At 51.5% G+C, this 142,294-nt stretch overlaps 1 protein-coding gene across 1 annotated transcript; it reads left to right on the top strand.

Moving 5' to 3' along the window:
- The first annotated feature begins 12,986 nt into the window (after window positions 1-12,986).
- On the top strand, window positions 12,987-118,280 carry LOC127208599 (uncharacterized). Its single transcript, XM_051168091.1, has 63 exons — window positions 12,987-13,002; window positions 14,411-14,571; window positions 20,345-20,415; window positions 23,342-23,507; window positions 23,577-23,714; window positions 25,437-25,617; window positions 28,947-29,077; window positions 33,068-33,171; window positions 35,073-35,238; window positions 40,063-40,248; window positions 40,368-40,520; window positions 43,365-43,509; window positions 45,659-45,817; window positions 46,207-46,331; window positions 48,645-48,827; window positions 52,503-52,658; window positions 55,574-55,758; window positions 56,471-56,653; window positions 57,108-57,199; window positions 57,812-57,975; window positions 59,192-59,351; window positions 59,530-59,609; window positions 60,740-60,926; window positions 61,841-61,996; window positions 62,466-62,599; window positions 64,431-64,589; window positions 64,965-65,145; window positions 68,321-68,532; window positions 71,090-71,278; window positions 71,671-71,810; window positions 73,282-73,444; window positions 73,520-73,606; window positions 77,525-77,668; window positions 78,179-78,292; window positions 79,099-79,191; window positions 80,947-81,164; window positions 83,726-83,919; window positions 89,642-89,947; window positions 90,460-90,647; window positions 91,683-91,757; window positions 94,729-94,936; window positions 97,205-97,368; window positions 98,945-99,057; window positions 99,998-100,079; window positions 104,176-104,316; window positions 105,343-105,505; window positions 106,312-106,433; window positions 107,530-107,643; window positions 107,712-107,840; window positions 108,442-108,603; window positions 109,220-109,384; window positions 111,368-111,533; window positions 111,947-112,131; window positions 112,301-112,393; window positions 112,533-112,737; window positions 113,514-113,698; window positions 113,791-113,888; window positions 115,618-115,808; window positions 116,531-116,736; window positions 116,845-117,019; window positions 117,580-117,689; window positions 117,890-118,006; window positions 118,107-118,280. Exons 1-63 carry the CDS (start codon window positions 12,987-12,989, stop codon window positions 118,278-118,280), a joined length of 9,513 nt encoding a protein of 3,170 aa, XP_051024048.1.
- Window positions 118,281-142,294: the final 24,014 nt, after the last annotated feature.

The following is a 142,294-nucleotide window of genomic DNA, read 5'->3' on the forward strand; positions in this document are numbered from 1 at the left end:
CTGTGTGTCTTGGTTTCTTAACATTTTTGAGGTTCGTGCGTGCTGGAGCTTGAACAACAACAAAAATAGGGTAGACAGGGCCTTTCTCTGCTGTGCAGTGTTCCATGGTTTGGGTGAGCCTTACCTATTCACTCACGCTTTACCGGTTATCTGTTTATCTTTGACAACCTTGTGCTTCTAGGACCGGCTCCTCTTTGTATGGGCTGCTCAGAAATAATTCAGTATGCGCATTCCATTTGATAGTAAAATGATGGCTTCACAATGTTCGGCTTGTTTGTTTGGAGAGGTCCCATCTGTCCTCAGATTTATTACGTAGCAGAGGATAACCTAAGCCTCCACCTCTCCCGTGCTGTAGTTAGAAGCACGTACCACCATGCCTTCTTTACCCAGTGCTGGGCAGAAGCTCTTTACCCAGAGCTTCCTGCTTGCACTCTACCTGCTGAGCCAAAGCCTGGCCCTGCATAGCTGAGCGCCCACCCACCCGCAGTCTTTTGAAACTCTTGAGTGGGCGTGTTTGCAGACGAAAATTAACAAGCTGGGGAAGTAGAGCACGGTGAGGCACACTATAATTCCTGCTCTTCAGACGTGGAGGCAGAAAGATCAGGATTTCCAGGCTAGCCTGGCCTACAATGAGACCCTGTCTCAAAAATTGAAAGAGAGCCCTGTAAAACACCAGCCTGCCAGACGACTGAGCCCGGCTGTGCTGACACACGTGCTGTGCATGTGCCCTCCGGGAACCAGGTGGGAGCCCTGAATGTCTCATCCCACGCCTCCTGGGGAGGGAGAGCTGGCTTCAGATAGAAACCACCTGCTGCTTGCCTGCTTGAGCACACAGGTGCAGGTGGCCTCCTGCAGTCAAGGTGCATAGCCTAGGACAGTGGCAGGGACTCAGTCAAGGGTCAGCCTGGCAGTTTATGCTTTTCAGAAAACCTATACCAGACGAAGGCTTTCATGCCTCCATCGCTGGGTGCTTGTCCTGAAGTCTTAGGCAGTCCACCCTCTTCACGTTATGGGAGGTGGCAGGAAAGATTTTTTTCTAGACCTTTCTCCTGGCTTGGACTCAGCACTTGGTACTTGTCCATGCCTAGATCCCTCCTCATATAATGCTGACAACTGGACACCTGGAAGTGTCCCATAGGGGTGGGAGTGTCCCATAGGGGTGGGAGTGTCCCATAGGGGTGGGAGTGTCCCATAGGGGTGGGAGTGTCCCATAGAGGTGGGAGTGTCCCATAGGGATGGGAGTGTCCCAGAGGAATGGGAGTGTCCCATAGGGGTGGGAGTGTCCCAGAGGAATGGGAGTGTCCCATAGGGGTGGGAGTGTCCCATAGGGGTGGGAGTGTCCCATAGGGGTGGGAGTGTCCCAGAGGAATGGGAGTGTCCCATAGGGGTGGGAGTGTCCCAGAGGAATGGGAGTGTCCCATAGGGGTGGGAGTGTCCCAGAGGAATGGGAAGTGTCCCATAGGGGTGGGAGTGTCCCAGAGGAATGGGAGTGTCCCATAGGGGTGGGAGTGTCCCATAGGGGTGGGAGTGTCCCATAGGGGTGGGAGTGTCCCAGAGGAATGGGAGTGTCCCATAGGGGTGGGAGTGTCCCAGAGGAATGGGAGTGTCCCATAGGGGTGGGAGTGTCCCAGAGGAATGGGAGTGTCCCATAGGGGTGGGAGTGTCCCAGAGGAATGGGAGTGTCCCATAGGGGTGGGAGTGTCCCAGAGGGGTGGGAGTGTCCCATAGGGGTGGGAGTGTCCCATAGAGGTGGGAGTGTCCCATAGGGGTGGGAGTGTCCCATAGGGGTGGGAGTGTCCCATAGGGGTGGGAGTGTCCCATAGGGGTGGGAGTGTCCCATAGGGGTGGGAGTGTCCCATAGAGGTGGGAGTGTCCCATAGGGGTGGGAGTGTCCCATAGGGGTGGGAGTGTCCCATAGGGGTGGGAGTGTCCCAGAGGGATGGGAGTGTCCCATAGGGGTGGGAGTGTCCCATAGAGGTGGGAGTGTCCCATAGGGGTGGGAGTGTCCCATAGAGGTGGGAGTGTCCCATAGGGGTGGGAGTGTCCCATAGGGGTGGGAGTGTCCCAGAGGAATGGGAGTGTCCCATAGGGGTGGGAGTGTCCCATAGGGGTGGGAGTGTCCCATAGAGGTGGGAGTGTCCCATAGGGGTGGGAGTGTCCAGAGGGATGGGAGTGTCCCATAGGGTGGGAGTGTCCCAGAGGGATGGGAGTGTCCCATAGGGGTGGGAGTGTCCCAGAGGGATGGGAGTGTCCCATAGGGGTGGGAGTGTCCCAGAGGGGTGGGAGTGTCCCATAGGGGTGGGAGTGTCCCAGAGGGATGGGAGTGTCCCATAGGGGTGGGAGTGTCCCATAGGGGTGGGAGTGTCCCATAGGGGTGGGAGTGTCCCATAGGGGTGGGAGTGTCCCATAGGGGTGGGAGTGTCCCATAGGGGTGGGAGTGTCCCAGAGGAATGGGAGTGTCCCATAGGGGTGGGAGTGTCCCATAGGGGTGGGAGTGTCACATAGGGGTGGGAGTGTCCCATAGGGGTGGGAGTGTCCCATAGGGGTGGGAGTGTCCCATAGGGATGGGAGTGTCCCATAGGGATGGGAGTGTCCCATAGGGGTGGGAGTGTCCCATAGGGATGGGAGTGTCCCATAGGGGTGGGAGTGTCCCAGAGGAATGGGAGTGTCCCAGAGGAATGGGAGTGTCCCAGAGGGGTGGGAGTGTCCCATAGGGGTGGGAGTGTCCCATAGGGGTGGGAGTGTCCCATAGAGGTGGGAGTGTCCCATAGGGGTGGGAGTGTCCCAGAGGGATGGGAGTGTCCCAGAGGGATGGGAGTGTCCCATAGAGGTGGGAGTGTCCCATAGGGGTGGGAGTGTCCCATAGGGGTGGGAGTGTCCCATAGGGGTGGGAGTGTCCATAGGGGTGGGAGTGTCCCATAGAGGTGGGAGTGTCCCATAGGGATGGGAGTGTCCCATAGGGGTGGGAGTGTCCCATAGGGGTGGGAGTGTCCCATAGGGGTGGGAGTGTCCCATAGGGGTGGGAGTGTCCCATAGAGGTGGGAGTGTCCCATAGGGGTGGGAGTGTCCCATAGGGGTGGGAGTGTCCATAGGGGTGGGAGTGTCCCATAGGGGTGGGAGTGTCCCATAGAGGTGGGAGTGTCCCATAGGGGTGGGAGTGGTCCCATAGGGTGGAGTGTCCCATAGGGGTGGGAGTGTCCCAGAGGTATGGGAGTGTCCCATAGGGGTGGGAGTGTCCCATAGAGGTGGGAGTGTCCCATAGGGGTGGGAGTGTCCCATAGAGTGGGAGTGTCCCATAGGGGTGGGAGTGTCCCATAGGGGTGGGAGTGTCCCAGAGGAATGGGAGTGTCCCATAGGGTGGGAGTGTCCCATAGGGGTGGGAGTGTCCCATAGAGGTGGGAGTGTCCCATAGGGGTGGGAGTGTCCCAGAGGGATGGGAGTGTCCCATAGGGGTGGGAGTGTCCCAGAGGGATGGGAGTGTCCCATAGGGGTGGGAGTGTCCCAGAGGGATGGGAGTGTCCCATAGGGGTGGGAGTGTCCCAGAGGGATGGGAGTGTCCCATAGGGGTGGGAGTGTCCCAGAGGGATGGGAGTGTCCCATAGGGGTGGGAGTGTCCCATAGGGTGGGAGTGTCCCATAGGGGTGGAGTGTCCCATAGAGGTGGGAGTGTCCCTAAAAGGGGTGGAGTGTCCCATAGGGGTGGGAGTGTCCAAGAGGAATGGGAGTGTCCCATAGGGTGGGAGTGTCCCATAGGGGTGGGATGTCACATAGGGGTGGGAGTGTCCCATAGGGGTGGGAGTGTCCCATAGGGGGGGAGTGTCCCATAGGGATGGGAGTGTCCCATAGGGATGGGAGTGTCCCATAGGGTGGGAGTGTCCCATAGGGATGGGAGTGTCCCATAGGGGTGGGAGTGTCCCAGAGGAATGGGAGTGTCCCAGAGGAATGGGAGTGTCCCAGAGGGGTGGGAGTGTCCCATAGGGGTGGGAGTGTCCCATAGGGGTGGGAGTGTCCCATAGAGGTGGGAGTGTCCCATAGGGGTGGGAGTGTCCCAGAGGGATGGGAGTGTCCCAGAGGGATGGGAGTGTCCCATAGAGGTGGGAGTGTCCCATAGGGGTGGGAGTGTCCCATAGGGGTGGGAGTGTCCCATAGGGGTGGGAGTGTCCCATAGGGGTGGGAGTGTCCCATAGAGGTGGGAGTGTCCCATAGGGATGGGAGTGTCCCATAGGGGTGGGAGGTCCCATAGGGTGGGAGTGTCCCATAGGGGTGGGAGTGTCCCATAGGGGTGGGAGTGTCCCATAGAGGTGGGAGTGTCCCATAGGGTGGGAGTGTCCCATAGGGGTGGAGTGTCCCATAGGGGTGGGAGTGTCCCATAGGGGTGGAGTGTCCCATAGAGGTGGGAGTGTCCCATAGGGTGGGAGTGTCCCAGAGGATGGGAGTGTCCCAGAGGATGGGAGTGTCCCATAGAGGTGGGAGTGTCCCATAGGGTGGGAGTGTCCCATAGGGGTGGGAGTGTCCCATAGGGGTGGGAGTGTCCCAGAGGGATGGGAGTGTCCCATAGGGGTGGGAGTGTCTCATAGAGGTGGGAGTGTCCCATAGGGGTGGGAGTGTCCCAGAGGGATGGGAGTGTCCCAGAGGGATGGGAGTGTCCCATAGGGGTGGGAGTGTCCCATAGAAGTGGAGGTGTCCCATAGAGGTGGGAGTGTACCTACCATACGGGTGGTAGGTGCTTCTCCTCCAACCCATGTGGCAGTGATGAGTCACAGGCTTGAGTTTGCTTTCCTGTTGCCTGCTCTTTTGGCTCAGCTTTTGTGTGACCTCTCCCAGCCTGGCTGAGGCCCTGGTGGCAGCAGAACCAGGAACTTGACCTCTGGTTGGGAAATTATATCAGCTGGCAATGAGTAAGAGTTCATTAGTATGTTTGTGGGTGTCAGGCTGTCATTAAGGGTCATTCCAACACCCCCACATCAGAGCCACAGTAAGGACAGTGTGGTCAGGATACACTCTGCTGCTGTTTGGCAAGTATCTCCTTCCCTAATTACCAGAGGGAAATATGCAGTGCTCAGAGCTAAGTCACTGGTCCAGGTTCCAAGTGAGCCCTTCCTGAGATTGAGCACTATGATGTCACTCTTAGACCTTGCACCTTTTTTATTGTTGCATAGTATTCCACTTCATCCAATATCCCAACTTGTCCATCCAGTTACCATTTGAGGGATGTATTTTGTATTGTTTCCAGTTCTGAGCAAAAGAAGCAGCTGTGAATATTCATATGGAGTGAAGTTGTGTGTGACCCCCCCTTTTATTTATTGGGTATGTGAATATGTAGGCACACATGTACCATGGTGCACATGTAGAAGTCAGAGTATGAGAGTCAGTGCCTTCCTTCTGCCATGTGGGTCCTGGGGATTGAACCCAGATCTTCAGGCTTGGCAGCAGGCACCTTTATTGGCTGAGCCATCTAGCTGGTCCAATGTATGCTTTCTTTTCTGGTGGGTAAATGATTAGGCATCATATGGCTGGGGCCTGAGGTAGATGTGTGCCTGTGAAGGAACACACAGTTGCTTGCTTTGATGTGTTCTGCTTTTGTGTAAATCTCTGCCTCTCCTGTGAACAAGGTGCTGGTCCACTGTGTCTGATGACTGCACCATCTGTCTCCTAAGTCTATGCCATGCTAAGCTCATCGTGTGATGGCTCCTGCGGCTGGCAGCTGACTCTTCTGTGGCCTTCAGTCTCCAACACAGCGAGGAAGCACTTCGCTTCTAATTTCCAGCCCTTTGATTTTTTTTTTTTTTTTTTTTTTTTACCAGTGAGTTAATGAGCCCAGAGAGAGCAAAAACTGGTTTTTCAAAGGTCACACAGCTCATTGCATGAGTCAAGAGCAAGGAGCCAGCCCCCTGCCTCAGCCCTGGCCTCCTCACCCTCCCTAGTGATGAACAGGGGACAGATTCTCCCTGCCTCTTTCATTTCAAAGATAACAGATGGGCAGCCTTTTGTAAGACAGCTCTGCCAGGCTCTCACAGCTCAAGGGCCCTCTACTGGTGAGTTTTTCTCTCCCGTGGGGCATCCATGTCTCTGTCTCAGCATAGGAATGCTAGAAGTGTAGTTCAATGGGTAGTGCTTACCTATTAGGAGGGAAGCCCCGATCTTAATTCCCAATACATCATGATGTACCCCAATAATCACAGCACTTGGGAGTTGGAGGGCAGGAGGTTCAAACTTTCTGGGTCAGCCTGGGCTACCTAAGACTCTATCTCAACACATACACACACACACACACACACACACACACACACACACACACACACACCAACCCGTCTCTTCTTTTGTTTGTTTTTGCTTTTTGGAGACACAGAATCACCCAGGCAGGTATGGAACTTTTGATCCTGCTGCCTGGCCTTTGTTTGTTTATTTGTTTGTTGTTTTGTTGAGACAGGGTTTCTCTGTGTAGCCTTGGCTGTCCTAGACTCACTTTGTAGACCAGGCTGGCCTCGAACTCACAGCGATCCACCTGACTCTTCCTCCCAAGTGCTGGGATTAAAGGCGTGCGCCACCATGCCTGGCCACAAATACTCTTTAAAAAGAAACACCAAAATAAATTCAATGCAAAATGGTGTCATACTAGAGCTGTGGGTGTGCAGTGAGCACTTGCCTCACATGGGCAAGGCCCTGGGGTTTGTCCCCAGAACAAAGAAAATACATTCTTAGAAAGATGAGGGCTTCCAATCTCCAATAGCCCTGGCCTATATGCAGTAGGCCTGCTCATGCCCTGGCCGTTGTACAGTGAGTGGAAGTGACGTCACTGCATCTCCAGGCATGTAAAAGTAAGAATACGATGTGGGAGGCAGGGACTTGTCTGCAAGGCCTGTGTGAGTGCTGTCACATACCCTGAGCTCCATGGAGCCAGCTGACCCAGGCTTGGCCCTGTAATATCATGGATGGAAAGAGATGAGGCCAGGGTGTGGAGTTCCTCCCTGGCAGACCATCATGGCCAGTGAGGCACCAGATGGATGGGGAGGGAGGGAAGTGAGGCGACCCTGGTGATTCTGTTTCTGCGTGGGGAATGGGCATCAGTTTGTAGGATGCCCACTCTGTTAACATTTGTGTGTTGCCTGGAGACCACACAGCAGAGATGGCGGTGTTTGCCTCTGTCTCCTCACTCTGAATGGGGAGAATCCAGGCCATAGATGCAGTCTCCCCGAGGAGAAGGTAGAGAAAGGTCCAGAAAGGCCACCAAGGTTTAAAGAGCAAGGCCTGGTCAGCTAGAGTGGATTAAAACCCTCAGAGGCTGTGTGAGTTTGGGGAGTGACTTACCCTCTCTGAGGCCTGCTCTACCTGGTGGGGCCCATTGCTGGGGAGCTGATGGAATTAATCCAAGTGAGGGTTTCATGGATGCTAGAAGGCGGCACTATCATTATTATTATGATCTGTTCTTGGAGGTCATTGCCCTGCACTGCAGTCAACCGGTCCCTCCCTGGCCAGCATCCTTTCCGTGTGTGAATGTCATCTGCAGATGTATTGCACGTCCCCACTAGGCCTATCATCCCCTCAGGCTATTCTGGGACTCAGCTTTCAACTTCCTGAAGTCACCCGGAAAGCACCACAGGCTCCCAGAAGCTGTGGTTTCAGCCTTGGGGCTCTGGGCTCTGGACGATAAAGCTGTTTGAGGGGAAAACCACTTGTATGAAAAAGAAGCCAGGGCTGGAGAGATGGCTCAGAGGTTAAGAGCACTGTCTGTTCTTCCAAAAGGTCCTGAGTTCAATTCCCGGCAACCACATGGTGGCTTACAACCATCTATAATGTGATATGATGCCCTCTTCTGAAGGGCAGGCAAACATGTGGGCAGAATACTGTATAAATGATAAATAGAATAAATAAATCTTAAAAAAAAAAAAAAAAGAAGCCAGATACAAAAGACCACATGTCACACTGCTTGTGGAAACACCCAGGGATATACCTACACCCATGAAAACACAAAGTGGAGGCCAGGGCCAGAGGCCAGTGCCTCAGATTCTACATGTCTGCGTGTGCATGCATACATATGTACATATGGACTTAAGTATTTATATACATTCCCCCACAGGGGGATATCAGATGAGTCTTCTTTTATTTATTTATTTATTTATTTATTGAGACACGTTTTCTCTGTGTTAGCCTTGGCTGTCCTGGACTTGCTTTGTAGACCAGGCTGGCCTCGAACTCACAGGGATCCACCTGCCTCTGCCTCCTCAGTGCTGGGATTAAAGGCTTGCGCCACCATACCTGGCCTCTTTTTTTTTTTTTTTTTTTTTTTAAGATTTACTTATTACATATACAGTGCTCTGCTTGCGTGTACACCTATATGCCAGAAGAAGGCATCAGATCACATTATAGATGGTTGTGAGCCACCATGTGGTTGCTAGGAATTGAACTTAGGACCTCTGGAAGAGCAGTCAGTGCTCTTAACCACTGAGTCATCTCTCCAGCCCCAGATAAGTCATCTTTAGTCACTTATTCTTTCTAAGTTTGTGTGTGTGTATGTGTGTGTGTGTGTGTGTGTGTGTGTGTGTGTGTGTGTGAGAGAGAGAGAGAGAGAGAGAGAGAGAGAGAGAGAGAGAGAGAGAGAGAGGTGTGTTTGAGTCACCACAGTGGCCAGAAGAGGGCTTTAGTGTCCTGAAGCCAGAGTTACAGACTACAGTTGTGAGCTGCCCAACATGGCTGCAGGTATTTGGACTCTTTCCAGACCCCCACCTTAGTTTTTGAGACCGAGCTTCTTATTAAATCTGGAACTCACTAATTTTGGCTAGACCTGCTGGCCAGCCAGATCTGGGAATCCTCCTGTCTGGACCTCCCTAGTGCTAGGATTGTAGATGTGAGCACATGCCTGGCTTTTAGGTGGGTGCTGGGACTTGAACCTAGATCCTCAAGTTGATGCAGCCAGCACATCACCCACTAAACCACTGCTCCCGCCTTGTACTGCCCACTTTGAATGGTGGGCCTCTATGTACATGTCCTACCTCGGCCAAGCAATTCGTGAAGACTGTTTGCCACGGGGGCTTTGGTACCTGAAACGCAGCAAACAAGCTACAGGTGGAAGGAACTCTGGAGTGAGGGAAGCTGAGGCCACCCTGGGGAGTACAGGTGATATGAGCAATTCTGCTTTCTTCTGTCCTCTGGGAAGCCCTGAGCTCAAAGCTCTGACAGTAACTGTCGCTGTAACACGACTGTCCCCAAGGCCTTGTAGATGTGCCCTCACAGGCGCCTTGTCTTCTCCAGTAGGAGAATCGTTAAGCCAAGCATCTGACCTAGGCCTCTCAAGTGGCTTAGATGTCCCCAAGGCCACTGGATTACATTAACACGGTGAATTGTATGTCTTATATATTAGATTACAAAACAAACAAGCAAACAAAACACACAGGGCCAGTAAAATGGTTCAGCAGGTCAAGGAGCTTGCTGCCAAATCTGAGCTCAAGCCCCAAAGTCCATATGGTGGAACTGCCTCCACTTGCAGGCTGTGATACATGCGCACACCACACACACACACACACACACACACACACACACACACACGCACACACACATGCACACACACATGTTTAAGCAGCAACAAAGCCACACAACTACATAGTAACACTTGCCCTGAAACCCCTCTAGTTCCTAGGAGAGAAAAGCCTTTGCTTCCCCCAAGGCAAAATATGACTTTTCCCTCAGTGATCTCAAGCCCCCTCCTACCCCTTCCCCAGGGAGCTGATGGTGTCACCACAGGCTTCTGATTGGCTGTTCTATGCCCCACCACCCCACTCCCTCTCTCCTGGTCAGGAGAGAGCTGAGCCGGGCTCCTCTAGGGAGCACACTGTGCTTTGTGTGCTCCCCTGTTCCTGAAGGATGCTGATGCTGGTACCCACGGGCCTCTTGGTGCTGGTCCTGCTCTGGGCACAGGCAGGAGCGACCTTGGGGAGTAAGTAAACCTTGCTGCTTTCTATATTTCCTTCTGAGTCTGAGTGGCATGGGTTGGGCAGCCACCCTGATCCGCAGGAGTCAGGTTTGTCCCAAATGCCCTTTTGTCCCTCTGATGGCCCCACTTTGCTGTGGGAGAGCAGAGATAAAAATGAATTCTTCCTCGCCACACCCCCACCCCTTGCCTTCCTGAAGCAGTAAGGTAGGATTCGTAGAAGCTGTTGGGGACCTGATCTGAACCCTGAGGGGGTGGGGGCTGGCGTGCTCAGAGTGTAGCTGCTTGTATGCATTTCCTGACTTCCAGGGCATCCAGAAACAGTACTAGAGAAGAAGTAACAGGGAAGATTGTTAAAAAAAAAAAAAAAAAAAAAAAAAAAAAAAAAAAGGCACCAAATGTCTGCATGTCTCCATCCTTTGAAATCTAGTGTACACTTTGCATTTGGTGCTTTTTTTTTTTTTTCTTTCAGTTTTTGGTGTTTTGAGACAAGGTGTCACACAGCCCAGGCTGGCCTCAAGCCCACTGTGCAGTCGGGTTCTCTGGCCTTGTACTCATCCTCTGCTTCCACCCTCCCTGTGCTGGGGTTGCAGGTGTGAGCACCACGCCCTTCTAGCGTCTTCAACCTGGACGCTAAAGTTTCACTGAAAAAAAAAAAAATGATCGTCTTTAGCTAGCGCGGAAGGGCACTGTTGTTTCCTACACGTTCCATGGTGTTCCGGTACCCAAACTGAGCATCAGGCATTTGTTTGAGTTAATTAAAATTTCTCTTACACTGGTGAGGATTCAAGCGTGCGATAGCCAGAGGTGCCTGATCAGTGTAGGATGGCAGCCATCTCCTCCGGCTTGACTCGGGGTTCGGTAAGACCCCTGTTGGTTAGTTACGTGTATGAAGAGTGGTGGATCCACATGAACCGAGAGGCTGTTTGCTTCCTTCCTGGCTGTAGAGCTCGCGCGGTCCATTTCAGACCTCTTCTGAGGAGTGAGTGAGTGTGAACCAGGCTGGCCGGAGCGCAACAATTGGGGCTGGAAGACCACAAGTTGCAGGCCAGCCTGGGCTACATGGCAAGACCGGTTTCCAAATAAATAAATGGGGCTCAGAGAGAAAAGGCACTCTCCACCAAACCAGAGATGTGTTAGATTCTGTGCCTGAGGCCCTGGATTCTGTCTCCAGCAAACCTACTCCCCCGGCATACAAAACCAGCAAAACCAACCAAACATAAACATTAGTGGGGTATGGTGATGGACACCTGCACCCTCAACTCTCAGAAGGCTAAAGCAGGACCTAGGATTTAAGACCAGCCTCGGCTACACACTAGGCTGTGTCTCAAAATAACCAAAATTAATTCTTTTCTTTCTTTCTTTTTTTTGTTTTTTGTTTTTTTGTTTTTTGAGCCAGGGCCTCTTGGAAGCAAGCCAGTATTCTTACTCACTGAGCCATCTCCATAGCCCCTATTTATTCTTATTTGTAATAGAGAAATGACAAAACTGTGGAATGAACCCAGCTGTGTTAGAACCTGGCTCCTTTGCTGACACGCCATGAGCCTCTGCACAGGTCCCCGGAGTCTCAAGGCCTCCATCTGTGAATGATGGCAGCTTTTGGTGGTTGTCGGGATGATGGAATTGGTGGAATATATAATTTGATTAGAATTCACTCATTCATTCAACCTTTCCATTCTCTACTGGGTGCTGAGTTCTGTTCCAGAAGCCCAGGGCTACAAAGTTAACTAAGTCAGAATAATGAAAGCACAGATTTTATAACAGTTTTAGAGAAAGTGCTGAGGTAGAGAGGGACAGACAGGGACCTTCTCTAGACACAGAGGGGCCCTGGGGAGAGGTGTTTCTTCCGGGACCTAAAGCAGCCTGGAGTTCAGAGAGGAGGAGCAGAGTTTAGACAAACTAGCTTGTTTAAAGACACTGAGCCCAGAGTACCCATCAGTGAGGCACTGAGCCCAGAGTACCCATCAGTGAGGCACTGAGCCCAGAGTACCCATCAGTGTGGCTGGAGATGGAGAGGCAGTGGACATGGCCAGAGGGGCAGGCTGGCTAACTTTGTGGTTGAGACTTTATAATAAGAAAGGAGGGAGACCCACATTCTCTTGTGTATGTGTGCAGGTACACAGAGGGCAGAGGTCAACCCAGCGTGTTATTCTCCAGACGTTTGGCCTGAAGGTCATGAAGTAGGCTCGAGTTGCTGGCCGTGAGCCCAGGGCTCTGCTTCCCTCTATCTGGGATTGCAAGTGCACGCCACGGTGCTTGACTTTTTGGGTGGATGCTGGGGATCCAGACTTGGGTCTTTATGCTGTGTTCTGTGCATCTCCCTAGACTGATTCATGGTGTGTTGTTATCATTGTGACTTGGTTGCTGTTTTGTTTCTGTTTTTGTTTTGAGACAGGGTTTCTCTGTGTAGCCCTGGCCGCACTAGAACACCACTCTGTAGACTGGGCTGGTTTCAAACTCAGAGATCTTCCTGTGTCTGCCTCCTAAGTTCTGGGATTAAAAGCATGTGCCACCACCACTCGGCCCGATTCATGTTTTTAAGATAAATTGTGGCCATGGGCTAGTTAGTGGGTTTTTCTGGTGTCTAGGCAAGAGAAGGCACAGCTTTACTGAAGCCATGACCATGGAGATGGAGGCTTGTAGATGAGTGGGCAGGTTGGTGTAGAGGGGGGAGGGAAAGAGAGGGAGAGAGCTGACAGAATTGAGCGAACTCACTGATGCATCAGACTTGGGCTTGTGGAAGAGAAAAAGTAGAGACACACAGGCTCTCCAGGCACACCTGCTTGAGCCATCAGGGGCATTGATGCTGGTGTCAAACTGGGAAAGGGCAGGCTGACCAAGGGGTAAGGCGATCCCTTGGACCCTGTCGGAGGTGGGAAGTGTCCCTTGTCCTCACCCCCTCTGTCTCATCCCCTAGCAGGTGGGTGGTCCACCGGGACTGCGGGGATGGGGGTGGGGTGGGGAAGGGTACTATCTCATGTCTCTTTTTTACCTTGTCCCGTTCTATCTGTTTGTGGCTTTCAGACACTGCAGACTCACAGGCCGGACAGGAGGCATCCTGCATGGTGGCCTGCGAAAGTGAGTGCACCTCCCGGGGACACTGTGTCACACCTCTGACCAGGAGTCTCAGGATCCTGGGGCAGAGCCCTAGCAGGAGTGGTGTAGGAGATGGCAGAGTGGCAGCGTGGGGTGGAGAACAGTCCCACAGGGCCCTGGCTGTGTTCCCAACCAGTGGAAGGCGAGCCAAACCACCCACACAGTGGCAAGCCAGGCCATCCCAGCCCCCACGCCGTGCTCTTCTACTGTGGAGTTCCCAGGTGGATAACTGTCTTTGGCTCAACACCCTGATTTATCATTGGCGGTGGGGCAGACCAGAAAACTCTGGGAGCAAATTGGTAAGAAGGAGAGAAGCATCCTGGGGACCTGGTGTGGCTACAATATAGTGACATTGAACAAGGAAAAGTTTCTCTGTCAGGGTAAAGGCGGGCTTAGAAAATTATAGACATCTGTGTTTCCCTCAAGCAATTCCTCCCCACCCCCAAGAAGTCTTTCTGGCTCACTCAGGCTGGCTGCCCCTCCATCCTGGTTTATTACTAAGGCAGAGCCAACAGCCCCACCCCAACTAGCAAGGTAGTTGAGGACGAGCCAGGCTGTCAAGGTTGTTTTGTTTGTTTTTATTGTTTTAAATGTCGTGTGTGGGGTAAATGTGTGTGTGTGTGTGTGTGTGTGTGTGTGTGAGATGTGTGTGTGTGGTGTGTTGGAGTGGTGCATGCATGTTCGTGTGCCGTGGTGCATGTGTAGAGGTCAGAGGGCAACTTCGGAGAGTCACATCTTTCCTTCCACCTTTGCGTTCCAGGATCAAACTCAGATCATCAGGCTTAGTGGCAAGGGCCTTTACCCATGAGCCATCTCACTGGCTTGAGCCTTTGGCAAAAGACTAATGTGGCCTTTGCTAAGCTTGAGTCTCAGATTCACTTCCTGTAAAATGGGGGAAGTAAAAATACCTACTTGAGGAGGGGAGGGCTCGGGAGATGGCTCGGTCAGTAAAATGCTTACCAAGCAAACACGAGGACCCGAGTGGACTCACCAGCATCTGCAAGCCCATTGCTTGGGTCCTGGGACTTGCTGAGCAGCCAGCCCAGCTGAACTAAAGAGCCCCAGGCTTGTGAATGATCCTGTCTCAACACAGAAGAAGGTGCCGAGGTGCCCTCTGGCCTCCACCAATGTGCATGCACATAGACATGTGCACATGTGTGCACAGATGCCCACACACCCTGAAAGAAGAGAGCCTAGCTGAGGATAGCCTTGCTAATTTACTGAGCACATTTTGTGAGTCTTTGTTTTCTTCTGGGGACTTCATGGGTGTCTGCTCTTTCCGGCTTCTCCAAGCCAGGATAGCCTCTCAGGACCAAGAGGGAGAGAGGGAGGTGGGAATAATGCTGAGTGACATTGCTAAGGTGACATTGCTCCCTCCATCTGGTTCCAGAGACAACGGGGCCACACCTCCCTGTGGGTACCAGATACACCTACCAATACTCCAGCAACACCAGCACCAGCCTGCAGGGGGCGCCGCTGGAAGCCAGTGGCCTGGGCCTCCAAGGCTTGGCCATCCTTGAAGTGCTAGGCACATGCCAGATGGCCTTATGGGTGAGTGTCTGGGTAACTGGGAGGTTGTGCTGGCACTAAGGAGTCGACACTGACTCCTGAATTTCCAATTCATCTAATAAACAGAGATCTTTCCATCTCAGACTTAGGAGGCAAGGTTCTCAGGGAGGGGTGAATAGGAGGGACACCATTTTGGTTGCATGTGGCCCAGCAGGAAGAAACAGGGGCTCAGGAAGGAGTGATAAGGGTCACAAGATATAGGGACAACCTGACTGAGGGTCAAGTGTGAAGATGCAAGGTGTGAGCAGAGTCAAACCAAGCTGAAGCCTTAGACAGAGCGGACCTGGGACTGGGTATTGACTCATTCAGTAACATGCCAGCCACCTAAGCCTGAGGACTTGCATTTGGATCTCTGGCGACCGTGTTCAAACCAGGCCTGGGGAGGCCATGTATACCCGTAACCCTGACATTGGGGGCACAGTGACTGGAGGATCTCTGGGGCTCACTGACCTGGCTTCAGATTCAGGGAGACACCCCACCTCAAAAATAGGGAAACACTCAGAGTTAGCCTCTGACCTACACACACACACACACACACACACACACACGCATACACACACACACACACGGCACAGACTGGTAGAGACACACGTTCAGATGAGCCTCTAGGCTTGCCCTAGCATTCTTTTGCTGGCCACTAGCCTTGTACTGCCTGGTCTACAGGCTTAGGATAAAGGGGGGTGGTTAGATGTAGGGGTGTTAGTCCTGGTAGAACAGTGGGCTCAGTTCAGCGGGTGGTTGAATGGTCACCCTTCCCCCCAATATCAAAGGCTTCTCTGTATTCTTGTAAGGGGAACTACCTACCTATTTCCCCATGTGTCCTGTTATGATGACTGTCCAGTTTCTTAGACGACCCTTCCTGTGCCGTATACATGGCCTTTTCCTTTCCCCTGCAGTCTGGAGCTGCCTGAAGCCCCTGCTAATAAGAGTTTCTCAAAACTCCTGCCTCCGGGTAGACCTCAGGATGGTGCCTTTTGTGCTGACTCTAAGTCAATACCAAATTCTTTCCCTGGTTGTTGTTTGTTTTTATTTTTGAGATAAGGTCTCTCTCTATTGTCCCAGAACTCACTTTCTAGACTAGACTGACCTTTAACTCACAGAGACCCTCCTGCCTCTGTCTTCTGAGTGCTGGGATTAAAGGATGCATCACCACACATGGCTAAGTCCAAATTCTTAATTGATAATGTAGAGGGTCTGGAGAGATGGCTCAGTGGTTAAGAGCACTTCCTGCTCTTCCAGAGGACCAGTTCAGATCCCAGTACACATGCCAGGTAATCCACAATCTCCTATAACTCCAGTTCCAGGGAGTCTGATGCTTTCTTCTGGCCTCTGTGGACATCCTCACAGCATGGCATATAGACTCACATATATACACAGATAAAAATAATTCTTTAAAAAGGGGAAGGTTTAAGAACAATCCTAATGAATAGTGCTGGGGATGCATCGTGGGGTCCCTGGGGTTTCACACATGCCAGAGTAGCACTCTACCACCTAGTCACCTCCGATTCCTCTGACCTTTCAACTGTCCAATGAGTCTACGTCCTTCCTGGTTGGGCCCATTGTGAAGCTGTCACCAGGGAGCTGTAGACAGACACCTACGCCCTCCTCATAGGACACGAACCCGCGGTGTGAGTCCATCGGAGTGCAGCCTGGGGAAGCACGAGGTTACTGGGTTTGCTCACAAAGCCTGGCTGAGGCGCTCCTTCCAGGAGCATGGTGACCCCACCAGAAAGTCTCAGCCCAGCATGGATGAGCACCCCCCTAAAGCTGCATAGACAGGTCCCTCCTTCAGTGAGCCTTCCACAGGATGCACTCTAACACCTCCTGAGACCTCAAGGGCACGCACAGTTAAGGCAGAATTACTGGGAGGTGCAGGAGGGAACAGCTTCCATCTTAGGTCCTCCCCCTGCCACTCTGAGAGAATGACAGTGTCAACAGATCCAGTCTAGGGATGTCCTGGAAGTTGTCCCAGCCACGCTGATGAAGTTGACGTTTGGTGTGCCGGGAGGACAGAGCTCTAGCACACATGCAAACACTGCCAGCTGGCTGCCTTCCTGAGGACCGCCTTCCTTCCACCCATGCGCAGTAGGGCTCTGTCCCCCCCCCCCCCATTCCTCTTTAGGGCTGGCTCTCTACTTCAGGCTGGCCTTGAACTTGCTATGTAGCTGAGGATGCCCCTGAGCATCTGTTACTCTCGCTTCAGCAAGTGCTTGGTGGCTTGCACCGTTATGTCTAGTTTAAAAATGACACATACTCTGAACAGTGAATTTTCACGAACTGAAGACACTGGTCGGGCCCTGCCCTCAGCAATAGGCAAAAACCCATCACAAGCCGTCTTCCTCCTCCCTTCTTTCCATCCCCACCCCCTATCCTTCCGGCCGCCTCTGCTAAGGGCTGTCTCCTTTAGATCCTCTTCCCCTTCCCATGACCTATGTATGCATCTCTTTATTTATGCCCTTGTTCGTTTGTGTGCTCACTACTGTCTGTAATGTAGTCACTTTGCCATTGACTGGCTGTCTCTGCCATTTCCAGTTGTGTGGACCAAGATGGGCCAGGTTGACTTGAATAAGACTGGAAATGGAGTAGACATTACTGGGCATGCAGAGCTGGACCTGGGATTCTGGGAAACAGGGCACTGTGTAGGGACATCTGGGTAACAGGCACAGTGAGAAGTATTCGTGCCAGGGGACCAGGATGACCTGCAGGGGCCTGGCTGGAAGAGGTGTGTTCCAGGAAGATGAATTCCTTTTTTTTTTCTTTTCCCTTTGGTTTTTTGAGTCAGGGTTTCTCTGTGCCTTGCCTGTCCGGGACTCCTTTTGTAGACCAGGCTGGCTTTGATCTCACAGACATCTACCTGCCTCTGCCTCCCAAGGGCTGGGATTAAAGGCGTGCGCCACCACGTCCAGCCTCTTAAATAATTTTTTTAAATTAATGGTTTATTATATGTAGCCTGCCTGAGTTTCTGCGCACCACGTGTATCCAGATGCTCATGGGTGCCAGAGGCAGGTGTTGGACACCCTAGAAATGAAGTTGCAGGTTTAAGCTGCTTAATGTGTGTGCTCAGAACTGAGCCTGAGTTCTTTCCCTCTCTTAACCATGAAACCATCTCTCTAGTGCCTGGGTTTTGAAAGGGAGTGGATAATATTTAGGGGGTTTCTCCTCAGAGCAGGAGAAGATCGTGTTTTCAGCCCATGGCTCCTCTCCTTTGAAGCCAGGCGTCTGTCTGCCTTAGGGCTTCACTGCTGTGAGGAGTCACCATGACCACGGCAACTCTTATAAAGGAAACATTTCATTGGGGCTGGCCTCAGGTAGCTGAGTGACTCCCAGCAAGGCCCTTCAACTTGCTTCCCCATATGTAAACTGAAGGGGATGCAGGGGATGCCTTGTGAGTTCATATGAAAGGGAAGTGTGTAAACACAGGAGTGTGAGACCCAGCGCCAAGCCTGGCAGACAGAGACCCATTGGACCAGGAGTACAGGCAACAGCCAGAGTCAGGCATGGGGCATGAGGCAGGGAGAAGCTGAGCCCCACATCGGGGGTTGGGCTTTAAGCTTTGCTGCAGCCTCAGTGTAAGGTGTACAATGCACAGCTGAGGCACTTGCAGGCATCATCACACTCCTGAGAGATCCCTAGGCCCCCTGTGGGCTGTGTTGCACCACCCCAAGCCCCACACTCCTTGGATGATCTACCTGGAGGCCTCCTTTGACCTTCTCTTGCGTGCCTGTCCAACATGTACCCCAGGATAGCTGTGAATGTGGCCCAACACAGAACTGTAAACTTACTTAAAACATTCTGAGATTTCTATTTTAGTTTTTTTGTGATGTGGTGTGTGTATGTGTGTGTGTGTGTGTGTGTGTGTGTGTGTGTGTGTGTGTGTGTGTGTGTGTACTTGACCCTATGTTTAACACGCCTAAACTTTGTAAATAACAAATGTCAAAAGGTTAAATATCCATGGGTTTAATGGTGTTAATTGTTAAGTTTGCGTCCAGTTGTTTTTCTTACTGTGGCAAACCATACATAACACCAGGCTGCCTGTATTAGTGAGTTCAGTGGCACTGTCTACTTTCACAGCTATCACTGCCATCCACTTCTAGAATGTTCTCATAACCTTATACATCGATCGCTAACTCCCCAAGCTCCCCGCCTCTCTTCTCCTCCCTAGTCTCTCCTGAGTCTCCACTTTCCTTCATCAAAGTGTAGTCACCTGGCTGGGGAGCGTGTTGTCTCTGGCTTCTTTTGCTTAGCATGTGCACCCAGCGCTGACCTCTACTCCAGCATATACCAGGACTCCATTCTTTATACAATGCCTGTCGAGGGGCCTCGAAAATGGCTCAGTTAAAGTGCTTGCTGCACAAACATGAGGACCTGAGTTCAAATCTCCCGCAGTGGCAAGGAAAGCGGAGCTGCGGCGCACACTGTGACTCTAGCCCTGGGCATGCAGAGCACAGAGGATTCCTCGAGGCTCTCTGGCAGCCTGTCTTGCCCAGTTGATGAGTTCTGGATTCAGGGAGATACTCCATCTCAAAAAAAAAAAAAAAGACGGAGAATGATAGAGGATACCTGATATCAACCTCTGGCCTAGACACATGTGAACACACCCCTCCCCCACCCCCATCCCCCACACACTGCCACCACCACCGACCCTGTCTCCATCTCCCAAGTTCTGGGATTAAAGGTATGTGCTACACCTGAAGAGTAAGCAATTATTTAAAATTCTATGACTTTGTGTATCCTAGGCAAACAGTCATCAGGAGCTACGTGACCATTTATTTGAGGGGGGTGTTTGTTTGTTTGGTTTGGTTTTTGTTTTTTGAGACAGGGTTTCTCTGTGTAGTCTTGACTCTCCTGAACTTGCATTGTAGGCCAGGCTGGCCTCGAACTCACTGAGATCCACCTGCCTCTGCCTCCTTGAGTGCTCGGATTACAGGCGTGCACCACTGCACCCAGCTTTCCCTGCCCGATTTTTAAAATTACTTATTTTTTTCAGGTGCTATGAGCCTAGGCTGGCCTGGAACTCAAATGTGGCCCAGGGTAGCCCTTGAACTCACAAGTTCCTGCCATAGCCTACTCGGGGCCAGGATTGCAGACATGCACCATGCTTCTTAGCTGGGATCGTAGGGGACACTACCATACCTGGTTCTAGAAAGTAATTTTGTTTTTTTTGCAATAAACACAAATGCCATCAATCCTGGTGATGCTGGGCCATCAGTTGTGTACCACCACATTTGTCTTGGTGAGTCTTATGTATTTATAACTGGGCATACTCTGGATTTGTAATTAGCCCTTAACAGTAGCAGTTGATACTGTTTGGCACTTAATTTCACATCGGTCTTTTTTTTTTTTTTTCCACATCTTATTGTTTGTCAGAGTCTTTATTAATTTATTTCCTGTGTGGGCGCACATGTGGAGGTCAGAGGACAACTTGTAGAAGTCTGTTCTCTCTTTCTACCATGTCGTAGGTCCCGGGGACCGAACTCAGGCCACTAGCTTTAGCAGCAATCACCTTTGACCCCAGCAGCACCTTTCCTCACAACCACACAGGCTTTGCGTATTTTAGTTTGTAGGTTCCTGTTATAGGAACCCTTCTATCAGACTGCAAGATCTTTCTGGGTAAAGTGAGAACATTCGTGTAGCAGGGAGAAGCAGGCATCTGGCTGTTTCTAGCCACTGCCCAGAATCTAGAACCTTCTTTTTGAGGAAGGAACATTATCCTCTGATATCAGAGACCATCAGCTCATGGTGTTTTCTGCTTCAGCTTCAAGACTTCCAGGTGACGTCCGTTCTGGGGTCCCAGGTGGAAGTTCTGAAGGAGTCTGAGAGTTTAAGGTAAGACCTCGTCCAGGGTTTTGTGTGTGAGTCCACACCACCTTCCCTTGACTAACGGGCTTTGGGTGCACTGAGCCAGGCTGGGAAAGCAAGGTTGAGGGAGCCCATGCGGAAGAGATGTCATTTTTGGAGAGAAGATCAAATGAGGGCTTATCTTGATAGGTTTTGTTTGGAAACAGGGTCTTATTGTAGCCCAGGTTAGCCTCACCCTTGTTATGTGGCCAAGGCTGGCCTTGAACTCCTGATAATCCTGCTGAGTGCTGGAATCACAGCTGTGTAGCAGCTCACTTAGCTCATCTTTACATTTTGACTCTGTCAACTGATCAGGCTAGGCCACCAATGAGACAATTAGGAGTTTTCATGATGCCGGAGCCTCAAGTGACTCCAAATAACAGCACCAGGTGGAAGGGACTGGCTTCCCACCACTGCCTGCCCTGCCCTCGCAGCAGGTACAGAGTCCGCATCTGGCTGGAGTCGCCCAGTGGGCACAGCCCTGTGCAGGTTTCGGATAGCTTGAATCTCGGTACCCCCTAAGACCAGCTGTCTCCCCTTCCCCCATTGTCCAAGGAGGTAAAAGGCAGTGCCCTGCCTGCCCTAAGCTTAGCTGCCCTTCTGTGACCTGGCCAAGCCTGGAACTTTCTCTTTGCCTGGTTTCCCAGGGCTCCCTGACAGTAGACTCAAAGCTCCAAGGGCAGCCAGCCTGAAGACAGCCCCATCCGACAGATTCCTCTTCCTTTTTATTGCAAATTCATTTGTTAAAAAATAAAGCCTTTGTCTGGGAACACAGGGACAGGGGTGGGGGATGCTGGCCAGGGGCAGATGGGTCCCCTGAAAGGCTTAGGTCTGTCTTCTCTAAGGGGTCTATTGTCCCCTACTCCTCATCAGAAATGCTAAGTCAGGGGCCCTGGGGGTTGTCACTTCCATGGGACCAGACTGACACTATTCCAAGAGGGAGTTCCATTAGCATTTCTCTAAGCCCAGGGTCTGAGATCCCAGGCACTGCCTTAAGACCCTCACCCCTGACACCAACTGGAAGAAGGAGGGGCACCGCCTCCCTGGGAGGTGGAAGTGGGGACAATTCTGTCTGCTCAGGGGCCTGCCTTACTCACTTGTGGCTTAGAGTGTGGTCATTTTCCTTTGTCCTGGATCATCTTGGTCTTCTATATAGTCACACAGGGATGCAGGTCTCAGCATCCCTCCCCTCCTCTTACCTTTCAGGGACCAGGCACAGATCATCCTATCAGGCAAGTGCAGGGTCCAAAGGCACAGACTCAGTCCTGCTCTTAGAACCTCCCTGACTGCTGTGTGCAGCCCTCATTCATGGTCTCCTAGTCTGAACATTGTAACCCAGAGTTTGAGGGCAAAAGCCAGAGCCCGGGCAGCCCACACAGCTAGGCTTGGCCATCATCAGTCCCGATGCACTGATGCAAGAACTGGGTAGTTGTGAAAAGCAGAGAGAGAGAGAGAGAGAGAGAGAGAGACAGAGAGAGAGAGACAGAGAGAGAGAGAGGGGCCAGCTATTCAGTGTAGCATGCTGAGAAGAACAGATGCAGGGGTACAGAGACCCCATATCTAGCTTTTGGGTACTGACCTGAGCTTTGGAGGAAGACTTGGGGTTGGGGCACAAGAAGTCTGCATGACCACACTGTGCTGGCAAGGTGTGGCCTGCTTGTCATTGTCCCAGTTCTGGTTCTGTGAAGGTGGCCTGAAGACGCCCTTACCGCTGTCCCGTCTTTCCTGGGTAATTGCCCCTCCCTCCATTAGGGAGTGACGCACTCTACAAAGTTTTGCTCTTCTTGGATCCAAGAACTGGCCTACCACTGTGCCTCCAGCCCTAACAGAGATGACATGGGTTCTACAGGTTAGCATAGCATGCTCTTCCAATCTGTCCTCTGGACCTGTGACCGGAGGACACTGTGAGCACAAGCAAGGGGGAGGAACGCTTACACTTCAGAAGCCCATCGCTGAGGGAAGTCAGAGCAGAAACCACTGATGGGCCACTGTTCGTGGCTCACTCTCTATATGGTCCTCCTATATGGTCCTGTAGAAGGTCTAGGCCCATCTGACTAGGGATGCTGCCACCCAGAGTGGGCAGGGCCCTCCCAGATGAATCCTTAATCAAGACAATCTTGCAGGCCAGTCCGATCAGGTAAGCAGGTGGCCCGCAGTGAAGGAGTCTGACAGGAGGAGGAAGGCAGCGAGGCCAGGCTTGTTTCCCGAGTCTAGAGTTAATGCTTAAAGTAAAAATGGTTCTTCCACGGCCTGTTTCACAGCGGTGCTTTGCGTTCAGTCCTCAGTAATGAGACACCCTGCTCCCAGGCCACAGATAAAATCTTGGGCTAGACTAGAAGTGTAGCTCAGTGGAGTGTTTGCTTAGCATGCATGAGGTTCTGGATTCAGAGCTTGGGGGCAGGAGCTGGAAGACGAGGAGTTCAAGGTCATCCTTGGCTACATAGCAAGTTCAATGTCTAGCTTGTACAGCAAGCATCTTACACAGATGCTGTCTAAACGAACAAAGAAAAAAGAAAAGAAAACGGGGAGATATTGCTTGGGACAAAGTCTCTCTCTCCCTGTGCTGGAGTTTCTTTTCTCTGGTGGGTGACACCCTGGCGAGGGGGCTGATAGCAAGAGGGCTCCTTTGGACACCTGGTGGGTTCAGTGACGTCACATGAGTGGATTCTTGGTGTTGGACTGGGTGCCATTGGGGTGTGCTTTGGGGAAATGGACATTTCAGAGCTCAGGCAGATCTTGAAAGCCTCTTGTATATGAACTTACACACATCTGTGGGTTTTGTCGAGGAGACACCCTGGAGCAGAGAGAGGTGGGAAGCAAAGCTGTTCCGGGGTGCAGTACCTGGGTGTTCCCTCTGGGGGTGATCTGCAGGAGAGTTACTGTGGCCCTTGTGACCCCATGCCCCCTTCCACAGTGCTGCTCTGGGCCACAGCCCTCTTGGCTTCATCCTCCGTGCTGGGCAAGTGGTCCACTTGTGTCCTCACCGCTCTGAGCCACGCTGGGCCTTGAATGTAAAGAGATCAGTTCTGAGCCTTGTGCAGAGCTGTCCCGACGTGCGCGAGTCCAAGACCCTGGAGGAGGTGAGGCCAGAAGGGAGGGGCAGTGGGTGGAGGTGGCGCAGGGGCTAACTGCGCTATTGAACATGCCAGGAAGACATCCTGGGCCGGTGCCCCACCACATACCAGAGTCAAGGGGGTCATCTGCTCAAGACCAAGGATTTGGCGCTGTGCTCCCTGCACACAGCTCACTCCGCCCTGTACACCCAGCCGCTGCCTGGGATGGTAAGTGTGTACACACCCACGCCCACGCCTTACCTCCCTCGGCCATCCTCTCCCTATCCCTTTGCTGTGTCCCTCTTCCCTTCCTTTCTCTTCCCTCCTCCTCTGTCCCTCATTCTTCCTCTTCCCTCTTCTTTTATTTATTTATTTATTTTCTCTTGTTTTCTTCCTCTTTTCTTACCCATTCCTGAAACTCCCCTCCTTTCTCTCTCCCCTGCTTTCTTTCTTTCCTCTTTCCCCTCTCTCCCCTCCCAGCCAACCATCTCCCCCCTCCTCCTCCCACCCAGCCATCTCCCCTCCCTCTCCTCCTTCTCCCACCCAGCCATCTTCCCTCCCCCTCCTCCCACCCAGCCATCTTCCCTCCCCCTCCTCCCACCCAGCCATCTCCCCTCCCTCTCCTCCTCCCACCCAGCCATCTCCCCTCCTCCCCCTCCTCCTCCCACCCAGCCATCTTTCCTCCCTCTCCTCTTCCCACCCAGCCATCTCCCCTCCCTCTCCTCCTCCTCCCACCCAGCCATCTTCCCTCCCCCTCCTCCCACCCAGCCATCTCCCCTCCCTCTCCTCCTCCTTCACCACCCAGCCATCTTCCCCCTCCCTCCTCCTCCCACCCAGCTATCTCCCCTCCTCCCCCTCCTCCTCCCACCCAGCCATCTCCCCTCCTCTCCCTCCTCCTCCCACCCAGCCATCTCCCCTCCTCCCCCTCCTCCTCCCACCCAGCCATCTCCCCTCCCCCTCCTCCTCCCACTCAGCCATCTCCCCTCCCCCTCCTCCTCCCACCCAGCCATCTCCCCTCCCTCTCCTCCTCCCCCTCCTCCTCCCACCCAGCCATCTCCCCTCCCCCTCCCACCCAACCATCTCCCCTCTCCCTCCTTGTCCCAGCCAGCCTTCTCCCCTCCCTCTCCTCCTCCCACCCAGCCATCTCCTCTCCCTCCCTCCTCCTCCCCCTCCTCCCTCCCCTCCTCCCACCCAGCCATCACCCCTCCCTCTCCTCCCCACCCAGCCATCTCCCCTCCCTCCCCCTCCTCTCCTCCTCCTACCAGCCATCTCCCCTCCCCCTCCTCCTCCCACCCAGCCATTCTCCCCTCCTCCCCCTCCCACCCAGCCTCTCCCCCTCCTCCCCCCCCCCCCACCCAGCCATCTCCCCTCCCCCGTTCCTCCTCCTCCCACCCACAGCCATCTCCCCTCCTCCCCCCTCCTCCTACCCAGCATCCCCCTCCCCTCCCCCCCTCCTCCTCCCACCCAGCCATCTCCCCTCCCCCTCCTCCTCCCACCCAGCCATCTCCCCTCCCCCTCCTCCTCCCACCCAGCCATCTCCCCTTCCCCTCTCCCCCTTCACATCTTTCTGTAACAACAGACATGTGCACTGGACAGTGACCACCTGGATAAGGAAGAAAGGGGCACAGTCACATCAACCTTTATTCCTAAGAGTTCTGGTCCCTAGCGGGCTGAGAGGCCCGGGGGTGGGGTGGGAGTGGGGCTGAGGGCGGGGCTTGGCCACCCTCCTCTACTAGCTCTATACTCCTTTCTGTCCCTGGACTCCTGTCTGCCGGACTTTCCCACTCCCCACATCTCATCTCCTGCCCTCCTCTGCCTGCTCTACTGTGTCACTGCCCAGGTGAGGGTGGGGTCTTGAAGCTCTGCTGTGGCCCTCAGCCCTTCTGAGTGCTGCAGCTCCTGCGCGTGGCCTGGGTCCCAGGGCATGGTCTGAGGCTGCGTCTTGCCCTGGCCCAGTCCGGTCTAGCTTCTAGCTTCAGCTGTCGGCAGAGCTTCCAGGCCGGTGTACTGCAGGAGGCTGCCTGCGAAGAGCTGCACACAGCTGGGCCCCTGCTCCAGAAGGCCAGCACTGTGAGCACACGGGTGCACTCCTCCATCACACTGCTGCACGGGGTGGTCCAGGGCCCAGCCGTCACAGGTGACTCCGCCCTTTCCACTCTGCCTACGGTGGGAGGGGGCTGTGAGAAGACTCAGAGGGCCCACATAGGCCTTCCCTCCCTGTGAAGCGCTGAACTGCCCTGAACTATCCAGAAGTGGTCATTGTCAGGAACCAGCCTGTTCTGGATGTTTCTCTGGGCTCTCTGCTGGCTCAGAGGGCGCTGGCTTGCTCCTATCCCTTCTCTCTGAATTGTCCTCCGATGGGATCTTCTGCTCTGGGTTTTTGTAGGACGATTTGCCTTAAATTCAATGATGCTTTTAGTCTGTGTATTTTGGGGGAAAACGACTCTGGATCCCCGGTTTACAGAAGGCCCCTGCTACTGCGCAGCTTCTCTTCGATGTGGCTCTTGTCACGGCTGTGCACAGGAAGAACTGAATAAGGCCCATGTCTGGGGCAAAGAGAAATATCTTTTTCGTTTTGTTTGTTTGTTTGTTGCCTTTTTAAGGAGTCAATTATTCCTCTGAATAAGGAAATTAAGAACATTATTCTTTAAATTTTGTAAAGTTACTTTTTTTCAACTTTTATTTTTTATTTCATGTGTGCGGGCATTTCGTCTGCATGTATGTTTGTGCACCACATGTGTGTAGTGCCTGTGGAGACCAGAAAAAGGCATCGTATCTCCAGGATTGAAGTCACTGAGGTTTGTGGACCAGCATGTGGAAGAGCAGCCAGTGCTCTTTCTTAGCCAGCGAACTGTCTCTCCAGCCCCACGGACATTATTGTTACTATCACTTTTTGGTTGTAATTTTGGTTTTTTGAGATAGGGTCTCATGTAGTAGCCCAGGCTAGCCTTGAACTCGCTGTTTAGCAGGAGATAGCATTGAACTCCTGATTTCCCCGAGGATTGGGATTACAGGAATGGGCCACCACCATGCTTGGCTTTTTATTTTTATTTTTTTCCTGACAGGGTCTTGTTATATGGCCTAGGCTGACCCCCAAACTCTCAGTCTTTCTGTGATTAAGCTATCATCTTATCTTTTCTTTCTTCCTGGGCTAGGAATTGAACTTAGGGCCTTTTGAATGCTAGGCAAGTGCTTTACCATCGAGCTGCAGCCCTGCCCCTTCTAGAATTAATCTTTTCTGAAAAACACCTTAACTGAGGGCCTAGAGAGATTGCTTACTAGTCAAAATGCTTGTCATAAAAACACAAGAAAGGGAGTGTGGGTCTCCAGAGACTACACAAAGCTGGGTGGGGGCCGGAGAGACAGCCCGGTGATTAAGAGCATGGACAGATGACGCATGTGGTGGCGCATTCCTTTAATCTCAGCACTTGGGACGCAGAGCAGGCAGTCACTGTGAGTTCGAGGCCAGCCTGGTCTACAAAGTGAATCTGGGACAGCCAAGGCAACACAGAGAAACCCTGTCTCGGGGGGGGGGGGGGAAAGAGCATGTGCTGTTCTTGTAAAGGACCGGAATCAGGACCCCAGCACTCATGTTGGGGGGCATACAGCTACCCAACTCTAGCTCCAGGGGATCTGATATCCCCTTCTATCTTCTGAGAGCGCTGCACACAGGCACATACTCACACATAGACACAGACAAAAGCAGATGAATAAAAAAAAAAAACAAAAAACAAAAAACAAAAAAAACAACTGGGTGGGCATAGTAGCTCACCTGTAATTCCAGTGTACAGGAGGCAGAGTCAAGGAGAGGTAGCTGGCCTAGCCGAATCGGCAAGCTGTGGGTTCAACCAAGAGACCCTGGATCAGTATATGTTAGAGAGAAATCAAGAAAAAGGTCGGACTTCCACATGAGCATTATACATGCATACCAACACACATGTGCACCCCACATATATGCGAACATGCATGTGCCTACAGCACACACACACACACACACACACACGCAGAAACATGAACAAAACCCACCTTTATTGAGAGTATTTTACACGCTATGCTAGCCACCTACTTAAAGTGTATATTCAAGCTCGGTATGGTGGCTCACGTGAGCCCTGAAGATGCTGAGGTGGGAAACAGGAGGATTGATGAGAGTTCAGGACAGTAAAACCCAAGGCAAACCAGAGACATAGAGTCTGATCCTCGCTGGGTGGTGGTGGAGCATGCCTGTAATCCCAGCACTTGGGAGGCAGAGGCAGGTGGATCTCTGTGAGTTCAAGGACATCCTGGTCTACAAAGTGAGTGCAGGACAGCCAAGGCTACACAGAGAAACCCTGTCTCATTAAAACAAAAAAAGAGTCTAACATATTCAGAAATGCACACCCACCTTCACGATCACTTTCAGGGTGAATCACCCCAATATTAGCCCCTACTCACTAGCCACCAGCCCCATGTTGTAACATGAAGCCAGCCTCCACTCCTGGTTAGTGCTGAACAGGACCTTGTTGTCAGAGCTGGAAGTGGTGTTGACTTGTGACCCTAGCCCTGGCTTCTCTGCCTCAGGCTCCTTAGCCCTGAGTATACGGCTATACTGACTCCTTCCCTGTAAGGGGTTAAGGAAATGCCACATCTGTAGCTAAGGACCTGTGGGTGGTAATTATGAGAGACACACCATGCCTCACCTCCCCATCTCTGCTCCCTTAGAGTCCCCCAGAGACACCAGTCAAGAGCCAGGCTTTAACCCTTCTTCCAACCAGAGTGCAGCTCAGGGGTTCTGGCCCGCCATCTGCAACTTTCCCCTGGTGCTTGTCATGGAGACGAAGTGCTCTGGTCTCCGGCTTTGACATAGGGTCCTCCTGAGGTACACGTATGTCATCTTTCACTAGGCACCTGGGTTCTGGGGATAGAGTTGTTGACGTGGCCAGCTTGTTCCTGTCATCGTAAAGCTAACACTTCCTACAGAGAGGGACATCACAGACACACACAAAGTAGCTGTGTTTTGTTGGGAAAGGGTCTCGGGTAGTCCAGGTTGACCTCAAATGTGCTATGTAGCTGAAGACAGCCTTGAACTTCTGTTCTGATTTTTCTCCCTCTAAGTGCTGAGATTACAGACATGGGCCGCCATAGCTGGTTTATTCTGTGCTGCGTACTGAGCCCAGGGCTTGGTGCATACTAGGCAAACAGTCCCCGATAGACCCACATCCTCAGTTCCCCGTGCACTGTTGGGGACAGAACCCAAAGCCCTAGATGCCCAGCATGTGCTCCGTCTGGCACAGGATCCTTAGGTCACTTCCTGTCTTGGCTGAGGCTATATTCGTCCTCTTACCCGCTCACCCCCAGGGGGTGGACACCTAGGTTGTGTCTTTGCTCTGACCTCGTTCATGCCTCTTTGACCTCTTGCCTAGAGCATACTGAAGGACTCAAGGGACACTCCCAGGGGTCTCTGTAACTCTAACGGCCTTGCCTTGTCAGATATGGACTTCAAAGATGTGAGTCCCAGGAGCCTGCAGTATGAATGGGAGGAGACGCTGTCCCCAGCCACAGTGACCACGGCGGCTACTTTAGTGGAGAGGCTGTGTGTGGCTCATCCCACCAGCTTTGAGGTAAGTTTTCCCAGCCCTACGCCCTGAGCCTGAGCACCTCCCCCAGTCTCTCCTCGTCCTGCCTAGCTTCACCAACAAACACACCAAAGCATTTGCTCTGTGCTCAGGCCAGAAGCTAAGGACCTCATTCATGTTAGCTAAGTCAACCCTCTGGAGAATTCTCCCTGTGCCCATTTTACAGGCGAGGAAACTGAGGCTTGCAGAATTTAGGGACCATGCTCCAAACCACCTTGCCAGGAAGTAACAGAGCTGAGCATTTCACACCGGAGGCAGTCTGGTCTCACAGCAAGGTTTCTCACCCCTCTTTAATTTGTATTATTTGTTGTCGGGGTGGGGTGCGCTGTTCATTGTGGTTTACAGAGGAAGAAGCACTCCTGGTCTCTACCAGCTAGATGCCAGCATCTTCCCTGCGTGTAGTCATAACAACCAGACTGATGTCTCTGGGTACACAGTTGTCCAGGCTGAGAACTGCACACCCCTCTTATCATCTCACTGCTGCTCCAGGATTGGGAACCGTGGGAAGCCATACAGCAGACCTGCTTCCTCCTGATCATCTGAGAGCATTTCTTGATCCCAGGGTTGACAATTCCTTTGGTCACGTGACTCCGGGCAAGGTGCACTGTGGGGTCTGGTTCTCACTTAGGAGGCAAGCAGTGCCTGCGTCAGACAGCCCCCAACTTCCCTAAAAGGCCCATTAAGCCAACAAATTAGTTAGGCTTTCCAGGGATTCACTAGCCCACACCCTCCAGATCCGGAGCCCCCTGGGACCACCAAGCCCTGCTGCGTTGCCAGGAGACCACAATGTCTCTGCCTTTCTTAAGGCCAGTGGCCCACAGACAAAGTTTGTTTTCAGTCCTGAAACAAAGCCAGGACTTGGTGCCCCATAGAGAGCAAAGTCCCAGTGTGGCTTTCTCTCTGGGGGGAGGGTGTTGGTGATGTGGGGGCAGCAGTGGGAGTGGCCTAACCAAAGCTTTCACAGGGGATCCAGAAGAAGGGAATGTGCCTGCTGGGGTGGCCAGAACAGGAGCAGGGCGCACTTGTCCTGAAGGAAAACTCAGGCCGCACAATTTAGTAAATGCTGGCAGGAGAGCCAAGTGGTTTTTGTTTATTTGTTTGTTTCTTCATTTTTGGAGGAGTCAGGGTCAGAGTCCAGGACCTCACACATGCTAGGTAAACACTCCACTACAGAGCAGTCACACCTCACTCAGCCCGCTGCCCTAGAGACCGTGGTACTCTAATAGGCAAGTGGTGGCTGCAGATAGGTAACCCTAAATCCTACAGCCAGGTGTCAGAGAGGGGAAAACAGGTTCAGGATTCTGAGGCCTTCAGGCCACATGGGGGGGGGGGTGACAGAGAGGCCCCTGAGGTTGCTGCAGCGGCCGCCTGTGAGTACCACCAGAGGAAGTGAAGACAGGGTGTGCTTGGAGAACGTCCATCCCAGGAAGGCTCCCTGAATTCTGGGGTGGACACATTGGCCTCAAGGAGCCTGATTTGTGCTCTTGCAGTTTCTTTTTCTGTTTTTGAGACAAGGTCTCACTCTGTAGCCCAGGCTATCTGGAACTTAGGATAGCCCTCCCATTTGTGCCTCCCAAGTGCTGGAAGCACAGCGTGTGCCACCATGTTGGGTACGTTCTGTGATGTTCTGAGACCAGGCTGTTGCTGGTCTCAGTGGCGGGCATGCAGCGAGGGTGGCATGTTTCATTTCAGCCATCCTTCAATGGTGGGGGCCTCGGCCAGGCCATGGGCAGATCCGGTGCTGGTCAGGCAGCAGGAGGTGGGCCTAGCATGGCTCCTTTGGGTTTGGTTTTCCCGTGGCCCTGGGCTTGGGTTGCAGCAGGGACCTCGGACTAGAAGGAGGCTGAGATGGGAGGATGAAGTCAGTTTCCCCAAGTTAAGCAACCCATAAGGATCTGGGATGTGCTTTGGAGGCAGCCCTCTGTCTGTCAGAGTGTTTGGGCCTTCAGGTGAGGCCTGCAAACCCTGGCCACACACACTTTCCTGCCATAACTGTTGACAGTCACTTTTTGCCTATCCTGGACTCGCTTTGGAGACCAGGCTGGCCTCAAACTCACAGCGATCCGCCTGCCTATGCCTCCCGAGTGCTGGGATTAAAGGCGTGCACCACGACCACGACCACCCGTCCCAACAGTCCCTTTTTGATAGGAAAAAGTTCAAGGGCTGTAGACATAGCTCAGCAGGTGGATCACTTGTCTCATGTGCACACGGCCTTGTGTTCCATCTCGGTACTATAGAGAAGAAACCAAATCCCAGACATTACAACAAGCAAACAAAAACCAGTGTGCCAGGAAGGTGGGCCAAGGGGCGCACCTGAGAAGCTTTTTGTTTTGTTTTGTTTGTTTGTTTTGCTGTGGCTGCTGGACCACAGCTGCCAAAATGAGGCCCGTCCCTTTGTGACATCTGACCAAAGCAAGAACCCTTAGCAGCACTCCAATGCACCTTTGAAAGGATGATGAGGTTCAGGTTGTCCGAGGCCACTGTGGAGGCCAGCAGATTAGCAAAGCGGTCCAGGGGTACAGGAAGAAACATGTCACTCCCATTGATTGGGTTCAGTGAGAAAAGGCTGATGGCACAACTGTTTGTGTGGGCATCCGTCCCAGCAAGGTGGTGACCAGCAGGCTAGAGCTGGGCAAGGACCGCAGAGAGACCCTGGGAAGGAAAAGCAACCCTTGATGAGCAGGGAGGGAGAAGGGCGAAAGCAAGGAGGCCATCCGAAAGGTGCAGGAGGAGAGTCTGGTGCTGGACAGTCACTAAAGACTGCATAAGCTGGGCTGGAGAGATGGCTCAGTGGTTAAGGGCACTACCTGCTCTTCCAGAGGTCATGAGTTCAATTCCCAGTAACCATATGTTGGCTCACAACCATCTATAATGTGATCTGATGCCCTCTTCTGCAGATAAAGCACTCATATGCAATAAATAAATCTTAAGAAAGAAGAAGAAGAAGAAGAAGAAGAAGAAGAAGAAGAAGAAGAAGAAGAAGAAGAAGAAGAAGAAGAAGAAAAAAAAAAGACTGCATTAGCTAAAAAAAAATCTGCTGGGCGTGGTGGCACACGCCTTTAATCCCAGCACTTGGGAGGCAGAAGCAGGTGGATCGCTGTGAGTTCGAGGCCAGTCTGGTCTATAAAGTGAGTCCAGGACAGGCAAGGCTACACAGAGAGAGCCTGTTTTGGAAAAAAAAAAAAAAAAAAAAAAAGCGCTAAAAAATCCAATCTAAGATTCACCAGGAACGAAGGACGAAGCTGATTTGTTAGAGTGTGTCTGGCTTGCTCAAAACTATGGCGTTGCCTTCCAGCACTGGATAAACGGGACACAGTTTTGGTGTCTGTAGTCCCAGTACTTAGGTGAAAACAGGAAGATCAAGGTCATCCTTGCCTGCCTGTCGAGTTTGAGGTCAGCTGGAGCTACAGGAGACTTGGCTCAAACAAACACACAAACAACCCCCCCCCCCAACCAAACAAAAACAAACTAACAGCCACGAAAGCAAGAACCATCAGAGTGCCTCAGTGGGTACAGGTGCTTCCCCTACAAGCCTGGAGGCCTGAGTTCATTCCCGGATGCCCATGTAAGGGAGAAAGGAGAGAGCGACCTCCACAAAGCTGTCCTCTGACCTCCACGTGTGTGCCATGTCCCGCCCACAGATTCCATGGCACCTTTTTTTTCTTTTGGTTCTGTGACACAGAGTCTCAGTCTCGGCCTGGTGTCCAGGCTGGCCTTAAACTTGTGGCAGTCTTGCCGCCGCAGCCTCCTGAGTGTTAGGATGACCGGGCACGGCTTCTCCCACCACCACATCCTAGCGTGGGACACAGATCTTGCCCGTTAATGGAGAACATGCAGCCACCTTGTGCTTCGGGTGGGAAGCTGGATTTGTGGCCTCACCATCTAGCTGCCCTTTGGCTGTGTAGCTTTCTCTGCCATCATGCCTTGGAGCAGGGCATGGGCCCTGTGATCATGGGGGTTCCCTCTGTGTCCCAGACCACAGAGATATTCTTGATGCTGGTGTCTGAGCTCCGAGGCCTTTCTGCGGGTGAGCTGACTGAAGTCTGGAGACACTCGTCTTCGAAATGCCAAGGGGATGGGTAAGGGCCTTACTCCGCGGGCGGAGGCTGGCTGCTTTGGGGGATCCTTCATGGGGTGGGGTGGCTTCGGGACACTCTAGAGTCCTCAGATGGGATGTGATATCAGCTTGCCAGGGTGGGGTCTGAAATGCAAGCTTTGTGGACTGAGATTGAATGTGAAGACTGGCATATAAATATAGAGATGGCGCTGCTCACGCTGGGCACAATGGTGCACACCTGTAATCCCAGCACTCGGGAGGCAGAGGCAGGTGGATCTCTGTGAGTTCAAGACCAGCCTGGTCTACAAAGAGAGTCCAGGACGGCCAAGGCTACACAGAGAAACCCTGTCTCAAAAACAAACAAACAAACAAAAGATGGTGCTGTTTTGGAAGAGCATCTGTACAGGCTCAGGGATTAGACACCAAGCACTGTGGGTCCCCTCCTGTGGAGCTTTGCAGATGTCTAGTTTGGGGTGCTGCAGGCTGGGATCCTGAGTCAACCTCATTCCTACTCTCACTCCAACTGAGCTGAGGTCAGCAGATGGCGTGAAGGGACTCTGAAACCTCAGGGGTCTCTCTGAGGACCTCACTTCAGGGACTCCAGACTGTGCTGGGTCACCTCAGGGAAGCGCCCTGCCCTTCATCAAAAGACTACATCACATGCTATGGAGTGCACGTCTTTTACGGCCACTGCCCGTATTCGTTCACCGAATCCACAAAGTAACCCTGCTGGCAAGTGCTACAGCTATTTCTGCTCTTTGCATTTGCACAGCAAGGCACAGAGCATTTAAGACACTTGGCTGAAGCCAGCAGAGGAGGACTGTTTGTTTTGCTGTTTAGCTGGCCTAGAGCTTACAGCAATCCTCCTGCCTCATTCTCCTAAGTGCTGAGATTACAGGCTTGTGCCCCCATGCCAGCCTTAGGATGAAGAACCCAGGGGCCCTGAACTTCTCCATCCACAGTCCCTGTAGACTTTGTCCATCTGTCTGCACAGACCTCGAGGTTCCGCCTGTGGGGAAGTCCTTCCCAGGGCTCTCTGTTTCAACAGAGCTGACACTGTCTTGAGTATCTATTGTCCCTTGTCACCACATTCCCATCTCATAGTTGAGCAAGCTGACACTCATTTACAGAGCAAGTGATGTGGGGAGTGTTGGGGGGCAGCTCTGTCTCCACCTGTGCAGCCCCGAGCTTCACATATGCCCGTGGGTAATGGCTATGACCGAGAATTCCTCCATCCAGCCATTGTTCCCACACCAAACACTGCCACCCCCATTCTGAAACAATATCTTTCTGGAACCTTCTAGCATTTTCTTCAGTATTAAAATAAAAACAAGGGGGAAATTAAAGACAGACAAAATATAAATCCCTTGCTTGCAATAAATAAATTACTCCCTTGCCCAGGCTTGTAGTCGCAGCTATACTGGAAACTGAGGCAGGGGGATCACGAATCCAAGGACTGCCTACGCTATAGAGTGAGTGTAAGGGCAGCTTAAGCAATTTAGGGAGATTCTGTCTCAAAATGAAATCAAAACGATGCAGGAAGCAGCATCATAGCAGAGCACTTCCCTAGTATGTGAACCCTGGCCTCTGTTCCCAGCACTGTGGAAATATGATAATAAAATCACTCAAGTCATGCATCCCTTGGTGTTGGGCCGAGAGTGTCAGATGCTTCTATTGGAAGCCACTGGCCCATGCGGGGCCTCATGATCCCCACATCATCTCCTGGTGGCCCTGGCGGAGGTGGACAAGGTTCTTACATTAGCTAGCTGAGCATAGCAAATGGGACACAGGCCCAGCATGGCTTCTTCCTCAGAGAATTCAGACATGTCCCTCCCTGTCTCCAGCCTTGGCTTGTCTCCCATAAGAACAAAGGCTGCAGCAAGGCTCAGTGACACTACCTTGTCACCGTGCTGCTCTCCCCAGGCATCCACTGGTAGACGCCCTGCCCTCCTGTGGTACTCAGAACTGTGTGGACCTCATGAAGCAGCTCATCATGGCCAGGGAGGTGGAAGCAGACCAGGCTGAGGCATGGCTGTGGTCGCTGGCCTTCATTCCAAAGCCCACGGACACCATGGTGCACACACTGCTGGTGAGTCTACCCCTCAGCCTCCAGCCTGACCTCCCTCCTTGCCTGGACACACAAGAGGGTGACCTGCTCCCATCCTGGAATTGTTTCTTTCCCTTCACAGACTGGGGTTGGAGTTGAACTGCGATGCTATATTCAAGGCAGAATTTACTATCATGGATCTGGTTTTCATATGTGGGGGGCAGAGCTTAGTATATATGCCAGGCTGGGGTTACAGAGCCCCTCACGTATGCATTGTCCTGCCTGTGCCTCCCAAGTGCTGGGCTTGGGTGTGTCCCAGCATACCAGTGAGATCTGGAATTTGAGTATCGGTGATGTGTAACCCTGTTGTGTGATGTGAACTAATGATTCAACCTCTCTGGACCTTTCTAGAACAAATGTGCATAGCATGTATGTGAATGCTCAGTCATAGAAACAGAGTTTATTTGTTTTTCTTTTCTTTTTTGTTTTTTCAAACAAAGTTTCTCTATGTAGCCCAGGCTAGCCTTGTACTCACAGAGCTCCACCTGCCTCTACCTCCCGAATGCTGAGATTAAAGGCGTGTGCCACCACTCAGAACTCACAGACATGGGATAGTCTAGATAGCCAGTTTGCTCAGGGATCCCCTGTCTCTTCCTTTCAAGCACTGGAATTACAGGGGGGCCACCACTCCCACCCAGGGTTGATGTGGGGCTGTCTCCGAGCCATCTCCCTAGTCTGCCTGAGACTGGTTTTTGGTATGAGAACTAAGGATGGACAGAGTTATTTTTTTTTTTTTTTTTAATTGGTGTTCTGCCTGTTTGTATGTCTGTATGAGGATGTCAGATCCTCTAAACTGGAGTTACAGACAGTTGTGAGCTGTCATGTGGGTGCTGGGATTTGAACTTGGGTCCTTTGGAAGAACAGCCAATGCTCTTAACCGTTGAGCCATCTTTCCAGCCCCATGACCCAATTCTTTTGACTTAAGCTTGTGGTAAGAAACGACACGCTGTGTGTAAAGCAGTTCTCTGGGCACTCAGCACTTAATCAGCGCATGTTAAATAGCAGCCATCAGGCTAGAGAAATGACTTTGTGGTTAGAAGCACTGGCTGTCCTTGCAGGGACTCAGGTTCAGAACCTGCACAGGGTGCCTCACAGCTGTTCTAGTTCCAGAGGATCTGATCTCCACAGATGATGGCATATACACAGACCAGCACACTCAGATATTCATACTTATAAAAAACATTAGAGGGGCTGGAGCGATGGGTCAGTGGTTAAGAGCGCCGCCTGCTCTTCCAAAGGTCCTGAGTTCAATTCCCAGCATACTACATGGTGGCTCACAACCATCTGAATTGTGATATGGCGCCCTCTTCTGGCTTGCAGGAGTACACGCAAGCAAAGCACTGTATACATAATAAATAAATAAATAAATCTTTAAGGAAAAAATTAGAGCTGCTGTTTTTGTAAACAAACTTATTTGGGAATGCTGCAGTGGGAGATCTCTGAAGCTAGCCAACAGTTCCCACCAATGAGCAGAAATCTAGTTTCCCTCACAATGTCTCTACAATGTGAGTGGTGCCACCATCCCAAACTTACAAATGGGAAAACTCAGGTCCCCAGGCAGGGCAGCTCACCCACATCGGTAACCCTGATCTATCATCCTGCCCCAACCTCTGTCCACATCCTCATGGCCTTAGGAGTGGAGGTGCCTCTAGGGGATCCCCATCCCACTGTTCCAGGCTGGGAGCATGTGTTGTGGCCACACTCAATGGCTGGGCCTAGGAGCATCAATGAGGACCCCAGCACTGATTTGAGTCTCGGTACCTCTGAGCCCCAACAGCACAGAGATGTGTCACCTATCCAGGGGTGTACAGGGAGCACCCAAACCCTTAACCCTGAACCTTGATCCTGGAGTTCCACAGGTTATATGTTGGCCCCGTTTAACAGGACACAAATTTGGACACCAACTTTGATCCAGATCTAACTGGACCCTAAGTAAATCACAGTCCACAGCCCAGCAGGTGGCACATTGGTCATGTGCACCATCCAAGGGCTGGGCAGGGCTGGCTAGCTGAGAATAGGAAAGTCTGCCCTCTCTTCCGCCTTTCTTCCCCTTCCCCACTTATCTGTTTTTGCATGGTGGGATGCGGTGGCACAGACTTTGTCCTTTACCAGCACGATCTGATCTGAGTTTCCCTGTCTTATGCTGGGGCTCTGCTGTGTGTCAGGACATTGCTGGCGAGGAACGTGGGCGTGCCATTAGGCTCTGAGGAAAGGGTAGAGGCGGCGCTTCGTCTTAGTCAAGGCCACAACAAATGTCTTTTCTTTCTCTTTCAAGGTAGAGTGAATGCTGTCTGATGCCTCTCTGTGTCTCTAATTTTTAAAAATTAGTTTGTTTATGATCATGTTTTTAATTTTAAAAAATGTTGTGTAGGTAAGACACATGTGTGGAGATCAGAGGACAACATCGGTTTTTTTGTTTGTTTTGTTTGTTTGTTGTTGTTGGTTTTTTGTTTTGTTTTGTCTTTTTGTGTTTTTGTTTTGTTTTGTTTGAGACAGGGTTTTTCTGCGTTGCCTTGGCTGTCCTGGATTCACTTTGTAGGCCTGGCTGTCCTCGAACTCACAGAGATCCGCCTGCCTCTGCCTCCCAGAGCGCTGGGATTACAGGTGTGCGCCACCACGCCTGGCCAGAGGACAGCTCTTGACAATCTGCTCTCTCTTTCCATCCTGGGGTCAGGGACCTAGCTCTGCTCACCAGGCCTGTGAGTCAGGTGCCTCCACCCACCACACCATCTCTCCAGCATCTTGTCTGCATCTAGCCCTATCTTCCTCTCCACACTAAAGAAACACAGACGTTCTTTCTTATTTTGACAAAAAAGAAAGGAAAAGAAATATGCTTTAAAGCTACTCCTGCTTGGGCATTTTCATAGAAGACACACTCTGAAATGCCTGCACCAGGATTCAGGCCCTCTGAGATGTACACACATATGCATATACATACACACAGAGGCACATTTGCACACACATAGAGACACATTTGCACACACACACTTACACACATAAATGTACACATATATACACACACCAGCATTCACACATACAAATTTCATATATTCTTTCTTTTACACACACATACATACACACACACACAAATATAAATGCTGAGATTCCAGAACACCTGCTGGTAGAGAGGTGCTTATGTGGGCCCCCATGTGAACACTTTGTTGTTGTTGTTGTTGTATAGGGTTGGGGGGGCTGTTAAGACAGGGTTTCTCTGTGTAGCCTTGGGTGTCCTGGATTCATTTTGCAGACCAGGTTGGCCTAGAATTCAGAGATCCTCCTGCCTCTGCCTCCCAAGTGCTGGGATTAAAGGCCAGTGCCACCACACCCAGCTCCTTACATTCGTGTGAGTGTGGACCAGTGGGGAATCTTATATCCACAGCAGAGCAGAGCCTGGTGTTGTCTTTCCTCACTCTGTCAGCACTGTATGGTCTCAGGCTGCATTTACACCTAGGCCCCAGGACCTGTGTTTTTCAGGACTGAGCCCAGAGCTGCTTTGAGAAGCAGCGAGAGACACACCTGGGCGCCTAACCCCAGGGTTAAGGCAGAGCTGCGTCTCATACGGGCGCAATATGAGGCACGTCACGTCACCTCTCAGAAGCTTCTGAAACAGCAAAGTAGAACTAATAAGAAAGTGCACGGAAGAGAGGTGAGGGCAACAGGGGTTACGTGTAGTGAGTACAGGGCACAAGTTGGGCCTGCAAACTGGAAGGCACATCAGATGCCGGAGCCCATTGCTAGATCCACAGGCAGCTTTAGAGCTGCTGGTTAGACTAAGATAGTGCAGAAATCAAAAAGCCCAAGCTTGCATTTAGAGAAATTAAATTAAAAACAATGGTAGCGGGTATCACAAATGTCCAAGATGCCTTCTGACAGCTCCACTGCACTGTTTGTCTTCATGACACTCCCAAGCTGCTTCCAGCCCCCAGCCAGGCCTCTCGGTCTTCCAGGGGAGGCTTCTGTCTCTCTGGTACACAGGACTCTGGCCTGCCCCTGGGGAACTCTTGGGCTGTGCCAAGAGAGCTTCTCTCTTGTGTAGCTTCCGTGGTGGGAGTGCCGCACCCGGTCCAGGATGCTGGCTCATCTGTGATCCACATGGTACAGAGCGAACCTCAGCTCATTTCTTGCTCATGGGAGGAGGCGGGAGCTAGTCTGCTGCATGTAGGGTGGCCCAACCTTGTGGCTAGGCTTCTGCACCCACTCCTGTCTAGTGACCTCCACCTTGCTCACTCTAGCTGGCAGCTTGGACCAGGGTCAGTCAGACTCAGTGCTACTGGTGTATGGAGGATGGCCTAGCACCCTTCCTACCTGCTACAGTTTGTCTTTTGAAAGAGGGTTTCACTGTGGTCTAGGCTGGCTTTGAATTCCTTGTCCTGCCTCAGCCTCCAGAGTGCTACAGCTGCAGGCCTACACCAAGTCCAGCAGTGACATTTTGACTATTTTTCCTGGTGCTGGACCTCTGAATCAAGGATCTTGCCCATGCTAGGCAGGAGCTATGCCACTGAGCTAAGCTTCTAGGCCCCCCTAACTCCTGTTGCAATGGCCCTAATGCCTCTAGGCATGACAAGAATATTCCTGTCTCACTTTAGCCTAAGAGCAGTGATCTCTGTCCTGGGTATACATCGGGGACCCCCGGTACCTCTCTAGAAACAGTTCGAGCAGCCCTTTCTCCACACTGGGTGGGAGTGACCAAGCTGCTGTGACATTAGCAAGTGCCAGGCTGAATCAGGGTTGGGGAGGATTGAGAACTCCTTCAGAAGTCACTTACCAGCCTTCTTGGGGCATGGGGTGGGTGTTGTCTATCCCTAGCCACTGCTGCAGTCTCCAGGGGTCAGCCCAGGCGCCTTCCTTGGCATCTCAGCTCTGGCGCACAACCTCTGTGCTGCTCTGGATGGGCACTGCCAGCAGTTACCTGGAGTTGGCTCCCTTGTGAGGATTCTGGGAGAGGCTTTTGGTGTGAACTGCAGCTTCCCAGAGCCTGTGGATGCTGGCCAGGTGCGTATGGCTCATGTCTCAACACTAGGTCTTGCCGGGCGGGTTGTCCTTGGATGGGTGGGTGGGACTGGGGACCCCTCCAGGCCTCACAGACCACCCTACTGCCATGTGTTCTGCAGCCTCAGCTTGTGTTGAAGGCCATCGGCAATGCAGGGCTGGCAGCAGCTGCTCTCACCCCTGTGCTGAGCACCTGTGCTACCCTGAGGAGCAACTCCCCAGAGATCCGGCTGGCAGCTGTCCAGGCCTTCCGGAGGATCCCTTGCTCTGCAGATGTGAGTCCTTGTGTTTTTCCCCTCTGGCTGTAGTTGGGTGATGGGCATATGAAATCATGATGGATTCACGGAGCAACTCCTGTGTCCTGGGTACCTGCCCAGGTACCAGTGTGGACAAGTATTTTGCCTCTGTCCTCGAGAGCCTGTGTTTGGTATGGGAAGCTGCCTGTTCACCAAATAAACCCACAAAGAAGCTTGTGGTTTCTGATTCTGCCACGTGGTCTAGACCCACATGTACCAGCACTGGCAGACTCTGTGGGCTAGTGCCTGGCCTGCTATCTGCTCTTATAAATAAAACTTTATTAACACACAGATAGCTATGAGCTATCTGTAGCTACTTACTTTATTGCTACAACTGCTGAGTGGAATCTTTTCAAGAGAAACTGCAAGGCCTAGGACAGTTATTGCTGCCTGTGTCTTTGTAGGGAACGTTTGCCCACCTGTCTGTCACTCAGTCAAGGACAGGTTCTTACCCATGAACCATTGAGCTCTCTGTGGTCTGGTTTCTTACCTCCTCGCACACAGTGTAGCCTCATCTGCTACTTTTTCTTCCGGATGTGCTCAGGCCTCACTCTGTACCTGTCTACAGAGCATTGCTGGGGAGGGACAATAGCTGGGGAGATAGTTCAGTTAGAAAAATGCCTCTTGTGCAAGCATGGGGACCCGAGATATGACCCGAGCACCCACGTAAGAGCTTCATGGTGAACATGCCTGCCATCCAGCACTGGGGAGGGGTGCAGAGACAAGAGGATCCATGGGGGTTGCTGGGCAGCCAGCCTAGCTGAACTACTGAACTCCAGGCCCAGGGACAGCCCTTGGCTCAGAAAATAAGGTGTATAATATAGTTTATGCCTTAGTATGATAAACAGTAAGTAAATATATAAAAGGCGAGGAGCTGCTGGAGAAATGGCTGTTCTACTCTCACAGAGGACCTGGGTTTAGTTCCTGAAATCCACATGATGGCTCACAACCACCTGCAACTCCAGTTCCAGGGAATCTGGCCTCTGTGGACTCCTGTACACACTTGTTGCATATACTGTGTTTTTCGGACCATAAGATGCACTCCTTGCCGGGCTGTGGTGGCGCACGCCTTTAATCCCAGCACTTGGGAGGCAGAGACAGGCGGATCACTGTGAGTTCGAGGCCAGCCTGGTCTACAAAGCAAGTCCAGGACAACCAAGGCTACACAGAGAGACCCTGTCTCAGAAAAAAGAAAAAGAAAAAAAGATGCACTCCTCCCCAGAAGTGTTGGGGGGGCGGGGATTAGGGTGTGCCTTATGGTCCGATTGCTGTTTTTATTGTTTTTCTTGCTCTAAAATCTGGGTGTTTATGGCCAGGTGTATCTCATAGTCTGAAAAATACGGTAAGCTTATGCAAGGAAACACACATAAATAAACAATAAATCAGTACAGTGGTACATGCTTGTAATCCCAGCACTCAGGGAGGAAGAGGCGGGTGGATCTCTGAGTCCGAGGTCAGTCTGGTCTACAAAGCCCAGGACTTCCAGGGCTACACAGAGAAACCCTGTCTCAAACAACAACAACAATAAGGATAACAAATATTTAAAAAATAAGGTGGACAGGGACTGGAGAGGTGCCTCAGAAGTTAAGAGCACTTGCTGCACTTGCAGAGGATGTGGGTTCAATTCTCAGCACCCACAGGGCAGCTCACTACCATCTGTAATTCCAGTTCCAGGGGATCCAGTGCTGTCTTCTGGCTTCCACTGTTACCAGACATGCACATGGTGCACAGACGCACAAGCAGGCAGCATGCTCATTCAGATACAATTTTTTTTCAAGACAGGGTCTCTCTGTGTAGCCTTGGCTGTCCTGGACTCACTTTGTAGATCAGGCTGGCCTCGAACTCACAGCAATCCACCTGCCTCTGCCCCCCAAATGCTGGGATTAAAGGCGTGCACCACCACGCCCGGCTTCAGATACAATTTTTTTTTAAGGTGGAAAGTGATCGAGGAAAGGTACTCAATGTTGACCACTAGCATTTAAACATGCATGGACACATGTGCACACGTAATACACATAAATTCCTATAAGCAAACACACATAAATAAAATAAAATACCTTTAAAAAATAAGATGGAGAGGGGCTGTACAGATGCCCAGAAATTAAGAGCACTTGCTTCTCTTGCAGAAGACCTGGGTAGTGGCCCCACTAGCTCTCACAGTAGGGACACAGGTGACAGTGTAGTGGAAAAGTTGCCCATGGCTCACGTGCATGCACACTTGCACACACACACACACACACACACACACACACACACACACACACACACACTCCTGTTCACTGGAACGTCTTCATTGCTGGTTCACCTGAAATGAAACCTCCTGAATCCCGAGCCCTGAGTGTCAGGTGGATAGGGACTCGGTCAGTCATATTTATGATGTGATCTATCAGGTATACAGTAGGTGCTCAGAAAGTGCATGCTTTGAGTGGGTGGCCGGATGGCTACACCTTGAGGGAAGTTGGGAAGGGTTGATAGCGAGGCACAGAGTCTTGAGGTGGCTTCCTTGGAACTGGGCTTGAAAGCACTACAACATTTATATTTCATATTTGTGCTATTTTGTAAATAAAGCTTTGTTGGAATGTGTCTATGGACTTCTGTTATGCATTGGTATGCACGAAAACTTATGAGGCTCTGGGATAGGAGGGCTGGGGAATAGGCATGGTCCCACTATGCGCCACAGTAGGACCACAGGTGACAATGTGCTGGGGAAGTTGTTTATGGCAGAGACATTGTCGCAGGAGGGGCAGGGTCACAGGGTCCACTGTAGGAAGAAGGGCATTATGCAGGGTGGGTACCGAATGATGGATGTCTTTTCCAAGCTAGAGGTCAGTGCTCTCGCGCCTGTACCAAGCTCCCAACGAAGACACGGAGCTCCGTATCAATGCCTACCTGGCTCTGATGAGGTGCCCCAGCGAGGAGGTGTTTGCCCAGGTGCGGCACACACAGGCATCGGAGCGGTCCACCCAGGGTGAGTAGGGCAGTGTGGGCTGCTAGGGGTGGGCCTGTGCCAGGAGTCCCTGAGTCCCCTACTCCTCTACACATACTAGGCAATTGGCCCTGTGCGTTCCCACACATGGCAGTCCCAGCCCTGCCTGCCCACGGACGCCGTGAGAAGAGCACCTTCTCCTCTCAGGGCCTCAGTTTCCTCAAAACTCACCAAGGTCTGCTCACTCTGGCCAGGTAGTGTTAGGACACACCGTTAACCCCAGCACTCAGGAGGCAGAGGCAGGTAGATCTCTGAGTTCGAGGCCAGCCTGGTCTACAGAGCGAGTTCCAGGCTAGCCAGAACTACACAGAGAAACCCTGCCTCAAAAAACAACAGTATGTAATGCGTAACTTGTTAACAGCTGGGCTCCAATACAACCTCAGCTCCCTCTTGCTTGTCTTTGTATGTCTCAGGAGAGGGGCTCATGTTGCTGTGAGCCTCCGATTCTATGTCTGTGAAATGGGGACATGGTAGCATGTGCCTCTGAGCATGCTGAGGAGGGATGCGCTGGCGTAAGAGGATGGCCCATCTTTTGTTCTCGCTGCAGTCATGTTTAAAAGGGCAGGGTGGGAAGCTGAGTGGTCAGTGAAGGTCTTCTTCCACTCCACGTCCCCAACTCAGGATACATTCCCTGAGAGCAGCTCTTCCAGCTGCCATCAGAACTTCAACACACTGCTGGAGAGCTTGCCTGGCATCAGGAGGCCCTGGGTTGCGTCCCCATCACCACAGACAACCGATCAACCAACCAGCCAGTCAACAAACATCTTTGTAACACAGGGACAGGCACACATAAATAACACACGTGTGCATCTCTATCTGTTTCACTTGTCCCTACGGAGGACTGGAGGCTGTTTCCAGTCTTGGGCCATTAGCACTGATAGCCCAAAGGGTTCTGCCTACACACTTGCCTGACGTGGCTTGATGTTTCCCTGAAAGTGAACCGCCTGTGCAAGTGGTGTGTTCATTTGATACAGATGCAGGATATGGTTCTGCGTCGGAGCACTGGCCTCATGTGTTCGAGGAGGCCTTTGGCTCCATGCACCACACTGCAAACCAAGCCAAATCAACCCACCAAACAAACAAACAAACAAAACCATTCCCATGTTGCAAATGGCCTTCTGTGGATGTGGAGTCACAGAAGATGTAGTGCTAGTTCCAGGCTTGCAGCTGAGGGGAGGGGTGATGAAGGGACGGCTTTGTCTTGAATCATAGTAGTCAACCGGCTAAGCTTCCTCTAAGGGATCAGCCAGGGGCCGTAGATACCAGGCCGTGTGCTGCCCAGTGGGATAAGAGGGTTCCTCTGCCCCCCCCCCAAATCAGCTCCGTCCCATGAGCAGATGTTTGAGAAGCTTCCAGATATGCCTTATGGGAGCGTAATTAGGTTCTGGCTTTGGCCTAGGCTGATCTTTGCCAACAGCCCAGTGAGATGAGCTGTTACTTTATTTCACAGATGAGGAACCGGAGGCTCAGAAAGCTAGAGTGGGCGGCTCACACACACCTAGAAGTAATAGAGCTAAGGCCCAGGGGAGAGGGCTCAGTCAGGGAAGTGCCTGCTGGGTAACTGTGATTGTGATCCCAGTGCTGGGGAGGGGGACTCAGCTGGCTGTGTCCCTCATGCTCACTGGCTGGCTTAGCCAGCCTAGCTGAATTGGCTAGGTTTCCAGGGGAAAAAAAAAAGTGGGAAACCTTGTCTAAAAGCAAACAGCGTGGATTGTGCCCAAGAAACATCTTCACTGTTTTCTGGCCCCCCACATACGTGCACATACATGTACATAAAGGTACACCTACATACACATGGAAAAGGTTTTTAAACAGTACAACGAGGATCTGAAGTGGAGCTTGCTGTCCGCACTTCACAGACGAGGCACAGAGTTGTGGTTGCACCATCTTGAGGTGTATTTATGGAACTGAACTGGGGTTCAGACTTGGGTCTCACTTTCAAGCCACGGGATCCCACTTCATCACTTTGCCTCATTAGAATTCCACACACAGGCCGGGTCCCACTCCTGTCAGCTTCCATAACACGCAGGAGCTTGAGCAGCCCTGACATGAGGGTGTGGCAGGCCTGGGCCGAGTCAGGGAGCCTTGACCAATGGCTCACCATGTGCCTGATGCTGCCGCTCTGCTCCAGTGGGCTCTTTTGTGTGGAGCCACATCCTGCAGCTGCTGGAGACAGATGACCCCCTGAAACGTGACCTTCGGGACGCCCTCCCCGAGGACATCCTCAGTCAGCAGTTCCAGCCGGAGACCTGGAAACACTCGTCTTACTGTGATGTCACCTTCCGCTCAAGTATGGCATGGCTGGGGCCACAAGTACTGGGGACCCCAGAGCTCCAATCTCCAAGAACACAGGGCTTTCCTCTGCCTGGGCTACATAAAGAAAGTTCAAGTCTAGCCTGGATAACTTAGCGGAGAACTGCACTTCTGTAGTGGGGCTAACCTTGTGCACAGGGCCTGAGTTAGATCTACACACGAGCAGTGGGGGGGAGGGGTAGGAACCTTTTCATCTGAGGTCCTTGGACCACCTCAGACACCCTGGGAAGCATAGGGTATGAAGAGTGCTCTGGGATCGCCCTCAACCTTCATCAGGTAGGTGAGATGTATAACCCTCTCCTGGGGCAGGGCACACTGGTGTGTAGCTTCTCTTTCTAGATCCAAGGGTCGTCTCTTTTCCCTCAGCATCTGGCAGCCTGGGAGCCAACCTGGAGAGGACCCTCCTCTTCTCTCCCAACTCTTTCCTCCCTTGTTCTGCCACGGTGAACCTCACTGTCCACGCTGTTGGCCGCGCCTTCAACCTACTGGAGGTAAGACTGCAGGGCTTGCAGATATCTCCGTAGGGACTGTCTTAGAGGCAGGGCAAGGAGTGGTCCTATCTGTCCATCTGTCTGTCTGCCTATCCCTTACTTCCATTGTTCTACATTCATCTATCATTTTTGACCCATTTATTTTCTGCCTGCCCACAGATGCAGCCATACATCTGTCTACACATTACTCAAGCAATCTTCCATCGCTCTCATCCCTCTCATCCACCCATCCATCCATCCATCCATCCACCCACCCATCCATCCATCCATCCATCCATCCATCCATCCATCCATTTATCCATACCTTTCACTCAGCTATCTATCCCTCCATCTATCTCTCTCATCCATCCATTCCTCTGTCTGCCTATCTATCTATCTATCTATCTATCTATCTATCTATCTCTCTATCTAATTCACTCGCCCCTCAATTCATATTCCCATATTCCATCTGTCTCCATCCATATTCTATACATCCATCCATCTACATTTATCCACCTGTCTACCTACCATAGATTGCAGAAACATTTCTCTCTAGCTGACACTGTATCAAGCATGTGCTCAGCTGGCTCTGGACACATAGTGACGAACAACTGAGGCAGGGTCCCTGCTCTCCTGGTACTTTTCATTCTCAGAGGCTGTTGTGAGAATTTTCTCCCTGTGATGGGGGAGAACTAAGCAACTTCTACCTCCTCCATCTAGAGTCCTATGGTGGAAGTCATGGTGGCAGCAAAAGTATGAGGTGGCTGGTCACATTGCATCCACAGTTGGGAAGGAGATCATGTGTGTGTGTATTTGTGAGCACTAGTGCAAGTGCACACACACATGCACACATGTGCTGGTGCACAGCTTGCCTACTACTTTAAAAATACTTATTTATTGTCAGGGTGGGGCATGTGGGTACCATGATGCATATGCTGAGAGTGGGAGTCAGGGACCTCTTTCTACCATGTGCTTTGAGTCTGCAGCGTTGTCGGCAAGCACTTTATCTGCTGAGCTGTAGTGCTGCCTCTATTTTCTCCTTTTTATTCAGTCCAGAACTCCAGATCATGGAATGGAGTACATTGAGAGCAGGTCTTCCTTTCTCACGTTAGCCTCTTTGGAACTGCCCTTACAGATGGGCCCAGTGGTGTGTCTCAATGGATGGTGATTCTAATTCCAGTCCGGTTGACCTGTGCAGAGCCGAGGTCAGAGAATGCTTGCTAAGCAGGCTACTAGTGAGTGTGAAGGTCCCAGAAAAGGAAAAGGGAGGTGTTCATAGGGACAGAGTGGAGGAGGGCGTGAGGGGAGGCACAGAGCAGGAACATGTATAGGGAATGGTGCAGTGTGATAGAGCACTTTCTTGTCACCATGAGGGACGAATGGGGCAACAATGGAAGCTAGACACTTTCTCCTTCTTTTCTCCCTTCCTTCTTCCCTCCCTCCCTCCTTCCCTTCCTCCCTATCTTCCTCCCTTCCTCCCTTCTTCCTCTCCCTGGTTTAGTGCTGGGACTGGGACCCTAGTGCATGCTAGGCAAGCAGTCTTTGTCCAAGAGAGAAGGTCTCTGAGGCTGGTGTCCTGTGGTTGTTGTGAACTCCTGTCATTTGGTCCCAAGGTCCTGGCGTTGGTCTGCAGGACAAGTGCTCTGTGCTCTCACACCCCCTTCTGGTTGATGGAGACCAGGGCCTGTCACCCAGACACTGCCAGCTGGGGGTGGTGCCACCCCCTGTGATTTTTCTCCAAACATTGTCAATGACATCTGGAAGGCAGGAGGGCATGGAGAAGAGGTGTAGAGAAGGGAAACCAGATGTCTGGGTGGGTTTATGGAGGGAAAGAAGATGGACAGGTGGGTGGATGGCCTACACATGTCCAGGAGGGAGGAGAGATAGGTGGACAGGAGGACGAAGGATGTGCCGATGGGAGGAAGGACAGACAGAGGAAGGGTTTATTTGTTCACCCATCAAGTTCTGAGAATCATCTCGGCTGGTTAGACGCCTCATGGGTAATTCGTGATTTCCTACACCCCTCAAGGAGATGCCCACCACAGGCCCTTGGGTGACCTTCTTGTGTTCTGGAAACCCAGGTGGAGGTGTGATGTGTGTGGCCTGGGATGAGGAAGTGAGAAGAAAGACTGCCCAGGGGTGGTGGCATTCGAACCAAACCCCCCAAAGAATCTATAGGAAATTTTCCCTGAAATTTTCAAGGTTGTGTCCTGTTTCCTGAGCCCGGGTGGCATCCAGGGAGCCCTGAGTGCTCTAGGTGAGCCTCCTGGGGCCCCTGTTCCCAGCCCTGAGCCCTTGATCACTTGTTCATAAGCCTCTGGTTTCTCTCGCCAGTTGGGAGTCCAGTTGAAAAACACCGAAGACATCATCCGCAATCTGCTGGGCCCCAAATCCTTCTGGAGGCAGGAAGAGAAGAAAGAGGCAGAGCCAGAGAGTCCTTCAGGGCCAGAGCCAGGCCTGGGCAGCTCTGAGTGTCCAAGAGAAAGCTCCAGAAAGATGAAGGCCCTCCAGGAGAAGGTAAGAAATCTGTGTAGTCTGACTACCCCGGCCCCCCAAGTCAGTCACCCAGATGCCAGCATAGGCTCCTGGAAAGACTGGAGCTTTAGGGGTTCCTGGAAAGACTGGAGTTTTAGGGGTTCATGCATCCTTTGTGGACACCTGCTAGCCAGGCCATCTGGTGTTGAAAAGGTGTTTGTGTAAGTGTAACCCCTACGCAGAAAAGTCCCGAAGCCCCACATCTGGTGAACATCTGGTTCTGTGTCCCCACCTCTGTGCGTCAGTGAGGGCAGACCCTGCACTGTTACGGGCGCCCCAGAGAACTTTCCATCTTCTCCTCTAGTCACTACCCAACCCTAACCAAGTAGCCACTGGCCTAACTTCTAGTGGCACCAATGACTCCTGCCTTTAAAAGTCAGCTTTGTCGAGCTGCCGCAGTAGCACACACCTACAACCCAGTGCTGGTGTGCGGGAGCAGGGCACTTCATGGCTACCCGGTCTAGTCTTCAGTGAGAGGCTCTGCCTCAAAGAAAAAAGTGGAGAGCAATGGAAGAAGACAGCTGCTGTTGACCTCTGGCATGCACACGCACGTGCACACGCACGCGCGCGCGCGTGCGCGCGCGCACACACACACACACACACACACACACACACACACACACACACACAACTCTGATCTGAGAGCACTGGTGTCACCCTCAGCGAAAAACCTGATGACCCTATCATGCTCATAGGAGCCCTTTTTGGTTTGTTTCCTTTAAGATAGTTTTGCTTTGTCGCTCAGGATGGCCTCTAACTTGCAATCCTCCTGCCTCAGCCTCTTCACTGATGGGATCACTCACGGTTAGGGACCTCCATGCCCATCTCACAAGCATCTCCACCTTCTATAACACTCCTTCCATCCTGCTCCCACCACGGGGAGCTACTGTGAGGCTTCCTGCCACTGCGAACTGCTGGGCATGTTCTCCGATGGCGTGTAACCTCCCACATGTATTTAAAGCTTGAGGTCGCTTTGCTCTGTTTCATTCCTCCATGGCTGTGAGATGCCCCCTGTCCCCACCCCTGGAGATGGAACCCAGGGCCTTTCCTGTGCTAGACAACCACCCTACCACTGAGCTACCCGGCAGTTTTCTGTTGTTGCTTTGGTTTTGGTGATTGGGGTTTTTTGTTTGTTTGTCTGTTTGTCTGTTTTGTTTTGAGAAGGGTCTTACTATGTAGCTTAAGTTGATCTCACAGCCTCCGTATGCGTTGGTCTGGCCTAGAACTTACTCTTTAGCTCATGGCTACCCTCAAACATACGATCCTCCTGCCTCAGCCTCCTACTGCTGAGATCTCAGGCCTGTTCCATCTGCCAGGCTACTATCTTACTTTAATCTGTGTTTCCCTAATGACTAGGGATGATGGGCCTTATATACGATTTTATCTTATGTATTTTTTTTGTATCAGGGTCTCACTATATAGACCAGCTAGTTTCAAACTCACAGAGATCTGCCTGTCTGCCTTCCATGTGGGAGGATTCAAGGTGTATACCACCATGTCCAGCCTTATTTATTTTTATTACGTGTGTGTGTGTTCACATCCACATGGCACAGAACATATGTGGAGGTCAGAGGACAACTTGCACTTCTTGGTTCTCTTCGTCCACCGTCTGGAAGGGGGTGGTTGGGCTCAACAGGTGTCTGAGCCATCTTGCCAGCCTTGTGGACAGCTCTTCATGGACTTATCTGCTATCTAGGTGCCCTCTCTGGTGAAACGCATATTCAAGTATTTGGTTCATTTTATTTTACTGGGTTATTTTCTTTCTGGGTTTCGGGAATTCTTTATTTTAGAAGTAAATCCTGCTATCAGATATGTGACTGGGAAACACTGCCTCCCAGTTTGTAGTGTGTCCCTTCATTCTCTTCTACTGGGAATGGTTTTGTTATCTAGCTTAAGGTTTTCTTCTACCTTTCTGTGTACGTGTCTGTCTATGCATGCATGTACATGTGTGCATGACTGTTTATGTGTATGAATGTGTGCATGTGTGTGCATGTGCTCATGTGCACGCGTATATGGGCTACTAGAAAGGTCGAAGGCGTATGGGGTCTCAGCCCCCTGAAACACACTCTAGCACATATGTTCTTTGACAGGCATGGTAGCCCATGGCCCAGTGCAGACACAACTTCCTAGAACAGGCATAAAGAAGAAGCCATCTTGGCCGGGCTGCCATGAGCCAGCTCTGACCTACAGTGGCTTTTCCCAGTTCCCGCTTCAGCGTCCCTTCTAGGATCCCATGCAGCCACCTGAGCTGCACCAGGCCTCAGCCTCCCCGGTTTACTGACTGAGCCATCTCTCTAGCCTCTGTGATATTTCACAGCTTTGTTTTCTTTTATTTGAGATACAAATCTTACTTTGTAGCCCAGGCTGACCTCAAAGTGAGGATCCCCTGCCCCCACCAGGGGCGGTAATCCACACCGGTAATCCTAGCACTCAGTAGATGAAGGCAAGACATCAGAAGTGCAGAGTCATTCTCAGGCTAGCAAGTGTGCGGTCAGCCTGGGCTACGCTGTGTGAAAAGAGGAGAGAAAATGAAAGGTTGTGCTGTGAGCCGTCTTCTGTTTGCTTTTGTGGTGTGTATGTATAGTGTCCGAGGGCGTGCCTTGAGTTGGAGGCCTGCCCTCAGCTGAGTGATCATGTCTCGTTGCTAGGTACTGTTTTAGCAGAGACTGTGTGCAAGCACAGGTCTTCATGAGCGACCTGGAGGGTGGAGACCGTGATAGGCCCGCACTCCGCCTGCAGCATTTGCTCTTGTAAAACGCCATTTGTGTGTACATCCGAGAGCCAGCAATGTGGGTGGCTTGGGTGTGTACTGACATGTTTATACATAGACCAGATGTTAGCCCAAACCCAGGTGGGCTGGGAATAAACACTTTGCTCTAGCTGGGCCTGGAGGCACGTGCCTTGTAACCCTAGGACTTAGAAGGTGGAGGGATTTCCAGGCAAGCCTCGGCACCATGGTGGGTTGGAGCCTGTCTGGCCTACACGAGGCTCTATTTCACAAGAACAAAACAAACATTTTTGTCTTAGAATGCACTCTCCCTCGTCTGTTATTTTCTCATGTTTTATACTCACATCTCAGGAACAAAGAGAGTAGTAACAACAGATGCTTGGCTTCATATTGGCAAGAGAAAGGGAGAGCTACAGCTGGCAGCGACTTCTTCCACAAGTCACTCTTGCCCCTTACTGAGGTGTGGGTGGGCAAACTAACACTTCCGTCTTCAAAGAATCCTCGGATTTGGAGTGTCTATTAAAAGACATAACTTTCAAATGTTAAAATAACGTCTACTTGCAAAACCGAGAGTGCACAGCATGGAAATTGATGAGGGCTCTGGCCTCCAGGCCATGCTGGTCTCCTGATTCCTCAGGTGGCTGGAAGGGATCCTAGACTGGGACGCTGAAGCAGGAACTGGGAAAAGCAGCTGCTGTTCAGGGCTGGTTCATGGCAGCTTGGCCGAGCTGGCTTCTTGTTCACGCCTGTTCTAGGAAGTTGTGTCTGCACTGGGCCATGCCTGTCAAAGAACATGTGTTCTAGAGAGTGTTTGGTAGGCTGGGGTCCCACATGCCCTTGACCTTTCTAGCAGCCCACCCTCCTCTCCTAAACCAGCTTTGCCTGTCTCACCCTAAGCTCCTCTGTCTTCATCTGTGGTTGTTTCTCAGGTGGCCCAGCGGTATAGGACAAGACGGACACCAAGCTGCCAGTTGAGTGTCAAAGTGTTCGGGCACGAGCTGAGCTTCCTGGACTGTGGGCCTCTGGGTGGCCACCGGAGACTCTGGTCTCTGCCCCTGGCTGAACTTGCCATCAAGCTTCTCAAGGTACTCTCTGAACTCTCCCTCACTGTCCCTGTCCCACCCCTGCCTCCAACCTCTCTCCCTTGACTCCGGCACTTGCCCTTATTCCCTGCCCTCTGTCCCCTGCCAGTTTGCCCTGTCTCCATCTTGTGTTCCCAGCCCTGTGTTCTGCCTCATGCCTTCTGTCCCAGCCCTGTGCCCTGCCTCATGCCTTCTGTCCCTGCCCTGGGTCCTGCCTCATGCCTTCTGTCCCCAGCCCTGTGCCCTGCCTCATGCCTTCTGTCCCTAGCCCTGTGCCCTACCTCATGTCTTCTGTCCCCAGCCCTGTGCCCTGCCTCATGCCTTCTGTCCCCAGCCCTGTGTCCTGCCTCATGCCTTCTGTCCCTGCCCTGGGTCCTGCCTCATGCCTTCTGTCCCCAGCCCTATGTCTTGCCTCATGTCTTCTGTCCCCAGCCCTGTGCCCTGCCTCATGTCTTTTGTCCCAGCCCTGTGCCCTGGCTCATGCCTTCTGTCCCCAGCCATGTGCCCAGCCTCATGCCTTCTGTCCCCAGCCCTGTGCCCTGTGCCCTGCCTCATGCCTTCTGTCCCCAGCCCTGTGCCCTGCCTCATGCCTTCTGTCCCCAGCCCTGTGCCCTGCCTCATGTCTTCTGTCCCCAGCCCTGTGCCCTGCCTCATGTCTTCTGTCCTCAGCTCTGTGTCCTGCCTCATGTCTTCTGTCCCCAGCCCTGTGTCCTGCCTCATGCCTTCTGTCCCCAGCCCTGTGCCCTGCCTCATGCCTTCTGTCCCCAGCCCTGTGCCCTGTCTCATGCCTTCTGTCCCCAGCCATGTGTCCTGCCTCATGTCTTCTGTCCTCAGCCCTGTGTCCTGCCTCATGTCTTCTGTCCTCAGCCCTGTGTCCTGCCTCATGCCTTCTGTCCCTAGCCCTGTGCCCTACCTCATGTCTTCTGTGCCAGCCTTGTGCCCTGCCTCATGCCTTCTGTCCCTAGCCCTGTGTCCTGCCTCATGTCCTCTGTCCCTAGCCCTGTGTCCTGCCTCATGTCCTCTGTCCCCGCCCTGTATCCTGCCTCATGTCCTCTGTCCCCAGCCCTGTGTCCTGCCTCATGTCTTCTGTCCCCAGCCCCGTGCCCTGCCTCATGCATTCTGTCCCCAGCCCTATGTCTTGCCTCATGCCTTCTGTCCTCAGCGCTGTGTCCTGCCTCATGTCTTCTGTCCCCAGCCCTGTGTCCTGCCTCATGCCTTCTGTCCCCAGCCCTATGTCTTGCCTCATGCCTTCTGTCCTCAGCCCTGTGTCCTGCCTCATGCCTTCTGTCCCCAGCCCTATGTCTTGCCTCATGTCTTCTGTCCCCAGCCCTGTGCCCTGCCTCATGTCTTTTGTCCCAGCCCTGTGCCCTGGCTCATGCCTTCTGTCCCCAGCCATGTGCCCAGCCTCATGCCTTCTGTCCCCAGCCCTGTGCCCTGCCTCATGCCTTCTGTCCCCAGCCCTGTGCCCTGCCTCATGCCTTCTGTCCTCAGCCCTGTGCCCTGCCTCATATCTTCTGTCCCCAGCCCTGTGCCCTGCCTCATGTCTTCTGTCCCCAGCCCTGTGCCCTGCCTCATGTCTTCTGTCCTCAGCTCTGTGTCCTGCCTCATGTCTTCTGTCCCCAGCCCTGTGTCCTGCCTCATACCTTCTGTCCCCAGCCCAGGGTCCTGCCTCGTGCCTTCTGTCCCCAGCCCTGTGCCCTGCCTCATGTCTTCTGTCCCAGCCCTGTGCCCAGCCTCATACCTTCTGTCCCCAACCCTGTGCCCTGCCTCATGCCTTCTGTCTCCAGCTCTGTGTCCTGCCTCATGTCTTTGTCCCCAGCCCTGTGCCCTGCCTCATGCCTTCTGTCCCCAGCCCTGTGTCCTGCCTCATGTCTTCTGTCCCCAGCCCTGTGCCCTGCCTCATGCCTTCTGTCCCCAGCCCTGTGCCCTGCCTCATGTCTTCTCTCCTAGCCCTGTGCCCTGCCTCATGTCTTCTCTCCTAGCCCTGTGCCCTGCCTCATACCTTCTGTCCCCAGCCCTGTGCCCTGCCTCATGTCTTCTGTCCCCAGCCCTGTGCCCAGCCTCATGCCTTCTGTCCCCAGCCCTGTGCCCAGCCTCATGTCTTCTGTCCCCAGCCACGTGTCCAGCCTCATGCCTTCTGTCCTAGCCCTGTGTCCTGCCTCATGTCTTCTGTCCCAGCCCTGTGCCCTGCCTCATGCCTTCTGTCTCCAGCCCTGTGTCCTGCCTCATGCCTTCTGTCCCCAGCCCTGTGCCCTGCCTCATGCCTTCTGTCCCCAGCCCTATGCCCTGCCTCATGTCTTCTGTCCTTATTCCCTTCCCTCTGCTTTTGCTAATAGTCCTCTGATCCCTTCTTCCCCCCATCCTACCTCTGCCAGTTTCTTCTGTCTCCTACCTCTGTCCTGCCTCTTTGACGCTGGGACATGGAATTCAAGATATACCTGAGCTTAAAGCCCCACCTCTCACTTAGGGCCTGCTGTGGGCCTTGCTTCTGACATGGAGGTTTTCTTATCTCTTTTTATCTTTTCAGTGCTGGGGGTAGGGTGCAGGGCCTTATGCATGCCAGGCAAGCGCTCTGCAGCGAGCCACACTCCAGCCTTGAAACAGATGTTAAATAAAGCCAGCACGCTTCCTTCAGAGGGCCCAGTTCTGCCTGGGATACACTGAGTGGTGTGTTATTGGTTGGCTGAGACACCTACTGTCCCCACCTGCCTAGCTGGTGACTATTGTATCCCCAGGATGGCTCTACTCCTGCTAGCTATGTGGCCTTGAGCTAACCATTCATGTCCATGGCCTCAATTTCCCAGCCTCTATCTGTGGGATGGCATATGTAGAGGATAGGTGAGCATCCTGTCCTTCGTGCTAAGACCACCAGTCCCTAGCCATGGCTGTGGGTTGTCACTACGGTTCTCTGGCCACAGGGGCAGGAGGTGCAGGTGACCCGGAGGCTGAGCCTGGCTTTGGGGGAGCTCTCCTTTCCCACAGTGTCTGGCATTCCAGGCAGGCTCAGTCTACATGCCTTGGCTACTGTCAGCATCTGTGTCCAAGGAGTGGCTGACTTCCAGCAACTCTCAGATTTCTCCCTGAGGGGTTCCGTCAAGCCCAGGTAACAGACTTCTCCGAGTTGGGGTGAGTAGGGGTGCTGAGAATGTGGGGTACTGGACATCATACATACAGGCTGTGTGACAGGCAGCCCGCCTGTCAGCCTGCTGTTTGCAAACCGAACAGCTGTGAGGGCTTCCTGGGCTATGAGGTCCCTTCACAGGCAAGAAGACAGGCTCTGGGAGGCGAAGCTGTGTGCTCAGGGGTGCACAGGAAGTCAGACAACAGGGTCTCTTGTCGGGATCTCCACATCCTGCCTCCCAAGGGAGGTGAGAGGAGCCAAACCCAGGCACCTCTGAGCAAGGAGGGCAGGCCCTCTTTTTCCCACTGTTGGTGAGGAAACAGATTCCAGTGAAGTTGCCGCAGGATAAGGCCATGTGGCATGGAGGGGCTGAAAGAATGTATGTAAGTCATAGTCTCAGTTCCAGGCCATCTACTCCACGACCCAGCCAAGCTGTCTGTGGGTGCTAAGTATGACCGAGAACACAGACATAGAATCCTCTACCTGTTGCCTGGGGTAGAGGGGATCACTGAAGGGGGACTTAGCAGTGGGGGGTCAAGTATCCTGTTGTGTCCTGGCCCCCCACAGCAATGGGAGGCGGTTCTGCCCTTAGAAGAGGCTCTTCAAAATGGGCTGGTGACAGTGGGGGCTGGATGGTCTGTGGCAGGTGGGCCAGCAGGCACAGGCAACAGGCCTCTCGTTCTTTCTCCCTCAGCGCCCTCCTGCAGGTCTCAGCTCAGATGGGCACTGCAGGGGCCCTGGGGCAGGCTGGGCTGAGGTGGTTGACCCGTGCCCGTGGCACCACCAGCCTAGACGGTGGGATCCAAGCCAGGAAGGGTCAGGACCTCAGAGTGCATCTGAATGCCACAGAGGACTCTGTGGAGCTACTCAGCTTCAGGTGGGGGCCTTCACCACAGATGGAGCGGGGAGTGGGCAGAGCCTACAAGCATAGGGGTGGTGTGGGGGGTGGAGGTGGGGGGGTGGAGGTGGGAGGGTGGTGTGGGAGGTGGAGGTGGGAGGGTGGAGGTGGAGGGGTGGAGGGAGAGGGGTGGAGGTGGAGGGGTGGAGTGGGAGTGGAGATGGAGGGGTGGAGGGAGAGGGGTGGAGGTGGAGGGGTGGAGTGGGAGTGGAGATGGAAGGGTGGAGGTGGAGGGGTGGAGTAGGAGTGGAGATGGAGGGGTGGAGGTGGAGGGGTGGGGGTCGGGTCTGGTTGGGGAGGGGTATATGGGAAGAAATGGAGTGCAGCAGCCTGAGTACAGGAGCTAGATGGGGCAGGCTGCTGGGGAGTGGCCCCTGTGAGGGGGGCCTGAGGTACACAAAGACAATTTGTCACACTCATCCTCTTTCATTAGCTCCAGGCTGTATCTTGTCACTGGGGACCGTGTGAAGAATTTGAGTGAGGGTCACAGCTCCTCTGAGTCTCAGTCCTGTACCAGTGACAAAGGTAGGCAGCTCAGCCTCTGGTTCTGAGCCTGAGACGGTGCCCTGGGTGTGGAGGGGATGACCTCAAATTACTCTCCAAAAGCATTATGCCACTGATATCTAATTAGTCTCCTAGCAACCTGGCTTCTAATACTCCACCCTGGGAAAACACTAAAGTCACTTTTAAATTCATATGACAAAGGTGTCTGACCAACTACTTGTTTGTTTGCTTATTTGAGATGAGGTCTTATGTAGCCCAGGCTGGCTTATGTAGCTCAGGCTGGCTTCAAACTCACTAGCAGCAGAGCTCCTGGTCCTCCTGCCTTGGAGAACAGCCCTGGATAGAGGGCTTGGAGCCATTAGGAGCGATGGCTTGTGAAATTGCAGCATAACTGGCATTAGTGGTTGTTCCTGGCATCTGACTGGAGGCCACAAATGCCACTGAGCGTTGTATAACATATACAATTCTCTCAAAAGATTACTTGGGCCTCTTATGTCAATGGTGTTCTGGGGCTGAGGAGGCCTGGTCTATGCAGTCCTGTCCCTCAGGATTAATGTCTATACAGCTCTGGTTCTCTGGGGCCACACCCTAAGTTCTCTGCTAACCGCGCCTGTCATTCAACTGTCTTTGCAGTGTCCCAAACCTGGGGTTGGCAGCTGTGTACTACCACGGCCTGGCCAGGGCCCAGTCAGCCTTCCCTGCTCTCCGTGCCTGTGTTCACAGACTTGATTCTGAAGAAACAGGACCCAGGGCTTAAGCTATACTTGCTAGAAGCAGCCTACACCCTCCACTTCCAGGTGGGCAGTGTGGGGTGGCCCCTTCCTTCCCAGCTAGCTGCCTTGTGGATCTCCCATGCTCCTCAATACCGAGGACTTGGCCACAAAGACACAGGTTTTGACTCTTGCACGTGCTGACTCTGTGGCTTAGGGCCACGGCTTAACTCTGACTCAGTGTGCCAAGCACACTCATGTGCCCGGACCTTTGCACCGGCTCTCTCCTGTGCCTGAGGCACTCTTCCTTCTAATGACCAGGCAACCCCACATTTCCCTTAAGTGTCCTCACAGGCTATCACTAGTAGCCCAGCCCTGACCCCCCGAAACAGACCACAGACCCCTTTCCGGGACCACTCATGTGCCCACATGACAAGGATTCATGGCTGCTTCTACCTAGTTCAGCATCTAATGGTTGTGTCCCCCCACTCTGGGGTGTCGGCCCCCAGGGGCAGGAGCTTAGCATGCCCAGGGCTCCCCGTGCTTCAGGCTGACCTCACATGAAGTGCCAAGTGAGCGAGCAGGGATGTAGTGCTTGACTGGATTCTTGCAATGTAGTGCTTGGAGCTGCAGCCTTGTGCACGCAGGCATGGCTTGCAGTGTCCCACTGAGCTGTACCTCGGCCCTGGCTCCGGGATCGAGAAGCAGCTTGAGCTCAAAGCCGCTTTTCTCGGAGCTTTGCATGCAGAGGCTTGGGGTAAGGGAAGTTTGTTAAGGGTCCAAAGAGAAAAAGTGAAAAGACTAGGAAAGGTAGATGCTGAGCTTTGGCACCACCAACCCTCACTTTGGGGCATTCTGGAGCAAGGTTGGTAACAGCAAGCAAAAGAAGGTAGGGTTTTGATTCCAAGCCTCTGGGCTGCATCCTGAGGGGCTGCATATGTCATCTGTACAGAACAAAGTGAGAGAAAGAGGAAGGACTAGTCTGGGGTGAGACAGCATTGATAGGATGCTGGGGTTACGTGCTGCAGAAGCCTCACCCTGGCCACTTGCTCTGTCAATCAAGACCCGGAGAGGCTTAGGTGTAGCTCAGAGGGAGAGCATTCCGCTAGCAAGCAGCAAAGCCTTGAAATCCAACACTGAGGAAAGACAAAAATGCTGTGTCAGACTGTTCTGAAAACCCGCCTCTCCCAGTTCAGAGCCCAGGAAATTCTCAAAACTTGTTCCCTGCAAGAATAGGTGGTCCTACTTCCGAAGAGGAGCAGTGGGTGCTCTTCTGGTCTCAGGAACCCTGCTGTGTTTGCAGAAGGACAGCTGGCTCCCTGAAGAAGCCACAGCACACCTCTTCATGGGTACACCCCAGTCAGAAGTGGCCAGAGATGTTGGGGTGGACATCAACTACAGCATGCCCCAGAGGAAGTGCCGGTTCAAGCTGTTTCACCCCAAAAAGAAAATTCAGCTGGACGGTGAGGACAGAGCTCTCCGTGGTCGCCTCACCCCTTGGCACCTGCCGATGAGGGCAGTGCGCCTGCCACATACTCACTCCTGGGTTCCAGAGCAGGAAGTGGCCCATCCAATTGCTCAGGGGATAGAGAATGGGCCCGAAAGTGGAGCCCCAGCCTTTAAACTTGGCTTTGTCCCCAGGTAAGATGGAAGTTCTCAAAAGCGCGAGCATGGGCTACCTGGAGCTGGTACTGGACGACAGGGATGTCTATTACATCAAGGTTTGCTCTGTATTCTTGGCACAGCTGCATCAGTCCTGCTCCAACAAAGCTCCCCCAACCTGCCCCAGCGCTGGTGTTAAAAATGTGTGGAATCGCCAGACGTGGTGGCGCATGCCTTTAATCCCAGCACTCAGGAGGCAGAGGCGGGCAGATTGCTGTGAGTTTGAAGCCAGCCTGGTCCACAAAGGGAGTCTAGGACAGACAAGGCCACACAGAGAAACCCTGTCTCAAAAAACCAAGCCAAAAAAGAGAGAGAGAGAGAGAGAGAGAGAGAGAGAGAGAGAGAGAGAGAGAGAGAGGGAGGGAGGGAGAGGGAGAGAGGGGGAGAGAGAGAGAAGTGTGGAATCAATAATAAAAAGTTTGGAGGCAGGAGATGGCTCAGAGTGCTTGCTGCTCTTGCAGAGGACCAGTACCCACAGCCAGTGATTCACAACTGCCTGTAATTCTGGTTTCGGGGCACCTGACACACTCTTTTGGCTTCTATGGGAACCTGCTTGCATGTGCACAGACACATAAGAGATATGTGCACCTGAACAAATAATGAATCCTTAAAAGGATAATAATAGGAGTGTTCACAAGCTCAGAGTAGAGAAAGATATTAAAGCAAGTTAAACAGGCCACTCCTCCCAGGTTTCCTTAAGTATAGGCTGATGTCCCGGAACTGAGTGGCTTAACACAGTGCATCCGACATTAGCTTTGTCAGGGTTCAGGCTAGTAACCCCCTTTAATGGCAGCAGACACAAAGAGCCTGTTCCCAGACAAGGCGTCCCTCGCAGGCCCTGGCTGTCAGGACTTCAGCATCCTTTGGGGAGACGTGGTTTAACTCATAATCCTGGCAAAATATAAAGCCATCTACTCTGGAGTTTTTCTATTGTCTTGCTCTGATGTGCTGGGTTTTCAGCTTAGGCCTTACCCTAGGCATGCTTGCTACCACTGACCCGCTTCCCCATCACCCCCACTGACCTGCTCCCCCATCACCCCCACTGACCTGCTCCCCCATCACCCCCACTGACCTGCTCCCCCATCACCCCACTGACCTGCTCCCCCATCACCACCACTGACCCGCTGACCCATCACCCCCACTGACCCACTGCCCCATCACCACCACTGACTCACTGGGACTTTTTCAGGGCCAGAGTGACCTGCAGCCAGAGTCAGGCAACAAGACCCAGCGGTTTGAGGCCCAGGTGGAGGCAAAGCTGGTGACAGCAGGCAGACCTGTAGTCCTTGATGGGAATATCACGTGGCAGGCAGGCAGCAGACTGGACTTCTCTGGATCTCTGAGCCACATGCAAAGTGACCAGGCTTACGTAACAGGTATGAGCCAACACCACTGTTCTGTTGGCAGGGCGGGGATGGGCAGCCCAGGGTCCCTGTATGACCCACCAGCTAAGCCTCCTTCACGCTGATGTCCATTTAAGAGGTACCAGCTCCTGTCGGCTCCTACCCACATGCCTGCTTACCTCCTTCCCCTGATGCTACCTTAGGTACCCTCAAACAGCAGCTTTCTAAGGCTTGGGACTCTTGAGTCTAACCCTCTGTGAGAAGCATGTTTTGCTTCTGGACTTAAAACATATGTCTTGGAGGTTTTTGTTTTGTGATAGTCTTTTGTAGCCCAGGCTAGCTGCAGATTCACCCGGTAGCTGGGGATGACCTTGAACTCCTGACCCTCCTGTCTGTACATCCCGAGTGCAGCACTGCACCCAGTTTCCTGCAGTGTAGGGGAATCACAGACAGGGCTGAACGCTGGGCAGGCAACCTACCATCTAAGCTAAATCTCTAGTCCCAGGGTGTGTCTGTACACAGCCCAGCTAGGTCCAATAGGAGCTGTGCTGGCCTTGCGGCTAGCGTCCACTTCGCCCTTGGCTCTGCTTAGGGAACTTGGAGCAGTGGCTGTGGATTGTCCAGTGAAGGTATTTTGGGGTCCTGTAGCCTGGCTTAGCTCCGTGCACTTTGGCTGCATGCCAGATTTGCAGAGCTGAAAGTTCTACAAAGTGAGAAATGCTCCATTACCTGGAGCGTACCACTGCCCTCTCCTGTCCCCCTCGATTTTGTTTCATTCCACCTGCTGAGGTGACACACTTGCCCCAGATGGTGGAGGTCAAACCCTCTGTGCCCTGATGTCATTGCTCCTGAGGCACAGGAGATGCAGGGTTTGGACTCTCTGAGGTACCAAGGTGGGGAGTGTGCTGAGGGACAGCCACCCATATCTGTGCCTACTGTCCCTACAGTGTTGATGGAGAAGAAGGCCAAGGCAGGGCTACAGGAGTCCATCCTGGGCGTCCAGCTGCAGGTTCCAGGTGTGGCGGAGCTCCACATACAGGGTCTTCTGGAGCAGCATGGCCCTGTGAGAAGCAGTGCCCTGAGCATCAAGTACAACCTCCTAGGTACTGTGCTGGGCTGGGGCGGGGGATGCATCTGCACTGTGGCCTGGGGGCTGAGGTGCTGCCTTCAGCTGCTGCCGCTGTTCTCTGTTGACTTGGCCCTTGATTAGACACGGCTGTTAAATGCAAACACCATGTGTGCTGGAGGGCCCCTCACCTGTCCCTTGGAAAGCTGCATTAAGAGGCTAGGGCATCAACTTAGTTGATGCTTGCCCAGCTGCGCAGACCTAGCGTTTCATAAACCATGTGTGGTGTCCCATCCCAGCACTCGGGAAACGGAGACCAGAGAATCCTTGTCTCCACGTAACCAGACAGAGGCCAACTTATTGCATAAGGCTGTCTCCAAAAACAAAATGGGGGGTGGTGGTGGACTGTAGTGGCCTTGCTTAGGGTTCCTGAAGCCCTGAGTCAGGTTGGAACTCACCTCTCCTTGGAGCTTGGCAGAAGAAGGCAGCGGCTGTGATCCACACAGGTCAGGCAAGGCACGTTGCTCATGAGTGCAGTACCCGCCAGAGGCTGAGGATGGAGAGTGGCCCCAAGGACACCCGCGAGTTGGACGTGGTCCATGAGTTCCACTGCACACAGCTCCCGATCATCAGTCACAAGGTTGGTGCCCCTCCTTCTTGGAGGAGTAGGTCAACGCATGGTCATATAGCTGGTTTGCTTTTTATTAAACACCTACTGTATACCCAGCCTGGACCAGAGAGCAGTGAGGAAATGGTGCTGGTCCTTGCCACCTTGTTGATAGGCACATGTAGACTACCAGAGAAAACTCAAGTCATGGAGAACATAACAGCCTGAGTGGGGTGGGAGAGCTGAGCACTGGCAGGCTTGTTTGGGGTGGGGCTGGAGGGGAAAGCTCTTTGCTGGGCAAGGAATGTTCCCACTGAAAAGTAAAATATAAGGTAACTTTATTCCCATAGAAGTGTGTTCTGGGCAAGAGGAATGGTAAGGACAAAGGTCACAGGATCGGGATGGGGGGGTGGGGGATGGGGGTGGGGGGTGTCAGGAAGGTTATCAAAGTAGCTGGGAGAGCAAACAAAAGGGGAGCAGAGATGTTGCTCTTTCTGACTCAGGGGAGGGGGGTTTCGGTTTGTACACTGTCTGGGGATTGAACCCAAGGCTTCATACACGCTAAGCAAGTGCTTTCCCACTGAGCTACACTGTCAGAATTCCTTTATTAATTTTCTTTTTTTTTTTCCCAGACAGAGTTTCTCTGTGTAGCCTTGGCTGTCCTGGACTAACTTTGTAGACCAGGCTGGCCTCGAACTCACAATGATCCGCCTGCCTCTGCCTCCTGAGTGCTGGGATTAAAGGCGTGCGCCACCACCGCCCAGCTTGCTTTCTTTTTTTAAAAGATTGATTTTTATTAAAAATTTTAATCTTTAGTTTTTATGTGTATGTGTATTTTGTCTGCATGTATGTCTATGTGCCACATGCATACAGTGCCTATGAAAACCAGAAGAGGGCATTCTATTGCCTGGAAACTGAACCTGCGTCCTATGGAAGCCAGTACTCTTAACCTCTGAGCCATCTCTCCAGCCCCTATTTTTAATTATGTGTGTCTGTGCATGCGAGTGCAGTACCTGCAGAGGCCAGAAGGGGGTTTCAGTCCCTCTGGAGTTGCAATTGGTTGAGAGCCACCAGACTTGGGTGCCAAGAACTAAACTAGGCTGCTATGCTCTGGAAGAGGGCTGAGCTGTCCTGCAGCCCTGTTGCTTTCTTTTTTTGTCAAAGGTGTGTGTGTGTGTGTGTGTGTGTGTGTGTGTGTGTGTGTGTGTGTGTGTGTGTGTGTGTGTGTGTGTGTGTTACTCCGGTGTGCATGTACTTGCTCATGTCTATGTGAGTACATATGCACATGTGTATAAGGTGCCCAGGGACCCCAGAAGAGGGCATCAGATCCTTTGGAACTGGAGTTACAGGTTTTGGTGAGCTATCTGATCCTAAGTTCTGATCCTTACAATGAGCAGATGTGCTTAACCACCAAGTAGGAGCTAGGGCTGGATAAATGGCTCAGCACTTAAGAGCACATGTGCGTGCATGCTCACATCTCTCTCTCTCTCTCTCTCTCTCTCTCTCTCTCTCTCCTCTCTCTCTCTCTCTCTCCTCTCTCTCTCTCTCTCTCTCTCTTCTCTCTCTCCTCTCTCTCTCTCTCCTTCCTCTCCTCGCCCTCTCTCTCTCTCTCCTCTCCTCTCCTCTCTCTCTCTCTCTCTCTCTCCTCTCCCCCTCCCTCCTTCCTTCCCTCCCTCCCTTCCCCCTCCCTCCGAGGGTGAAAGCTCTTGCCCAGCAGGTGTGAGGCCCTGGGGCATATCCCCATCAAGAAACAGATTGCTTCTGGTGTTTTCAGAAAAGCAAGTTGAAAGTCACTGGGAGGAGCTGCAGGGCTCTGGGCTGTGTGGTGGGCCTCCTGGGGGACCTCACTATTGGTGTGTCCCAGGTCCAGCTGCAGCACAAACAGGGCCCTGACCACCTACGCTGGCAGCTGGAGGCCAGCTATGGGGAGCAATGGGCTGAGACTGGCAACAAGAGAATCCTATGGATCAGCCAGACCTTCAGGAACGACTCAGGGCCGGCACTCCGCAACTACTTCCTGGAGGTGAGCCTGCCACCAGAGCAGAGCCATGACCTTGCCAACCAGCCTCGGTGGATGTGGGGGTGCAGGACCACTCCCAGTGTCCCTTTGGGCTCTGGCTACAGAGATATATGCAGGGATCAGGCTTGGTGGTGTCCCTTACCCATCCCCTGATCATGTCCACTGTGCAGGCTTTGCCTAGAATGGCATGTGCCACCACACCATGCTCACCCCAGCTTGCTTTAAAAAGCTCCTCACCTGCCTACTTGGAAGCGAAGCGCAGGGGCTGGTGGGCAGATCTGAGGCCCGTGATCCCTGGCTGGAGTTGAGAGTTGGGGGGGGGGCGGGCATTCTAGGCTTGGAGTGGTGACTGATGAGGCACCTGGGTGCATTTGCCAGTTTGCACTGCAGGTCCCTGAGAGGCGGGTGGACTGCCTCACGCAGCTGTGTCACTTGAGCCTCCGGCAGCCCCACATCAAAAGCAGTACATACTTGAAGGTGCTAGTCAATGAGCAGCTGCCCTTCGTGGTTGGCGTGCACTGGAAAGACACATCCAGGGCCACTGTGTGGAGACAGGAAGGTGGGTACCAGCTCTGGGGCCTCTTTAGCTAATGGCTCCTAGTTTTGCCTTTCAATCGTTTACCTAGACTGCGCGGTCTACCTGGATCACCTTTTCATTTATGTGCTGGGCTCACTCAGGGCAAACCTTTCATGTGCTCTGTGGCACCCCAGTGTGCTCCCCTGTCGATCCTAAGCCCCTACCATCTTCCTCTACATCACCTCCCCCATCTCCCTAAAGCCTGTGGGTTTGCAGCCCTCAGACCTCTTTTCTGTTCCTTGAACAAAACTCAGGACCTTGGTACTAAGAGTCCCGGAACAAATGATGTACAGTCAGTGAGGTTTACAGCTCTGATGAACTGTTTGGTTTAGCAAACAGTGCAGCGGGTGGCAGAGGCAGGAGGCTAAGTGTTACTAAACATATAGCTTGTTAGGGACTAGATGGCACTTATGAATGAACTGGAAGATTTCATATTTATATATTCATGCTTTCCACATAAACACCCTTTTAAATACATAGTATATTCTAGAACATAAAAGAAAGCATTACAACTTCTGTGCTTTTATTTTTGCGTTGTCCTTTCCCCACATTTGAAACATGTGTTTGCTATAGTTCGTTTCTAAATTAACCTCTTAGGATTAGATTTCGTTTTTATTCGAGTAATACAAAGTTTAACCAGAAGTTAGACTATTCACTGGGCACTTCTGAGCCTGGGGTACTGTTCCCAGGGCCTTACCACACCAGGTAAGTGATCATGGAGGTGCTTAAAGTGACTGGTTTGGTTTTTTGTTTGTTTGTTTGTTTGTTTCTGTTTTGGAGACTGTGTTTCTTGGTGTAGCCCTGGCTGTCCTGGAGCTTACTATGTAGACCAGGCTGCCTCGAACTCATAGAGATCCTCCTGCCTCTGCCTCCTAAGTGCTGGGATTAAAGGTGTGTGCTACCACCACCAAGCCGATTTTTGTTTTGTTTTGTTGAGATGATGATTCACATAGGGCAGTCTGCCTTCAAACTTCTCACGTAGCTCAGGATGACCTTGAACTTCTGCTCCTCCTGCCGCTGTTTCCCAAGGGCGGGGATTACAGGTGTGCATATAACCATGCCCCAGTTTCATGCAGTGCTGGAGACGGAAGCCAGGCTTCAGATGCCACACTCACACCAGCCCAGCTACCAGCCCAGCTGCAACCCCAGCCCCTTGGAGTGCATTTTCAGCGATTAAGCTTAGAAGCTTATAGAAGAATCCTCTGCCTTGCTCCCGGCCCCAAGGCCCGCTCCACCGTGAAGTGTCTCTGCTGTGTCTTCAGATACACATCTAGATATGCCTTTAAGAACAATACACCCTTGCTGCCATTTCTTACGTTTCAGGAGGAATTCTTGGTAAATGTCATACTTATGAAAATTTAATTCTCACAAGGGCCCTTTTCCGGATACCCACTTCCTGTTATCCTCCGGAAAGAACTGTTTTGCTTCTGTTCTGTGTTTACGTAAATGGCATAGTGTACATGCCTTCCTGGAGGAGATGGATGGAGCCTGGCAGTTATAACCCTCTGTTTCTTCTCAAGTTATAATCACTTCTTTTCTTTTCTTTCTTTCTTTTTTTTTTTTTTTTTTCCGAGACAAGGTTTCTCTGTGTAGCCTTGGCCATCCTGGACTCACTTTGTAGACCAGGCTGGCCTCGAACTCACAGCGATCCGCCTGCCTCTGCCTCCCGAGTGCTGGGATTAAAGGCGTGCTCCACCACGCCCGGCTACAATCACCTCTTTTCATGTTTGATAAGTTTTCTGTTTTCCTTTTAATTATCCCCTCGGCTTTTTAGCAGCTTTGCCAGAATCCTCTCGGGATGGTCAGGTGTCTGAGAACTATTTCAGATAGTTTCCTTGGTGAGTTTTCATGAAAACTTGGCAGTGGTGGCCCACATTGTTAGTCTCAGCACTCAGGAGGCACAAGCAAGTGGATCTCTGTGAGTTCAAGGCCAGTTTGCTCTACATAGTTCCAGGACAGCCAAGGCTACACAGAGCAGCCCTGTCTTGATGAACAAACAAAACAAAATGAAACAAAAAAGTCTTCATGGAGCCATTGCCTTGGACCCTCTCTGCTGCCAACTAGGAAGTGCTACTCTTTGTGTGGGTCCCAGCCCTGTGTTCTGCGCCTTTGTAATCTCCTCATGTGCTCCTTCGTTCAGATGGAGGGCACCCTCCGTCACTTCCAGGCAGGGCACTGGTTTCCAGTGGCTGCTATAACAAGTGGTCGCTAACTGTGTGGCTTATAGACCAGAGAGCCTTTCACCACCCTGAAGGTCATTATCTAAAATCAAAGAGTCCCAGACGTGGCAGCACACGCCTTTAATCCCAGCACTCGGGAGGCAAAGGCTGGTGGATCGCTGTGAGTTCGAGGCCAGACTGGTCTACAAAGGGAGCCCAGAACAGCCAAGGCTACACAGAGACCCTGTCTCAAAAGACAAATGAAATAATGATGATGATGATGGTGATGATGATGATAATAATAATAATAATAATTAAAATAAAATAGTCATCAGGGCCTGTTCCCTCTGAGACCAACAGTACTTCCTTCCCGCTCCGGGCTCTGGAGGATGCTGGTCCTTACTTTGCAGATATTTCATGCTGATCTCTATGTTGTTGTCACTTGTCATCCTCCGTGTGTGTGCGCCCACTTTTCCTTCTTTTTATAAGTACCCCAATTATATTGATTTGAGGGCCAGCCTCCGGGGTGGCTTTCTCTTAATTAAAGCTGCCAAGGCCCCTTTTCTCAACCCAAGACCATCCTCTGACCTCCACAGGCCACAGCACCCTCAGAAATACTCACTGTTTTGGTTTTGGTTTTTGACCACAGTTAGAGCTCTCAGATGCGAGCTTTGTAGATGAAGTGTCCTGCTGCAGTATTCACATGCTTGGCAGTGCTCAGTACCTCACCCAAGCATTGTAACCTGTGTTTCAGTAACTAGAAGGAAGCACTCATCCTAGGGTGCCACTTGGTGAGTTTTGACGGGTGCGAATGCACTACAGTCCAGGTTCCTGTCAAAATTCACATCCCTTTCACTCTGTAACGCTCCTATGTGCCCTACCCAGGTATCCCCAGCTTTGCATGGCTGCGATGAGACTTCGAAGAGCCGCCTCTGGGGACCTGCCAATTACTCCTTTCTTGTGCCCCCCATAGAAAGCTTCTCTCTGTGCTCTTTCAGGAGCCTTGAACTTGGACAGTCCATGGCTCACAGTGTCTGCGGCTCACAGGCTCTACTGGCCACAATGGGCCATGTTCCAGGCTGTCTCAGAGCTGACACTGGCCAAAGCCTGGACCCTCAAGGATTTGGTGGTCAGCATGACCTGCAGGAGCCAGGGCCACGAGAGGGAAGTCAATATTCAGGTGTACACAGAAGCCACCACCTACCTCCGGGTAAGCAGTGCAGGTTGGCCACGGACCGTCTCAGTTGGGTCCTTGGGAACGGGAGTTCTTCGAAGTGTCAGTGGGCAAGGATAGGTGAGTGACAAAAACAGAGACAAACCCAGAGGTAATGTTTGAATCTGAGTGTATTTTGCAGGCAAGCAAGCTAGGTTTGTATACACATTTTTTTTGGAACAGGGAGTGGTTTTTGTGGTTACATTTTTTTTCATACAATTCAAAATACAGGATGCAAAGTAATAATGTTGTCATCAATCTTGAATCATCATTCTTAAGTCATTAGCTTGGTATCAGTATGCATGTGCCCTCTTTATCAAAGGTCAGTGTTCTCTCATTATGCCAAAATCTGTGAGTCAAGACAGTTTGTTCTTAGCTCTTCTCGTCACTATCTGGAGCTTTCTTAAACACTTTATTTGTAAGTCACAATATAAACTATTAAGTGGTGGGTGATTAATTCTTAGCCATGTTTGTTTTAATAAGTGGAGTGGAACCTGAATGACCCTTGCCTGCAGTCCCAAGTTAGGGCGTCTCCTAGCAACACAGTTACGTTTGAAACGTTCTGATAAAGCCCAGGGTGGTGGCACACGCCTTTAATCCCAGCTCTCGGGAGGCACAGGTGGGTGGATCCCTGTGAGTTTGAGGCCAGCCTGGTCTACAAAGCAAGTCCAGGACAGCCAAGGCTACACAGAGTAACTCTGTCTCAAAAAAAAAAAAAGAAAAAAAATTTCTGATAAGAAAGTAAAAACAAAGGCAGAATGTTCCAAAACAAATGAGTAAGAAAAAAGACTGCAATAAGTTACTCCTGGCAGGAACATCAGACCCATTCCAGGAGGCTCTCCCTGGGCAGGGGCTGTCGCCTCAGGTTATACAGTGTCATTTGTCACACAGGCTCCACTGGAGGGGTCATGACACAGGTTGCACCCTTGCCATCTCACATACATGCCTGCATGTGCAAGCATGTACATGTCTTTGCTTATGCCTATGTATGTGTGTGCACAGGTTGGTACATTTGTCCGGGTTTTTGTTTTGTTTTTGTTTTTGTTTGTCATCTTGACACAAATTAAACTTAAGTGAGAAAATGCCTCTATGAGATTGCCATAGGGGAGTCTGTAGGTGCATTTTCTTAACTAGTGATTGATGTAGGAGGTCCCAGGCCACTGTGAGGGATGACACCCTAGGTAGGTGGTCCTGAGTGCCAAAAGAAAGCAGGCTGAGCAAGCCATGGGGAAAAGTAGTAAGCAGCATTCCTTCCTGGCTCCTGCTCCAGTTCCTGCCTCCAGGATCCTGCTCTGACTTCCCTCAGTGATGGGGTGTGGCCTGGGAGCTGTAAGATGAAACAAACCCTTTCCTCCCCAAGCTGCTTTTGGTCACAGTGTTTCCTAAGACAATATTTGTGCGTATTTGTGTATGTGTTGTATATGTGTACATATGTGCCTCTCTGTGCACACACATGGATTTGTATATTTGTGTGTGTGTGTGTGTGTGTGTGTGTGTGTGTGTGTGTAAAGATATGTGCTTGATTATGTGTGTATACAGGGCTGGGGGCAGAACAAGGGCCTCTTGTAACCTGGACAATCCCTGTGTCTCTGTTGCCTCCCTTTGTTGTCACTCAGCACAAGAGATGGGTTCCCTGCTCTTGGCAATTTCTACATGCAGGGGAAAACTGGAGGCCTGGGGCTGATACCACCTGCAGACACAAGGACTGGACTCAGCCAGTGTTATCAGAACAGTCACCAAGAGAATCTAAAAAAGACTCTAGAAAGGGAATGCAGATCCCTGTGTTTTCCTTAGCAGCTTCCCAGGGCTGAGAGAGACTCTGAAGGTAGTCAGACACCCCTTTGCACACATTAGGCCACCAGAGTGCCAGCTTTGAGGGTGCAGCCGGCACTACTCAGTGACTTTGGTGTAGGACCTTTCTCTGCCCGTGCCAGGTGCGGAAGCATGGCAGGGTAAGGACAGGCATTACCACCCAGGCTGTACTCCAGAGACTCCTGCTCCAAGCCCTTTTTCTTCCGGAGCAATGCAAAGCCAGGAGGAGTCCAGCCTACCTCCACCCTTGGGGGCAGCACAGTCTCCTTTGGGGTAGCTCTGGGTAGCACTGCAGTGGTGAGTTATATCCTGACCATCCCAGGCGATGTGAGGAGGTGACTGGGTGTCAGGGACAACCAGGGACAGAGTGTGAGCAGGAGGTAGCAGCTGGCTTCAGTGGGCTGCCAGTGGATGGGGACAGTAGCTTAGATGGGCCCAGGTTCAGAGAGGCTGGGCTTGCTGGTGGCGTGGCAGTGAGTGGGTTTTACGGAAGGGGATAGATAAATGACACTATGGTTGCTGCCAGAGCAGCTGGCTGGAGAAGCAGAGAGAGAGAGAGAGAGAGAGAGAGAGAGAGATGGCGAAGGGGACATGTGGAAGAAAGCCCCACCACAGGGTTCTGGCATTTGGCTGGAGGGTCAGCAATGGTCATACCCAGTTGGTCATATACACTTGAAAGTGTACCAGAAGGAGATAAATGGTTCAAAGCTCTGCTCATCTCATTCACCTAGCTTCCTTGCAGGTCTCCATGGCAATAACCTCGACGGCAGGCCTCTTCCACAGCAGGGGTGAGTTGGAGTCAGCCTGGAGTGCCTCTGTACTTGGTGAGGTCCACGCTGAGAACAGCCAGGGCAGAAAGGCCCTGCACTGCTGGTGGAAGAGCCTCCAGCGGGAACTGAACTTCACAGTGGCCTACAAGCACACAAAGAGGGTGAGTGCCAGGTGGCGCTTGCAGTCTGGGAGACCCCGGGTCCCTCACTTGGGCGCCCTTTTCCTTCCCTGCTTGGCCTGTGACCTTGGGCCTCCTTGAGCCTTGATTTCTTTCTAGACACCAGGCACATTATTGACCCATGGGGTCAGGGAGGAGGGACCCAGGTTCCTTAGCACAGAGGATCCGGATGCTGGTGGGTGGGAGGGTTGCCTTGGAGGTAAAGGTTTGGTGGGTGGCCCCTAGGGGCTGGTCAGAGGCTGCAGCCACTCTGGCAGTCCATCCCAGGGTGCAGGAAGGAGCTCTTGTTCCCCCCCACCACCACCACCATGGTGAGGTTCAGTAGCTGGGTTTCCCCTCAGCAGTGTGTCCTCTCGGCTCTGTTCTAATCACAGCCCCAGAGGACCTATGTACTGCTGACTGTCCTGGGGACTGGTGTCCTGGGCCAGCCTCATGGCCTGCAGCTTGAGGGAGAACTGGAACAGCTGCAGCGCGGCAAGACATTGTTCCGGAAGCGAGGGACATTGCTCCTCAGGTATGTGCCCCTCCCCGAGGCCATCACCTTTGGGGAGCTGCCTACATTCCTATCTTACCCAGGGACCCCTTAAAATGGTCACATGGTGACAAGCCAGCAGCCCTGGAGCTCCACCCAGCAGCTCCATCAGTTGGCAGAGGTGCTGAGCCTGGGAGCTGCTCCCCTGCATCTCAGAGCGGGGCTGAGGAATGGCTGGCGGAAAGCTGTTCAGGCTTGGGCTGTGGCTCAGCCGATAGTGTCTGGCTAGCACACACAGAGTTCTGTGTTCAGTCTCCAGCACTTTAAACCAGATATGGCAACACATGCCTGTAATCCCAGCACTCAGGAGCGGGAGAATCAGAGTTCAAGGCCATTCAGGAGACAGGAAGGGTTAGAAGCAGCAGGCCCCACTTAGAATCCAGGTTCTGCCACCCTGCATCTCCCCGTATCAGAACTGTGACCATAAGAAAGCAGCATTGACAAGCACTGGCAGAGATTTCATCTGTCCGTGTCAGTTGGTGTTCACAAGCCATGCGCTGTGTGCCAAGCCCTGATTCAGGCTCAAGGAAAGTGGCAGAGACCCAAAAGAAAAAAAGGGGAGCCCCTGGCCTCCGTACACATGCACAGGTCATCTCAAGTGACCAAACCCCGCAGGAGCGGGCAATGGCTGCCACTGTTGGCCCCACTTCAAAGGTGGGAAACAGCACAGGACATTGGGGCCTTTACCCAAGGATGCTCATGTAGCTGAAGACTGAGGCTGGATTCCAGCTACGTGGTCCTGGGTTTCCATGCCAACTGGCAATCTTGTGGGTATAGTGAGACGCGGCAAATGGGCTTGGCAAACAGTATGTGTATGTTTGCTCAGACAAGGGTACAGTGTGTAGCCCAGGTTAGCCTAGAACTCATGATCCTCCAGTCTCTGCCTCTCAAATGCCGGGATTACAGGCATGTGCCACCATGTTAGGCTTTTTATTTCCTTGTCTTTTTCCGAGTGTGTGTGTGTGTGTGTGTGTGTGTGTGTGTGTGTGTGTGTGTGTGTGTGTATTCCCATGTGTGTGGGGCCATGTGAGTGAGTGCACATGCATGTGGCAGGCCCAGGTTAATCTCAGGAATCATTCTCAATCATTTTCAGCTTGTTCTATGAGGCAGAGTCTCTCAATCAGACCCAGAACTCCCCGATATAATTATCCGTTTGCAGTTAGGACCACACCTGCCCCTTCCCAGGTGACATTAGAAATCAATCAGCATACTCACCTGGGATGTGTGTGGGTGTGGGTATCCGAACTCTGATCTTCACGTGGGTAGCAAGTGTTTTAAGCACTGTGCCCCAGGCCTGGCTTTGATTAGCAACTCTTTGAGCACAGGGCTGCCGCACACTCTCTGGTGTCACTCTGTGAGTTTAGGGCAAACTCCGTCTGACGGGAGGACACAGCTGTCCCCTGATCTTGCCAGCTACCTTAATGTCTGCAGCCTGTTTTTTCTCCACACCCAGGCACCCTTGGCACCTCTTGGTCCCGCAGAACCTCCTCTTGCAGGGGACCTTCATGGTGGACAAGCAGCACCAGCGTCACTCCCTGGAGACCAAGGCTGTCCTGAATGAGCAGGAGGAGACCGTACACACTGTGGTGCTGGGCTGCCAGGCTGGGCACCTCTATGTGAGTGGGCTGTAGGGAAGGGGGCCTCTGGACACAGGGCACCCACTCACCTCTGCACATGTATGCCTCTCCTAGGTCTGCACAGGCCTGACACACCCCTATGACGATAAGGCTATCCCCCGGAGCCTGGAGGGGTGCCTGGTGGCCGGGAATCCGCACAACGTAAGTGACCGTTCCACCCCATTATCCGTGTTCAGTTTTATCACGTCTCACTCAGCTGGCTTGGTTTGTCACGCCCGTGCCCCAAACCCTCCCAGCATGTTTTAGGATGGCGAGCCCAGTTCTCACTCTCTGGTCTCCACTGCCACAAATTCATCTAGCCCTTCCACTGCCTTGGCCGAATCTTTCCTGACTCAGGACTGTGGCATATTCTGTGGTTGGAGCTGTCACTGCTCCATCAGCTTCAGTTTCCTTCTGCCATCTGTATAAAGTGAAGTCACACCTCAGGTCCCCTGGCACGCTTTCCCGCACCCCCACTGCAGTAGTCCTTCCCCCGCCCCGGTCCACTTGGGTCATCTATGTGACATGCCCACTTATGTTTGTATGGTTATTCTGCCAATCTTGGTTGCTCTGTTGGTTTGTAATGTTCCCAGGGTCTCCCCCTGTCATTTCTCCAAGCTCAAGGGGGTGTGGTGCATAATAATTGCTTAAGGAGTCTTTGTAAGTCAGTAAGCTTGATGCTGTCTATCATCTGTTAGCTAACTGCGTCTCTTTTAGGCCTGTGGTTTCATGGTCTCTGTTACAATTACTTCACACCCTTGTTCGGTGTGCAAGTGCAGTAAGTAATTGTTTAGTGAGAATGTGTGACTACGTCCCAATAAAACTTTATGGGCTGAGGGGATGGCTCCGCACTTAAGAACACTTGCTGCTCATCCAGAGGGCTGCAGTTTAAGTCCCAGCATCCACAACCACCCTTAACTCCAGCTCCAGGCATCTGATGGCCTCTTCTGACTTCCACAGGCACCTAAGCTCATACATAGGGAACCACGATTAAAAATGCAAATAGCGGAAGGCCGAGTCAGGAGGACCTCTGGGAGTTTGAGGCTCACCTGGTCAAATTCCAGGCCATCCAGGACAAATCAGGCTGCACTATCCAGAGTCAGAGCTACAGCCTGTGGCCTCTGATCTGCACTCTTGCTGCGTACACCCTAGGCTCACATTGCCTGCATGTCATGAGCGAGTCTGTATCCCCGGCCTCAGTCCCCTTTCCTGTGGAGTGGGCTGCACATCTGTTCTCACCCAGTGGCCACAGCTTGTACTGTTACTGGTAACCTCTCCTAAGCACGTGACAACATGCTTACCAGGGCCTCATTAGATTCTTCCTACCCTCTCAGAGAGAGATCACCATAATCTTCCAACAAGCATCGATTGAATACTTACTGTTAAATATGAAATATTCACCACACAACATACATGGTACAAGATTTTATTGTAGAAGCATGGGGAGAGAAGGAAGGGGACACCCCAGGGAGGGAGAGAGATAATTAGAGAGACAAAGTAAGACAGCAACCGATGGTGGGTTTGTCCTTTTTATCCTGGGTCCTTGGTGGCAGTGGCAGGTGATGACCTTAGAGGTTGCTAAGCAACTTGGTGGCAGGCTTGTAAAGCTTCCTATATGCTAACACCTACTATGCGTACAAGGAAAAAAGTTGTGCTTCTCTCTGTCCGGAGGGAAGATGAAGCCAAGCATGTAGTGGGGGCTAAGAGCTCCCTCCCAGAGCTTTACTGCTCCTAAGTCAGGGAGCCTGACAGTGGGTCCTCCAGATGCTGGCCAGTGATATCCCGGGTACATCTGAGGCAAAATGGTACAGAGAGCCAAGCATGACACCTACAGGGGTGGGCCCCAGTGGTTTGTAAGGGGTTCCTCAGCCAGAGATGCCGAGTGATACTCCAGACCAAACGGCTGCGTGTGTGTTTTTATGGCCTGCGTACTTTGAGAAGAGTTTAGACAAAGCCTGGATTTATGCTGTTTATAAGAAATGAAAAAAAATCAGAAGTTCTGGCCTTGCTTAGGTTCAGCTGACAACATCTGGCCAGGAGCTGGGGCTGGAGAGGCCTCCACTTTCTGTCACTCTGCTCTCTGCTCTGCTTACAGCTGTGCCTTGGTGAAGAGGCAGCTCCATGGCTTGCCAAGGCTCTGGGATCTGCCTGCACTGTGAAAAAAGACAGAAAGTTTTTCTCACGCACAATTTTCCTCCCTAGCTGCTTCCTTTTCTGCATCTTGGTTCCAAGACACCATGTTTGTGTGAACCATCTTGAGTGAGTCCTTGGGGCAGGCAGTCAGGAATTCTCCATCAGTACAGACAGGAAATGAAATCAACCAGCAATGGTGTCATTGTTTTCCAGCAGGGCTAAGCGGTTGTTGAGTGAATAATTGATTACAGTGTGTTTCCTCTTGTTGGGTTACATATTGCCCCAAATGTAGCAACTTAAAACACGTGTCTTTCAGTCCCTGAGCCCAGAAGTGCAAAGGAATCAGCATCACTGACTTCCTTGCAGGGATGCTCCGGGAAGAAGCCCCTCCTTCCCCGGTCAGCTTCTAGAAGCCATCTGTGCTCCTTGGCGTTTCCAAAGACAGCAGAGGAGTGCTTACCACCCTCTGTCTGACCATGACCCCCCCTGCTGTCCCTTCATAAAGTTCTCACTTAGACAGAGATTGCAACCTCAGAGCCTGGCCCCACCCCAGGTTCCCTAAATCTTGTCACCTCAGGCTACAGGGATTAGGATGTGGCCTGGCTGCTTCTCTTGCTATTCTGTGCCACTCTCTCCCACTCTGTGCCACTCTCTCCCACTCTGCCACTCTCCCACTCACTCTGTGCCACTCTGCCACTCTGTGCCACTCTCTCCCACCCTGTGCCACTCTGCCACTCTGTGCCACTCTCTCCCACTCTGTGCCACTCTCTCCCACCCTGTGCCACTCTCTCCCACTCTGTGCCACTCTCCCACTCTGTGCCACTCTCTCCCACTCTGTGCCACTCTCCCACTCTGTGCCACTCTCTCCCACTCTGTGCCACTCTCTCCCACTCTGCCACTCTCCCACCCACTCTGTGCCACTCTCTCCCACTCTGTGCCACTCCCACCCACTCTGTGCCACTCTCCCACTCTGTGCCACTCTCCCACCCACTCTGTGCCACTCTCTCCCACTCTGTGCCACTCTCCCACCCATTTTGTGCCAGTCTGCCACTCTCCCACTTTGACCTTGACATTTCAGGCTGAAAATAGTGGTCCTGCATTTATTAGGTACCTACTGTGTGTTGCCATCTGAATGTTTGAAAGCTTGCAGTGAAGAAAACAGATGGATCAAGCCCTGCTGATGCTTGCTTTTAAAACTTCATTTTATTTGAGGTATTGAAGCCTCTACCTCCCTTCCACCAATCCCTTAATCCTGGGTAAGAGAGAAAGGAGGTTAGTGAAGAGAGGGGGCACAGACTCTTTTATTTCTCTCAGCCATTTGGGATCAATGGGTTTTGTTTTGTTTTGTTTTTGAGCAATCCAATCTCTGTCAACAACACAGCAAGCAGTTTCCTCTGAGCTGCTACATTGACAGTTTCTCTCTACCACACCATCTGCCTCTGGTCTCTCCTAACTGCTACATGCCATACACTGTACTTTCTCTCTCTGGGCTCTCCTATTTATCTCCCTCAGAGTCTTAGACCACGCCCTTCTCCGTGCCACATGAGGCAGGCTGATACCAGCTGGCAGGGACCATGCCCCTCACAAGACAATTATCAGCTGTGGACAAACTAAAGCCCAACCTAAAAGCCAAAATTTAGGATTAAAACAAAAACATATTTACAGACTGTAATTCAGTTTACAAAGAAACCAAAACTTCCATTACAGAGCCCCACTTTGTGGGGAGAGTCTTAACACTGCTTCCATCAAGCCCACCGGCACCTCTAGTGAAGAGCACTGGTGCTGCCCTGCTGGAAGGCCCAGCATGCACCTGGCTTCACTTACTCTTCCATAAATGGACATCAATCTCTGGGCCATTTGCTTTGGGTCTCCGGATTCTGTGGTGGCTTCTGCTGCATGTGGACGTAATGGTGACCTCTCTCCACACAATGGTTCTCACACACTCAGGCTAAGAACAGTGAGGTCAAGGTGACATTAAAAATCAACCAGAAAGTGGTTCTGCATCTGAAGGGCTCACACCACAGCCGCTCTCAGCATGGAGGGATCCAGCACAGCATGGCTCTGGATGCCACCCATTCCCACCAGGTGAGTGTCCCCAGGCTGGGAAAATGTTAGCTAGTGCCTACCAAGGGGAGCCCGAGAGTCAGTTGTTGTGGGGTGCACCCTTGTAATCCCAGCACTTGGGAAGTGAAACAGGAAGATCAGGGGTTCAAAGTCTTCCTTAGCTGCAGTGAGACTGTTGTTCCTGGTTATGTAAGAGTTTTTCCTTTAAAAAAAAAAAATATATATATATATATATATATATATATTATACATACACACACACATATACACACACATATATGAATATACATGTGCATGTACAGAGGTCACAGAACAACCTGAAGGTGTCAGTTCTGTCCTTCCACAGTGTGGATCCTGGGACAGAGCTTAGGACAGCAGGTTTGGACACCAGTGTCTTTACCTGCTGAGCTATCTTGCCAGCCTAAGACCACTTCTTTAAAAATACAAAAACTAAATTAAAAAACAAACAAATGAAATATGCCAGGGGAGCAGCATGGGTCCACCCTCAGGAGCGAAGGGTGTGATTTCTCCTGCCTGTTTCCTCAGACCCTTCGCTTGAATGGTAGCTTTGACCTAACACGGCGTCGACAAGGAGCATTTGACTTCATCGTAGATGCACAAGCTGCTATCAACCACAATGCCACGTCCCAGGTCAGAGGCGGGACTCTGCCCTCTTGTGAAGGGGAAGGGTCTAGGGCAGCAGTTCAGTTGGTAGGACACTTGCCTAGTGTGCATAAAGCCCTGAGGTCCATTCCCAGCACAACATAAATGAAGCATAGTGGTGCACACCTGTAATTCCTGCCCGCCCCCCGCCACACTGCAGCCCAGAGTAGCCTTACCCCATGTACCCACTCAAGGATCCAAGCAAGCACCAGGGAGAGGGTGGAGAAATCCATGAAGTGTTTCAGTAGCACCATCATTCCATCCAGTTCCTATGGCCAGAAATCCCACCTGGCTGCACGGAAGGCTGGGAAATGTAGTTTAGCTGTGCGTCTTAGAGAAAACCATGAGCCCCTTAGAGTAGCTGCTGTGGGTATGTTCTGCATTCATTCACTCCCATGTGTGTACCATATGTCTGTCTCATACCAGCCTCTGCTAGGTGATGGGTGGCATGGGAGACTTAGGCTTGTCTCCATCTCTAAGGAGCTTCCTATTCAAGTTCAGTTCCCAGGATATGCTCACTAGCTGTGTGATCTTAGGTAAATCATTACGCAATGCCTCTGAACCTCAGTTTTACCAGCTGGGAAATGGGACAGTAACACTAACCCAGAAGAGCAATGTGAGGTTCAACCAAGTGATGGTCAGGGAGCCAGGAGCACAGAGCAGGGTTCATGGTCAAGATCCAACAGGAAGCAGGTGCAACAGCTGGGGAGCTAGGGGCACCCCAACACCAGCTCTCCAGCCCTTCCCAAGGATGGAAAAAGCTCACCCCTTTTCTCCTTCCCATGCCCCAATAGGTCTCAGTTCAGCTAAACAAATCAAACTCCCACTTGGCATTTTCCTTGCAACTCCAACCTCCAGACGGCCTTGCCTTCCTGCCCAGCTTACAGGTATGGACATTGCTCTTGAGATGGCCTTGAATGGCCCACCAGGTGTCCCCTCATCACCAGCTCACAAGAGGATGGGGGGCGGGGCTCAGAGCTGAGGTGCTGGCCTCTGCAAAGGAAACCCCCCTGGTTCATGTCCCCTTATCACCAGCTCACAGGAGGATGGGGAGGCGGGGCTCAGAGCCAAGGTACTGGCCTCTGCAAAGGAAACCCTGGTGGTTCATGTCCCCTCATCACCAGCTCACAGGAGGATGGGGGTCGGGGCTCAGAGCTGAGGTGCTGGCATCTGCAAAGGAAACCCCGGTGGTTCATTCTTCAAATGCATTCGCTCAGGTTCTCTCCTTGGCGCCCTTCCCGGCTGCCTGTGGGTGATCTCATCCATTCCTTTGGCTTCTCCAGTTTCTCACTGGCCACCAGCTCCCAGCCCAGCATCCCTGAGCGTCTGGGAGGCACACAGCAGAATCAAGGCCAGACAGACAGCAGGAAGCCTTCAGTCACCACCTACGCTAAGCAGTCTATCCCTTAGCAATGGAGGGAACTCTAATTTTCCTCCCAGCATGTCATAGGTTGGTGTCTAGGGAAGGCCCCAGAGTCAGTTGGAAAGGACTTTTTGGATGCACGCTAATATTTGGGGTAGAAACACTGTCAATTTTTACTCTATACTATAACAGAGGACTTTAGAAAGATTTCTAGATGTGAAAACTGTACAAATCAAAAATATAAACTCAAGCCAGGCGATGGGGGTGCACGCCTTTAATCCCAGCACTCAGGAGGCAGAGGCAGGCGGATCTAGCTCTAGGCCAGCCTGGTCTACAAAGCAAGTCCAGGATGGCCAAGGCTACAGAGACACCCTGTCTCAAAAACAAAACAAAACAAAACAACAAAGCAAAGGAAAGAAGAATAAACAAACATGGCTCCCAGCACTGTTGCCCAACAGTCAGCACTGTTGTCCAACAGTCTCATGGCCTCGGGTTCAGCACCTCACCCTGCCCTGCCTCAGTTTTGCTCCCTGGAAGATGAAGGTGCCCATGGCTGTGTGAAGCTGGCAGCCTGTGCTGTGTGCTCAGGAGCGTGGCACTGAGGTCAGAGGGAGGGCAGCTGAGGCCCAGTGTGGACAGCAGGAGCAGGCAGCCTTCTATTCAGAACCATTCATAAGCTCATGTGGGCCAAGGGTGGGTATGATGGAAGGATCCCTGGCTGCCTTAAAATAAGTAATCCTCCTGTCTCGGGCCCCAGGCATGTGCCACCATACCTGGCTTGAAGCTATCCTGACTGGGCTGGGACTGCACAGCCTGCAGGGCCCCTGAGGGGCAGGAGAAAGTTAGAGGATACCAAATCGTGTTTAGAAGCTCTCAGCCACAGCTACACATGGAAGTTCAAGCCATCCCTGTTTCTCTCCACTCGTTCTTGTTTTGAAGCAAGGTCTCCTTTTGTAGCCCGGGGGTCCTTGAACTCATGGCTCTCCTGCCTCAGCCTCCTAACAGGATGACAGCCTGTTCCAGCTTTGGTTTCCTCTGCTGCCTTCTCTGCTTCTTTCAAATACTGACATGAGCTCTGCAGCCGAGGATCAGCTGGGTCTTGAACCCCAAGTCAGGAGCTGGGGTTGGGGACATCAGCCCGGTGGCTTGCTCCTGTTTGTCATCAGGGAGCCCTTGGAGTTGGCCCTGGGCTGGGAGGGGGCACTTCTTAGAGTGAGGCCATGCTCACCCAGGCTCCCTCTGACCTTTTGTCCCTTACTGCCTCTCTACCTCCTTACAGGTGCAGGCTGCCGCAGGACGTCCCAAGAAACGCAAAGTGGATTTGTCCCTGTCTGTGCGTGTGTCCGGCCATGAGCTCCTTCTGCTAGAGGTGGACACTGACAAGCAAGATAGGAGGAGCCACTGGGGCTGGACCACGAGGGTCTCCCTCTACCAGGCTGTCGTCAGCACCGCCAGAGCCCTTCAGCTCCAGCTGTCCTCCAAGGTCACCCCGGCAAGGTAACTGCCCCTGTGGGCCTTAAAGAGTCTTCAAGCCAGGCGTGGTGGCGCATGCCTTTAATCCCAGCACTACTCGGGAGGCAGAGGCAGGCGGATCGCTGTGAGTTCGAGGCCAGCCTGGTCTACAAAGTAAGTCCAGGATGGCCAAGGCTACACAGAGAAACCCTGTCTCAAAAAAAAAAAAAAAAAAAAAAAAGAGTCTTCAAAAGACTTTGAGAGAGCAAGGTTAGTGCCTCACTTGGGAGAAGCCATCCCTACAGGACCCTGCATTCCTGAGAGTGCCTGGATCCGCTCTGGTGTAACATTCTCGATGCAAAGGCACTGAGAGGGCAGGAGGGCTGCATCAGCTTCATTCAGATACTCAGGACACCAAAGCAGGACTGTAAGTATGAGTCCAGGCAGTCACAGGGACTGCCACTCTCCCCTCTGACCCACTCACTGAAACACCTAGGATGCCATGGTGTTGAGAACCTGGAGCTAGGTCACACCCAGGACTCCCATATGTCAGCTGCTCAGCCACCTGACTGTGCATCCTTACCCCATGTGGACTTGAAGCAAGTTACTATTATTGTTGATATTATCATTATTAATTATTATTATTAATAACTTGAAACAGGGTCTCGCTGTGTAGCCCTAAGTAGACCAGGCTGGCCTCGAACTCACAAAGATCCACCTGCTTCTGCCTCCCAAATGCTGGGGATGTAAGGTGTAGTCACCGTGTTGATTTGAGGCACGTTATCATGCATGAGTGCTCTTCTGTCATCTGTCACCATGACAGAACCTGTTCTAGGTCAGGAGCTAGGTGGAATCTCAGTGGAGGTGCTGGACGGTGAGTTCTCAAGCCTCGAGGCCACACGGTGACAGTCTCATGCTGAGAACAGGGCAGTGTAGGCTGCAGGGAAATGAAGGGCAGGATCATGCGCCAGCAAAACTTGATTGTAAAAGCAGCGGCAGGGAAACTGTCGCTTTACCTGGCTTGTTCTAGGCTATAACAAATAAAACACGTGAGGCAACAGGCAAGGTGGGAAGTGAAAAGTACAAAGGAAGGGGAGCTGCGCTTGAGGTGCTGCCGGTAGGAAAGTGCGTGCCATACTGTTGCACTCAGGGTCGGCTCTGAGCTTCCTAGCAGCCAAGGCAAAAAGGGAAACCAACCAATGATGCTAAGTGTAGCAGCCATAAGGAAGCACACAGCCCACATAGCTGTGTAGCTGTGCACTGGGGAAGACACAGCTGGCCCTGTCCTGGTGTCGATACCCAAAGGAACATGCCCCCCCCCCCACAGTGTCATATGGAATCCACTGTGTGAGCCGTGTCGCTTGCCCCAGCAGGATGGATTTAACAACAGGCTTCAGGAGTGCACTCCTCATTTGTCACCACGACAGAACCTGCTGAGGGGCCAGGATCCGGCCCATAGTAGTCCCGAGCTCATGTAGCTGCAAAGCACCCCACAGCACGGGCACTGTTGGCACAAGCATAAACACAAATGGGAGCAAGTGAGTTCCAGGCCAATTGCTGCCATGTGCCTCAATTTCCTCATCCAGATGGTGGGGCTCTCTCAGGGCTCCTGTGAGGCATCTGATAAGGTGCTTGGCGTGACTGTGCATGGGGCAGTGTGTCGTTAGGACAGGCGAGTAACAAACAGCCCCGACACAGCGGATCAAAGGGACCATTGTAATGTTTGCTTGTAGCCTTTGCACAATCAGTTCTGGTCTTAACACCCGCCCCCCCACACCCCTCCCCCCCAACCCTCCCACCCCCCTGGCCAGATGTGTGCCAAGCTGGGGACGTGGGAGGGGAGGGGACATTCAAGTTGCGGCCTATCATTTACTCTATCAATCAAAACCCACATCCCAAGGCCTGCCTTGCTTGTGTCTTAATGGAGAAGTGGTATGGTCCTCTTTGAAATGAACGTGGGGAAATGGCCTTCTGTGTAAAGAAGAGTTCCACAAGCATTAGTGCCTGTCTGGTTCCCTACTGGACAGACAGAAGGAAGTTCAGAGAGGTTGTAGCTGTGTCAAGGGCCACACAGCCTGAGTGGTGGCCCTGGTTTTTGGAACCCAGGCTTGCCTGACTCCAAAGCCTGGGATCTGGTGCCCGACTTCCCTGCCTCCCTTTGTATGGAGCCCTGGTAGAGCACCCTGCGACGGTTCTCCACTGGGGCTTCCAGGAACACCTCTTGGGGTCCGGCCCAGAGGCCACCCACTTACCATGTCTGGGTTGGTTACTGGAACAAGACAGCAGGAGGAGCAGTTTGTGGGGTGGCTATTTTGGCTCACTAGTTGAAGGTATAGTCCACCACAGAGGGACCAGGCCAAAGCTGCGGCAGCAGTGTGATGCCGCTTGCTTACATCTGGGAGGAGGAGGCAGCAGAGAACAGACAAGGAAGTGGGGTAAGGCTAATAACCTTAAGGCCCGCCCCTTAGTGACCCACTTCCTCCACCAAGGTTCCGCCTCCCAAAGGCTTTACAGCCCTCTCTGAACAGCGCCTCCCGCTGGGGGCCAAGTGTTCAGGCATGTGGGCCTGCAGGAGACCTCAACAATCGCCATCACTTTCCTCCTAGGGTACAGCTGTTTTCCAAGGTGCTGCTGGACCAGGACTCAGCCCAGCTACTCCTCAAGACAGCTGAGGAGAGACAGGGAGGCTGGGTCCTCAGGCTGTGGAGCCTTGGCCAGCACTCGGTAGCTGGCTGGACAGGAGTGCCGCGCGTCCTGAGCCTCAGGGGTGTGCTAGAGCAGAAGAAGACGTTCCGAAAAGGTGAGAGCTGAGCAAGGCTGTATCGGTCAGCGTTCTCCTGGGAACTGAGCTGATAGAATGCATATATACAAAGGGCATCTATTATAGCGGTTTACAGGCTGTGGTCCAGCTAGGCCGACATTGCTGTCTACGAACAGAAGGTCCAAGAACCCAGTGGTTTTTCAGTCCACTGACATTCTCGGCTCGTGTTCAGTGTACACCATAATCTCAAGAAGGCTCTGCTGCCAGTGAAGGGCTTTCAGTCTAGCGGTAAGGCAGGCAGGCAAGCGCTTTGTTCTTCCATGTCCTTATATGGACAGCCGGCAGCCTGTGTGGCCAGATCAAAGGTGGCTCTTCCCACCTCAAAAATCTGGATTAAAGATGGGTCTTCCCACTTCAAATGATTCAATTAAGAAAAATCCCTCACAGGTGTGTCCCAGCTGCTTGAGTTTAGTTCATTCCAGATGCGATCAATCAGCTGACAACCAAGACCAGCCATCACAGGTGCCTTGGGTGTCTCAGGCAACTGCTTCCTGTGAACGCCCAGGGTCGATTGATTGCCTTCAACACCAAGGGAACTTGGCAAGGAGAATCTTCTACTAACAAAGCTGCAGAGGCTTCCTATGCAGGACTTGTTAGAGCCTCTAATGTTCAAATGAACGTTGTCTCTAAAGGGTGCCCGGGCACAGAGCTTCTTGGGCATACTGTCTAGAACTGATGAGAGCTACTGACCTGGGCCAGAGAGGTGGTCCAGCCAGTCAAGACAGTTTGCTGTCTAGCCCAGCAGAGCTGAATTTAGTCCCCAGGATGCACATGGTGCAAGGAGAAAACTGAGTTTTACAAGTTGTCCCTGATCTCCACATTTGCACTGTGGTATGCGTACCACCCCCCAATGCTATTTTATTTTATTTTTGTTTTCTGAGACAGCATTTCTCTGTGTAGCTTTGGATGTCTTGGAACTTGCCCTGTAGACCAGGCTGGCCTTGAGCTCATAGAGATCCACCTGCCTCTGCCTCCTAAGTGCTGGGATAAAAGACGTGCACCACCGCCACCCAGTTCCAATTTTATTTTGAAAGAACCTCCTTACCTGAAATGTTTGGGATGGACGTGGTTTGTGTCTCAGGGTCTTTTGGGTTGGTATCTGCTTAGATTACTAATCCTCGAATCCAAGGTGTCCCACACTGGGGTCAGCGCTCCACCAGCTTTGGATTTTAGAGCATTTTTGATTTTCAGATTGGGGCTCCATCATGATGCTTTTCTTTTCTTTCTTTTTCTTTCTTTCTTTCTTTCTTTTTTTTTTTTTTTTTTTTTTCCTTTTTCTTTTTTCTGAGTGTCCTAGGGTTTCATTGCTGTGAAGAGATACCATTAGCCACAACAATTCTTATAAAGGGAAGCATTTAATTGGGGCTGGCTTACAATTTCAGAGGTTTAGTCCATCGTTGTCATGGCGAGAAGCACGACAGCATGCAGGCAGACATGGTGCTGGAGGAGCCAAGAGTTCTACATCTTGATCCACAGGCAGCAGAAGGAGACTGTGTGCCACACTGGACGTAGCTTCAGCGTAGGAGACCTGAAAGCCCGCCCCCACAGTGACACACTTCCTCTAGCAAGGCCACACCTACTCCAACAAGGCCACGCCTACTCCAACAAGGCCACGCCTACTCCAACAAGGCCACGCCTCCTAATAGTGCCACTCCCTCTAGTCCAGGCATTCGAACACATGAGTCTGTGGGAAGCCACACCTATTCACACCACCACACTGAGGCAGGTCTCGTGTAGCGTAGGCTGGCCACCAGCTCTCTATGGAGCCAAAGACGAGCTTAAACTCCCGATCCTCCTGTCTTCACCTCCCAAGTGCTGGCATCACAGGGGTGCACTACTGTGGTCTCTGTGGTGCCGGGGCTTGCACCCACAGCTCTGGGCGTGCTCTGTGGGTGCTCTACCCATGGGGCCCATCTCCAGCCCCAAAATGATGCTTCTCGTTTTGTCCCAGTTTCAATCTTTTTTTTTTTTTTTTTTTTAATGTTTTATTATTATGTATACCGTGTTGTCTGCTTGTCTACCTGCAGGCCAGAAGAAGGCACCAGGTTACTTTATAGATGTTGTGAGCTACCATGTGGTTGCTGGGAATTGAACTCAGGACCTTTGGAAGAGTGGGTGGTGCTCTTAACCACTGAGCTATCTCTCCAGCCCCTCCCAGTTTCAATCTTATGAAGTCCAGATGAGTGGCTGTTCTGACATCAGTGTAGACTCCAAGAGAATTCTGGGAATGGCATCTGGAATCTGACCTCCCCTCTGTTAGTTAGAGACGTGTTCTTTTGCTTTGTCATCCTCACGTGGATGTGGGAGAAGGCTCTCTGCACTTACAGATGTGGTGTGCGAGCACATCAGTGTGCGTGTACTGACCCTGCTCTGTTGCCCGAAGGAGGCGCAGACATGGAGGCTCTTTATTCCTTTTTTTTTTTTTTTTTTTTTTGGTTTTTCGAGACAGGGTTTCTCTGTGTAGCCTTGGCCATCCTGGACTCACTCTGTAGACCAGGCTGGCCTCGAACTCACAGCGATCCGCCTGCCTCTGCCTCCCGAGTAGTGCTGGGATTAAAGGCGTGCGCCACCACGCCCGGCCATGAGGCTCTTTATTCCTAAGCATCCATCTCCTCCCACCTTCCATGGGGCAGTTATGGCAGCCACAAAATTCCCTTAAGCTCCCTGAGCCCCCCCCAGGCTGTGCGGCCACACCCAGCTTCTTTCGTGGGTGCTAAGGAGTCTTCTTACTTGTGTGGCCAGTGTTTTCACGTGCTGAGCCGTCTCCCCTGCTACCCTTGCAGCAGCCACTCCAAGTATCCCCCGTGTCACACTGGGGACCACGCTTCTGGCGCATGAGCCTTGGCGTGGTGGGACATGTGCATTCCACACATCGCGATCAGCCGGCTCGCTGGCCAGGCCCAGTGGGTCGCACCGGGTCGCACCTATCAGCCAGTGCTTGGGAGCCTGAGGCAGGATGATCTTGGCTGAGGCTAGCCTGGGCTACATAGTGCCACCCTGTCTCAGAAGCAAACTAAAGCAGGACAAGCTTTGTTCTGGCCTTTTCTTTTATTGAAGGTTTGGTTTTTTTTTGTTTGTTTGTTTTTGTTTTTGTTTTTAATGTAAAGGTGCATGTATGCGTGTTTTGCCTGCATGCATGTCAGCACCAGGTGCATGCAGAGGGCAGAACCCGGGGTCCTCCGGACGAGCAGGCAGTGCTCTTAACCTCCCAGCCCTTCTTCAGCCCCTCTCTTTTCCTTTTTGATTCCCTTCTTAGATGGCTATGATCTGCTGTAGACTGGCATTTACGTTCAGCCCTCAGATCCACAGTTTCAGAACTCTTCATGCGTGACCTCTCTGATGAAGTCAAGCTCAGTGACCAGAAGTCAGTGTTTACCTGCTGTAGCTGCAGCCACACTCACAAACAATGGTTAAACAGTTAGCTGTAGGCTCTGTTTCTTAACAATTAAACTTTATTATACAACCCAACTAGCTTACACAAGAGGGAAAAAAGGTTAAAGGGAAAAAAGAGTGAACCTTCCCGTATCTGTTCCACGGGACGGGTCCTTAGGTGTCTCTGGCCTGCGTGCTGGTCCAGCCTGTTCACTGATCCACGTGCGCTCAAGCCAGGTCTGAACCTGTTGCTGCTCTCCTCCCCGCCTGCCTGTGTCACGTGGGAAGGGCGGTCTCCTTCTCCCATTGAGGGTCGATTAGAAAGACAATAGTCCAGATTGAGTCCCCAGGTCTGCTTCCTGAATTCCAGGCCCAGGATGGCTCCACTCAGTCTATCACAGGGTATCCATGGGGTGCCCAAGGGTAAAGCCTGCCAAGACTGCTTTCACCTGTGACAAAGCTTACAGTCTTTCCCACAGTTAGCCAGCATTGCTTCCCACCCCATCCTGGCATGATTCTAACATTTGCATGAGCCCGACTTTGGTCCCAGGCTGTCTGCACTCTGCCCTCCTTGTTTGACTTGGTGTGCTCTGATGATATGAACCATTAACGACTCCAAAGGTCAGAGTTTCACAGTAAGGGACACCACCTGTGCGACCACAGTGCCCTTCCTGCATGGCACTGGGGCCCAGGGTTCAAGACCCAAGTTCTTTGCCCTTTTACCAGCTCTTGGGGTGCTGTGCTTTGGGGGGGGGGCTGCAGGTATGTGCCACCACACCTAGTTTGTGTAGTCCCAGGGAGGGAAGCCATGGCTTCATGGATGCAAGGCAGGAACTCTACCAAATGCACCACATATATCCAGACTGTTCATATTTAACTTAGCAACTTAAATATTGACTTACTCTAGCACCGCTATTGACGTCTTTCTGGTCCCTGCTGAGCTTCCTTTGAACCTCTGTCAAGCATCCCAGTTAACCATGCATGGGTCATTCCCAGGATGCATTTTCAAGATTCTCATGACACCTGCCCCTTGCTGTCCACTGTTTGAGGACATTTTGTAGTACATATGTCTTAGTTACCTTTCCCATTACTGTAACAAAACACCTGATGAAAGCAATTTAAAGAAGGAAGCGGTTATTGGCTTACAGTCTGAAGTTAGAACAGCAAGGCCAGCAATGTGTGGCAGCAGGAGCTGGAGGCAGCTGGTCACAGTGTATCCCTAGTCAGAAATGTCCTTTTTATTCAGCTTAGGGCCCCAGCCCAGGGGATGGTGCTGCCTACACTTCAGCGGTTCTTCCCACTTAAGTTTACCCAGCCTAGGTGCCCATGCCAGACATGCTCAGAGGTGTGTCTCCTAGGTGACTCTAGAAACCCCTCACAGACATGCTCAGAGGTGTGTCTCCTAGGTGACTCTAGAAACCCCTCACAGACATGCTCAGAGGTGTGTCTCCTAGGTGACTCTAGAAACCCCTCACAGACATGCTCAGAGGTGTGTCTCCTAGGTGACTCTAGAAACCCCTCACAGACATGCTCAGAGGTGTGTCTCCTAGGTGACTCTAGAAACCCCTCACAGACATGCTCAGAGGTGTGTCTCCTAGGTGACTCTAGAAACCCCTCACAGACATGCTCAGAGGTGTGTCTCCTAGGTGACTCTAGAAACCCCTCACAGACATGCTCAGAGGTGTGTCTCCTAGGTGACTCTAGAAACCCCTCACAGACATGCTCAGAGGTGTGTCTCCTAGGTGACTCTAGAAACCCCTCACAGACATGCTCAGAGGTGTGTCTCCTAGGTGACTCTAGAAACCCCTCACAGACATGCTCAGAGGTGTGTCTCCTAGGTGACTCTAGAAACCCATGCCAGACATGCTCAGAGGTGCATCTCCTAGGTGATACTAGCTCCTGTCAGGTAGACAGCCAAGATGGCTTGTCATGGCATGACAGTGCAGATTCCCTCAGAGCACTGTGAGTGTATGAGCAGATGTTGGAACATTCTGGAAGAAAGTTGTAATTGGTAGGTGTGAGGGCCCTGAGATAGAGCCAAACTGAACTTGTGGGATGACCCACTTTCCTAGCCCTGTAACTCCAGGTTGGGTCTCTCAGAGTTTCCTTGGTGCCATGCTGCTGACTGTACACTGGGCTGTCACAGTGGGCCTGTGGTGGGAATGGAGGCCAGGAGTCAGCAGTCACCCCTCACCAGGCTGGCTGCCTTTAAACTACTTCATGTGGTTCTAGAGCACCCTGAGAGGCGCTCGGGTACCACAGTCCATCCCACAAGTGTTGGCATCATTGTACCGCAACGCGGATCAGCAACATCCTCCCTCCTCCTCAGGTTCTGTTAAGGTGGCCACCGACTCAGCCATGCTGAGCTTCCTCCTACAGGACAAGCATGAGGAGACAGGGGATGGCAGCTTGCACAGCATGGCCTGCATCCTCACCCAGAACTGTAGCCAAGACTTGCCGGGAGAGCTCCAGGTGAAAGGGTGGTGGCAGACCTACACTAGAGCCCTCAGGGGCCAGGCCAGCATCCATGGTGACTCGACCAGCCTGGCCCTGAATGGGTCCTGCACCTGGGACCCTGGGCACAGTCAGCTATCAGGCAACTTGATGCCCAACTCCAGCTCACTGAGTGATGCAGGTAGGAGCATCACTCTCAACAGAGTGGCTTCTCCCAGACTCTGATATCTTAAAACCAAGGGCTGGGGGTGGGGGTGGGGTAGGAGAAGAGACCCCTGGAGCCCAAAGCTGTGGCTCCTGGCCTTGCTGTGACCTATGGTTGTGGGCAGATCTGGCCTTCTGTCCTAGTTCCTCTTTAGATGCCTGAAGAGGCCCAAGATGTCTTCTTGGCAATGGCTAGATCACTGCCAACCCCAGGGCCTTGTTGAAAGACTTGGGCCTTTTTTTTTTTTTTTTGGTAGGAAGGAACCCACGAGGACCAAGGTCTGACCCTGGATATGGATAGGAATTGAAGTGGATGGTTGGATTAGATGAAATTACCACTTCTGGGGGACAGAAAATGTTGTGTGTGACACACACACCTGGAATCTTTGGGGACAGCAGGACTCACTCCAGCTTCCACCCTGACACACAGGCTTTGTGATGATTTGTTGCTTCCATCCACTGCCACCTGTTCTTGCCTCTCACCTGTAGGAATCCCCTCCAAGGCTGGCATCCGAGTGACAGGTGTCCAGGAGTCTTCCAATCATTCAGCACAGATGGCGTTGTGGAGTACAAACTGTCACCTCCATGGCAACCTTACTCCTTCATCCCCAAGCGGTGGGGACAGCCCTGGGCACTGGGGCCTCCCCTTTTCCATATATGGTCATGGGCACATCCAGGTAGGTGAGGGAGAGGGCTGGGCCAATGTGGACTAATCAAGGAACCTTGCAGGCTAAACACGTGAAATGATTGTTCTTCTTGCTGCTGGGGTACAATACCTGACACAGAAGTGGAAGGGAAGAAGGGGTAGTTTTGGCTTACTGTTTTGGGGCTCAGTCCGTGGTTGTGGGGAAGCCACAGAGACAGGAGCGCGAGGCAGCCGGTCACATCGCATCCACAGTCAAGAAGCAGAGAAAGACAAGTGCTGGTGCGCAGCCAACTTCCTCCAGTTCATTAATCTGGGGTTGCAGACCAGGGAAAGCCGCTGCCCACATTTAGCCATCTCCCCAAATCTCAGCCTGATCTAGAAAAGCCTTCAGAAGCCATGCCCGGAGGCTTGTCTCTTTGCCGTTCTAAGTCCTGTGAGGTTGACAATTGCTAGCAGCTATCTCAAGGAAGCCACCCACTGTCATTCACATGGTTGTGATGAGTGGAGCCAGGCTTGGAGAAGCAGACTCATCCTCCTAGCTACGTGGGAGGCTGAGGCAGGAGGATTGCAAGTTCAAGCCAGTTTGGGCAACTTAGTGAGATCCTGTCTCTAGATGAAAATTTAAAAGGGGGCTGTAGCTGTGGCTCAGTGATAGAATGCTTGACTAGCTTGTGTGAGCGCCCCCACTTCCCTCCCCGCCCAGACTTGCATACTCACGTGCTTGTGCACAGACACACACAAAACGAGTCACTTTTGTGCCTGTCACAGGCCTAGTCAAACCATCATCTAGAGCATGTGGATTTCTGTGTCTATTTCCTCGTCTGCAAGGTGAGCTGTTGACAGCCACTGCCTCCTGTAGAGGCTCAGATGAGGAAACTTCTAGAACAGTGCCTGGCCTGTAGAGACCCTGTAGGAGCAGTTCCTTTGGCCATGTGACCTGTCTGTAAAAACTGTTTGTCCATGTTGGCTTCCCCACAAGGCAGCAGGTGTGAGTGTCACCACACAGATGCTTTCTTTGGAGTCAGATCTGGGAAGAAGCAACCACTTTCACCTGCTGTCTTCACAGGTCTACTATAGTGGACACACCTTGCTGGCCCAGCTGATGGGACTGTGCCTGGGGAATGCTGAAAGGCCTCTCCAGGTACCAGGGTCTGATCTGGGTAGGGCAGTGAGTCATGGAAGCCTGCCACCAGGGGCCTCCACTGGGGACTGCTGAAACCCTGGCTGAACTGACCTTTGTGGTCCTTGTCCCCAATCTCCTCTTACCCCTGTGACACACACTGGTCCTCAGCTCCATGAGACCTTGGTGCCTCTTGGTGAACCATCCCATCTGCAGTCAAACGTCAGCCCAGAGCCTAAGGGTTTCTCACCAGCCTCTGCCCTGGCAGCCAGGGTAGCAGTGGGCACTCTAAGCAGGTCATGTTGACTTCAGGGCAGCACTAGTTATGCACCTTCCCTGGCTGGATGCAGCTGAGAAAGAGTTCCTACAGATCACTGTGCTGAGTGTAGGGCAATGAGTGCCCATCTCAACTCCCAGCTCCAGGACCCAGGCGGACAGTACATGGCACACAGGGCCACAGGTGGGACTGCCTGCCAACCTTGTGAGGCTTGCCAGGGAACTTGGTTGCAAGCCTGGTTAGGCTGTGGGGGGCTGTTGGGACTTTCTCCAGTGAGCATGGCTCTGAGGAAGACCTATGACATGAGGAACAGGTGCCTCTGTTCCTGCAGATGCCATTGTATCTGACCACACGGCACACTGGAGGAGCTTTCAGAGATCTGACAGGCAGCCCACGATGGGGACAGTCCAGGAGAGCTGGTCGGAACTTGGGGCCTCAGGAGCTGGGGCACCCCTGCACTGTGGGGTCAGGTGTACAAGAGGCTTCCTGTGGCACTCTGGCATGAACACCACTCTAAGCTTGCCATGTGCTCACAGGCAGAACATCTTCTGGGACTGTGGGATTTAAAAAAAAAAAAAAATTTATTCACCTTACATCTTGGGCATAGCCTTCTCCCTCGTCTCCTCCCAGCCCCACCCTCCATCCCCCCTTCTCCATTCCCTATTCCTCAGAAAAGGGGAGCCCCCTACCCATCTATCCCAGCTTATCAAGTTGCATCGGGACTGAGTTCGTCCTCTTCGTCTGTGGCCTGGCAATGCAGTCCCACCAGGGGGAAGTGATCTAAAATCAGGCAACAGAGTCCATGTCAGAGACAGCCCCGCTCCCCTTACTAAAGGACCCACATGAAGCCTTAGCTGCCCGTTGGCTACATCTATGCAGAGGACCTAGGTCCAGTCCATGCATAGTCCTTGGTTGGTGTTTCAGACTCCACAGGCCCCTTTGGGCCCTGGTTAGTTGGCTCTTTTGGTCTTCCTATAGAATTCTTGTCACATCTGGGTCCTTTTATCCTTCCCCCTTTTCCACTAGACTCCCTATGCTTCTCCCATTGTTTGGCTGTGAGTCTCAGCATCTGTTTCTAACCATTGCTGGTTGGGGCCTCTCCGAGGACAACTCTGATAGGTTCCTGTCTGCAAGCATAGCAGAGTATCATTACTAGTGTCAGGGGTGGGCTGTCTTCCATGGGGTGGGTCTTGGGCTAGGCCAGGCATTTGGTTGGGTATTCCCTCAATCTCTGCTGTGTGTCTGTTCTATCTTTATTCCAGAAGATCTTGTAGGCAGGGTAAGTTTTAGATAAAAATTTTTGTGGTTGGGTTTCTTTATGTAGCCCTGGAACTCACTCTGTAGACCAGGCTGGCCTGGAACTCAAAAATCTACCTGCCTCTGCCTCTTGAGTGCCGAGATTAAAGGCTTGTGCCATTATGCCCAGGCCCCTGGGACTGTTTTTATTTATTTTTATTTTTGGTTTTTCAAGATAGCCTTGGCTGTCCTGGACTTGTTTTGTAGACCAGGCTGGCCTCAAACTCACAGCAATCCACCTGCCTCTGCCTCCTGAGTGCTGAGATTAAAGGTGTGCGCCACCACGCCCAGCTGGGACTGTTTTAAAAATGTAATTCTGAAGTAAGGAAATTGGTTCACAATCATCTGTAAGTCCAGGGACCCAGTGTGCTCTTCTGGTCCCAGTCACTTCGTGTGTGTGTGTGTGTGTGTGTGTGTGTGTGTGTTGCACAGACATGCATGCAAACAAAACATCCATATACTTAAAATAATAGTTTTGAGATTGTGAATCTGGTCTGGCAGGTTTGGAGCAGCCTAAAACTGTGTGTGCCTGGGTGACACCAGCAACCATGGTCCACGGCCAACATTGCAGCCATCTATGGCCAGGAATGCCACCTTAACCCTAGTCATCATCCCTTTTACAGGAATGGGGGTGGAGGTTTAACCTAAGGCCTGAGACAGCTGACGGTAGTACAGGAAGGAGCCGTGTGCTACAGCAAAGGCCAGCAGGCTTCTCTGCAGAGGAGATAAAATGAGAAAACCTGGGGGCTGGAGAGATGGCTCAAAGGTTAAGAGCACTGACTCCTTCCCGAGGTCCTGAGTTCAATTCCCAGCAACCACATGGCGGCTCACAGCCATCTATAATATGATCTGATGCCCTCTTCTGGGCTGCAGGTGTATGTGCAGGCAGAGCACTGTATACATAATAAATAAATAAATAAATTTTTTTAAAAAAACGAGAAAACCTGCCAGGCATGGTGGTGCATGCCTTTAATCCCAGCAGAGGCAGGTGATCTCTGTGAGTCTGAGGCTAGCCTGGTCTCTATCATTTTTTCCAGGATAGCCAGTGCTACACTGAGAAACCCTATCTTGGGGTGGGGGTGGGGGGCAGAGAAAACCTTAGGCCATGGGATTCTCTGAGTCTCCCAGAGGGGACAGTAGCCATTGGCAGTAGTTATGAAGGAGCAGAGCCACATTCTAATAAAACTTTATTAACACAAACAGGTGCAGGAGCTAAGCAGCCCTAGGTTTGTGAACCTATTTTCCAGCATTAGGACATCTCGGCTTCCAGGCTCACTCTGCCTGTTGCCCTCGTGCCCCTCCCCAGGTCACTCTCTGGAGTCCCTTTCCCTCAAGGAATGTTTGACTTCAGGCCTGAAATCCCTGGGGGTCCTGGGTATGGCCAGCTTGGGATGGTCTGCCCTTACCATGTCCCTGCAGGTCTCTGTGGACATTCATCATGGTGCCAGCAGCGTGGAGTACTCCACACGTATCTCGACAGGCCCTGTAGCCATCAACTATTCTGTAAACTACTGGGCCCACCAAGGCCGTCTGGAGCTTTGGGGGCACAGCCAACACAACAGCGAGGCCCTGCTGCAGGCCGGGATCCCTGGGGAGGCTGACCTGCAAGCTGAGCTACAGATGCATGGTGAGCATAGGGGTGGAGGGGAAGCATCTCCTGGGCCCCGATCCAGCCCAGCCTGTCCTATCTGCATGGGCAACCTTCCTTCTTTGTCTGTCAAGTCTCCCACAAGGACACCAGCATTGTGTTGGATCCCAACATCTTCATTGTCACCCTGTTTTATTTAAGTCACATCTGTTTTATTTAAGTCACATCTGTAAAGCCCGTTCTCTAATAAGGCTCGTACAAGTATGAAGGCTAGGATTTTAGCGTGGGGACGCAGGTCAACCCTAAGCAAGGGGTGGGGTGGGATGGGGTGGGGAAGCCATCAGTGGTGAGCCTGTGTTGCATGCCGGCCAGGCAAGCTTTCTGCAGGAGTGTGGCTCTGCGCAGCTCTCATTCCCTGGAAGTCCGCGCTGGAAGGGCCACTCTGAGCAACCCAGAGGAGGAAGGGCTGAGAGGCTCACGCCTCCTTGTGATGGGGAAGTTGCACCAGTGGGCGGGGCAGCTCACATCTCGTCCAGTCAGGAAGCAGAGGTGGGGCCTGCCACTCCAGCTCCAGGCCCATCGGGTGGAGCCGCCCACATTCAGGGCAGCTCTTCCCACCTCTGTTACCGATTCTAGAAATTTTCCCACAGGCATGTCCAGAGGCTTAGGCCTTTAGTAGTGTGGTCCTTACTGCCCTTCCAGCATGTCTTTCTACCCCCACCCCCGCTCCTTCCATAGACAAGGGGTGGAGGATCAGAGAGGTTGAGTCTCTTGTCTCAGGCCACACAGCTGGTTTATAATGAAGCCGGGCCTTGAACTCAAGCAGTCTGATTTGCACTCTGCCTTCCTTTGTCCTTCAGATCGATGCAGGAGCCTGATTCTTCACTACTCTGGACCCTGGGTGGTTTCCTTGTTATCCAGATTATTTCCCTCTGGTCTTTGTCATTCGGCCTCCTAGGGGATAAATAGGGGCCAAGATGACTCAGGAGCTGACACCGGGCTTGCTGGGGGTCTGTACTAGCTCCCAGCTTAGAGAGCCCGCCCCCTTCCTCCATTGCTACCGTGTCTAGCTGTCCCAGCACACAGTGGCATTTTCTGTTTGGTGTTCATGTTCACGGTGTCCTGACATCTAGGAGTCTCCAAGCAGGAAATCAATGTCCCCTCCTTCCCTTGCCCTGTGCATAGCAGACATGCGCAATCGAATATGGGATAATGCAAGAAAAATGCTTTCTGACCCCTGTGCACTCCTACCTCCAGCTCCTCTGGGCGTGACATCACCTGGGTGCTGCCTGGTTGAGGGGAGGGGGGCTGTTGCTGCAACCATTTTACTGATGAGGAAATCAAGGCTTAGGCTTTGTGGCATTGGCCATCCCCCAGGGCTCAGACCTAAGCTGCAAGGTGCACCCTGCACGACTCCAACTTCTGACACGCAGTAGGCATCACCCATTTAGTCTGGAGCTCTCAGGCCTGTTGGTCATTTTCTATCCACAGCAGAGGACATTTTGGGGTGCGAGCTCTTGGAACTGCCTACGCTGGAGGGACTATGTGTGACAGCCATGATGAGGTGGTGCCACTTGGGGGTAGATGCTGCCAGCACTGCCCACATGGCAGAAGGGGTGGGCTGCTACAGCCTGGGCTGGGCCCTTGGTGACCTCTGAGAATCTTCCTGAAGGAGAGGTGTATCTGGCCCACGGCCCTTTCTGGATGAGCTACATACTCTTTTTATTTTTTTTAATATTTATTTTTATTTTATGTACATTAATGTTTTGACTGCATGTACATCTGTGTGAGGGTGTCAGATCCCCCTGAAATAGGAGTGAGCTGCTGTGCGGGTGCTGGGAATTGAATTTGGGTCCTCTGAAAGAGCAGTCAGTGCTCTTAACCGCTGAGCCATCTCTCCAGCCCCGAGCTACACACTCTTCTGCGAGCTGACTCAGTAGGTGTTTCTGAGTGCCTGCTGAGGCCACAGCTGCACCCATCAGTGCTGCAGAGTGTGAGGTTTCCACAAGGCCACAGGCTGCTGTGCGCTGTAACAAAGACACCCAGCACTGAAGGTGGCAGGCAGGAGTGAGTGGGGCTTCTCAAAAGGAAGGTCTGGCGGATACCTTATGATATATGACATTATGGGGCCTTGGAAAGGTGACCAGCTAGCCTGAGGTTAGTCAATGATCCCTCCCAGGCCTACACAGAACTTTTTCTGCCTATGTCTGTGGCTTGCAGCATATTCCAAAGATAGTCTTTGTTGCATTCTTGGCCTGGGAAGGAGATGAGTTTAAGTTCTCACAACTCTTGTCACTTTCCCCTTAGAGACTAAGACTTGGGCCCATGTGGTCCTCCGTGGCAAGGACAAGGTCAGTGTGGCTATGACAGCCCTGCTGGCTCGGCTGCCGAACGGCACACTGGAGGCAACTCTGAACACCAGCCACACAGTGCATGCTTTCCAGAGACTGGGTCTGCCCTTCAGCAGCCAGGTAAGGGGCCACAGGCCAGCACACTACTCACCAAACGTGTTGTCTCTCATCAGTTCCCTGAGTGTGATGGGAGGAGTGACAGTGCACACACACTTTACAGTTTGCAGAGGCTCGGTTAAAACAAACAAAGAAGCCACTGTAGCCTGGGTGTGGTGGCACATGCCTTTAGTCCCAGCCCTCAGAAGCAGGGGGATCTCTGAGTTCAAGGCCAGCCTGATCTAGAGTTCCAGACCTTCAAGGCTACATAGAGAAACCCTGTCTTGAAAAAAACAGAAACAAAAACCCCAAACAGCTGTAGCCAATGCCTGCCAAGCAAAGTCTTTGGATTACAGGCCTGGAGTCTGGCAGCCGTGTGCTAGCTCCTGGCCAGGATCTTCTCTGCTCAGCCAGTAATTAATCAGAACTTGGAGCTATGAGCATTGCTAGTACGGTGGGCAGTACTCGCACTGTGAGCAGTACAGGCTGCTCTGCCTCCTCTCATCCTCTGTCACCCAGATGTGTACATCCACCGTGAGCGATGCCACTCTGTGGCCCCAGTCTCCTCATGTGTGAAATGCCACTAGATATGTTCCTGCAGCATGGAGCTGTGGTGATCTGGGTTGTGGCCTGGGGATGTTGGGACACTATTGCCTGGGATGATGTCGGCGATGATGTCAGGGCCATCTCAGTCTCTTGTAACCAACCATTTGATGCCAATTGTAATGGGAATTTCTTGACCCCCAGATCCCAATAATGACATAGAAACCTTTTATATTTATTAAAAGTTGGGTTCCCAACTGGCTCTTTCCTTAAATTAATCCCTTTATATTAATCTTCTTTCTGCCACATGGTTTGTTACCTTTCCTCAGTCGCTCAGTCCCAGCACGCTGTTTCTTCCTCCGCCTCCAGCTGGCAAATCTCACCTCAGATTCCTTCCCAGAGTTCCTCTGTCTGTTTGGAAGTCCTACTTATTCTCTTATGTCTTTGCTATAGGCCGTTCATCTCTTTATTAAACCGATCAGAAGGTGCTGGAGAGAGTGTTTACAAAATATGATGCATCCATAAAAATAACAATACCGAAGTCCAAGTCTGTAATGCAAGCAGTGGAATGAGAAGTCAAATCTGTGTCTCTGTGGTCCCCACTGCAAGGAGCTGCACCCTGGCCATGTTTGGGGCTCTGTACCTTTGCCCCACAAGCCTGTGTCAATGCCCACAGCCCATCTCCAGCTACTGCCTTTCTATCCCACAGTTGTTCTGCGGAGAGAGGAGGGTAGTTCCTGGTTGTCCCTCGTGTAGAGTCCGGACCCCACAATTGAGCAGACCAAAATCACTCTTTCCCTAGTCCCTTTGGTTCTGTGTTCTTGTCTGGCTGTGTGGGCTGGGGCCACCTGAGCCCCACCCATGAGCGGCCCCGCCCGTGAGCGGCCCCACCCACGAGCCCCTTGTCTAGGCGCAGCCAGGAGCTGCCTGCTTGCTTGCAGGCTGGGGCAGGGTCTTGCTCCTGGGCTGTTAATCACATGGGTATCTCTCCTGGTCTCTCGAGTCCTCGGTACCCACAACGTTATGTGTCCCGTTTTCTCTCCCTCTCCTACCTCAGTTACTATTCCGAGAACTCTGGACCTTGGAAGACATGAGGTCCTCCTTGCAACTTACTTTCGACACCCAAGATATGCTGGTCTTCCACGTTCATGGCCAGAACCATGCCAACAGGTAGGGCCTCTTGACAGTCCTGGGGGTATGGGGGAACTGGGGACAGCCAGCAGCTGGGCACTGATGGGGAGACATGGTGACTCCCCAAACCATCACAGCCCACTGGGAAGACAGAATGAGAGGCTTGCAGACACAGGGTGGCTTTTCCAAGGCCATAGAACTCTTAAAAATTCTCTGTCCTCTAGGACAGCATGAGTGAGAACTCAGACTCCCACCCCTACCCCCACTGGTCTTAGCAGAACTGGTGTGGGGCTTGGGGCTCTTTCCTGTTAACTAGAGCGTGGGTTACCAGCTCCCCTTCTTGAACTCAACCCCCACTTGTTAATTCTCAGCTGGGTGAGGCTTTGCAGTGTCTCGGGGAATGTCTGGTTGCTAAGCCAGGAGAGGCAGGCTGTAGAGACCATGGCCACACAGATGAGCAATGGTGAACGGGCTGTGTGGAAGGCTCCTGGGAGGAGACTGGGGTACTGAAGTCCTGCTGCCCCTCCCCCAGGGCTCCTGCGATGTAAACCCAAAGTTTGGGCTCTTGGAAGATACACACCCCAGAACCAACTTCAGCCCTTTATAGAGAAACTGAGGCTAAGAGGTGTAAGATAGCTGAGCGTAGTGGCACACGCCTTTAATCCCAGCACTAGGGAGGCAGAGGCAGGTGGATCTCTGTAAGTTTGAGGCCAGCCTGGACTACAGAGCAAGTCTAGGACAGCCAGGACTACAGGAGAAACTCTGTCTGGAAAAACAAACAAACAAACAAACAAACAAACAACAACAACAACAACAAAGAAGGGCAAGATAAGGAACTGGCTCTCGGTGCCAGAGCTGGGTGGAAGCTGTGCCCATGAGACCCACGTGACCACACTTGGATAGACTCTCTGACCCTTTCATGGGGTAGTGCTGAGCTGGCTGCCGCATGACAGCTCCTGTTCTCTTTCATTGCTTCCAGCACAGAGCTGCTGCTGTGGGGCAGGTGCTGCCTCCCCTTTCTCCTGGGCTGCTGTCCTTGCTCAGCCCCTTCCACAGCCAAGGTAATTACCCAGCACTCCCCCCCCCCAACTCCTAACTAGCTCCAGACACTACCCCAGGCAGTCCAGAGCAGCCTAAGCTGCTGGGGTGTATCAGCGCCTCCATGTCTACTGGAGCCTGCAGTGGGCCCCAGTGAGGCACCCCTCAAAACTCTGGCTTCCCTCTGGCTTCCCTAAACATCCCCATGTTTACATTCCAGAGAGGCCCAAGGGACTCCAGAAGGCTGGGAGGGTCCGCTTGCCCCAGTGCCTGGTGCCGGATACTCCACCCTGCCCCCAACCTGGCATGCCCCCAGCAGCAGATGCCCCAGCCCTTTGAGCAGAGCCAACTCCACCCCCCTCACCCTGAATGCCTTACAGGAAGGCCTGGGTAAATAGGGTGGTTTGTTAGACTATGGCTGAAGGCTGCCTCCGCACTGTCACTGACACTGTGTCCTCATCTGTCCCTAGTCCCCAAATAAGGAGCTCCTATAGTGAATGGAGCTTACCACAGGGGCCAATAGAGTGTCTGCTTGGTAAAGACAGTGATGAGGCCTGCTAACTGGTCAACTCCCCCTCAATTTCCCATCTCCCCCTTCCCTTCCCTGTCATCCCCATTCTCTCCTTTCCCTTCCCTTCTGTCCTGCCTGTACTTCTTACGCCAGGCCTGGCCCAGGTGCATGGGAGCCAAGCTCTCTACCACTGAGCTGTACACCTCTCACCCCAATCCCTGGCCACTGCATTTGCCTGCCAGCCACCAGACTTTGTTCAACACCCTCCTGATCATGTCCTGGCCCCGCCTTTGTTTATGGTGTGCTGCCTGCTGTATATAGCCCTCTCCTGTGTGGATGTTTCCACAACACTGTAGTCAAAGTTGACTGTCTTAGTTTTTGCTTGAAACCAATTCAGCCCACAGGAAAGTGACTGATGGGCCAAGGATGTGGCTCAGCAGGTGGACTGCCTAACATGCACAAAGCCCTGGGTTCTAGCCCCAGCACTCCATGATCCAGGTATACCTGTAACCCCCCACTAGGGAGGTAGAAGCAAGAGGATCGGAAGGGCTAGCTCAGCCTCAGCACTGAAGTTCATTTCAGGCCAGCCTGGGGTACATGAGACCCTGCTTCAGCCAAAGCAAAGATGTAACTATGGGACGGGGCGGACTACACAGTCTTCAGTGTGGTTGAGTTCACAAGGAGGCTCTCTCTTTACTCCTAAAGACCTCTAGTGTTTTATAGAACAAGAATTTTCACATAATGCAGTAGAACTACAAAAGCCAGGATGATTTGTTCCTTAGACACGTGGCCTTGTGTGGCTCAGGCTAGAACTTTCTTTTTAACTCAGTGCTCAGAGTACAGGTATGTCCCACCACACCTAGGGTACAGTGCTGGGCCTTGAACCCGGGGCTTCGGGACTGTGAGGCAGTCACTCTACCAACTGAGCTACATCCCTAGGCCCAGTTTTTATTTTGAACAGTCTGTTTATGGAGCCCAGGCTGGTCTTGAACTCACTGTGTAGCCCATATTGACTTTGAACTCACCACCACTTTCTTCTACTTTCCCCGACTCAGTTTCCCCAAGTGCTGGGACTGCAGGCTCGCCCCAGGCCTGGCATGAACTTGAACTTGAAAGCTGAGACAACACCTGGATAGTGAAACTCCTCAACAGTTCTTTCAGATATCAGGCCTGAGTTTAAACCATGGCAGAGCCGGGCGGTGGTGGCACACACCTTTAATCCCAGCACTTGGGAGGCAGAGGCAGGTGAATCGCTGTGAGTTCGAGACCAGCCAGGTCTACAAAGTGAGTCCAGGACAGCCAAGGCTACACAGAGAAACCCTGTCTCGAAAAACCAAAAAACAAACAAACAAACAAAAAACATGGCAGAACCCAGAGCCACACAGAACGCGCTATACTGCGCTACTTCTATTCTGCCACACTTGAACAGAAGTCTACAAACCTTGGTGTAAAAAGCCAGAAAGCAAACTCAGGGGCCAGTCTCTGGTACAACCGCTCAGTCCTGTTACTGTAGGACATTAGCTACTATGGTCAATATGTAAATCTTCAAGCAAGACTGATAACAATCCAGTGAGGGTGGGGGTGCTTGGAGATAGTGCAGGACCTGAGATTGGATTCCTAGCACCCATATAGAAAACCAGGCACAACCAGGTGTGGTGGTGCATTCCTTTAATTCCAGCACTCAGGAGGCAGAGGCAGGAAGAGCTCTGTGAGTTCAAGGCCAGCCTGATCTACATAGTGAGTTTCAGACTAACCAGGGCTACATAGCAAGACCTGTCTCAGATTTTATATATACTTGTGTATGTAGATAGATGATAGATAGATGGATAGATAGATAGATAGATAGATAGATGATAGATAAGCAGGCAGGCAGACATAGCAACACACATGGATAATCCAAGGGTGATGGGTCAGGAAGACAGAATCCCTGGAGCTCACTAGCCAGCCAGTCTAGCCAATCAGCAAGCTCCAGGTTTAGTGAGAGACCTTGTCTCAAAAAACAAGGTGGAGAATGACTGAGGAAAACACTTTGACATCAGCCTTTGCCGTCCACACGCTTGGACACACATACCCCAAATAAAATTTTCTTTACCAAATCAGGCTGCAGGCCAAGTGGATCTGTTTTTTTTTTTTTTTTTTTTTTTTTTAATTTATTCTTGTTACATCTCAATGTTTATCCCATCCCTTGTATCCCCCATTCCTCCCCCCCCCCCCCCCCCCCCCCCCCGCCAAGTGGATCTGAAGGCCGACTCCAAGTCTAGAATCTTCCTGTACTCCTTCCCTTTGTGACCTGACATGTGTATTATTGTTTTCATTTGTGTGTGTGTCTGTATTGATATGTACATGTAGGCATAGGTGCCTGCAGAGGCCAAAAGCGGGCATCAGATCCCCTGAGCCACAGGTGAAACTACCTGACAGGGTTTGGACATCAAACCTGGGTCCCCTGGAAGAGCAGCATTCACTCTCAGCTGCTGAGCCTTGTCACCAGCTCCCCAACATTTTCCTGTGAACCTTTTTAGATATAAAAGTGAGGTACATTTTCATCACCCTCCTCTTTGCCCTAGATTGTCCCTTTCGTCTTTTATCACTAATTTTTTTTTTAAATTCCCATGTTTGCTATTTTAATGCGTTGAGGCAGTCAGTTCACAGAACATCCTTGTTTGTATTTTTGGATTGTTTGTACCAGGTGAGAATTAGCTTGAACATGCTGACAAGGCTTCTGAACTTGTTGGAAGCACTATTTTAATTTTTTTTTTTTTTTAGTTATTTTATTTTATTATTTCCTGTGTGATGGGAGTTTTGCCTGCAGAGTGTATGATGTCTATCTGAGCACCACATATATGCCTGATGCCTTCAGAGGCCAGGGGAGGGCAATGTCTCCCCAGGGACTAGAGCAACTGACAGATGTGAGCTGCTAAGTGGGTGCTAGGGCTCAAACCCACTTCCTCTGGAAGGGTAGCCAACGCTCTTAACCACTGAGCCTCTCTCCAGCCCCTTTTGTTTAGTTTTTACTCGTGATAATAAACTTAACTCTATAACCCACCTAGACTTAGAGGGGATGGGAAAAATGTGGACCCCAAAGTACGGAGGGCCAGTTCTTGCCCAAGCTTTTATGGCTCTTCTGTGGGAATCCAGAATCTATTCTGAGAGACAAAGCCACTCTGCAAGCCCAGAAGACAACACATCATCTCAATAGTCTTAATACCAGTCCATTAGTAAAGCAAGCATCCATACCTTTATCTATAAGACTAAAGGACCAAGGCTCTGGAGGCCAAGGATCTAGGTGTCAGTGACTCAGCCCTGTCCTAGGAGTGTGATCTACCTCCCTGAGCACTGTCCTTATGTAACACTGCCCTCTGTGGTCATAAGTGGTACCACAACTAGATCCCTGTCTGGAGCCAGTATCTGTGAGTCAACGTCTTAGCCCAAGAACGTGAGGAATGTTGTCAGTGTCCTGCCGCAGGGCAGGTGGTACTTTGACCCAAGACCCTTATTTTATCAGAGCTTGTTCATCCCAGGAAGCTGCAGGCTCCCTTGGCCTGGGGCTCTGGGAGGCGAGCTTCGTCTGCCTGGTGGTGGTGTCTCCCCTACACTTTTGCCTTCACCAGCTCCAGTACTCCAAGGATGAGACCAAAAGCGGCTTTGTCCTAGAGGTGGGGGAGCGCCGCCTCCATGTCAGCGCCAGCCTGCTGGCTGCTAAGGACAGCCTGGCCAACGTCATCCAGCTGCAGCAGACCTTCTTCCCCCAGGTGCGTGGGTTCCTGGAAGAAAAGAGCTCGTTTGCGGCTTCACTTCCGTGGGGACCAGCACAAGCTAGGCTCTGTCTATTCACGTTCTCCTAGACCCTGGGCATGCTCCAGAAGCTGGGATGTAGCATAGAACAGAGCTACTCACCTGGCTGTCACTGTATATATAATCTAGAAGAGGCAGGTGACAAAAATCACATGCATTAAGCCGGGTGGTGGTGGCACACGCCTTTAGTCCCAGCACTTGGGAGGCAGAGGCAGGTGGATCGCTGTGAGTTCGAGGCCAACCTGAGGAGGTGACACTGCAGCTAACCCTCTATGCCAAGCAAGTCTGGGGAAAGAGCGTTCCGTGCTAAGGGCCTGGGGTGGGATGAGCCTGAGAACTATCTAGAAGCCCCTGGACTGGGACAGACAGACTGAGTGGGGATGGCAGGAGGAAATGCAGTTGGCAGGTGCTGGGCGCTCGTGCAGACTGGATTCGGCTGCTACCACCTTCCTTCCTTCCAGGCTCAGGAGGAAACGTCAGGTCCCTGTAGCTGCTGTGCTGAGATTAGCCTGCAGGTGGCAGCAGAGACGAGGGGAAGCAACTAGGCAAGAAGTAAGGTCTCTTACCCAGGGAGGAGCCTGCCGAGTGGTGGCGCTCTCTTGAAGTCCCAGCATGAATGCCATGAGTCACGGGGCAGCCTGGGCTACACAGGAAGACAGAAAAGGAGCGAGAAGGAAGGAGACAATGGGAGCTGTCATTTTTACCTCACTTCATGGACAGGAAACAGAGGCGCAGAGAGGTTTAGGAGTCCTTCCCAGGGATATACTGCGCCATCTGCAGAGCTGAAGACCCTCTCCCTCCTTTGCTCACACCCCTACCCTCTCCCTCCTGCTCATGCCTAGGATGCACTTAGCGCTGTGGTTCTGAAATCCTGGGGGAAAAAACGATTCACACACAACTCCTTTTCCTTCTGGGTGCGTCTCTTCTTCCCGCCCCAAGCGGTATGCCGCTCAGCTTCACGCTGTCACCCCTTTCTCTTCCAGCTCAGCACACTTCCCACAGAGCTGGTCCTGAGGACCGTGTTCCAGAGAGCACAAGGTGCCCACATCCTGTGCCAGATGGTGCTATCGGATGGCAGAGAGGTGGCCCTCAACGGGAGCCTCTCCAAACCCCTCTCCGGGATCTGGAGGACCATCCATCTTCAAGGTGAGCGGCTGAGGGACAGAAGGCATGGAGTCGTGGATGCTAAGTGCCTGCTTGTCTTTGGTGCTATTCTAGGCCCTGGGGAATCTTCAGAACACAAGATGTCCCAGACCTCAGAAACAACAGGCAGAGAGCCAGAAGCCCCCCATGTCAGCAAAATCTCAGAGAGGGTGGGGTCACAGCCTAGTTCATAGAATGTTTAATCCTCAGCACCTTAAAAAATAGTGGGAGTAGGGGGAAGATGCCCATAATCCTGACACCATCCCTACAGTCCCTCACCTTCCCATTCCCCCAGCGCCCCCACCCCCCACCCCCCTGGAAGAGATGCTAGAAGGTCAGGAATTCAAGATCATCCTCAACTTTACAACAGGCTAAGGGGAGGGGCCTCCGCTGATCTCTGCCACCTCTATTGACCTCTGGCTGTCACCTGAAGTCTGGTCTGAAGCCTGTGAGCAGCCCACCAAGGTGTGCCCACGGCGGCCAGTCAGGGATCAGGAGCTGATGGCAACAGACTTCTAAAGGCCAAGGCTTGGTCGTGGTGCTCTGCTGGTCCTGAGGCTCTAGGGCCAGGGCCGGGGCTCAGAGGTGACTCTGGGTCCCTGTGGGTCAGCTGCTCAGTGTCACTGGGATAGGAGGAAGGGAGGACAGAGCTCACATGGGGACAGTTAAGATGCTTCAAGTGTCATTATGACTGAGCCTGTGGCTTCCAGGTTTTGCAGAGTAGTGGGTGTGGCCGCCTGCCCCAGTCAGTCCCCTGCCATGACCTCACGTGAACTTGCTGACCCTCTTTCCATCCATCTCCCCAACAGTGGAGCTTGCCCACCAGCTGTCTCTGTCTCTGCCACGGCACTGCAGTCTCCGCCTGTTCTTGGAATATTCTAGAAAAAGCCACCAGGGTGACCTGGCTGTAGCCTGGAACAATAAAGACCAGGTAGGCAGTGGGGCTGGAAACCCTAGAGGCCCCACCTTGCTCAGGGATCCTGGCAGGGGGGTCAGCCAGCTGCACTAGGCCTCAAAGGTGGGGACACAGGACCTGGGTTTCGGGCCCACGTGACAAATATAGCAGGTGTGGCCCTGTGCCACAATCTATCCTATTTCCAAACGTGCTTGGTGCTGTTACCATCCTTGTTTTCAGAACCTGGCATTGAAGCACAGACAGCCAGTCTCCAGCTGGTCTCCCAGGCTCAGCAGATGCCCCCGCCTCGCCCCGCCCCGCCCCAGGCCACCCTGGCTATGCACAGAACCTCATCCTAGGAGGCAGGGAGGCTGCAGGCCTCAGGCTTGGCCCACTGGACAGGATGAGGAGGCTCTCCCTGTTCAGCAAAGACAGCCTCACTCTTCCAGCGATGCCTACCATGTAACCACTGTAGGAAGCTCTTCGCCTAGTCTCTGCACCTGCCAGGGCGCTGGGTTTTTAAAAAGAGACAATGGTTCTCTAGGAGGCTCTAAGTTCATTTGCATGATAATCTGTATACTTAGCCACATCCTGGAGGGCTGAGCGGCAAGGCTCCCTAGCCCCCCTGACCCCGCCCCCCCATGCAGCCCTTCCCTGTGTGGCTTCTCTGAGCCACCTTACCACCCGTGAACAGGAGTATATTAGGCAAGCAGAATGCAAGCAGGCGAATGGGCTTTTTAAAACTCAGGCGTGATAAGCTTCGTGGAGCAAAGGTACAGGGGACTGGCTTTAGAAGGGGTGGGGAGATCTTTATGAGAGATGCCGCCAAGGCCAAGGATCCCAGGAATGTGAGCTTTAGGGCAGCAAGTGCAAAGGCCCTGAGGCCAGGGCCAAGAGGCACACTTCCCATGATGGGTGGGGCAGGATACTCAGGACCCAGAAGGGACTGGCTGACATCTTGTCACCAAGGGGTGGGGGGAACCTTTCTCAGGTTCCCAGTAGGAGGTTCTGAACACCTACAAAGAGGGGCAGAAGTCTCTAGCCCCCACTTCCTCGGGAAGAAGAAGGCAGCCAGTCTCGCCAGCTTCTCCCCTCACAGAGATGGTGATGGTCCTGTTCCTCCTCCACGCAGGTTCAGCGATCCTGGGATGGAAACTCACCTGTGACTCTGAACATCACCTTGGCCGACAGGTCCTCTACCCATAGTGTGGCCTGGTATGGCTGCCTAGCTGCCTCACTAGGTCAGGTATGTGCTGGCTCACTGGTGAGCTCTGGGCCTTCCAGCAGGCCTCTGGCTTATCTTCTTCTTGTCAGCTCCAGGGAACCTGGGGCCTGGGCCCACTGCAGGCCTGTGGGGCCTTGACTCAGACCCCGGTCATGTTCAGTGAACAGTTTGATCTCTCCTGGGGCCTACGCCGGCTGTGGCAAAATGTGACCTATGAGGTAAGGCCCAGGGAGCCAGGCTCACCCACAGGGGACCTTAGCACCTTCAGGCAGCGTATGTAGTTCTGGGTTCAAGTACTGGCTATGCCATGGGACCTAGGCCACTATTCCTGTGTGAGCCTTGCTTCATCTGAACTGGGTGCGATAATCATGTCCTACAGGAAGTAGGTCAAGCACGCAGGTTAGTGCTGCACACAATGGACGGGCCAGTGGTGCTAGCGATCTGCTAGACGTGGGGCAGGGCCTGGGGGAGGGCTCAGTATCTCCACTCCAGTGGGCCTAAGCACAGATCTTCAGAGTGTGGGACAAAAGCCAGCCTGTACTGAGATGGGGACAGATGGCTCTGAGAGTGTACCCACCTTAACGCTTCTATACCCCACCCCTGGGCTTCTGAGACCCCAGCTCTTCTGTGCCCTGAGGTCCTGATGGGTTACTGGTGTGTGTGTGTGTGTGTGTGTGTGTGTGTGTGTGTGTGTGTGTGTGTGTGTGTGTGTGTGTGTGTGTGTGTCTGTGTGTGTGTGTGCGTGACAGTGACCCCCGTGGACGCTGTGGGCATTCTCTCCTATGTGATAAGCCCCTATGTCATGACCCACCGTTCCAGAAGCATCAACTGCCGCAGGGTGACAAGGTCCACGCAGAGGCCACACTAGAGCACATCCTCCCGGCCCGCTGCACCCAGCATAGCTTCCGGGGGACAGTGGAGACTGACTACACAAGCACTTTACGCCACAGCCTCCACCTGGGGCTCTGCGACTTGCCCAGGGTGAGTGTAGGGGAACCGGGGACCCTGAGGAGGGTACCACACCTGGGACAGTGGCTCTACACTCACCGCCTGCACGGCACCTGTCTTCTCTCAGTCTCTATGTGAGAGAAGGAAGACTATATAGGGGAAGTCATGGTGTTCAGGAAGATGTGACACAGATGTGTCACCACCACCATTGCGAAGGCACACACTGGGACCCTTTCCTGCCACTGTCTCGGGTGTATTGCCGAGTCCCCCACCCCACCATTCTCAGGTCCTGCTATCCGTTTGTCTCTTCTTCTTTCCTGACCTTCCTCCCACCTACCCACCTACCTCCTTTCCCTCCCTCCCTCCCTCCCTCCCTCCCTCCCTCCCTCCCTCCCTCCCTCCCAGGGACCACACACTCATGTATAAAGCACAGGCAGACAGTATTTAGAACTTAACAAACCATCAAGCCCTTGCTCCCTCCACTGTACCATGAAAGCAGTGTCACTGGGCTGAGCGAGAGGTAAGGTAGATGCAGCTCTCCTGGAGAGCTTCCCAGAAGTGGAGGAAACCAGGGCAGACCAAAGGTGTATGGGACCAAGTCATTCCCCAGTGTTTCCTGACCCCTGGAACCTCTGCTGTCTTCTTTCAGGCCCTCTTGTTCTCTGGGGAGCACAGTCTGGACCAGGGTGCACTCCTGCTGAGTTCTCAATACCATCTGGGGCTTCCCCCAGACCCTGACCGGGGCCTGCACTTCAGCCTAACCCTCCACAACCACAGCCGACCTAATGCACCTGAATTCTCTGGGCAGCTGGAGGTAGATGTCCAATTTCTTCTAGATTTTCGTGCCAGCAGCCCCACTCCCTGGGCAGCTGCACCACCTAGTGGCCACTGGTGGAACTTCAGGCCTACATCCTGAGTGTCCAGGACTTCCCTTTCCCTTAATTGAACCTAGGGGGGTCTCTGTCCAGGCCAACAGAGTGCCTCCTCCATCACCCCATGGCTCTTCCTATAATCAAGAGATGGCTTCTGTCTTGCTCAAACGGGACAAGGACAGTGTCCTTGTTGGGTTCTTGATAGGTTCTGTAGAGGAATGGAACGGATAGAACAGGTGTGTATGTGTGTGTGTGTGTATGGGGAGGGGGCATTTTTAGCCTAAAGGCTGTGGTCCTGTCTATGAATGGAAGGTCCAAGAAAGCAGTAGTTGCTCAGTCCACTGGGCTGAGATTCTGTATCTGCCATAATCCAGAAGAAGTAGGCTCCATTGCTAGTGAAGGGATGGGCATGCCATCTAAAGTGAGGGCAAGCAGGCAACGAGAGAGCTTCCTTCTCCCGTGCCCTTCTATAGGCTGCCAGCAGAACGTAGGGTCCAGATTAGAGGGGGCTCTTCCCCCCTCAAAATATCTGTATTAAAAGTGGATCTTCCCACTTTAAATGATTTATTTAAGAACAAAATCCTCACAGTTGTGCCCAGCCACTTAGGTTCTCATCAGCTCCAGATGTAGTCAAGTTGACGATCACGAATGGCCATCCCCAGAGGCACGACCATTTCTAGTCAAGATGTGAAGTCTCTGGGCCTGCCACTGCTTAAACCTGCAGCCAGGCCTGCTCTGCCCCAGCATCTATAAACTGGAGCTCCATACAGCTTCCTGGAATCAGAGGCAGAGCAAGGCCTGAGGCCAAGCACTTGGCAGTCCCCACCCTTCGCTCTCCTTACCCTACTCTGGGTAGTGCACAGCCTTGATCCCTATACGAGGAAGGTCATTTCAGGGACAGGCTCCTCCAGCTATGGCCCAGGTCTGTGGGGCCTTGATCCCTGGTCATTAGTAGCCGGGCTGAAGCTGAACTGAAGGTGCTAGCTCCAAGTGGCTACTGGTTGGTTGCCCATGGCTGGTGGCGCTGCCCCACAGCCCTTGCCCCAAGCCCCCAGCTTTCCCCACTTTAGCCATGCAGCACTTTGCATCATGGTCTACTTTAGTCCACTGTGGCCTCAACTCCCCTTGACCTCCTCTCCAAAGACATCAGAGACTGGTGAATTCGTTCAGACTCCTAAGACTCAAGAGCACCTTTGACCTCTGCTGAGCTTCAGGAGCCACTGTTCCGTGTCATTTTACAGCGAGGAGCAGAGGCTTACTCAAGGCTGCACAGCTTGTCAGCGGCAGGGCCTAGCCTGGAACACAGAGCAGCAAGGCTAGGGCAGGCACGGCTCCCTTCTCCAGGCTCCTGTACCAGTTTCTTCTTTTCCAGTGGTCCCTTCTTCCTGGGACCCTCAAAGCCTTTTATATTGATGCACCAGTCATTTGTCCTCAAGGCTGGGTGCTTACAAGGATTTGGGTAAACACAATGACCTCATATGACCCACATGGCCCCTTGAGCTTGCTATGATCTTTTCAGTGATTTTAATGAAAACTTAGAAGGTCTGGGCTTCAGGGATAAGCACTTGGCCGTTGGGGTTGTCAAAGGAGAGGTGCCTGCAGTCCCCAGACCAGTTGCATCTAAGGAGTGTGAAAAGCCTTGAGTTCTGAGACTCCTGGACAGTGGGTTGCTGGGAAGATGGCTGTTGGGTGGGCTTTGCTATGTATGCTTCCCCACGTGGTGGGATTCTGAGCTGTGTGGCAAGGATGGGGGGGGGGGGCGGGCAGGGAAGCCAGTGCTCCTGGGAGAATGAAGTGGGTGTTTTCTGATCCCTTTTCTACCAATTCAGCCTTAGCCCTTCCCCGAATCTGGGGTGGGCAAAGGCCAGAGACCCAAGCAGCCCCAGCAGCCAGGTCCACTCAGGCCTCTCTCATCTGGTTCGTAGCTCCAAGGCCCCAGGGCTCAGCGGCTCAGCTTGCTGGGCCACATCTCTACCTCAGCTTCCCAAAGCATGGTCCAGCTGGAGGGCAGGACGGAGAAGAAGGAGAAACTAAGGTTGTTGGTGTCCCGGGCCCTGAGCTGTCTTCAGGCTTCTGCCACCCATGTGGAAGGTAAGTGGAGGGTAAGGGTCCTCGAGTCAGCTGGCTAGGCTAGGCCCCACCTTTGTCCAACGGAGGACAGAGGATTCCTATTCTTGTCCCGTTGGGAGCTAAGAAGCACAAATCACCCCACATTTGGAGTGAACTTCCTGTTGACACTGTACTGTTTTTCTGGATCAGGTGAGGCTGTGGTGGGTGAGGATGGCATAGGGGTGGGGGGCGGGGTGGGCATGGAAGATGGGGTGATCTGGCTGGGCTATCTAGAAGTGGGTATAAAGTTGGGGCGTGAAGTATGCCAGAAGAAGGGATTTCTTAGGTGGTATAGCTCAAGGCTCTTAAACCCTAATATCTTGAGGTTTCGTGTAGGGCACTGGGAGGCAGGGAGCGAAGGCATGGATGTAACCTCAGTCCCTTCCTGCTTCCAGGGAGCGGAGAAGAGAGTGTGATGGTATGGGCATGTGCCCACAAGAGAGCCATGGAGGTGGAAGCCCTGCTCCAGAGCAGTGAGCAACCTGCCCAGCGTCTGGGGCACCTGACCCTGCAGGCAGCTAACCAGAGCCTCCTCCTAGTTGCACATGGCTGTCAAGGGGCCCTGCTAAGCCATATGGAGGTAAGAGGGCCCTGGGTGGAGGGCTGTTGGTTGGCCAGGAGCCCAGAGTCCTTGAGTGCAACGGTGCCCGGAAAAATCAGAGTGGACAGTTCAGGACAGCCCACACATTCTCCAGGCCCTAGAGGACCTTTTTCTCTATTTCTCACCTGTCCCTCTGTCTGTCCCACAGTCCAAGATGGCAGCAATTGGCTCCCTGGTGCAGGCCCAGCTGGAAGAGAGGTTCCAGAAGCTGCATGACTACATGAGAGGTTTTCAGAACCTGGTGAGTAGTCCCTGAATGGAAACACAGAGGCGGGGGAGCCTCTGGCCTGTGCCCCCAGCTCTCCAGCCCAGGCATGCGAGGCTGGAGAGGGCTATCCCTGTGATCTTCCCACTGATCTTGCCTTGGTTTTCCTGCCTAGGTACAGCCAGTGGGCACCCTGGACACTGCAGCGGAGTGTCTGCTGCAGTTGACCCAGGTGGGGCTAGGTGCTGTTCAGGCAGGTGGCCAGGTGGTGGCTACCTTGTGGGGCCGCAGCCAGGCCAGACACTTGCTGGCGGGTAGCCTGCCTCTCTACCTGGAGCAGCTGCAGCTGGAGATGAAACAGCTGGAGAATGAGCTGGAACGTGAGTACAGCAGAGGGCACAACCCTGCGCCAGCCCCAGCCCCGGGGGCCTCGGGCCTTCAGACATGTTCTTGTACCACTGTCTCGGGCAGGTGTCTTGTCAGTGTGCTCCAGTGAGGCTTCTATCCTGGTCAGCACACAGCTCTGGCCTGAGCAAGCTGAGAACACTGAAGGACCATTTCTGGTCCTTACAGCACGCCCACTGCCCCGCCCGAGACCCCTGCTTAGCACTAAAGCAGGCGGTGGGGACGTGCCTCTGACTTGTCTCTGCCTCTAGCTCAAAGTCAGCTGTACCAGTGTCAATGACTACCCAGGAGCACACGGAACATCCTCATGGCTGTGACTCACAAAGGGGCAGAGCCGAGTTGGTGATAGGGAAGGGTGCTGGGCTGACGTTCAAAAGCCCTATGTGCAGCATCCAGAGCAATGCCATGTCACTCCGAACGCCATCGACTTCCCCAGGGTTGAATTGTGATGTCTGTGACACACAGGGTTTCTACCAGGGTTGTTACACAGTTTTCCAGCTTCGAGGCGGGGGGGGGGGGGGGCATGTTTGCACAATGGGGAGTAGCGAGCCCATCCTATCTTTTCCAGGCGACCAGGTCAGTAGTCCGAGTGCTCGCTGCCTTAGTCTACCCCATCCCCTACTCCAGGGCACCCGCCCCCTGTCCTCTAGACCTGGGATCTTAGGCATGGCTGGCTTTCCTGGATCCTGCTTCAGTGGTTTTCATCTGCAGCCGGGAGTCCTGAGGCTTTTGGGGTGATTTCCTGTTGTAGATCCCCTGGCCACGCTGAATGAGGCCTACTCAGACGTGATGCTGCGGTCCCTGGATGAGGTGTGGCGACAGCGGGCTGAGGAGGCCAGGCAGTGGCTGCAGGCCTGGCTGTTCAGGCTGCTGGGAACTTGGAGGCTAAGGCCCATCCAGGTGGCCCTGGGAGCTGTGATGGGTACCCTGGAGCTGGTGAGGGTGTGTGTGATAGGGTGGGGGGTGGGGCTGGGCTCAGTGAGGGTGGCTCTGATGGCTGTCCCTGCCCCATTCCACCCCCCCCCCAGGCCACCCACCATACACTATCCTGGGCTGAGGCTGAGGTCTCCTGGGCCCTGAGGCAGCTCTGCAAACCTTTGCTGAACATGTTCAGTTACTCAGCCAGGTAAGCAGGGGGGGGGGGGGGGGGTGGGCATGACAAATGCCTGTGTCTGGCCCATCATCTCACTCTTAGGGCAACACTGCCATATAGACGGTCCTCACTTGACAGGTGGGAAAAGGAGGCTCCGGCTCAGGCTCTGCATCAACTCTGTTCACATTCTAGTTGGGTTGCAGAAGCCTTAGCAACAGCGGGGAAGACATTCTTGGGTAGCAGCCTGGCTGTGGTCTGATGGGCAGGCTACCAGTCCCTGACCAAGTGCTAGGTGGCACATGCTGCTGAAAGCAGTGCTCAGAAAAGCAATCGAAGGGGAACGACACGCACGAAGGTGCAGGTTGGTTGAAAATGGGGCAAGGCGGCTCCCCATTTTGTGTGCGTGATAGGCATTTCTGTGGGTCCACACATGTATATGGAGGCTTAAGTTAATAGAGGATAATCCTTATTGTTTTTCCACCTTACTCATCGAGGCAGGCTCTCTCAGTCAAACCCAGAGTTCGTTGGTTGATAGGGCTAGTCTTGCCAGCCAGCTTGCTCTGGGGATCTGCCTTCTGGGAGTGGAATTACAAACGCGTAATGCTCACCTCACGTTTATGGCATTTCTGAGTATCTGACCTCCAATCCTTGTGCCTGTGTGGCAAGTGCCTTAACCACTGAGGCATCTCCCCAGCCCAGAAGTGAGCTTTGAGCAGGCAGTTCTAGGTAGGGCACACAAATGGTGCAGAGTAGGGGATGGGAGTGTGTGTATATGTGTGTTGTGGCACCGTGGTACCTGTTTGAAGAATTAGTTGTAAGGAAGCCAAGAGGACTTGGACAGATTCCAAATAGCCTAGGGTTGTGGTCGTGGCTTCTTCTTTGGAGATGGCACATACACAAGGGTTTGGGCCCAAGGGAAGGTGTATCTCTGTGTATTTCAAAAGTTCAGTCCCATTGTTCCACATGTTGAGGAGAGACTATGGAAATGCCGCGTGTAGAGCCCTAGTTTTGCGTGATGTGGCTGGCTGGGTGATTGCTGGAAAAATGGCAACACGGAAGGGTTGAGAGGGAGTCAGAAGACAGCAGTGTTTTTAAGGTCAGCCTGCACTTCGGTGGTAAAAACCGGTCAGTCCAGTGCGGCGTAAGGGGGCGGTGCTGGCACATTATGTTCTGTTGGGTAAGAAAGAATTAGCCAAGGAGCAGTGGCGGCAAAGAGGCAGCCTCCCAGGAAGGAGCAGCTGAAAGTGCCTGCAGTTCCCTCCTATCCCAGCAGGTGGCAGCATTTCCTGGGTTTGGAAAACCGTGCGCCTACCTAAATCTCGGTTTGGACTCCTACTCCACCTCAATTTCCCCACCTATAAATTTGGAACATACCTCCTAGGAAAATGAATGGAGAGAGGAGAGACAATGTTTGTGTAGGACGAAGATGGGACCGAGTGGAAAGGCTTTCTTGTCTCCCCCGCCCGCCCCAGCTTCCCTTCGGCTGGGTTCCTGTTCTAAGCCTGTATCCCAACAACGGCACAGCACCCTGAGGTGGATTTGCCTCCCTGGTGTTTATGCTCTTCCCCATGACCTCACTGCCCCCTGGAATACACAGTACTGCAGGGTCTTGGTCCGTCTTAGGACGCTTGCCCAAACAGGCAGGCCCTCTCTAAGGGGACAGCTGCTGTGATCCCTTCTCCCTGCACTGCAGGGACAGGATGTGAGCTCAGCGACACATCCCAACTTGCTAGGGGGCCCAGCTTCTCTGTGTCCCTTCCAGGAACTGCTCTGTGGTGGTAAGGCTGCCACTCCTGTCAGTGGGGGATGAACCCCTGGATGCGGCCCAGGTGGTCAGTTACCTGCTGGAAGACAAACTCCTGTGGCCACTCCGCAGGCTGTATGAGGCTAATGTGCTGGCTGAGTTCTATGGGTTCCTGCAGCGGCGGCGACTACTGAGGAGGCCCTTCAAGTGTGAGTCCTGCCTGGCTGGTCTACTTCCTGGGAAGCCCCCTGCCTGTGGCGTGAAAGGCCTAGCAAGCCCTATAGGACCTGATGACAAGCAGCCACAGGAAAAACGTGCCAAGCCCTGTGGCATCCCCATGAGTCCCTGGGGTTGGTGAGGTCATCTGGGGCTATAGACCCTGCCTGGATTTTTGTCCCAAATATAAGTCCTGTGCCTGGCTAAGGGGGAGTACGCGGCGGCTGGGGGCTCCTGAGGCCAGCCCTCTCCCAGGGGGCCTTGACGGAGGAGGAATAGCAGGCTGAGCTCCAGTTGTGGCTGGAAGGCTGCTAATTGAGTGCAGGCTTACTGGGGAGGCTGTAGTGTCCGCAGTCTGGGGCCCCAGGATGCCCCTGGGAGGCCCTGGGAGGCCCTGGGAGGCCCTGGGAGGCCCCTGGGAAGCCCTGGGAAGCCTGTTTCTGGCTTGCACTGCTGTATAACTTCTTTAGCCGCAGTTTCCTCCTGTGGGGAGTAGAAGGGATACCATGGCTGGCTTGTGTGGGCTATAAGCATGCTGTCTGAACACAAGCCCTTGCTGCCAAGGAGGCTCAGCATCAGGCTTGGCATGGAGCGGCTTACTGTGCGATGGCACTGCTGAGCTCAGCATCTAGGGAGAGTCCCCAGACTTGGGAGCACACTTGTTCCTGGGAGGCAAGCTTACACTCAGTGTTGAGCTGGCCTGGCCTCTTCTCAGATCGTGCTGTGGTGGCCGGCGCCAGGTACATGGTGACCTTTGATGGGCAGGTGTGGGACCTGGGTCCCCGCTGCGGCAGCTTCCTGCTGGCCAAAGACCTCACTCAGCAAACATTCTCCCTGATGCTGAGCCGCATGAGCTCTGGGTTCACAGCCCTCCGTGCACAGCTGAACCACACAGCCCTCGTTCTGTATCCTAGCCTAAAGGTGAGTGCACAGGAGGAGGAGGAAGGGCTCCCTGGAGCCTCTTGTCTATGTGTTGCCTAAACGTTTGATGCTGGGGAGTGACTCAGGCTTACCCGTGTGCGTTCACAGGCTTACAAGCTCTATGACACTGCCTTGCCTGGGGAGGGCTGCTGGGATTTAGACCCATCTCCTGCTGTGCTGAACACTGGGCCCAGGGTTGAGCTGAGCAGCGAGGATGGTGTATCTGTCTCCTGTGACGTGCCGGGAGGCCTGTGCAGCCTGACGCTGGGCCTGTGGCACCATGGTACGTTGGGGCTTGGTGCTGCCCACAAAGGCCTTTTCTAGCTACTCCATGGCCAGACTCCAGGCCTGAGGGTGATGTTCCCTTTTTCAGTAGCACCGCTGTTGGCCTCCCTGGTGAAGAAGAAGAGCATAGGCCAATGGCAAGAGCTAGAAATAAGCTCTTTGCTGACTGGTCACTTCCCTGCTTGGGTGGCAGGGACCAATGATCTCCTTTCACTTCTCAGTCCTGGAGGTTCCTGTCCCATTACAACAGATGACCCAGCAAAGGCTGGGTGACTCAACACTGCTCCCAGGGCCAGCATCTGGGCCAAGGCTTCTGACCTGGCTTGGCTCTCTTCCCTGGGGAGAGTCCATACACAGTGAAGTCAGAAACATGCAGCTATGCTCCAACAGGTGCCCCGGAAAGCTCTCTAGGTGGCTCTGTGGGCTGGGACAGTGGGAAAAGCACCGCAAGGCATAGATCCCCTTTAGATCCCCTTTTCCCTCCCTACTCTCGAGGACTCTGGTGTCCCGGGAAGTGGGGAGAGGGAGGCTTTCCCAATAGGTCCTGTTGCCCTACAGGAACATCTGCTGGCCTTCTGGGTACCAACAACAATGAGGCAGATGATGAGCTAATGTTGCCAGATGGCACAGAAGCTGCCAGCCTGGAGGAGCTCACCCAGGCCTGGCAGGTAAGCTGCGGTCAAACCCTTTCTGCCAAGTCTACCCCTAGGCTCGGTGGAGGGCGCTGCACAGGTGCGGGGCAAAGCAGGAGCCCTCTTGCTCTACTCAAGGATACAGCCGTCTCTTGCTGTGGCTCATACCCACCAGACAGTGTGCCCAAGAGAAAAGTGTGTGTGGAGGACTGAGGTGTGTGTGTGTTTCCATCCAGGTGGGGGAGAACTGTGCTCCTGTACAGAGGGCAGAGCAGCCATGTTCAGGACACAGCAGCACCTGCCAGGCCTTCTTCCAAGAGCCCTGGTCTAGCCTGGGCAACTGCTTCCAGGTGGTGAGTCTAGGCTTCCACAGGGCGAAAGGAGCCTGATCTAACCTGTGCCCTTCCAAGAGTGCAGTGGGCAAGCGCAGTGATGGGCTGGCTTTGGTTTCAGGTGGACCCTGCCCCATTCCTCAGACTGTGTGTCCAAGACACCTGTGACCCTAAGGATCTCCAACCCGCCTGCTACCTGGCAGGTGCCTACATCCACCTGTGTGCCCAGGACTCTGTGCCCTTGGCTCTTCCCCTGCAGTGTGGTGAGTTCTCATTCTGGTCTAGCCTTGGGTAACCAGTACCATCCTGTGAGCTCCTAAAGGGATGACAAGTGCTCACTTCCACGGTGAGCACAGGGGCCTAACAGAGCTATGTGCAGTGTGGTTTTTATGAAAAAAGCTGGCCTGGTTGGCAGGGACAGGAGACCAGCCTGGCCTACATAGCAAGACTCTGTCTTAATAAAAACAAAGAGAGCTGGAGAGACAGCTCTGTGGTTAAGAATTCTTGCAGAGGACCTGGGTTCAGTTCCCATCGCCCACATAGTGGCTCATAACTGCCACAGAAATGGATGACCTGACCTCCACATACACCAGACACATACAGTATACAGACATACACTCATACATAGAAAATAAAGATCAATACAGTTTGTTAATATTAAAAAGCAAACAAACAAACAAAAAGGTCAGCATGAGTTGAAGCCCCAGAACCAGGAAAAAAAAATATGACTGAAATGGAGTATCTGTGATAGTAGTTCTGGGAGGGCAGAGACAGGTGGATCTCCCAGCTCACTGCCAGCCAGCGTAGGCCTAACAAGGCTAGCTCTGGGCCACTGAGAGACCCTGTAAAAATAAATAAATAAATAAATAAATAAATAAATAAATAAAAAATAAATATTTCCTGAGGGATAAAGAGATAATATCTGAGACTATTGCCACCAAGCCAGGTGTCTCAAGCACCCTAAGGACCCTCAGAACCTTGTACATCCAGAACCTGTAATAAAAGCTCTGAGGTGACCCTGACACAGACTGGCAGCTCACAGCACGTTTGCTTCTTCATCTAACACACAAGTCACAACTCCTGTGAATAACAAACAGTGGGGAATTGCCTGAGACCGTGACATCCTGGACTCAGGGGCAGCCTGGGACTCTTAAAGGCAATGAAAGAAGACGTTCAAAGATGAGCAACAGGCTAAAAGAAATTTCTAAGAGTAATGTAAGAGTCGGGCGTGTGACACTCACGTTAAAGTGTAAAACGTCAGAAGAGAAAAGTTAGTGAAATGGAAAATATGAGTCACAGCATGGTGGGAGGACCTGGTGTGTGACCTGGATTTGGCGTGGGGACCTGGTGTGTGACCCGGGTTTGGCGTGAGGACCAATAAGAGAGTAAGAACTATGAGGCCAGAGCCCTTAGTCACGAGGGGTATGGTGTCTCAGGTACTCTTCTTAATAGGACCATACAAAGACCTGTCAGAGCACAGCTGCAGAACCAAAGGGGACAGAAAGACATGGTCTAGTTGTAGAAAGAGATTCCATCTCAACCAAAAGATGGGCAGTGCCTGAGGAACCACTCTGGCAGTTGTCCTCTGGCCTCCACACGGGTGTGCCCATATACAAGTGGTGGTTTTGCTTGCAGTGGGCCCACTCCTAGCCTGTGCAGACTTCAAGGTAGCTACTGGGATCCCAGCTTCCCCTGGGAGTGGGAGGGGGAGGGCAGAGCTTGTCTGCAGGACGACTTTGGGGGCTGCTTTCTGTCCTGCCCTGCGGTGTGCTCTGAGCACTGGTGGAGTTTGAGTATCTGATTCAAAGCAGAACCACAGGAGGCTGGGCTGCCGACCACAGCACCACAGCCCAGAACATCCAGACTTAGAGAAGAGATCCAAGGGACCCCAACAGCCCGAGGCAGGAAGAGTCCTTCTGTATGCTTAGGAAGTGTGCAAAGACCCTGCAGACACTCAATGTTCATGAAAAGAGATTGTGTGCTCAAAGCAACAAGATAGCCTGGAAACCAACCTTCAAGAGACAAAGCCTCTACATTCCTTGACAAGGGCATTTTAAATGCTGTCCTCCTAATGCACAATAAACAGATTATCGCTGTTAAAGAAACTCACAAGATCGGGGCTGGAGAGATGGCTCAGAGGTTAAGAGCACTGTCTGCTCTTCCAGAGGTCCTGAGTTCAATTTCCAGTAACCACATGGTGGCTCACGACCATCTATAGTGAGATCTGATGCCCTCTTCTGGTGTGCATGTGTACATGCAGATACACAAAATTAATAAATAAATCTTAAAAAAAAAAAAGAAAAGAAAAGAAAGAAACTCACAAGATCATGAAAATGAAAATAACAAAAAGAACCCAATGTCTAAGACAAAAACTGCAGTACCTGGATGGGAAGATTTGATGGAAGAGTTGAGCAGCTGACTTGGATTCTGAGAAGTAAATGGAGAGCTGGGGGGGGGGGGGAAGGCTCTGTGGGCAAAGCACTTGGCACAAGTGAGAGGACATGACCTGATCCCCAGAACCAACGCAAAACCAAGTGGAAGCACAGCCAGGCCAGTCTCTGGGGCTCCTTGGCCAGCCTCGGCTAATCAGTAGCTTGGTGATAGACCTGCCTTTAAAAAGAAGGTGGGTGGCACCTGAGGAAGGGTGCCCGAGGACCCGAGGCTGACCCCAAGCCCCCATACTCAACACGCACACACAAAAGGATGTGAACCCCCAGCTATCAAGAAAAGAAACCCAAATTTATAGCTAAGAGAGGGAAATTCAGACTTGAGCAGAGACAGATGGGACACGAAGTGGAAAAAGAGCAAAATCCATTAAAAAAGGCTTGTAGTTATATTAATAAGAGTAGAGTCGAATAACTGAGATCAGAAAGGAAGTGTAAAAATCTAGGCAGACAGAACTAAGGAAACGAGAAAGGTGATTTAAAAATAAAAGCTGGTCAGTGAGATGGCTCAGCAGGTAAAGTCACCATTGGCGAGCTGCATAGCTTGAGGACAGCCTGGGGTAATGAGAGCCTGTCTCAATCAATCAAGAACGGAATCCAGCTTAATTGTGGAAGCTATCTGCAGAGGTCCTGTGCAGTCCTCCTGGGGTCTATGCCCATGAGCACATGGGCCCTACCCCAGCAGCTCACCAGCCACCTGTGAGGGCTGGTTTCTCCTGAAGTAGAGTGAGTCATCTATCTGGATGTTCTAGAACCATCCGAATGTCAGCAGTACATTCACAGTCTGGATCCCTCGGCATTCAGGTCCAGCCTGACCTACATTTTCTCTCTCCCCCTGCACTGGCTCAGGCATATCCTCCCCCTGCACTGGCTCAGCCATAGCCTCTCCCTGCACTGACTCAGGCATAGCCTCTCCCTGCACTGGCTCAGGCATAGCCTCTCCCTGCACTGGCTCAGGCATAGCCTCCCCCTGCACTGGCTCAGGCATAGCCTCCCCCTGCACTGGCTCAGGCATAGCCTCCCCCTGCACTGGCTCAGGCATAGCCTCCCCCTGCACTGGCTCAGGCATAGCCTCCCCCTGCACTGGCTCAGGCATAGCCTCCCCCTGCACTGGCTCAGGCATAGCCTCCCCCTGCACTGGCTCAGGCATAGCCTCCCCCCTGCACTGGCTCAGGCATAGCCTCCCCCCTGCACTGGCTCAGGCATAGCCTCCCCCCTGCACTGGCTCAGGCATAGCCTCCCCCCTGCACTGGCTCAGGCATAGCCTCCCCCTGCACTGGCTCAGGCATAGCCTCCCCCTGCACTGGCTCAGGCATAGCCTCTGCTCCCAGAGCCTCAGGTGTTGACCCCTAGCTCTTGCCTTTGGTGGGGTGTTAAATCTTGGTCTTCATTCATGCCAAGAAGCCCTTGGCAAATTCTTTTTAGTTTTCAGTGCCTCTGTGGGTAGGTGGGTGAGTGTTTGGTGCCTACACACTGTCCCTCAGCATGAAGGGGACCACCGCACCCTACCTGCTATGCTTACAAGAGGGGGCGATGGTGATGGGTGGGTGAGTTTTTATGAGGGCCGTGGGCCCACAGACACCTTCAGCCCACTTCAGGAAAGGGCGGGCCTCCTTTCTAGGCCTCATGCACTACTTTACATCTCTTTTATTACAGTTTGACATTTTGCCCAAGGCAATACAAGGCTGCCAAGGAAGTCAAGCTCCTCGCCCCTCTACCCGAATCCTAGTTCCTGGGCGAGGTCAGGTTCTTGGCTGGAAGAGACCCACCAGTGCCGCAGGCCAGAAAACCCAAGCGGAAAACAGCACTTGCTGCCAAGCGGCAGATAGGAGGAGCTGCGAACCTGCCCCACTTTCCCAGTTTCTCTGGGGCTGAGAGACTCCCGGCTGGCCCAGGGAATTCATTCTCAAACTTTCCTGGGAGGCAGCCAGGCCAAGGGACACACCTCGGGGAAGACATGCCACACCAGCACCCACACTTGCGCAAACTATGGCTTCACTCACCCAGCAACCGTTTCTGCAGCCTGAGCCTTGAGAAGGCTGTGACCACGTAGACGCAAGGCTGCCTGGCACAGCCGTCCCCTGCCACCCTGGGGGAACCAAACAGCCTCAAGACTTCTGACCTAGGAGCTTTCTTCTTCGGACTCACGGGATGCTTCTAGGGCTTTGGGAAAAGGCTCCTTTATGTGACATAAATACGTGGGGGCTTGGGCCACGGGGCAGCAGAGTTTTTTGTTGTTTGTTTCTCTTGGGAAATGGGCCTTTTTCTTGACTTTTCAATTGCAAAATAAAGCTGCAGAAACCAGGAGTGTCTCTGGGACGGACTGCTGGGGCTGACTAGCCCTAGCGCCAGAGCAGAGGCTCTGGTGGCCATGAGCCTGCCTACCACAAGGGGGCACCCTAGAGCCCTGTCTATACCGAACCCTCTTTCGTTTCTTCCCAGGGCTTTGTACAGGCTATGGCTAGCCTTCTGCTGCTGAGCGTTTGAATGGGAGGGGCTTGGGTATGTGCCACCAGAAATGGGACAAAGAGAAGGGCAGGCGGGCAGGCCCCAAACTCAGCCAACCCTGGTGCACAACAGGTGTCTAGAAAAACGATCTCCAGAGCAGAGGGAAGTGAGGCCAGTCCTGCTCACCTTCCAGAACAGCGGTTCTCAGCCTTCATAATGGGCTTCGATCCCCATGTTGTGATGACTCCCGCAACCATAAACTTTACTTTGTAGCTACTTCATAACTGTAGTTTGCTACATAACTGTTATGAGTCGTAAATAATGTGATAAGCAGAATATCTGATATGTGGCCCCTGTGAAAGGATCGCTCCACCCCCAAAAGGGTCTTGGTCCACAGGCTTAGAACCACTGCACTAGTAGGAGGAGCGGGGCTGACAGAGTGCCTGCATCTTGTCCCAGTTCCATCCAAGAGACCTCCGTGACCTTAAACTGCTCAGGATGTTTTGAAAGATGTTTGACCTTTTCTCAGACCGGATAGTAGCCCAATGACGAATGTATGTCCTGCCTAGTCCCCTCACTAAAGGAAGCCAGTCTGCCTCCCAGAGCTATCATGGGCCCACTGACCCCACTCGGAGTCACGGCTCACCAGGTAAAGGCTCTTCCTCCCAAACTTGAGAGCCAGCATTCAATATGCAGGACCGATATGGTAGAACTGACTTCTGCATGTACACCAAGGTAGCACCCCACCCGGTTAAACGTCCCAAGCTGCAACGTGCAGTGCTTACTAATGCATTGTAAGTTCTAAGCAGACGCCAGGTTCCATCAGAAGGTACACCCGCAGCAGAAGAGGTAGCTCAGCAGGCAAAAGTGCTTCTTGCTCAAACTCAAGGACCTGAGCTCAGAGCCCAAGCACCCAGTGAAAAGCTGAGTGTGACCGCATGCTTGCTGATGCTAGTGCTGTGGGGGACAGACACAGAACGCCTGCTGCAGCTTGCTGGCAGCCAGCCTAGCTCTAGGTTCATTGAGACACCCTGCCTCAATGGAATAAGGCAGAGTGATGGAATAGGTCGTTGGATGGCTTCCTCCAGCCTCCACACGAGCATAAATGCACACGCCTGTACATAAGTGCACACAACACATACAAACAGAAATGTGCCCTCAGAGGCTGCGGAGATGACCTGTTGGCAAAGTGACTGCCGTGCAAGCACAAGGACCTGAGTTCAGATCCTGACCATGCATGTAAAAAACTGGGCATGGTAGCAAGTGGCTGGCATCTTAGTGCTGAGGAGGTGGAGACAGGAGGCTCCCTGGGGCTTGCTGGACAGCTAGTCTTGTCCAGTTGGTGAGCTCCAGGCTCAGTGAGAGAGACCCTGTCCCCACACCCATGATGGGTGAGTTACAACCACCTATAACTCCAAGGGATATGATACCTTCTTTTTTTGTTGTTGTTTTTTGTTTTTTGAGACAGGGTTTCTCTGTGTAGCCTTGACTGTCCTAGACTCGCTTTGTAGACCAGGCTGGCCTCAAACTCACAGCGATCCACCTGCCTCTGCCTCTCAAGTGCTGGGATTAAAGGCGTGCGCCACCACATCCCGGCTCTGATGCCTGTCAGGAAAATCCTCACACACCACGCCCCCAATTGTCTGTTCTAGACTTTGGAAATAGTGCAGGGCTGGTGAGATGGCTTGGTAAGCAGAGCAACTCACTGTAGGGCCTGGCCACCTGTGTTTAATCCCCAGGACCTAGGCGGAAGAAGAAGAGAACTGTATATGATTGCCATACATGCACACAAATAAAAAATGTAATAAACTTTAAAAAGATTGTTTTTGTTTGTTTGTTTTTGTGTTTTCAAGATAGGGTTTCTCTGTATGGCTTTGGCTGTCCTGGACTCGCTTTGTAGACCAGGCTGGCCTCAGACTCACAGAGAGCCACCTGCCTCTGCTTATGAGCCACCCAGGGTGGGTGCTGGAAACCACAGAGCTCTTACCAGCTGAGCCATTTCTCCAGCCCCTGAGCAGTGGTCCTCAGCCTGTGGGTCATGACCCCGTGTGTGTGGGGGGGGGGGGGAGGGGCGTGTGAACAACCTTTTCACAGGGGGCGCCTAAAACCATCAGAAAACACAGATACTTATATTAAGATTTATAACCAGCAATATTACAGTTATGATGTAGCAAGGAAAGAATCTCATGGTTGGGGGTCAGCGTAACATGCGGAACTGTGTTCCAGGGCCACAGCGTCAGGGGAGCTGAGAAGCTCTGCACTAGGGGGGGCGTCTCAGGGCCACTGCTTCCGCTGACCTAGTAAGCTGCTTGGAAACACCACCCAGAGCAAGAGGAACGAGAGAAGGGAGACAGAAATGATTTTTAAAATAGCCACATAATTTCTTTCCTTATTAAAAACGTGAAAAACTGCCGAGCGTGGTGGCGCGCGCCTTTAATCCCAGCACTCGGGAGGCAGAGGCAGGCGGATCGCTGTGAGTTCGAGGCCAGCCTGGTCTACAAAGTGAGTCCAGGACAGCAAAGGCTACACAGAGAAACTCTGTCTCAAAAACAAACAAACAAACAACAAAAATGCTGAAAAATTATAAACAACCCAACTGGGATCTTTTTTTTTTTTTTTTTTAATTTTCAGGGGTGGGCCTGGAGAGATGGCTCAGTGGTTAGGAGCATTGTCTGCTCTTCCAAAGGACCTGGCTTCAATTCCCAGCACCCACATGGCAACTCACATCTGTCTGTAACTCCAGTTCCAAAGGATCTGATACCTTCACACTAATGCACATAAAATAAAAGTGAATTAATTTTAAAATTTTTTTCAGGAGATGTTAATTTGATGCATTGCCTTGAACTCAGTTGTCAAAAAGTCCAATAACAGAATGTTTAGCATAAAAGAAAAATTAAGCTTCAAGTCTGACAGAAAACAGCCCAGGCCTGGAGTGACGGCTCTGTCCACAAAACCATGCAAACATGAGGTCCCGAGCTCCATGCCTGGAACCCAGGTCAAACAAAGCCAAAGAGGAGGCGCCTGTCACCACAGCACTCAGGGGAAGGTCAGGTCAAGGCCATCCTCAGCTTTGTAGTGAGCTGGGGGTCAGTCTGAGCTCCAAGGACCCTGACTTGGGGGTATGGGTGGGGATAAAGGTAGTTTTCTGATGGGGGAAGGGTTTGGTATCTGTTTCTAGGACTCAGGGGCTTTGGAGTGACACGTGCTTCAGCCGTTTCTCTGCGGTGCACTAGGTGCAGGCCCACCTTTCTCAAATGCCAGAGTTCAACAAGACGGCAGCCAGAGGCTACTTACTTGCATCCGTCTGTGGGCAGGGGCATGCAAACTGAGCAAAGTCCATGGGATGAGAACGCAGGCATAAGCCACTCGTGCTTGGGGTAGAAACAGTCATTTTCCCCTATAGAATCGATGTAAGAAACAGCACTACCTCAAAGGGTGGTCAAGTGGTGGTCGGGAAAACCATAGTGAACGCAGAGAAGGAAAAGAGCCGGGGTGCGGGGAGGATGCTTCTTTGGCAAATAGACAGGAGGATCAAAAGTTCAAGTACGTCAAGTCCTAAAGACCCTGTGGCTCCCCATTCTGCTCCTTCCTTGGGGTTGTGTCCCCGTGCTGCTGCACACCAGGCTGGAGGAACCCAGCAGCTGGGGTCCACAGGATCCTGGTCCAGAGTGTAAGGCTGAGGGGAGAAGCCCTCTCCAAGGGGTTCAGTGTTATGGCTGGGCTCTCCAGTCTGGAGGGGAGGGAGACGTCCTCCCCTTAAGTTTTCGGTGTTACAGCTCTTAAGGGCAATAGAAGCTTCCTCCCCTCCAGGCGTCCAGGCACTAGAAGAGAAAAAGCCTAACCTGGTGGGCGGTCCGAGGTTCTAGAAGCGGCAGTGAATGCCTGGAGAAAGAAAGCCCTCTTTGAGACAGCTCTCTAAGTGTTACAGCCTTTTAGCTCAGCCGCAGCAACTCTCGGATGAGAGTCAGCAGCAACTCTCAGATGAGAGTCAAACAGCTTTTGCCTGTTATTTGGAGTGGATAGGAACGGTGGGGCAGAGGGAAGGGATTCACTAGCGGGCGCATTATCAGTGGTTGGGGCTGGGATGCTGGCACGGAGATAGGAAGGGGGTCAGGCCAGGGCATTCATGCTCAGAACCGGGAGAGAGATCGGTTATGCCTTCCGATCTCAGGATTGTGATTTCCGGGCTTCGGACACGTTTCATCTCGCTCTAGTTCCATGCCAGACTGCCTGGTGGCACAATCCACAGGCCCCACAGCGCCCTGCCTTAAAAACCCCGAAAGAGGGTGGATGAGCTGCTCAGGAGATAAAGACGCCTGCTGCCAATCCTAACAACTCAAGTTCAAGCCCGATGACCTACAAGGCGAAAGGAGAGAAAGGACCTTTACTCGTGTGCCGCGGCACACACACGTGCACACACACAGCACATATGCAGAAAAACTACTGGGGCTGGGGAGATGGCCCAGTGGGTGAAAGCACTTGCCTGCCCCACAAGCCTGGTAACCCCAAGTTTATCCCTAGAACCCACAGTGAAGGAGAGAAATGGCTGCCGACTTTTGTCCTCTGGCATTCGCATACGCACTGTAGCACACATGCACCTACACGCACACCAATGATGAAAATAACTGTGGGTCCTCGCTAGCAAGTAAAGACACCCCCCTTCCAGTCAGCCAGAGCCCTTAGCTCAGAGCGGGAGGGTGCCTCCCCCTGCTGGCTGCAGTTCACAAGACCTCAGACCAAAAGGTGTAAAAGGCACATTTCAAAGCAAACCGCAAAGACTTTGGGCCAAAAGGTGTCAAAAAGATGGCTGCCGGGTGTGCCCCTCGTAATTTACATACCCTTGGCTTAAAACCCAGGGATGGGGGAGGGGCGGCGCTCTCCCATCTTTTCTTTGCCCTAGCCCTTTTTCCTTGCTCGCCTTTATCTTTAAGTTTAGTTTGAACTTTAGTTTAGTGAATGAAAACCTAGCTCTTTGTCTCCAGGCTGTTATTATTTTGACTAAGCGTGCTTGACTATTTGGCTTTCTCTTAAGTCTGGGGCTCCCTGCCCCTCTGGAAGAGATGCAGACTCCTGGTGCTTTATTTTGTGCTTCCTCAAGTGGGGGGAGGGGAATCAGACCAGAAAGCTCCCTCCCTGCAGAGGAGGCCTTCTATGACCAGGCTGAGGAAAAACCTCTGTGACTAGATTCTCAGCCGGCCTCCCTGCCTATAGAACCCACAGATAATAATAAATTAAATAATTTTGTTAAAGCCAGGCGTGGTGGTGCACATCTTTAATCCCAGCACTCAGGAGGCAGAGGCAGGCGGATCGCTGTGAGTTCAAGGCCAGCCTGGTCTACAGAGCGAGTCCAGGACAGCCAAGGCTACCCAAAGAAACCCTGTCTTGAAAAACAAAAACAAAACAAAACAAAACAACCGTTAAACTTCAGTTTTAAAAATAAAGCACCACCAGAGGAAAATCACCAGGAGTGAAACCGGATCACCTACCTGTTCCACAGAAATACTCCCTGATCCCCACAGGCAAGAGCACCTGACCCATAATCAGTCATCAATTAACCACTATCAACCAGCGAAGGTCACTACAAAATACCTTCCAACATCAGAGCCATCAAAATGACAAGACAATAGCGAAAGAACACTAACAAAAACCAAAACATTTGGCATCTCCGGATCCCAACATTCCCCATGAAAACAACCTGGAGAACCTAACAGCAATGGATAGGCAAGAAAATGACCTCAAGTCCTTAGTAAAGAAGATGATAATGGAAGAAACAAATAAAATCTGTAAACAAATGCAGGAGGAGGCAAACAAGAGGGCTGAAGAGTTAGAAGAGACATATAAAGAGGCACTTGAAGAATTTCAGAAAAATATAAATAACCAGATGAAGGAAATCATTAAAACAGTACAAGACATGAAGATAAAAATGGAAGCTATAATACAGGAACGCACAGAAGAAAAACATGATCAAGAGGCATCAGAGAAGAAAGCAAGCATCTCAGAGGTGGCCTTATCTAACAGATTGCAAGAAATGGAAGAACGAATATCGGGACTGAAGATACAATCGCAGAACTGGAAACAACTATCCAGGGAAATGCTAAATCTGAAAAGTTCCTGACACAGAACATTCAAGAAATAAAAGACAACATGAAAAGATGAAACTTGAGAATAATAGGGATAGAGGAAAGACAAGGTAGCCGACTCCACAGCCCAGAACATATCTTTAATCGAATAATGGAAGAAAATTTCCCCAATTTGAAGAAGGAGATGCATACGAGCATACAAGAGGCCTACAGAACACCAAATAGAATAGACCTGAAAAGAAAATCTTCCTGCCACATAATAATAACAACACAAAATATACAGAACAATAAAAAATATTAAAAGCGGCAAGAGAAAAAGGCCAAGTAACATATGAAGGCAAACCTATCAGAATTATTCCTGACTTCTCAGCAGAGACCATGAAAGCCAGAAGGGCCTGGACAGAGGTTCTGCAAACCCTAAGAGAACACAGATACCAGGCAAGACTTCTATATCCAGCAAAATTATCAATAACCATTGACGGAGAAGACAGGATATTCCATGACAAAAACAAATTCAAACAGTACCTAGCCACAAATCCGGCTTTACAGAAATTACTAGAAGAAAAACTCCACCCCCAACTGGTCAAACTACAACCAAAACTACATAGGAAATAGGTAACTATACAATTGCAAAATCACAACCTCACAAAATCTTGACTGTTACAAATACCAAAAATGAAGGGACTTACCAATTACTGGTCATTAATATCTCTCAACGTCAGTGGTCTCAATTCTCCAATAAAAAGACACAGACTAACAGAGTGGATGCATAAACATGACCCAACATTCTTCTGCATTCAAGAAACACACCTCAACCACAAGGACAGACATTGCCTCAGAGTAAAAGGTTGGGGAAAAATATTCCAAGCAAATGGTCACAAGAAACAAGCTGGGGTAGCCATTCTAATATCTAATAAAATAGACTTTCAACCAAAATTAATCAAAAGAGATGAGGATGGACACTTCGTATTTGTCAAAGGTAAAGTCAACCAAGAACACATCACGATTTTGAACATATATGCTCCGAATACAAGGGCTCCCACATTTGTAAAAGACTTATTAACAAAGCTTGCCCCACTCATCGATACCCACACATTAATAGTGGGAGATTTCAACACACCACTTTCACTCAAGGATAGGTCTTTGATTAAAAAACTAAGCCGGGAAATAACCTCATTAACCAATGTCATGAATCAAATGGATCTAACAGATATCTACAGAACTTTCCACCCAAACGCTAAGGAGTATACCTTTTTCTCAGCACCCCATGGAACGTTCTCTAAAATTGATCACATAGTTGGTCATGAAACAAACCTCAACAGATACAAGAAGATTGAAATAATACCTTGTATCTTATCAGATCACCATGGTCTAAGGCTGGACTTCAACAGCAACAGAAATAACAAAAAGCATACTAACACGTGGAAACTAAACAACTTTCTACTTAATGACACATGGGTCACGGAAGAAATAAGGGAAGAAATAAAAGACTTCCTGAAATTCAATGAAAATGATGGAACAACATACCCAAATTTGTGGGACACATTGAAAGCAGTGCTAAGAGGAAAATTCATAGCACTAAGTGCCTTTAAAAAGAAAATGGAATCATCCCACATAAAAAACTTAACAACACATCTGGAAGCTCTAGAAAAAAAAGAAGCAGAAACACCCAAGAGGAGTAGACGCCTAGAAATAATCAAACTCAGGGCTGAAATCAATAAATTAGAAACAAAGAGAACAATCCAAAGAATCAACAAAACCAAGAGCTGGTTCTTTGAGAAAATTAAAAAGATAGACAAACCGTTAGCCAATCTAACTAAAAGACAGAGAAACACTATCCAAATTAACAAAATCAGAAATGAAAAGGGAGACATAACAACAGACACTGAAGAAATACAAAGAATCATAAGAACCTACATTAAAGGCATTTATGCCACAAAATTCGAAAATTCAAGGGAAATGGACAAATTTCTCGACCGATTCCATTTGCCAAAATTGAACCAAGACCAGATAAACAAATTAAACAGCCCTATTTCGCCTATAGAAACAGAAGCAACCATTGATAGTCTCCCAACCAAAAAAAGCCCAGGGCCAGATGGTTTCAGCGCAGAATTCTACCAGTCCTTTAAAGAAGAGCTAATACCGATACTATTCAAGTTATTCCGAAAGATAGAAATGGACGGAATATTGCCAAATTCCTTCTATGAGGCCACAGTCACATTGATACCTATACCTCACAAAGACCCAATAAAAAAAGAGAATTTCAGACCAATTTCTCTTATGAACATTGATGCAAAAATACTCAACAAAATACTCGCAAAGCAAATACAACAGCATATCAAAGACATCATTCACCATGACCAGGTAGGATTCATTCCAGGCATGCAGGAATGGTTTAACATATGGAAATCCATCAATGTAATCCATCATATATACAAACTGAAAGAGAAAAACCACATGATCATCTCTTTAGATGCAGAAAAAGCATTCGACAAAATCCAACACCCATTTATGTTTAAAGTTCTGGAGAGATCGGGAATACAAGGCACTTATCTAAACATAATAAAGGCTATATACAGCAAACCAATAGCCAACATTAAATTAAATGGAGAGATACTCAAGGAAATCCCTTTAAAATTGGGAACCAGACAAGGCTGCCCTCTGTCCCCTTATCTCTTCAATATAGTTCTTGAAGTTCTAGCCAGAGCAATAAGACATCAAAAGGAGATGAAGGGGATCCAAATGGGAAAGGAAGAAGTCAAATTATTTGCAGATGATATGATAGTGTATATAAGTGACCCCAAAATTCCACCAGAGAACGCCTAAAGCTGATAAACACCTTCAGCAAATTGGCAAGATACAAAATAAACTCAAGAAAATCAGTAGTTTTCCTGTATACAAATGACAAACAGGCAGAGGAAGAAATTAGGAAAACTACTCCCTTCACAATAGCCACAAACAATATAAAGTATCTAGGAGTAACTCTAACCAAGCAAGTGAAGGACTTATTCGAAAAAAAACTTCAAACCTCTGAAGAAAGAGATTAAAAATGACATCAGAAGATGGAGGGATTTACCTTGTTCGTGGATCGGGAGAATCAACATAGTAAAAATGGCCATCTTACCAAAAGCAATTTACAGATTCAATGCAATCTCTATCAAAATACCTACAAAATATTTTGAAGATATTGAAAGATCAATTCTCAAATTCATATGGAGAAATAAAAACCCCAGAATAGCAAAAAACAATCCTATACAATAAAAGGTCCTCTGGAGGAATCTCCATACCTGATCTCAAGCTGTACTACAGAGCAACAGTAATTAAAACAGCATGGTACTGGCAAAGCAATAGACTGGTGGATCAATGGAATAGAATTGAAGACCCAGAGATGAATCCACACACATTTGCTCACTTGATTTTTGACAAAGAAGCCAAATCTATTCAATGGAAAAATGATAGCATCTTCAACAAATGGTGCTGGTCTAACTGGATGTCGATGTCTACATGTAGAAAAATGCAATTAGACCCTTATTTGTCACCATGCACAAAACTCAAGTCTAAGAGGATTAAAGACCTCAACTTAAAACGAGAGACATTAATTCAGATAGAGGAAAGAGTGGGGAAGAGCCTGGGACACATAGGCACAGGAAACAACTTCCTGAACAGTATACCAACAGCCCATGCCTTAATGTCAACAATTAATAAATGGGACCTCATGAGGCTGAGAAGCTTTTGTAAGGCAGGAGACACTGTCAAGAGAACAAAGCGACAGCCTACAGAATGGGAAAAGATCTTCACCAACCCTTCATCTGACAAAGGTTTAATATCCAAAATATATAAAGAACTCAAGAAATTAAATACCACAAAACCAAACAACCCAATTGCAAAAAGGGGCTTGGAACTTATCAGAGAATTCTCAACAGAGGAATATCAAATGGCCGAGAAACACTTAAAGAAATGCTCGTCCTCATTAGTCATCAGAGAAATGCAAATCAAAACGACACTGAGATTCCATCTTACACCCATCAGAATGGCTAAGATCAAAAACTCAAATGACACCACATGTTGGCAAGGATGTGGAGAGAGAGGAACACTCCTTCATTGCTGGTGGGAATGCAAACTAGTACAACTACTTTGGAAAGTTATCTGGCGCTTTCTCAGAAAAATGGGAAAAGGGCTTCCTCAAGACCCAGCGATCCCACTCCTTGGAATATACCCAGAAAATGCCCTACCACACAACAGGGACATATGCTCAACCATGTTCATAGCTGCTTTATACATAATAGCCAGAACATGGAAACAGCCTAAGTGTCCCTCAGTAGAAGAATGGACTAAGAAACTGTGGTACATTTACACTATGGAATACTGCTCAGCTATTAAAAACAAGGAATTCCTGAAATTTGTGGACAAATGGATTGATCTAGAAATTATCATAATGAGTGAGTTCACCCAGAAGCAAAAAGAGACAAATGGTATATACTCACTTATATCAAAACACTAGTCCAAGGGATACGTACCATGAAAAACTTTACTTACCAAGAAAGTGGGTCAGAGGAGAGGACATCTTATTGAGACTTTAGGCAAGAGTAGCATGGAAGAATAAGGAAATAGTAGGACCCACAGGGTCCTGGAAACCTACAAGAAGAACTTTATGACAGGCAGATCTGGATCCTGGGGTCCTCCTCAAAATAAGGCACCAGCCAAGGAGAATATAGGCAGTAAGCTTCGAACCCCTACCAAGACCTAGCCGACGAACAGGATATTCTCCACCGTTGAGTGGAGAGTGAGATCTGACTCTCACACGAACTCTGGTGCCCCTTTTCTGACCATGTCCCCTGGATGGGGAGGCCTGGTGGCACTCAGAGGAAGGATAGCAAGTTACCAAGAAGAGACTCGATATTCTAAGAGCATATATAGGGGGAGGAGGTCTCCCTCAGGCACAGACATAGGGGAGGGGAGAAGGGGGGAAGTGGGAGGGAGGGAAGAATGGGAGGAAACAAGGGATGGGCTAACAATCTAGATGTAATATGAATAAATTAATTAAAAAAAAAAAAAGCACCACTGTGGGCTGGGGAAAAGTACCAAGCACACAGCCATTCCCTGTACGACTACAGCAGTTCAGACTAACTGGAGAAAATGCCCCACTTGAAGCACACCCAGAAAGGACTGCACTAAAGATGTGAAGGAAAAAAAAAAAAGATGTGAAGCAATCTAAAACTATTGAGGAAGACAATTTACAAATGCAAGGAAGTCCCCTGAATCTGCTTTTATTAAGGAGGGGCTGGGAAGATGGCTCAGTGGTTAAGAACACTTGCTGTGCCACCCTGACGACTTGAATTCAGATCCCAGTACCATATAAAAGGCCAGGCAGGACCAAGCAGCCAGCAACCACAGCACTGTGCAAGGAGGACACAAGAGGATTGCTGGGGCTTGCTGCCTAGGGCCAGACTCAGTGAGAGACAGTTTCAAATGAGTAAGGAAGAGTGACAGCGCAGGACATCTGATGTCTTCCCAGGCTTCCATGTGTGTGCATGCATAGCTGTGCACACTCACACACACAGTAGTACATACATGCACATGCACACATTCACACATTTACAAATACACAAAAGGACCAAGATTAAAAAGACATAAAAGCTCTCTGCTTGGTGGTTGTGTCTTTAAATGTGAGCTCTCAGCTACTGTTCCAGCACTATGCCTGCCGCCATATTCCTCACCATCACAGACTCTAACTCTTTGAAAACTAATTCTAAACTCTAAGCCCTAAATAAATACATATACATATATTCTTAGTTCAGGTTTCTATTGCTGTGACAAAACATCATGACCAAAGCAACTTGGGGAGGAAAGGGTTTATTTGACTTACAATTTCACATCATTATTTTTCACTGAAGGAAGTCAGGACAGGAACTCAAACACGGCAGGAACCTGGAGGCAGGAGCTGATGCAAAAATCAAAGGTCATGGAGGGTGCTGCTTACTGGCTTGTTCCTCATGGCTTGCTCAGCTTGCTTTCTTATAGAACCGAGGACTGACTGCCCAGGGATGGCATACAACGGGCTGGGCCTTCCACACCAATGACTAATCAAGAAAATGCCCCACAGGCTTGTCTGCAGCCTGATCTTAAGGAGGCATTTTCTTAATTGAGGTTCCCCCCACTCAGAAGACTTGTGTCAAGCTGGCATAAGACTATCCAGCACACACACACACGCACGCGCGCGCGCGCGCGCGCGCACACACACACACACACACACACACACACAGAGGCATGGTGGCACACGCCTGTAATCCCAGCACTCAGAAAGCAGGACCAGGAGGACCAGGAGTTCAAGTCATCCTCAGCCTGGGCTATGAGAGATACATCCCCCAAAAAGAAGCAGAATATGTTGACTTAACAGAAACTTGCAAAGCCCTGCAGTCTTATACCCATTGACTCCTTCTTCCCAACCCAACAACTGTAAAGCAATGAGATACATAAAACCACCACATGCGATTAATGGTTTAGCACTGAGCTGCAAGCCCTTAAGAGAGGGAACGCACCTGAGGTCAAGTCCACATGCATATGGAGATCTGCTTAGAGCACCTGCCAGATGGTCAGCAGGGAAGGACAGACCACACAGATGAATGGAGGAAACTAAGGTCGAAGCTCAGGGAGGCATGAGTACCTGGCACTTAGAGGGACAGCCCGGGAGGAGAGAGCCCTGGAACCTGCAGGACTCACCTCAGCCCTTTCTGAATTCTAAACCATGCAGGTGCACGCGGAGACAGTGGCCTTCAGCAGAGACCACGGCAGGAGGAAGGGGTTGGGCACTGAGCCAAAACTTTAGTGGCACACAGTTCCAGCCCCTACCACAAGAGACCCTGGGGAAACTTAAGTGGCACACAGTTCCAGCCCTACCACAGGAGACCCTGGGGAAACTTAAGTGGCACACAATTCCAGCCCCTACCACAGGAGACTCTGGGGAAACTTTAGTGGCACACAGTTCCAGTCCTACCACAAGAGACCCTGGGGAAACTTTAGTGGCACACAGTTCCAGCCCCTACCACAAGAGACCCTGGGGAAACTTTAGTGGCACACAGTTCCAGCCCTACTACAAGAGACCCTGGGGAAACTTTAGTGGCCACAGTTCCAGCCCTACCACAAGAGACCCTGGGGAAACTTTAGTGGCCACAGTTCCAGCCCTACCACAAGAGACCCTGGGGAAACTTTAGTGGCACACAGTTCCAGCCCTACCACAAGAGACTCTGGGGAAACTTTAGTGGCCACAGTTCCAGCCCTACCACAAGAGACCCTGGGGAAACTTTAGTGGCACACAGTTCCAGCCCTACCACAAGAGACCCTGGGGAAACTTTAGTGGCACACAGTTCCAGCCCCTACCACAAGAGACCCTGGGGAAACTTTAGTGGCCACAGTTCCAACCCTACCACAAGAGACCCTGGGGAAACTTTAGTGGCACACAGTTCCAGCCCTACTACAAGAGACCCTGGGGAAACTTTAGTGGCCACAGTTCCAGCCCCTACCACAAGAGACCCTGGGGAAACTTTAGTGGCCACAGTTCCAGCCCCTACCACAAGAGACCCTGGGGAAACTTTAGTGGCCACAGTTCCAGCCCCTACCACAAGAGACCCTGGGGAAACTTTAGTGGCACACAGTTCCAGCCCCTACCACAAGAGACCCTGGGGAAACTTTAGTGGCCACAGTTCCAGCCCCTACCACAAGAGACCCTGGTGAACATCCTTGATATCCAGCTGGTACTATAGAAAGGTTAAGCCTAAGAGTACAGAGCATAGATGTGTGTGGTGGCGCACACCTGTAATCTCAGCACCCCTGAGGCGGTGGCAGGTGGATTGCTGTGAGTCCGAGGCTAGCCTGGTCTACATAGCAAGCTCCAGGACAGCCAAGGCTACACAGAGTACTGAGCACAAACTAGAAGTGGCGAACACACACACACACAAATGCATACATACATGGACTAAGCGGGAGAACTGAAACTTTTTTACCCTAACAGAAATGAACGTAGGCTGTGGTGTATAAGTAGTCAGTCCATTAGTGTCAGCTTTCATCACTCCAACAAAACATCTGAGACAATCGACTTTTGAGGAGATGAGGTTTATGCTGGCCAGTGGGTTCAGTCCTCACACTCAGCCCTGATGTTTCCAGCTGTGGTTAGGCAGAATATAACAGTGCAGTGTGTGGTACAACTGCTGACCTCTTGGAGGCCAGGAAGCAGAAGGTGGGGAGGGAGCCGGGTCACGGCATGCTCCCAGTAAGCTGACTACCTCTCCCTAGGCTTCTGCTGCCTCTAGAACTTTCAACAAATGAGCTTTGAAGACTTTAAGATCCAAACCTGGTGGGAACTGGAGAGATGGCTCAGTGGTTAAGAGCACTGGCTACTCCACACGGTGGCTCACAACTGTCTAACTCCAGCCCTAGAGGATCTGATGCTCTCTTCTGGTGTGCGTATACATAAAATAAGTTATTTATTTATTTATTTTGGTTTTTCGAGACAGGGTTTCTCTGTGTAGCCTTGGCTGTCCTAGACTTGCTTTTGTAGACCAGGCTGGCCTTGAACTCACAGTGATCTGCCTGCCTCTGCCTCCCGAGTGCTGGGATTAAAGGTGTGCGCCACCACACCTGGCTAAATAAATATTTTTTTTTAAAAAATCCAGACCTAAGCAGGGTGCGGTGGCACACACCTGTAATCCCAGCACTCAAGGAGGCAGACAGAGGCAGGAGGATCTCTGTGAGTGTGAGGCCAGCCTGGTCTACAAAACCAGTCTAGGACAGCCAGGGCTACACAGAAAAACGCTTTCTCAAAAAAGAAGTCTAAACCTGGCCAGATGTGGTGGCACGTGCTTTCAAGCTCAGCATTCCAGAGGCAGAGGCCAGCCAAGCACACATAGTGAGACCCTGCCTCAGAACAAACAAACAAATGAATGATTGAATGAATAAACAAATAAATTAAATAAATTCCAAAGCATAATAGCCAACTATCATAAAGAAGAAATGGCAGGCTGGAGAGATGGCTCAGCAGTTAAGTGTGCTTACTGATTTTGCAGAAGACATGGATTCTGTTTCCAGCACCCAAATGGTGGCTCACACTGCTGGAAACTCCAGTTCTAGGGGATCTGAAGCCCTCTTCCAACATCCATGGGCACCAGCCTCACACATGGCACAAACACACACACACACACACACACACACACACACACACACACACACACACACACCATACATACATGCATATGTTGGCATTTTTAAAAATTACATTTATGTATTTGTGTGTGGTTATCAGGTGTATTTGTGTGTACAAATGAAACTCAGGTCATCAGGCCTGGTGGCAAATGCCATTGCACTGAGCCGTCTCAATGGGCCATGCTAGCATTTTGGGGGGGAAGGTAGTGTTACCTAGAATCTTTACAATCTAACATCACTAATGTGTGAGGTGGGCAAGCAGAGAGCAGACAAGGACTTTGAAACACGCTAACGGATGTAGAACATTTCTCTTAGGAACATTGATGCAAAAACACTCAATAAAATATTCACAAACTGAATCCAAGAGCACACAGATGCACCATGACCAAGTAGGCTTCATTCCAGGCATGCAGGGGTGGTTCAATATATGGAAATCCATCAATGTAATCCATCATTTAAGCAAACTGAAACAAACAAACAAACAAACAAAAAAACAAAAAACCCCACACAATCATCTCCTTAGATGATGAAAAAGCATTTGGCAAAATCCAACACCTGCTCATGTTTAAAGTCTTGGAGAGATCAGGGATACAAGTCATATACCTGAACATAATAAAGGATATATACAGCAAGCCAATAGCCGACATCAAAGCAAATGGAGAGAAACTTAAAGCACTTCCACTGAAATCAGGGACAAAGCTGCCCACTGTCTCTGTGTCTCTTTAATACAGCACTTGAAGGTCTAGCTAGAGTAATAAAACAACAAAGGGAGATCAAGGGGATCCACATCAGAAGGAGGAAGTCGAAATATCTCTATTTGCAGATGATGTAATAATGTAAATAAGTGGCCCCAATGATTTCACCAAAGAACTCCTACAACTGATGAGCACCTTTAGCAAAGTGGCTGGATACAAGGTTAATTTAAAAAAAAAAATCAATAGCCCTCCTGTATACAAATGGCAAACAGGCTGAGAAAGAAATTAGGGAAACTACACCCTTCCCAATAGACACAAATAATATAAAGTATCTTGGTGCAATTCTAATCAAGCAAGTGAAAGACTTGTATGAAAAAAAAAAAAACTTTAGGTCTCTGATGAAAGAAATTGAAGAAGATATCAGAAGATGGAAAGATCTCCCATGCTCAGGGATCAGGAGAATTAACATAGTAAAAATGGCCATCTTACCAAAAGCAATTTACAGATTCAATGCACTCTGTAGGTGTTTTGAATACCTATACAGTTCTTTACAGATCTTAAAAGATAAATTCTCAACTTCATTTGGGGGGAAAAAACCCACAATAGTTCCAAAAATCCTGTACAATAAAAGGTCTTCCAGAGGAATCTCCATCCCTGATCTCAAGCTGTACTCTAGAGCAGCATTAATAAAAACAATATGGTACTGGCATAGAAATAGGCTGGTTGATCAATGGAATTGAATCAAAGACCCAGAAATACACCTACACACCTATGGACACTTAATTTTTGACAAAGAAGCCAAAACCATACAATGGAAAAAAAGATAGCATCTTTAACAAATGGTGCTGGTCTAACTGGATGTCTACATGTAGAAAAATGCAAATAGATCCATATTTATCACCCTGCACAAAACTAAAGTCCAAGTGGATTAAAGACCTCAACATAAAGCCAGACACACTAAATCTGTTAGAAGAAAATGTGGGAAAGAGCCTTGAACTCATTGGCACAGGAGACAACTTCCTGAACAAAACACCAACAGCTGAGGCTCTAAGGTCAACAATTAACAAATAGGACCTCTTGAAATGGAAAATCTTCTGTAAGGCAAAGGACACTGTCAACAGAACAAAGCAACAGCCTACAGACTGGGAAAAGATCTTCACCAACCCTACATCTGACAAAGGGCTCATATCCAAAATATATAAAGAACTCAAGAAATTAAACACCATCAGACCAAATTATCCATTAAATAATGAGGTACAGAACTAAACAGAGAATTCTCAACAGAGAAATATCGAATGGCTGAGAAACACTTAAAGAAATGCTTAACGTCCTTAGTCATTAGAGAAATGCAAATCAAAATGACTCTGAGATTCCATCTTATACCCATCAGAATGGCTAAGATCAAAAACTCAAGTGGCAGCACATGCTGGCGAGGATGCAGAGAAAGGGGAACACTCCTCCATTGCTAGTGAAAATGAAAACTTGTACAACCACTTTGGAAAACAACCTGGAGTTTTTTTCAGAAAATTGGGAATAGTACTACCTTAAGACCCATGTTATACCACTCCTGGGCATATGCCCGAAAGATGCTCCACCACACAACAAGGATATTTGCTCAGCTGTGTTTATAGCAGCCTTATTCATAATAGCCAGGTTCTGGAAACAACCTAGATGTCCCTCAACCGAAGAATGGATAAAGAAACTGTGGTACATTTACACAAAGGAATACTGTTCAGCTTTTAAAAACAAAAAAAATCAAGGCATGGAGAGATGGCTCAGCAGTTAAGAGCACTGACTGCTCTTCCAGAGGTCCTGAGTTCAATTCCCAGCAACTGCATGGTGGCTCACAGCCATCTATAATGGGATCTGGTGCCTTCTTCTGGTGGGCAGGCACACATGCAGGCAGAATGTTGTATACATAATAAATAAATAAGTAACTCTTAAAAAAAACAAACAAGAAAATATTGAAATGTATAGGCAAATGGATGGAACTAGAAAAGATCATCCTGAGTGAGGTAACCCAGACCCAGAAAGACACTTATAAGTGGATATTAGCCCAACATACACATCCTCTGAGAGACTTCACTCAGTGGGAGATTGGGACAGATGCTGGGACTCATGGAAGGGAATGCTAAAAATATTATTTTTAAGATTTATTTGCTCAGCACTCAGGCAGAGGCAGGCAGGTTGCTGTGAGTTCTAAGCCAGCCTTGTCTACAAAGTGAGTTCAGGATGGCCAAGATAACAGAGAAACTCTGTCTCGAAAAACCAAGAAACAAAAAACCCAAAAGATTTATTTGTTCATGTACATAAATATTTTCTGCATGTACACCTGCACACCAGAAGAGGGTATTGGATGCCATAGGACTACAGTTATATATGGCTATGGGCTGTCGTGTAGACGCTGGGAGTTGAACTCAGGACTTCTAGAAGAACAGCCAGTGCTCTTCACTGCTGGGCTATCTCTCCAGCCTCTAAAAATAGTTCTCATGGCTGAAGACAATGGATCGTAGATATGAAGCAAATGTCACAGGACAGGATACACTGCTGGCTTCACAATTCAGACAATTAAAAGACAGAATTCATGCCAGGGAGATGCTCAGGGGAAGAGGCTCTGGCTGCACAGGCGTGAGGACTGAGTTCAGACCCCCAAACCCACATAACAGCTGGATGTGGTGGCACGCTGTAATTTTGGCACTCCTATGGTGAGATGGAAGGTGGAGATGGGGATCCCCAGAAACTGATTGTCAGGTTAGCCTGAGGAAAGCACTAGAAAACAAGAGACCTGGTCAAATAAACGGTGGGAACTGACACTTGAAGTCACCCTCTGACCTACACACATGTACTATCACATGTGCCCTCACACACAGATGTGTAAGTGCATGTATACATGTACACACACACACATACACACACACACACTCCAAGTGTAGAATTTATTCACAGAACAGTCACTGCTGACTGACACTGCAGTCAACTTTAGAACCCTTTCAACCCACCCTGGAAGGCTTAGCGAACATCTCAGAAGAGGAGGTGGAAAGAATGGAAGAGCTGGCCTCTGACATGACATGACTGTCACCCATGAATTCCCAGCAGCTGTGACCACCTGCCCAGACCCACAAGAGATAAGAATGGGCAGCACTAATCAGATTTAGTAGAATTAAAAAAAAAAAAAAAATATATATATATATATATACACACACACATACATTTCATGAAGTTAAGAAATGGGCGATATGCTTCGGGGGGGAGCTGGAAGGAAGGATGGGGGAATGATATGACCAAGACACACTGTATAAAGTATGAGATTTAAACCTTCTCCTTTAAAAAGAAGAGCCTTGTGACTCTTAGTCAGCACCTCTCCCTCCCTCCCTCCCCTCCACCCAGCATCTGTCTCCCTGGAGTCTCCTACTCAGGATATTTCACACGGAAGGAACAAGGCAAGAG

This window comes from Acomys russatus, chromosome 25, assembly GCF_903995435.1.
Source record: "Acomys russatus chromosome 25, mAcoRus1.1, whole genome shotgun sequence".
Taxonomy (NCBI): domain Eukaryota; kingdom Metazoa; phylum Chordata; class Mammalia; order Rodentia; family Muridae; genus Acomys; species Acomys russatus.

Coding starts and splice junctions, on each gene's coding strand:
- LOC127208599 (XM_051168091.1), top strand. Junction 48,828..52,502: donor TGAAGGCCCTCCAGGAGAAG/GTAAGAAATCTG, acceptor GTTGTTTCTCAG/GTGGCCCAGCGGTATAGGAC. Junction 83,920..89,641: donor GAAGAAGACGTTCCGAAAAG/GTGAGAGCTGAG, acceptor CCTCCTCCTCAG/GTTCTGTTAAGGTGGCCACC.